At 54.6% G+C, this 120,955-nt stretch overlaps 11 protein-coding genes across 26 annotated transcripts; 7 read left to right on the forward strand and 4 right to left on the reverse strand.

The window, feature by feature from the left end:
• The first annotated feature begins 281 nt into the window (after positions 1-281).
• Positions 282-13,740, forward strand: LOC117639494 (zinc finger protein 768-like). Of its 2 annotated transcripts, none has more exons than XM_034375209.1 (4): positions 282-424; positions 5,305-5,580; positions 5,804-6,991; positions 9,261-13,740. In XM_034375209.1, exons 2-4 carry the CDS (start codon positions 5,496-5,498, stop codon positions 10,394-10,396), a joined length of 2,409 nt encoding a protein of 802 aa, XP_034231100.1. In that variant the 5' UTR covers positions 282-424; positions 5,305-5,495; the 3' UTR covers positions 10,397-13,740. The 2 variants fall into 2 exon arrangements, with proteins under 2 accessions (XP_034231100.1, XP_034231111.1); XM_034375220.1 differs by having other exon boundaries at positions 5,804-6,907.
• A 124-nt stretch (positions 13,741-13,864) lies between these two features.
• LOC117639502 (UMP-CMP kinase 2, mitochondrial-like) lies at positions 13,865-15,706 on the forward strand. Its single transcript, XM_034375232.1, has 5 exons — positions 13,865-14,645; positions 14,714-14,840; positions 14,919-15,120; positions 15,209-15,439; positions 15,527-15,706. Exons 1-5 carry the CDS (start codon positions 14,583-14,585, stop codon positions 15,639-15,641), a joined length of 738 nt encoding a protein of 245 aa, XP_034231123.1. The 5' UTR covers positions 13,865-14,582; the 3' UTR covers positions 15,642-15,706.
• Positions 15,707-15,985: 279 nt separating this feature from the next.
• Positions 15,986-40,504, reverse strand: LOC117640823 (dual oxidase). The gene is made up of 17 exons (XM_034377746.1): positions 40,113-40,504; positions 27,875-27,958; positions 25,062-25,411; positions 21,966-22,337; positions 21,647-21,883; positions 21,122-21,567; positions 20,729-20,930; positions 19,648-20,646; positions 19,408-19,553; positions 19,157-19,320; positions 18,707-19,081; positions 18,377-18,594; positions 18,011-18,307; positions 17,755-17,919; positions 17,517-17,672; positions 17,217-17,345; positions 15,986-17,122 (listed from the first exon to the last, which is right to left on the reverse strand). Exons 1-17 carry the CDS (start codon positions 40,261-40,263, stop codon positions 16,994-16,996), a joined length of 4,620 nt encoding a protein of 1,539 aa, XP_034233637.1. The 5' UTR covers positions 40,264-40,504; the 3' UTR covers positions 15,986-16,993.
• A 934-nt stretch (positions 40,505-41,438) lies between these two features.
• On the forward strand, positions 41,439-44,586 carry LOC117640094 (uncharacterized protein C19orf47). Of its 2 annotated transcripts, none has more exons than XM_034376335.1 (10): positions 41,439-41,598; positions 41,918-42,114; positions 42,204-42,423; positions 42,509-42,634; positions 42,875-43,066; positions 43,150-43,289; positions 43,380-43,527; positions 43,608-43,859; positions 43,934-44,007; positions 44,087-44,586. In XM_034376335.1, exons 1-10 carry the CDS (start codon positions 41,580-41,582, stop codon positions 44,228-44,230), a joined length of 1,512 nt encoding a protein of 503 aa, XP_034232226.1. In that variant the 5' UTR covers positions 41,439-41,579; the 3' UTR covers positions 44,231-44,586. The 2 variants fall into 2 exon arrangements, with proteins under 2 accessions (XP_034232226.1, XP_034232235.1); XM_034376344.1 differs by having other exon boundaries at positions 43,383-43,527.
• Positions 44,587-44,733: 147 nt separating this feature from the next.
• LOC117640121 lies at positions 44,734-46,935 on the reverse strand. The gene is made up of 7 exons (XM_034376387.1): positions 46,664-46,935; positions 46,446-46,561; positions 46,190-46,331; positions 45,951-46,075; positions 45,763-45,861; positions 45,454-45,660; positions 44,734-45,379 (listed from the first exon to the last, which is right to left on the reverse strand). The coding sequence occupies exons 1-7, from the start codon at positions 46,794-46,796 to the stop codon at positions 45,242-45,244; spliced, it is 960 nt and encodes a 319-aa protein (XP_034232278.1). The 5' UTR covers positions 46,797-46,935; the 3' UTR covers positions 44,734-45,241.
• LOC117640086 (late secretory pathway protein AVL9 homolog) lies at positions 46,852-51,341 on the forward strand. The gene is made up of 10 exons (XM_034376322.1): positions 46,852-47,098; positions 47,386-47,589; positions 47,679-47,913; positions 48,002-48,191; positions 48,275-48,710; positions 48,795-48,929; positions 49,009-49,228; positions 49,311-49,482; positions 49,560-49,627; positions 49,706-51,341. Exons 1-10 carry the CDS (start codon positions 46,991-46,993, stop codon positions 49,876-49,878), a joined length of 1,941 nt encoding a protein of 646 aa, XP_034232213.1. The 5' UTR covers positions 46,852-46,990; the 3' UTR covers positions 49,879-51,341.
• A 36-nt stretch (positions 51,342-51,377) lies between these two features.
• LOC117640103 (forkhead box protein J3-like) lies at positions 51,378-56,898 on the reverse strand. Of its 3 annotated transcripts, XM_034376366.1 has the most exons (7): positions 56,795-56,898; positions 55,927-56,104; positions 55,154-55,259; positions 54,913-55,036; positions 54,663-54,830; positions 54,387-54,567; positions 51,378-54,297 (listed from the first exon to the last, which is right to left on the reverse strand). In XM_034376366.1, the coding sequence occupies exons 3-7, from the start codon at positions 55,222-55,224 to the stop codon at positions 53,516-53,518; spliced, it is 1,326 nt and encodes a 441-aa protein (XP_034232257.1). In that variant the 5' UTR covers positions 55,225-55,259; positions 55,927-56,104; positions 56,795-56,898; the 3' UTR covers positions 51,378-53,515. The 3 variants fall into 3 exon arrangements, with proteins under 3 accessions (XP_034232257.1, XP_034232249.1, XP_034232265.1); XM_034376358.1 differs by lacking the exon at positions 56,795-56,898 and having other exon boundaries at positions 55,927-56,335; XM_034376374.1 differs by lacking the exons at positions 55,927-56,104; positions 56,795-56,898 and adding an exon at positions 55,572-55,873.
• On the forward strand, positions 56,828-81,354 carry LOC117640035 (serine/threonine-protein kinase tousled-like 2). Of its 8 annotated transcripts, XM_034376257.1 has the most exons (17): positions 56,828-57,299; positions 59,247-59,404; positions 59,482-59,539; positions 60,158-60,243; positions 75,341-75,431; positions 75,515-75,822; positions 75,917-76,030; positions 76,471-76,563; positions 76,637-76,884; positions 76,977-77,529; positions 77,616-77,707; positions 77,789-77,936; positions 78,021-78,132; positions 78,213-78,351; positions 78,496-78,607; positions 78,691-78,798; positions 78,882-79,160. In XM_034376257.1, exons 3-17 carry the CDS (start codon positions 59,509-59,511, stop codon positions 79,158-79,160), a joined length of 2,514 nt encoding a protein of 837 aa, XP_034232148.1. In that variant the 5' UTR covers positions 56,828-57,299; positions 59,247-59,404; positions 59,482-59,508. The 8 variants fall into 8 exon arrangements, with proteins under 8 accessions (XP_034232148.1, XP_034232121.1, XP_034232130.1 ...); XM_034376230.1 differs by lacking the exon at positions 59,247-59,404 and having other exon boundaries at positions 56,829-57,299; positions 78,882-81,354; XM_034376239.1 differs by lacking the exon at positions 59,247-59,404 and having other exon boundaries at positions 56,829-57,299; positions 75,935-76,030; positions 78,882-81,354.
• A 149-nt stretch (positions 81,355-81,503) lies between these two features.
• On the forward strand, positions 81,504-86,069 carry LOC117640073 (dynein regulatory complex subunit 3-like). Of its 2 annotated transcripts, XM_034376304.1 has the most exons (13): positions 81,504-82,872; positions 82,973-83,215; positions 83,298-83,473; positions 83,563-83,673; positions 83,754-83,926; positions 84,016-84,225; positions 84,302-84,442; positions 84,519-84,564; positions 84,628-84,810; positions 84,893-85,081; positions 85,161-85,300; positions 85,407-85,552; positions 85,632-86,058. In XM_034376304.1, exons 2-13 carry the CDS (start codon positions 83,002-83,004, stop codon positions 85,850-85,852), a joined length of 1,950 nt encoding a protein of 649 aa, XP_034232195.1. In that variant the 5' UTR covers positions 81,504-82,872; positions 82,973-83,001; the 3' UTR covers positions 85,853-86,058. The 2 variants fall into 2 exon arrangements, with proteins under 2 accessions (XP_034232195.1, XP_034232202.1); XM_034376311.1 differs by lacking the exon at positions 81,504-82,872 and having other exon boundaries at positions 83,002-83,215; positions 85,407-85,546; positions 85,632-86,069.
• A 300-nt stretch (positions 86,070-86,369) lies between these two features.
• LOC117640014 (DDB1- and CUL4-associated factor 10 homolog) lies at positions 86,370-92,009 on the forward strand. 4 transcript variants are annotated; one of them, XM_034376191.1, is made up of 14 exons: positions 86,370-86,970; positions 87,199-87,312; positions 87,392-87,589; positions 87,665-87,836; positions 87,921-88,136; positions 88,237-88,439; positions 88,536-88,712; positions 88,793-89,223; positions 89,301-90,097; positions 90,181-90,243; positions 90,336-90,510; positions 90,634-90,745; positions 90,838-91,041; positions 91,130-92,009. In XM_034376191.1, the coding sequence occupies exons 1-14, from the start codon at positions 86,750-86,752 to the stop codon at positions 91,257-91,259; spliced, it is 3,213 nt and encodes a 1,070-aa protein (XP_034232082.1). In that variant the 5' UTR covers positions 86,370-86,749; the 3' UTR covers positions 91,260-92,009. The 4 variants fall into 4 exon arrangements, with proteins under 4 accessions (XP_034232082.1, XP_034232091.1, XP_034232099.1 ...); XM_034376200.1 differs by having other exon boundaries at positions 88,919-89,223; XM_034376208.1 differs by having other exon boundaries at positions 88,922-89,223.
• On the reverse strand, positions 92,001-117,178 carry LOC117640132 (protein Skeletor, isoforms D/E-like). Its single transcript, XM_034376397.1, has 13 exons — positions 117,008-117,178; positions 103,446-103,592; positions 103,005-103,077; positions 102,817-102,925; positions 102,552-102,714; positions 102,222-102,481; positions 97,919-98,018; positions 97,637-97,821; positions 97,360-97,555; positions 96,823-97,286; positions 96,510-96,737; positions 95,922-96,269; positions 92,001-95,118 (listed from the first exon to the last, which is right to left on the reverse strand). The coding sequence occupies exons 1-13, from the start codon at positions 117,156-117,158 to the stop codon at positions 92,692-92,694; spliced, it is 4,851 nt and encodes a 1,616-aa protein (XP_034232288.1). The 5' UTR covers positions 117,159-117,178; the 3' UTR covers positions 92,001-92,691.
• Between the last annotated feature and the right edge of the window lie 3,777 nt (positions 117,179-120,955).

Raw genomic sequence — 120,955 nt, forward strand, 5'->3', positions numbered from 1 at the left:
GGGCTGCGCGTAGGGTGGGGGCAGGGCCGCGGGTGGGGGAGGGTAGGGCGGTGTGGCAACGCCGCGCGAGGCCAGCCAGGCAGCCAGCCAGGCAGCCAGCTACGGCCGGGGCTGGGAGCAGTGCTGGGAGTCAAGCCAGTCAGACATGAGGCCGTGCGGGCTTGGACGCTAGTGGAGTGCCTTCGCGCCGCGCCGCACCGCGCCGATCCGAGCCGCACCGCTCCGCACGCCCCGCAACCGCGCGCGGACCACGCTCCGGACCACGACTTGCCGCATCGCGAATTTGGGGGCCCGGCCGGCGTTGAGCCGCGGCGACGCGACCGCACCAGCGACTTGGCGTGCACAGCGCACGGCCAGCGCGAGTGACGAGTGTCGCCGCAGTGACTTCCCTCTTGGATACTAGCATAGAGACTTACTGTCGACGGTGAGTGCAGTGCAGTGTCTGGTGTGCGCCAAAGGATTACAGTGTGATCGTTGTCCTGCTTCAAGACCGCCGCCGTGGACTGCGAGGTAGTGTAGTGGCGAGGCGTGGCCGGCCTCCCTGCCCTTACCCAATAGCCGGTACCGCGCACCACGCCGGCGACGCGGCGACGCACGCCCGGCCAAGGCGAAGAAGCGCGTGGTCGCCGCCAGCGTCCCGCGTCCGATCCGGCCGGCCGGGGCCGGACCCTGCTTGCCCTGCTTCCGGCTGCAGTGCAGTGCAGCGCCGCGCGGTAAGGGCGCCGTCATGCCGTGCCAGGCAGCCCGTCAGGCAGCCCGTCAGGCCGACAGCCCGACAGTCACGGAGGGCGGCGGGTGACTTCGGACCGTGACGGCCGGACGGCGCGACGGCCCGACGGGGTGATGCAGTTGACGATGACGTCGGCGATAACGATGATAATGATGACGGGGACGGTTGGGTTGGGACATACAGGTGCGCGCCGGCCAGACGAAAATTAAATTGGTGGCAGCACCGCACCGCACGCCGCGACGGCGACGCGTTGATGGTGGTGGACTTGACGACCGGCAGCGCGGTCGCCGCGCGCCGCGATCGTGGTGATAATGGCTCTGTGTGAGTCTCCGCCTCGCCGGCCTCGCCTCGCTGGTCTTGTCGTGGACCCTGCACTGTCCTTACGCCCCAGTGGCGTGGCGTGGCGTGGCGTGGCGGCGCGTCGGTGCTGCCCGATTGTTGTCGCCCAGCTACCCAGCTTGCCGCTCGCCCACCGCGAGTCTCGTGGGTTCGAACCCCTCCCCTCCCCTTTTTGGCGCCTGGTCTAGTCAAAAGGCGCCAGGCCCGGCCGGGGAGGCTTGCGGCAGTTTGCGGTGAGGCCAGGCCACGCGCGGCCAAGTTCAGGGCTGGCGCCTTGCCTCGCTCGCCTCGGCGCTGGCGGCGCTGGCGGCCGCGAGGACTCGCAGGTCAAGGCGGAGGCTGCGTGCTGCGTCGCCGGCTATTTCAGACGTTTATGATACGGCCCAGCCTGGCCCGGCTAGACTAGGCTAGACTAGGCTAGACCAGACGGCCGCTCTCGCGGTCCGGGCGAGCTGGCGCTGTGCTGTGTGCTGCTTGCATTGCGGCGCCACCACGTGGCTGCGCTGTCACGGCTCCGCGCCGTCATGCCTTTGCCGCGGTTCCGAAGAGTCGTAGTTCCCTCTCTGTCAGACCTACAGGACCCCTACAGGACCCCTCCAGGGCGTGCCATGAGTGTGACAGAGACGGAGCAATGGAACGACTCTTCTGAATCTGCCATCAGGGATAACAGGTGTCAATGAGGTGCTCCGGGTCGATGGGTCGATGCAGCGAATGCAAGTCTTCCCGAAGGCGGGCCGGCGGGCTGGACCCGGATGGACCCGGATGGGCTCCACGCCGGCTTCACGCATGGCCTGGGCTGCCTGGACGGCCTGCCTGAGCCGATCACTTCCCCGCGGCCAATCGATAATGGTGGCGATGACTACCCGATGGGCCGTTCCTGCCCGTTCGCGCCGTTCGCGTTGGCAGTGTTGGTGTTGGCACCGGAAGGAAGGCCGACTGTCCGTCCGTGTCAGGACCATGTCAGGCAGGACACGCCAGGCGCGACGCGCGAGCCGCCGGCAGCGCCAGCCAGGCCAGTGGGCACCCAAGTATTTCCCTTTTCAAATTTTAACTCATGTCGAGGTTCAGTCTTGAAAATCTGCTGTCCCATTGGTTTCCCGACGGGCTTCGTTTGAAAGTGTCACACGTGGTCAAAGAGTGTGACTGCGGGGACCCCCCTCCCCCGCAATCTGAGCCGAAGGGAACATCTACCGAAAGAGCCGCTTCTTTGCGCTTGGAAACCTGAACGCCGCGCCGCCGGGCCGCCGCCGTCGCCAAGCCCCGTCCCGTCGGCGTCGGCTCCATCGCATGGAAAGCTGGACGGTGTTGGGTGGCAGCCAGTGGCAGCAGTGCGCTCGGCACGCGGAGACGACGCCACTGTGAAAAACGCTCTACGCCTCCCTCCGGCGGGGCGGACTTTGGAGCTTTCGGCTTTGTCTCCGGTTGGGCGGCGACGAGGTTTTTCTATCGAACACCTGCGGCCCCGCACGCCGATGCCCCGTCCCCAGGACGCATGCGGGCGCCGCGCCCCAGGCGGCGACGCGATCCGAGCTGTCACCGAACCTCAGCCTCCCGCCATGCTCCCGCCGGCCGCCGGGACGGGGGCTCGAGGAAACTCGTGGAAATGACGGTGGAAATGAAGCGTTTCGGGGACTGGGAACGCGAGCGCCAAGAGTGTGACGGCCCGCGGAGCAAGTGTGTGACGAGTGCGCGACAAGTGTGTGACGATGAAAAGACTGCGTGAATGGCATGCACCTGCCCGGCCCAGCCCGGCCCAGCCCGGCGCACTTGTCTCAAAGGGCCGACGCGCAGGGGGGCGCGCCAGACAGCGCCAGACAGCGCCAGACAGCCAGTCAGACGGACAGACCGCCGGGCGGGGCTGGCGGGCCGGGGAGGGTTGGTTCAGTCTCGGGGAAAAAAGAAGACGGCGAGAAGGGGGAGGCGAGCCCAGATGGCTCGTCACGACGCCACACACAAAAGGAGGGGAGTGTGTTGAGGCAGTACAGGGAAGGATTGAAACCGCGGGGGGAGGGGGCGGGGGCAAGGGCCGAGGGAGTGTGCAGCGCGGACACGGGGACGGACTTCGCGACCATCTTTAAAACTACATTAGAGTTACTAGTTCGTTCGTCCTGTTTCGGTAAAATGCTTGTTAATCCCGTGTTTTTCTCGAAGTTTTCGGCACAGGCGGTCGGGCGGTTACTCCTCTCATTCGCCAAACTGTAAACCGTGAAATAAATCCCCTTCTTTTTCTTGTCTTGCCCCCAAAAAGAAGCAGCAAGTAGAAGAATCGGATACAGATTACGCTGACGCAATGGCGCGCGGAGTCGCAGCCGGCAGCAGCGCCGGCCGGCGCAGTGGCGCAGGGGAGCAGGTTGACCGGCCGAGTGTAACCGGCTAGCCAGTGTAGTGGCCGCGGACGGTCGCGGCGCGGCGATTCACAGAAGGTGAAAGTAATAGCGACGTTTGCTCGCTGTTTGTTTGTCGTCGTTATCGTCCCGAGTCTGCCCGAGTCTTGGGCGGCGGGGGCAGCGGGGGCAGCGGGCAGCGCGGCGTCGCGAGGGGCGCCCGGCACGGCGGCACGGCACGGCCCGCGCCAATGCCCCAGTGGCCTGGCGCGCGCCGCGCCCTCCTCCTGAGGACTGATGCCGAGTGTCGTTCTCGTCGCTCTGTCTCTCTCGCGGGGAGACACTCCATGAGTGGGAGAGAGACAGCTGCGAAAGCGGCTGGCCCTGCAGGCCTCAGCGTGGTTAAATTTGTCTCTCGTCGCTGGGACACTGCGGACTCAGCCCGGTGGGTAGGCAGTCCCGGCAGGCGGCCATGTCCGCCGGGACAGCCTACTGCGGACGGGGTTCGGCACCTCGGACACATTTCCGTGCACTCGCTGTCGCGAAACTTCTTTTCTAATTTCTTTTGTCGGGGTTGTCGGAGCGCAGAGGGCCGGCGCCGCCGCTTCTCGGCCAAGACACGGTCTAGCCTACGAGCGCGGTAGAAGGCGGCCAAGCGGCCGCGAGCGACGCAGAGGCGCGGTTTGCGGTTTGTCAGTCAACATGCAACAATCATCGGCCGGGCGCCGCGCCGGCCCTCCATACCGCCCCGGCCCCAGCCGGCCGGACACACGCGGTAATTGACGGGCTATCACGCCCTCGCCGCCCTCGGCGCCCTCGGCGTGGCCGCGGTGTCCGCGGTGGTGTCGCCGCCCTCCCGCCTCGCCCCGCACTATCACTACTGCTCTATCGGGCTGTCCGGGGTTGTCTGTCCCGCCGGCCCCGCTGGCCGTGGGGCTGCAGTGCAGGCCGCGTGTCGCTCGGTGGCGCCAATTAAACGCACGCCGCTATTCATCGACGCCACGCCAGGCCGCGGAGGGGATCGGGCAGGCCAGGCCCTCGGCCCGCCCCGACCTACCGCACTATAAACTACTACTAGCCGCGGCGGTGGCGTGGCGCGGCGCGCCGCTCCCCTCCTAGCGCGCCGTCGCCTCCCCTATTCTATTTTAATTATGTGAATCGCTTGGCGCGCCGCACCAGTTTGTTGTTGTGTTGGCTGCAGTGTGGCGGCCTGGCGGCCTGGCGGGGTGGTGGCCGCACTGCGCGGCACGCGCCGCTAGTGGTCGAGCCGACAGTGTCGTGTCGTGCTGGGACTCGCGACGTGGCGGCGCACGCGGCCTCGCCGGCCTCGTGTACTCTGCGACCGGATCCCCGGGGACCTGACGGCGACCTGATGGGGACCTGATGGGGACCGGGGCGTACTTCAATGAAACGAAGCCGCGTGCGGTTTGGAGCAGCAAACTATAATAGTCGGTCGGAATAATGTCGCTTTGTTTTTCATCGAATCGACTGACGGCAATCTCGTGGCGGCTTTGCCGGGCGGGAACCCCTGGGACGCTGAAACGCTCGTTCGTTTGTGCTGAGCCCGGCGACGCCCAGACTGATCCCATAGTAGTGTCGTCTCGTCGCTGTCACTCAAGGGGCGTCTACGGGCGCGAGAGCAACGGAGCGACGAAGACGAAGCGGCCCGGCCGAGGGGCTGGGGCTGGGCTGGCTAGGCTGGACTAGCTAGACGCGGAACGCCCGGCGGCAGGCAGCGCGCTGCACGCCGGTGCGCTGCTCCGCGCGGTTTGCCTATCCTTGTCTAGTAAGGCGCAAAGGCGGGGAAGGCTTTTGCGCGGCCGCGAGCTGGAGGGCAGTGGTGGGGGAAGTGGCCGGTTGGATGTCTGTCTGGGAACGCGTCTTGCAACAGAGTGCTTTGCTTGTCCACAGGCCGCGCGGCGCGAAGCGTGAAGATGGGGCCCAGGCCGCCGCACGTCGCCGAGCACCGTCGGCACCCCTGCAGCCCCGCGAGGAGTAGCAGCAGCAGCCCCGCCTAGGCCGCCCAGGCCGCCCAGGCCGGAGACGCTGGTCCAGCTCCACCTGAAGCGCGCCACGCGGCACGGCACTCGGCCGGCCCAGACATGGCCATCAACCTGCAGGCCTCGTTCGCGGCCTGCCTCGCGGGCCTCAAGGTGCCCCCGCAGATCATGTACTGCATAGCACAGGGTAAGCCACCTCTCCACCTCTCCAGTCCAGGATCCGGCCGCAGGTGACCCGAGCACCCTGGTCGCGGTCGACCGCACCGCGCTTGGAGTGGCCCTGGTCATCGCGGCGGCTCTGACGGCGGCCTTGCGAACCTGGCCGACGGCGACGGCACCATGACGGCACCGCTCCCTTTCTCGAGAAGTGCTCCGCTGCTCACGCCCTGACCCTGCTTGTCTTTTTGCAGAGACGGGGCAGCCGTACGTGTTCTACAAGGACGGAATGGAGCGGGGGCAGGGACAGGGCGGCCAGTGGGGGCAAGGGCCACCCTCTCAAGACCTCGGCTACCTCTCGTCGCAGCAGCAACAGACCCAGCAGCAACAACAACTACCTCCCCAGACTCAACAGCAACAACCCCCCACCCCGCAGCCGGCGTCCGTCAGTCCGCGGCAGCTGTGCGACGACGGTCCGGTGCAGAGCGCGCTCACATCGCCCGTGGCGTCGCCGTACCCGCAGTCGGTGCCCGACGTACCGCCCACGCCGATGACGCCCATGACGCCCATGACGCCGCACCCCGTGGGGGTGGCGGACGACGACCAGGTGTCGGGCCCCTTGACGCCGCAGCAGCCACCGCCGTCTCAGTCCGTGGCGCCGCAGCAGGGGCCGTCCTCGCACGGGCCGTCCTCGCACGAGCAGCAGGAGCTGTCGCCGCCGCACAACCCCGGGCAGCACAACCCCGACATTGAGGTGCAGCGCTGCTACAACCCGTCGGCCACGCCCGGCGTGGACTTGCAGCAACAGCAGCAGCAACAGCAGCAGCAGCAGCAACAACAACAACACCACCAGTACCTGAGCCACCACTACTCGCAGCGCGGGCACCCGGTCGGGCCGCCGCCGCACGTCATGAGCCCCACGAGCTTCATGCACTACCTCAAGCAGCCGGGCGTGCTGCTGACGCCGCTGGGGCCCATGGGTACGGAGGCCGTCATGGCCGAGAACTTCAACAGCAACATGCAGGACATGCGAGGCATGCCTGACATCCTGCAGCAGCAACAGCAGCAGCAGCACCAGGGCAAGCAGGGCAAGCACGCCAACAGCGAGCTGCGGCTCTTCAAGTGCCTGACGTGCGGCAAGGACTTCAAGCAGAAGTCGACGCTGCTGCAGCACGAGCGCATCCACACGGACAGCCGGCCGTACGGCTGCACCGAGTGCGGCAAGCGATTCCGCCAGCAGTCGCACCTAACGCAGCACCTGCGTATCCACGCCAACGAGAAGCCCTTTGCCTGCGTGTACTGCGAGCGCACCTTCCGGCAGCGCGCCATCCTCAACCAGCACCTCCGCATCCACTCGGGTGAGAAGCCTTTCCAGTGCCCGGAGTGTGGGAAGCGTTTTCGCCAGAAGGCCATCCTGAATCAGCACGTCCGCACACATCAAGGCGAGCATTTCCCTCTGCCTCCTTCTACTTCTCGTGATAGTGGCGACGCAGTCGACCTCTCGCTGTCTCTCCACCCCTATGCCCTCCTCGACCTCGCCCTGTCGCTCGGCAGCGGCGGCAGTAGTGGTAGAAGCAGCACTAACCCCCGCCAGGGCCTCGGCCAGGGTCTCGGCCTCCACCACCTCGCCTCCGCGGGCCTCTGCGCTCCGTGGCCTCCCCGTCGTCGCTCTCCGGGCCGCCGGGGTCCGCACTCGCCCTCGCCCGACACGGATAGCGACGGCGGCGACGAGGACGGCGCGCTTGGTGAAGACGACCTGCCGCAGGACCTCTCCGATAAGACCTTTCCCCTCCACCACCACCCCGACCGGGACCAGGAGGGGGACCCGGAGGTGGACCCGGAGGTATCCAGCGGGCGGACGACGGATCCCCCGACACCCTGACCACGTCTAACTCTCGCACTCGGCTCTCTTTCACTATCCCACTTCTCCCGGCACTTGGACGCTCTGCTCGCTCTGCTGCTGAGGGACGGAGACAGCTAACAAGACGCTAGTGACTAGCGCACTTCGAGCCGGACAGGACAGGACCGGACGGACCTGACCGCTGCTGTGCGAGGAGAGCCGAGCTGACGCTGAGGTGACGCTGCGATGGGGTCGTGGTCGCATTGGTCCGCCCGCTGGCCACCCCCGTGTCCTGTGTCCCACCCAGGCATGGGCTGAAATTAGTAGAGTAGTAACGCTGCAGGTAATAGCGCCATTACCGGCCCCAGGACTTGACCCTCTCCCGCCCATCCCGCCCCATCCCGGTGAGAAATATCCTGTGGACGTCGAACCGATCGTCCGAGGAGTGGGCAGCTCGAGTGGCGGCATTTCTCCGTTCCTGAGTGGAGTAGGCGTGGACGGGAGAAATGTCAGAATGCTTTTGGCACCAGGCCGTCGGTGATAGACTCGCCGTCAAAGAGGAATTTCTCACCAAAACCCCCTCCTTTCTTCCCGTCTCCACCTTTGTAACATTTTCTGCTTTCCAATATCACTATCACTCTTGCTTCATATGTTTCAATCTTAACTTTTAGATTTTATTGCCTGCCTTCCTAATGGAAAAGTAACAATAATATGCCTTTCTTTCAAGGGTCAGTCCACTACAGTGATCTTGCTAATGCTGTTTCAGTCTTTTTTCTTTTTTAAGACATGAGTTTTAGTGTTTTATCGTGAGCTTTACCTAGTACCTCATTAAATTCTGAGGACTATTTATTTTTGATATGTGATTGAAATTTAACGTTTTGTTTGCGCTCAGCAAAAAGGCAATTATTTTGACATGCTTCACTGCACCTTTTCTACCTTATGTCCCTTTTCTATTTTTCTTCCTTTCTTACTTCCCTGCAATGTTCAGCTTTGGTGGATGTGTGAGAGGACTGCTTCATTAACAACTGCTCATATTTATGGAAAATTACCATGGCAGTAGATCTTATGTAATATTTTCAACTGCTTTCTTGGATGGGGTCCAGTGCAAAACAGAAAGGGCTTTCCGCACAAGTGTCTTGGTGTCATCACTTGCACCATCCTTTACATGCACCAAGACACTTAAGTGGTCAGTAAGGGAATTTCTGTAAATATCAGCGTTACCAGAAACGAGAGCAGACACTTCCAGTACATACTCACAAAGGAAGTTGAAATTTATTATGCCTCTGTTTTTGTATGTTATTTATGTACATTTAACAGAAGGCGGTAAGGATTCCCTGTCCATATATTTTTATAATAGATTTTAGTCAGCAAGTGAGTTATTGTACTGTTGTGCCTTATTCTCGCCAAACCATATATTGTAGGCTTCATGCATTAATACTTGCCATGCACTATGTCTTAATGTATAGTACTTGCCATATTTGAAAGTAGTCTTTGTAGAACCAATTAGAAGGTTGCATGAAATTTGCAATTATGTTTTATGCTTTTTAATTAATAGTTCATAAGACAATTGGTTAATAATTAAATGTAACAGTTTGCTAAAAGTACTGGGTTTGTAACGGAAGTGATCAATTTATTGTATGGATTCATTTGGGATTAACTTGGGATAATTTTTCATTTGACTCAAAAGGGCATTTATTCTCTATCATTCTTGAATCAATCAAGTATCAGTATTTTTCCAATCAGTAAAACTGTGTTTTTGTATTTTGGACGAAGATGATTATTATTCATTCAAGTGGATTTTAAGACAATCTATTTTGATGAATTTCATTCATGAAGTCTAAACAAAGGATTATGGCTTTGTGTGTTCACAGATGTGAGTCCCCATCTGGTGTACAAGAATGGTACACTGTGGCCTCAAGACGTCCCATTCCCGCCGGAGCTGGATTCTAAAGAACCATCAACTGAGAATGGTGGATCTCCGTTCGACAGTGAACATAATGCCCAAACTCCAGACCACCAGCGACAAGCAAATGGATGTTTCTCACCGGAATCAAATGTGCAGTACCCTGCATATTTCAAGGACGCTAAGGGTATGAACCACGCTGTCTTCGGCTCTGGCAGCAACTTTGCCCTGCAGTACCTCAAGCAAGGAAAGGGGCTTCCTGATGTCATCCAGCATGGTCGAAGTGCTGGCATGCCTTTGTACGTGCGTTGCCCTATCTGCCAAAAGGAGTTCAAGCAGAAGTCAACCCTTCTTCAGCATGGCTGTATACATATTGAGTCCCGTCCTTACCCCTGTCCTGAGTGTGGGAAGAGGTTCCGGCAGCAATCCCATCTCACTCAGCACGTGCGGATTCATACAAATGAAAAACCATATGGGTGTGGTTATTGTGGGAGGAATTTCCGGCAGAGAACTATTCTCAACCAACACTTACGGATTCACACTGGAGAGAAACCGTACAAATGTGGCCAATGTGGCAAAGACTTCAGGCAGAAAGCAATTTTAGATCAACATACTCGCACTCACCAGGGTGAACGACCATTCTGTTGTCCCATGCCTAACTGTAGGAGAAGATTTGCTACAGATCCAGAGGTCAAGAAGCATATGGATAACCATATGAACCCTCATGCTAATAAAGGCAGAAGACCAAATAATAATTCTGATACGAAGCATTTATTGGGAAGAGGTGTTCCTCCTACAGCTGTAGTGAAACCTGAGTTATACTTCCCTCAATGCTATGTTCCAGCATTTGGACACCCAAACAATGCCTTTGTAAATAATGGAGGGCAACCTCAGAACGGTGATTTTAAACCTATCCCCACTCACCCTTTTGCTCAGAATCCCAGTCAGAGCCAGGCGGAACACAATGGGGATTTTAAAAATGTTCAAACTGGGGCAGCACCTGTCACAATAGTGCCTGCTCATCAGTTCCCACCTTCCAACAGTGGTAACCCTGTTCAGGCCCACACTAATGGGGAGTTCCCCAAACCCACTCCAGTCCAGTGATTTGCCATGCTGCCTGTGATATGATCTGAGCTCTGACTCTCCGTCCCTGTTCCTCAACCAGCTATGAGTACATCACATGATTGTTTCCGTTAAATGTGGACTTGTGTTGTGTGATGTGTTTTCCCCGTGATCTCCATGCAGATTAGTGGTAAAATGTAAATGTTAATTAATTTTTTTGTGATTTATACGAACAAATATTAAAATGTGGTAATTTAATTGTGTGAAAGCAAGATGAGTGCCTGGTTGTGTGTGTGAAAGTGGTAAGCTATCTACATTTAATGTTGCATTCAGATGTGTAGGCCTAAGTGTACTTGAGTCAAATGAGATTTAGTTAACTTCTGGTTAACATCAGGTTTCTTCTTTCAGAATGTAAATTGTAATTGATATTCAAGGAGTGAAAGTATTGCTTGTGTTGGAAGTCATTTATGTGGACTGTGTCTTACTTGCATATTGGAACTGAATTATTTTCTCTTGTTACCTTCTTTCTTTTGATTCCTTTCTTGTTGATTACCATTATTGGGTGACTCCTCTCACACATCATAAGAGATGCCATGGCAACCTTTTCTGATCTCTGCATCATTTCTTGCACAAGTGTTACCTGGGAAATAGCATTTTCTAAATGCTATCTGTAAGGAAATTATTTGATGTCTGCCATTTCTTAAGCAAACATAAAACAACCCTCTAGAGCTCAGGTATCTTTCTAAGTCTGCTCTTTTAATATTAAAACTTTTCTTAAACTATTAAAAACCTTCATCAAGGAACTATTATCTCCTGAGTATTCGGAGAAATTTGTAAAGGATAGTTAGTCAATCTACTAAATCGCTGGGCTTTCATAATTTTTATTTTTCAGTGTAAATAAAGAGGATGAAAAGCTGCTTTTCTGTGATGTGTGTTTAAGTTTTGCGCATGTTCACTCCAATTATCATGTTATGTTTCAAAACTTGCCAATTTGTTTACAATGACTGCATAAGAATGCATTTTCTGTTTTATAGAGCTTCTTTAAAATATGTTAGTAAAGCTTTCTTAGTTTTATAATTAGTTAAAGTTTATTACAACTCTATGACCACTGGTTACCAAAACCAAATTGCTTTGTTGAGCATAAGTAATCAGTCAAAATAATCCCCTTGTTCAATTTTGTTTGATTGTAAAGCAAAAAAAAAAAGTCGAATATAGTGTTTGGATGTTGTATATGCTGAGACAATTTTAAAGGATTGGCTCCTCAGTATATTTGTTGTTTCTAGAAATATTCTTATCAATCTATAAGACCCAAGTCTAAAATGGGCTATGTCAAGAGTCCAGAAGTACTGGCTTTATTTCTTAGGGTCAAGAGTTTCCTTTCCTTAAGTGTACAAGGACATGTGTGCACTTTTATCCTTCCTTCTCTTGTTTTTTTGTTAAATTGTTAAACTTTCTTTTGTGAGAGTATATAGTGTTTTGACAAAGTCTGTTAACACATTACATTTCAACCATTTTTGCTCCAAAGCTAAACAGAGACATACATTACGAATATAATTTCCATTAGAACAAATCTCAGTTTAAATTATAGGAGAACAAATTTCCCTTGTAGAAGTAAATATTCTATGACTTAAAAATTTTGTACTGTAGCCCAACGATTCTACTAGTTCATGATCTTTTAGCCACCTAAAAACCTTATCCAATCTGTAGAATTGAAATTAAGACGACAACCTTCACTTGATAAATAACAGTGCCATTTTTCTATTTGTGTCTTAACTTGTGACTCATGGTAATTTAGAGTCTCCCTTACAAAAAAAAAGTGTAAAGCTATTGTATTATTAAGGCAAAGTTAACTGAAACTATATTGGGGAGAATCTGAAAGATTACCTTTAGGTGGAATGATTCCTAAAAAATTTTCGTTAGTTTAAAGTAGCTGATACTGTGCTGTCTCAATGAGCGTATAGAGGATCCATTCATGTATGTGTGTATGGAGAAGTACGTAAGGTCATTAACATTTGTGATATCACACAGGCACAGGAAAAGTTTGTTGTTTGTTCTTTCACTCCTTAAATTATTTTTAAAAAATATTGTATGTTTCTGCTGTTTTCTTGAGGGAGAAAATAAACTGTCCAATGTTTCACTTTGTGGTTTTCACATTTTAGTTTAAAATCAATGTTCAACCATGCTGTTATTACACGGAATAATTTCTCTATTGGAGTTAAAATGGGGTAGCAGAAATTAAAGCTAAAAGAAATCCAAGCTAATGTTCATCAAACTGTTAGTACTTACTGCCTCAGTGACTCCATGCCTTGTTAATTTTACTCAATCATTCTCTGTGATTTAAAGTTCAAGTGTACTTAAGTTTATCTTACATGCTGTTCCTATCGGTGCACATCAGTAATCTCGGGTTGTTGCAAATGTGTAACACTAACAGCTATAAATTAGTATCAGTTCTTTAAACTGTTAAAGGTGCTAACTTTTGTTGGGATTTTCCTGTAATTCCTTAGTTTCTTTGTTTTCAGAGAGAAATTATTTTACAATCCAAGATCCAAATTTTGTGATTTTGTTCCATATCATTTACGTAATTAAATTTTATTGCTCATTAGATGTATTTGGATTGTTAATGTATGAGATGTTTATTTGTCATTGCCTCAGTTCTTGTTGAATTCCATGGTAGACTGTTTATTTGCTTGTGTGTGAGTGTGTTCCATTACTTGATTATATGATGGATACTTAACCATTGTGTATACGAAATGCCAGTGGGCTTAGAGTTGTAGATGTTGATTGTTAGGAAGTACTTTCTTTTTGTTCCTGTTTCATTAAACAATGCACAAAACCACTATTGATGTATGAAAATATCCATTGTTTAGAAAAAGGACGTGTTAAAGATTCTTCCTCTTTAGTCCCAAATTGGCAGCTTTATGTTGTTTTGTACATATTTATCTTCAAAAGATATTTTCCAAGAAATTTTAATGTGAATTCATAAGACTTGAAGAAATCAACAGAGTATATATTGTGTAGTCTAAGAAGTGAGAAAGAGTAAATTACCATGACCAGCTAAGTCTTGGGTATCGTGTTTATAATGTTTAAGGTTACCCACTTACTTTTACACATTTTTATCGTCCAAGTACAACTCATGACAATCTGTCATAAGCTTTCTTCATGAAATTGAGTTTCATATCAATAACTTGTTTCTCTTAAGTGCATGAATAGATAGTTATGTTAGGCTGGTGCCAAATTGATATTTAGGCAATTCAAAACATTTAGCAACCTATTTATAAAAGGTTGGTAACATAGATCTTTATTGAAAATTATTTTAATTGTGTAGGGCTGCTTTAAGTTCATTGAACATTTATGAATTGTCAAGTAATAAAATTTGAAGACAGTTACATTATCATCTTCTGAACAGTCAACCAAAGATCTTCCTCAACAGAAACATTTAAGAAGAATTATAAATCAAAAGAAACATCTCCATCAGACATTTAAATCTAACTCAAGCACCTTCTACAGACATCGCAGCTGTGAAACGGCTTTCAATCGTGCCAATAATAATCAACAGCCATCTGTACACAAAGTCTAAAATTTAAAATCCCCCAGCTACATGAGGTGAAGCACAGCCATCCACAGACAAAGTGTCCCTGTTGCACAAAAAGCTTAGTAAAAGACTGGAAAAAAAATTTGGAATGCCCCAAAAGCTACACTGAAATATGAATGGTGAGCAGTTACAAACGCCTATCTGCCCAGCCAGCGCTTCGCCGCCGGCAGGGTAGGCCTCCCATTCGACACCCAGAGTAGCCAACCACAATACTTTTTTGAAACCTCGAAAACCGTTTTGAAGGAAAGCCCTAACAAAGACGCAGCATTCAAATATACCTCGATCTGCAACCTTTTCCTTTCCTACCAAAGATTTCAACCAGGTGAAACTACTGTCGCGCGAGTCATGCACGTTGTCATGTTGTTCATGCGGTTGTAGTGGTGAAACTGACCAGAAGCTGATGCCGCTAAATTTTTTTGGGGAGGTCCCATTGACAACAACAGTATTCCCCTTTTCCCTCTATCTACCTGCAGTTGTGCAACAGGAGTTTACTCTGGAAATTAGACCAAGATCTCCTCAGTGTTTCTTATTTCTTTAGCTGACTTCCTCTTTTCGTTCCATAACCTCGAAAGGATTGTTTTAATAATAAGCATTTCTGTACTATTTTTTTTATTATTTTTTTCAAAAGGAAAAATTATGAGGAAATGGGGTATTTATCATTCTCTTGAGGAGGTACTGCAAGTCTTCAGATCTGAAGAGGTAAGCTGGACAGTATATGTGCTATAAGGCTGAGTTTTATGCATTGACTCCAATCCCTCTATATTTAGCTTGCCTCAATACCTGAAGTACAAGAAGCTGTCACATTGTTCTTGAAAGGTTATGATCCTGAGAAGAAACTTAGTGAACTTCATAATCGACACCCTTTAATAGTTGTGGAGGGTCTCGACGCCAGTGGTACGTCGTGCAATTTTTGTCAATATTGAGTCATGAATTTTATTTAGTCATTAGTGTAAGTTGTGTTTATTCTTGCAGGAAAAACTACTGTTACGCATTTACTTTCAAAGCGCTTAGGAGGCGTTAAAATGTCCACTCCAGGTCCTCAATTTGCTGCCCTTCGGCCTTTCTTTGACCAGCAACCAAACCATATAAGGAGAGCTTATTACAGCCTCACTAACTATGCTGCTGCATTGGAAATAAATGAATTATTGGAAGAAAAACCTGTTATTTTAGACAGGTAGGTTGATACAGATAATAACAGTTTCCTAACTGATGCAAAAGTCTTTGTTCTTGATGAATGCTAAGCCTTTGTCTATTATGTTCAGGTTCTGGCACAGCACTGCTGCCTATGCTTTGGCAGGTGAAGTTGATGATGTGGCTATGCTCCCACCTGCTGGGGATCAAATTTATCAGTGGCCCAAAGATTTGAAGCCTTATCCAGAGAAGGTTATCTTCCTTCAAGTTACTGAAGCTGAACGCATGAAGAGAATCTCTAGACGGCAGACAGCGACTGCTGAAGAAGACCGACTTGCCAAAGAAGCTAACTTTAGAAAAGTGTGAGTCTCTTTTTGATGTTAAATCTCACTTTTGCTTCACTTTCATTTTTATGACATTTCTTTAACTTATTTTATTTTTTCTTGCAGTATAAATGAAGCATACCGCCGAATGTATGAGCCTCAGATACTGGAAGTGGATTCAACACGCCCAGTCAAACATGTGGTGAATGAAATATTTGATATTGTGAGCAAAGCTAAATGAAGAGTTTTCTGTTTTATATCAGTAATAAACAATTGGCAATAACATGTAGGCTTTCATGTCTCAAAGCTGTTCTTCTTTTGTTTCTCTTTTACAACCAATCAAATATCAGAAAAAATATGTGTGGAAAGAACCATTGCCATTGGGAAAGAAAATTTGATAAGATTGGGGCTTCTCACCCTGCTTTCTCACTTTGGGGAAGGCCTCGTAGGGTTGGATCAATGCGGAGCTGCTACTCTGTGGACGATGGGTTGCCTACCTTTCCAGCGCATGCTCAAATTATTCCAGTTTTTCGCTAGAGGCTGAAAAAGCCCCAAGACGCATGGGTACAGACAAAAAAATATCTCTGTAGTTATAAAATTATTTTATTTCTGAAAAAAAAAAGAAGAATAATACATTTCTCAGCACCAAAATATCACACCTGCCGTTTTCTAGTGCATTATTTAGAAATAGGAACACATTCATCTTGCTCAATATTCTCTCAATGGTCTCAATACACCTTGGCTCAATACTATAGAAAACAGAAGCCAATTAGCAAAGTATAAAAATAGCAAGATATACACAATGTCTATGTGCCCGCACATAGAACGTGGTTCACATGTCACATGTAATTGGACCTTTCGACCAGCAGAGTCTGATTTACAGATTAATCATATCATTCCTTTGAGGGCATCGATAAAGAGGTGACACTTGGTGTACCTCATGGCACATTTTGGGTGGGAGTTCAAGTGATTTTATCCCCATCAAAAATAAATAAGGCAATTGCAATCTCTGAAAAGAGGTTTTTAAAGAACGATTGCTGTACTAGGCTTTGACACCTGACGCGGATTGCCTCCCCCTCCCCATCGGGCAGTACAGCTTCGTACCGTGGCGTCTCGTGAGGTCCGTGGACTACTCCGCATCACAAAGTTACTTATTAGCTCAGTTCGAGTATCCGGGGGGACACACATGACATATGGCCAAAGCCCAATCCACCCCATGTCGCGCAGGATAGCCTGCTCGTCCTCATAGGAACAGAAGCCTAGGCAAGCTAGGTGCGAGGAATTCCCCCTTTTCTGTGTGACAAGCACAACATGAACAGCTTTTCCTTACCACGCAATTTCATGGCATAAGCTAAACAAGTATAAACAATTTTTGTTACAGAATGAATTAATAACTTAAAGTTTGGCCTCATAAAAGAAGGCCAGTTCCAAACATGTTCCACAACATGCAAACAACCTGTAAATTTAAACTGAACACTCACTTCCCAAATTTAAAAGAAAATACAACATAAGGGCGCGACCCAGGTACGGTAGCCCAGGCATGCACCTGGTGCTTCACAGCCAATTGCATCTAAAACTATCCGAGAACGGAGTTCACCCGAAATTCTCGAAGTGGTGGATGAAGTATGGTAACTTGCGTCCCTTGTTGACCTCCTCACAGGCTGCCATGATGCTCTTAGTGAGTGGACGAGGGCCACAGCTGAACACTCCTATTTTGCTCACCTAAAAAAATAAATCAAAACAGCCCCCATGCGTTTAGAGCAGGAAATACATTACCAGATACCAATAACAAAGCGAGAACAATGAAACTACTCACATAACTGTGCTTCTTCTGGACGAACTTGAGGAACGAGGACATGTCCGGCCGGCCGAAGTGGTTCACGGCCTTGAGCCCGGTGAACATGCTGGTCTTTGATAACCTCTGGAAGTGGTTCTCGCAGATGTACTGAAACAGCAGATTCACAAATTAAGGCATCTGCTGGTTCGACTCTCGGCCCGAAACGGCATACGATCAGTGGTGGTCTAGCCCGTAATGGTAATGGTAATGGCGGGGCTGCAAAGCAGGGGCGTGCGCCGGGTTGCCTACCGCCCGGTTCGCAGGCGCTCTTGGACTCACCAGCATGGTCGTTCTCAAATCGAACTTGTGGAAGAACTGCGTGATGAAGATGTGGATCTCGAGGACGTTGGTCACGTCCTTGCGCTCCACGTCGCGCAGCACTTCGATGAACCACTCGAAGTGTCGGTGCGACGGGCAGATCCACAGGAAGTACACCTGCGAGCGGTGGCAAGGGAAGGCACGGTTTAGACAAGCTGCAAGTTTGGGGTTCCCGCCGCGAAGTGAACCACACTCGCACCTTTTTGCAGGCGACGCCTGAGTATCGGTTGGTGGACGTTCCGAAGACGAGGTCGTTGAGGATGGACGCGTAGGGTGTCACCCCGATGCCGCCGCCCACCATCACCGCCACCTCGAACTTGTACCAGTCCTGGTTGCCGCCGCCGAACGGCCCCTCTAATCGAATCTACGAGCCGAAAAAGAAAATTAAAATTACTTCATTGAAATTAAATTAAAATGAAGGGGAGTGGGAATGGGTTGATGGGATGGGTGCGTGCCTTTGGATGGTCCTCCTCCGGGTTGAAGTTGCAGGGGTCGAAGTAGTTCCGCAGCTTCCAGGTCCACGGGCCCTGCGCCTTGATGTGGCACGAGAGGAAGTTCTCGTGCGGCGCGGACGTGAGCGTGAAGGAGTGGAACTCCTCGGCGCGGAAGGCGGTGCACGCCAGGCGCACCCACTGCCCCGACAGGTACTTGAAGTTGGGCGGCCGGTAGAACTTGACCTTGATCACGTCGGACGGCAGCAGCTCGGTCTCGATCACGTCCAGCGCCATGTACTTGGTGCGCAGGCTCACGACCTGACAAAAAATTGTTAAGAAGTGATTTCGAGGGTATTTGAACTCGCGTCGCCACCGACGAGGACCTACCTTGTCGAGCGTGTACACGATGCCGGGGCCGATGAAGAAGATCCAGAAGCGCGGCACGCCGGTGAGCCTGGCCAGGCCGTGGATGAGGCACAGCGCGTACAGCAGCACGTACAGGCTGTGCGCCGACCAGAAGAACTTGTACGCCTTCTTGCGGATGATGGGGTGCGCGAACACGAAGATGATGATCATGATCACGAACAGCATCACCCCTGTCAGACCTGCGAACGAACAAGGCGGGTAAGAGACAGCGCGCAAGAGGTTCCCCTCGATGCTAGGTTAGATAAGGTTAGGTTAGGTTAGGCTAGGTTAGGTTGCAGCGCGAGCACGCACCTGTGACGGTCTGGAAGAGCCAGAAGGTGATGCTCGGCCTGTAGTCCGAGGGGAAGTGCACCTCGCTGGTGAGGCAGTGCAGGTGGTCGATGGGCTGCGTGGACACGTGGTAGAAGTTGACGATGTGGCCGACCGTGTGCAGCAGCGAGAAGAACAGCGCCGTGCACGCCGCGATCTTGTGGAACTGGATGTGCGCGTCCAGGGGGATGTACTGCTGGATGGAGAACTCCTTGAGCTTGGTCAGCAGGTTGCGCGACATGGTGAGCAGCAGCAGCGAGTAGCAGAAGGACAGCGACGCCGCCGAGCCGCGGGTGATGGCGATGCCCACGCCCATGATGTGGCGCAGGTCGGTGTGCTCGGCCAGGAACGAGTAGTCTGGGGGCAGAGCAAAGTCAAAGTCCACACGTCCGTCGTCCGCGCTGGCAGGGAAAGGGCCGACAGGGTACTCACGAATGAACCGCTCCACGAACAGGGCGATGGTGATGACGTAGAAGAGCAGCAGGTAGAAGATGTTCTGGCGGTTCTCCTCCAGGAAGGTGGTGATGCAGTCCCACTTGCGCAGCAGCCAGTGGCGCCGCTCGTCGTGCATCGGCTCGATGTGGAAGCTGGTCATTCTGGGGACGAGGAGGCGGAGGTATACTTTTAGCCTTTTTACTCCCGGAGGTGGGCAAACATGGCACCAGGAACTTCATGCAGCGTACCGTGCCACGTTGGTGGAAGTGTCGAGGAAGTTCTGCTTGGCGCCCTTACAGTCCAAGCCGATTGCCACAAAGTCACCCTTGTACTCCTTCATCATGAGCTTGAAGTCGTTGTACGTGAGGTAGTCCTTGTGCTGCAGCCCGGCGTCCTGAAAAGCGCAAAAGATACATTTTAAAACGGCTGGTCCCCGTTCCACCGCTCAGCCTGCCGTGCTGGGGTCGTTGAAAAGTTGCAGTGCTCACCTGGAACATGCCGTCGATGAGCTCGGTGACCTGCTGGTCCGACAGGCTGTTGGTCCTGGCGATGTCGACGAGGGAGCGCAGCATCTCGGACAGCTCGCCCTTGTCGATGACGCCGTTCCTGTCGTTGTCGCACATGTCGAACACGATGCGCAGCTTGTCCTCCGTCTTGCCGCGCGAGAAGAGCACCACCGTGTCCAGGAACTCTTGGAACGAGATGCGGCCGTCGCCGTCCTTGTCCACGATGTTGAACATCATGCGCACGAAGACGGCGTCGGGCCGCATGCCGAGCGCGCTCGCGAACTCGCTCTTGGACAAGGAGGTCCTCATGACGGTGACCACCTCGCCGTTCTCGCCCGTCTCCTGGAAGCGGCGCCGCTTCTCGCCCGGCTTGATGCCGAAGGTGAGGCCGTACGCCTCGCGGAAGAAGTGCTCGAGGCGCTTCTGGCGGCGCTCGCGCGTCTCGGCGTTGGCCAGCATCTGCTCGCGCGTGCCCTGCACCGTCACCAGGTGCTTCTTCTGCAGCGCCAGGAAGGCCTCCAGCTTGGAGACGAACTTGCGGCGTGAGGCCAGCGAGTCGAACTCCAGCACCAGGTCGTGGTCGCGCGGCACCCGCACCAGCACCAGCGGCTTCTTGCCGCGGCCCGAGCCGCCCGAGCCGCGCAGCCCCGTGCACACCGACTCCTCCACCGTCAGGGAGTCGATGTTGGAGAAGCTGATGGTGCGCAGCTTGTCGCCCTTGCGGTCCACCGTGTGCATGGCCACCTCGGGCCCGAAGCGCACCTTCACGAGGCGCTTGTGGTTGGCGTGCAGCCACTCGCACACCGACATCTTGTCCACGTTGGGCTTGCCGGTGGTGCTGGTCTTGAGCTGCTCCTGGCGCATCTTGAGGCGCCGCCGACGCCGGTTCTGCAGCTTGACGACGCCGTAGCCCGCCGCGGCGCACACCAGCGGCACGAAGCCCAGGAACACGCAGGCGTAGATGTAGGCCAGCTCGCTGCCCTGCAGGCAATCAACAAACAATACAATCAGCGACGGAAAACGGAAACAGTTCAAATCCACGCCGCACTAGTGGAGGACGTGCCTCGAAGTAGTCGTAGCCCTTGAGGAACTGGCAGGGCTCCAGCAGCGAGGGGTTGAGCTGCTGCGGCTGCGGGCAGGGGTCGCCGTCCTTGAAGAAGAACACGTCGCGCTGCACCTCGCCGGGCTGCACGTCCGTCGCGTTCACCACGATGTCCCACATGCGGATCTTGCGCAGCTCGGCGATCTCGTCCTCCGTGAAGATCCTGAGGACAAAGGGGCGCACCGTCGAAAAATTTCCCAGTGGCCTGGGCTCGCGGCTCCAGGCGTGCACCAGGAACAAAGCGCCTTACGAGCGGCGGGTAGGCAACCCGCACGCACCGCTGTTGAGCGGGACAGCCGTAGCCACGGGGGCTTCGGACGGACAACCCGGGCATTCGTACTCGCAGCAACTTACCCGTTCTCCGTGTTCTCGAACCAGAACCTATCCGAGTCCCGGATGCGCAAGAACTGCTCCTTGATGATGGCGCTGAACAGCTCGCCCGGGCCGTCCACCGACTCGAGCATGCCGCCGATGTAGAGGTCCACGTCGTCCACCTGGTTGTTGTACATGGAGGCCACCTGCTGCAGCAGCTCGGGCCGCTGTGCGAACAGCTTGGGGTTGATCTCGGACCACTCCTTGATCCTGGGCAGGTGGAAGTACTTGCGGACGGTGTTGTAGTCCGACAGCCCGTTGTCCCTGCCGCGCATGATGTTGAGCGCGCCGAGGTCCTGGCGGGAGAACTCCATGGGCCCGAACAGCTTCTCGCGGATGTCCGAGCACAGCACGGGGTCTTCCCGCTCCGCGATCTGCGACGCCATACCGCGTAGCAGCTCCTCGACCGTCGAGTCCGCGAACACGTCCTGCGGGAGAGAGAGAGAGAAAGGTCATGGCGCGGCCGCGGAGATACTCCATGCAACGCGGCGCGGGGTATCTACTCACGTTGGAGTCCCACCAGGTGGAGCACAGCCGCAGCGCGGGGAAGCCGCTGTTGGTGGTTCTGAACTGGCACTTGCCGTCGCGCCGGTAGATGCCCGGCGGGATGAGGGTGTGGCCGAACCTGAAGGCGGCGCTCTGGAAGGCGTGGCTCACCCCCGGGTGCACGTCGGCCTTGTAGCCCTCGTAGCCGGGCATGGGCTGGCCCAGGAAGGCGGGGAGGTACTCGTACATGATGACGTTCTGCAAGAGAGGCGGTGGTCGCGGTTACCCCCTGCCTGTGGAGACTTCCGCCGGCGCGGGGTATCGCTGCTTCGCTGCTCACCTGCATGGACGCGACGACGAGGCGGCGCGCGCGCTCGAACACCTCCTCGTCGGGCCAGGTGGGGTGCTGGCGCTGCACCCTGGCGGCCTGCACGTTGTGCCAGCGGTGGAAGAGGATGCCGAAGGACAGCAGCGCGGGGTTCTGGTTGGTGCGCGGGTCGCCCAGCAGGAACAGGCGCTCGGGGCTGCCGGTGCGCAGCACGTGCGGCGCCGGCGAGTTGAACAAGGGCACCCGCATGGTGTTGCGCACGGGCAGGCGGCCGCCCGCCTCCGTCTTGAGCGTGCCGTTCTTGAAGGAGCGCAGCGCCGACGCCCACGCCTCCGACGTCGAGTACACGAAGCTGCCGTCGATCCAGGAGGTGGCGCGGTTCAGCTAGAAAATGAAAAAAAAAAATTAGCTCGATGATTTTATTTTTTTTACGCACTATCTTCCTAATAGCGAGATTTATTAAAAACTTTTTTGTTTTTAATGTTTTTGTTTTTTTGGCCTTTTTTTGCAGAAGGCTGTTTTTTAGCGTGCACTAGACCAGCGGTTCTCAACCTTTCTCGGCTCGCGACCCCAAATTTGAAGCCAAAAATTTCCGCGACCCCCAGGAAAAATTTCGCGACCCCACGGGACCCCTCCTTTAACATGCCACGGCGTCTGATCCGAGGCGGGCATTTTGCTCCCTCAACGGGCAACTGGTCTTTGGACCTTCCTTTAGCATGCCTTTGTTACGGAGTGCAATTATCAGTCTTAGTTTGGGAGCAGTATTGTCTCAAAGTTGGCCAAAACGCTCAGAAATGTCTATGAAAAATCGTGTTTTGGGCCGATTTTAAGCAGCCACTGTGTCTGATCCGAGGCGGGCATTTTGCTCCCTCAACGGGCAGTTGGTCTTTGGACCTTCCTTTAGCATGACTCTGTTACGGAGTGCGATTATCAGTCTTAGTTTGGGAGCAGTATTGTCTCAAAGTTGGCCGAAACGGTCAGCAGTGTCTTTGAAAAATCGTGTTTTGGGCCGATTTTAAGCAGCCACAGCGTCTGATCCGAGGCGGGCATTTTGCTCCCTCAACGGGCAATTGGTCTTTGGACCTTCCTTTAGTATGCCTTTGTTACGGAGTGCAATTATCAGTCTTAGTTTGAGAGCAGTATTGTCTCAAAGTTGGCCGAAACGCTCAGAAATGTCTATGAAAAATCGTGTTTTGGGCCGATTTTAAGCAGCCACTGCGTCTGATCCGAGGCGGGCATTTTGCTCCCTCAACGGGCAATTGGTCTTTGGACCTTCCTTTAGCATGCCTTTGTTACGGAGTGCGATTATCAGTCTTAGTTTGGGAGCAGTATTGTCTCAAAGTCGATCAAAATAGTCACAACGATTTTTCAAAGACACTTGCGACCGTTTTGATCGACTTTGAGACAATACTGCTCCCAAACTAAGACTGACAATCGCACTCCGTAACAAAGGCATGCTAAAGGAAGGTCCAAAGACCAATTGCCCGTTGAGGGAGCAAAATGCCCGCCTTGGATCAGACGCTGTGGCTGCTTAAAATCGGTCCAAAACACGATTTTTCATAGACATTTCTGAGCGTTTCGGCCAACTTTGAGACAATACTGCTCCCAAACTAAGACTGATAATTGCACTCCGTAACAGAGGCATGCTAAAGGAAGGTCCAAAGACCAACTGCCCGTTGAGGGAGCAAAATGCCCACCTCAGATCAGACGCTGTGGCTGCTTAAAATCGGCCCAAAACACGAATTTTTACAGACATTTCTGAGCGTTTTGGCCAACTTTGAGACAATACTGCTCCCAAACTAAGACTCATAATTGCACTCCGTAACAAAGGCATGCTAAAGGAAGGTCCAAAGACCAACTGCCCGTTGAGGGAGCAAAATGCCCGCCTCGGATCAGACGCCGTGGCATGTTAAAGGAGGGGTCCCGTGGGGTCGCGAAATTTTTCCTGGGGGTCGCGGAAATTTTTGGCTTCAAATTTGGGGTCGCGAGCCGAGAAAGGTTGAGAGACGCTGCTGTAGACGCCGGCCGTGTTGCATGAGACTCGCGCGTAATCCTGCCCAGTCCGCATGTCTCTATTTTCGTCGTCTGCCTTTCGCTGCTTAATCCCGTTAGCGAAGGAGTTGCGGTGGCCGCGAAGGGCGGCGCTCGTAAACTAAATAAGTCGTTAATAAAGCCGTATAAAACTGCAAGCACCCAGCCCGCCACCCCGCCGCGCCGCCGCGACGCCGCGCAGAAGCAAAATAACAGATTTTTTTTTAACGGCGCGCGAACGCCTGGAGCGTCGAGACACGCCTTGCCTCGGCCGAGTAACGACCGGGGAACTCGCCACGGTTATCATTACCATTCATTACCAACGGCGTGCATTATGACGATTATGACTGAAGCGCGGGGATCAACGATTTCGTTCTAACCGGCGCGTCTTCCTCATTGCACTTGCAGTGCAGGGAGCAATCGGCGGATTTTCCGCGCGTCGTTTCGTTCAGGGCTCGGCCGTCAATGGCGTCACCAATTTAGTGTTTTTTGAAAATAAATACGCGGCTTCCGGGCGGTCCCTGCCTGGCCCCTGGCCCGCGAACGGCGAGTCATTCGGCCTGGTTTCGGCGCAAACGACGCCTCTTTGCCGTGGCGGGGCGCGGCACGGCACGACGCGGCGCGGAAAGCTTTTATTGAATCCGGAGGAAGGAAGCCACTCGCCCGGCGGCTGGCGGCTGGCGGCGAAAGCACTGGCCGCGCCGCACCGACTGTATTCCCTCCCGGGAAGGCCCCCGCGACTCGCGGCTTGCCGGCTTGCCTTGCCGGCTTGCCCCGCGGCCGTCACGTTTCGCACTTGTAATTGTAAACTCGGAGCTCGGCCGAACAAAAGGCGATCGCATCCGTGTTCGGGACCGAATCATTATCTCCCCACCCCCGCAGTACCGCCGCCAGTGCCCCGGCGGCGCCCAACGGGCAGGCCGCTGTGTCATCCCGGCCGGGCCGGGCCGGCACGGCAATGCCAGGCGGGGCGGTCTCACGCGCGGAGCCTGGCCCTGGCGGACTGGAGCGCGTTGACTGGAGGAAGATTCCGACAGGGAAGGCGGGAAGCCTGGGCATAATGGTGAAATGACTGACCTGCTCGCGGGGGCTGTTGGGGCTGATGCCGGTGCTGCGGTCGTAGCTGGCGCGGTGGAAGGGGATGAAGCGGCCACCCTTGCACTCCTTGTCGTACATCTCGTCGCAGCGGTCCACCTCGATGCGGTGCATCTCGATGGGGCAGCCGCTCTCGCTGGCCATCACCACCTCGGAGCTCACCACCTGGCCGAAGAAGGCCAGCAGCGCGGTGCGGTTGCGCGCCGACGCCTGGCCGTCCTGGCCGCGCATGAACACCTGGCTGAGGCGTCGCGGCGACGGCCGATGCATGCCGGCCAGCATGTACACGCCATCGCTGTAGGCGGACGGTGCCTTGCGCGTCAGCCGGCTCTCTGTAACACAAGGGAGACGGTGAAGAAGAGCATCATGGAGGCAGGACCTGGTCGGGTCGGCGCGGCGAGCCAGCCGAGTTGGGCGTGCATGCTTCTCCGCGGCGGGCCGTCGCGGTGCGTCGCGGCCTTGCCCGCCTCCTCCGCCTCCTGGCCGCGGGGCAGGCGCACGCTGGCGCACGCTGGCGCTGGATGCACCGCCAGCGACGCGACGCACCGCGACTCCAACTTTAATTGCGGGTCGACAAGCGGATCAGTTCCCGTCTGGCCGTCTGGCCGTCTCGCGGCGCCGCGCCGGCTACCGGCAGCCAGGTGACGGCGCACCGCGCGTAAAAGGCCTGGCTTCGAAGCCCGGCGTCGCGACAGTTTTTTTCCGGGCTTGTGGGAGGCGTTCTCTAAGAACGCGTCTTCTCCGCCCGGCGCCGCGGGCCGCGCGCAGCCGATGCACATCTGGACGACATAAGTGGTCCTGGCCGGCCGGACTCGGACTGGCCTTGGACATGGAGGCGCCTTGGCGCGAGCCTTGGCGGCCCAGACGTCCAGTCTCGTTTCTGTCCGTCCCGTCCGATTTGCATTGAAGCATTAGAGGCATTCAGTCGGACGGGCCGCGCCGCCGCGCTCCGCTGTGCTGCGATGGCACAATGTGTGAAGCCTGAGCCTGAGGCCCGTGGGCGCGGCGCCACTCCGGGCCACGCCCCGCCCCGATGCAATGCCCCGCGGATTGGAACGCCCCGCGGTTTGGAACACCCCGCGGTTGGAACGCCCCGCGAAGTGGAACGCCCCGCGCCCATGGGAAACGCCGGCAGTAGAACCGTGTCCAAATCCTCGGCCATAAAACAGATTTGCTAGTGCGGGCGACTGCGACTGTACACTGTACGTCTCCGGGCCGTTCCTCCGTCTCCGTGGTCCCCGTCGGCGTGCGGTACAGTCTCGCATTCGCGGCGCGGGCCAGCACTGCCGGGCCCAGCCGGGCCGAGGCCAAGGGCCCCGGACTACTTGTATCGCAACATGATGTGTTGGCCGGACAGGTTGACAGAGACAATGGATCGGACGCAAGGCCGACTTTCGGCGGTCGGAGCAGCCTTCCTGTCTCTTTAAGCGCGCATGTGTGTGAGAGACAGTGCGTGTGTGTGTGTGAGAGCGCGCGTGTGACCGCCTTCTAATCACGCCGCGGCCCTCTATTGGCACGACTTTTTGGCGGGACGCCTTTTGATTTGTGGCCCCTCGGCCCGGCTGGGTCCGGCGCGGCTCGCCACGGCCAGGGCGTCATCGTCGCTGAGCCCTGGGCGTGGCCATGCATCCGCGACGTGCTCCGGAAACTTTCCTGCCGCCTTGTTGAGGTTCGGAGTGAGTCACATTGACGGACGGCCGTCCTTCTCGTATCGGCAGCCGCGAACAACAGACACTTTCGGACGGGAAATGAATTGAATTCCGCGTGAAAATAAAAGTCGGCCGCCACTACACTGCGCAATCCGGCCCGGAAGTGCGGCCACGTCGTCGTGGTCCCCGACCCGCGGTGGCGCGCGGTGCGCGATCGCCGATCAGTGGCCCCGCCAAACTACTTGCCACTACGACTCCGGGCGAACGAGACCGCCCACCACGGCACGGCCCGGCACGGCAACACGGCCAACACGGCGACATGACAGGCCGGGCGAGAACACGAAAACGGCACCGCTTTCGGAAACCGCTTTCGAGTTTATTAATTATCTCTGGAATCATTTGGAGGTGCGGCCGATTCATTAGTCCCGCCATTACTGCCGGCCTTGCGCTGCAAAAGGCGCACAAGGGCGCGCCAAGGACCGGCAGGGCCTGTTACCGAACGGCGCGCCGTCGCCCTGTCTCCCTCGCACCCAACGGGACGCCCCTGGAGAGCGAGAGAGACGGGGCGACCAAGCCCGCCGGACCTCCGGGGCTCCGGGGCCTTGGGACACAATGCCCGTCCCGGGCGTCGCTTCGGCTTGACCGCGGCAATGGCTCATGCTGGTCTCGTCTCTCTCGCTCTCGTCACGACTCCCCAATTAGCGTTTTCCGAATTATTGCTTCAATGCTCTGGGCCCGCCCTCCCCTCCACCGTCCCCACCCTCCTCCCTACGAAAAAACAAAAAATACTGAAAATACGAAAGGACCTCCAGCGCCGGCCTCCTGGGCCCTGGCTGTGGTCCCTGCGGTCAGTGCTGCGGTGTGTCGGTGTGTCGGCCCGGGGCGAAACTCTGGACAGAGCCACGTCATCGCGCAGACGAGCCAAGTCGCGCCGCCGCCAAACGCAAAAGATTTCCCGTCATTTGGCTTTGGAAAAAAATAATAAAATGTAGAGAAATGGAAGAAGTGGATACGCGCGGGTTTCCGTCATGCCGCATCCACCGCATGGCAACGACGGCAGCGTGGCGAACTAGCCAATCGATGACCTCCTCGCGCGCGAGCCGCGAGGCGCAGGGGTTCAAGTGCAGCGGCATGAAGGACACTTACCCACGGACCCCCAGTTGGGGTGCGCCAGGTTGTTGAACCAGCCGTCGTAGCGCTGCTTCTCCGTGTAGCTGAACTTGCGGTCATCTGCAACAAGGAAGGGACAGCAATCAGTCTGGGACGTCCTCGCATTGCTTTCGCACCGACGGCGCGGTCGGCCCTCGCACCAGTCAACGCGTAGACCGCGTGGAGCAGCCCGGCCGCCGTTACGTAACGAAAACGGGAACGGGTGCCCGGCGGTGCCCAGATGCCAAGGCTGGACGTGTCAATTTTCGCCGGCCGATGGCAGAGCGGCAGGAGCGGCAGGAACGGCGGGAGCACTTGACAGGTCAAGGATGCAGCGTGCCAGCGCGCCCCTTGCCACCGAGTGGTGCAACAGTTTTCCTCTCTCAAACGCACCGTTTATTGTCTCTTTTTTCGTACAGCGATAATTCTCAGGAAGAAAGCTTGTTCTTTTTGCAGGCTGGCTTTGCTTTGGCTCGGTCGCCGTGCACATTGACGTGCGAATATCACGGAGGGGGCGGGGCGGGGTGGGGGTAAATGGAGCGGGCCACGGAGGCGGGGGGGGGGGGGGCACGCGAGGCGGCGAACGTAACCCGGCCGTGTGAATGGGTGACGTCACTCGCCGTGCCGATTCGGATGGGAGAGATCCGATTGGTTCCCGCAGACGTGCCCGTCTGTCCGTCTGTCTGCCTAAAGTGGGGCCGTCCAGAAGTGGGCTAGGCTAAGCAGTGGGCTAAGCGCAGTAAAACGATGAACGCGTAAATGAGACCGTGCTCGTCTCCTGGAGCCCGGCCCTCCTCCTCCTGGAGTCTGCTGGAGTGGCTGGAGGCGAAGGGGGAGGGGCCGACTCGGCCGGCGTGGCTGGGGGCTGCGAAGGCCGCGCGCGGCCTCCAAGTCCAGGCGGGCATCCATGGCGCGGGGCAAGGCGCGGAGCGCGAAGCCTCCCCGCAAGCTGACATCATTGCCTGACACCACCGCACCGCGGCACCGCGGCCCGGCGTGCGAGAGAGAGAGAGGGGGGGGGGGATGAGCGCGGGCCGGACCTAACTGCAGCGCGGCACGCATCGGCCGGCCACGCCGCGGCCACGCCGCCAACGACATCCGGGTTGAGTCCGCGGAGACTTTTGCCGCGCACCGAGTCAAGCCATTGCCGCCAAGCAGAAAGACCCACGGCGACGGCGACGTGTCTGTAAACGGATGGCGCCTGCTTCTGAAACCAACGCGGCCGCCAAGCCACCGCGACGTGGTCCAAAAACCACTTTGGCGGCGAGGGCGACGGCCTTGTCGGCGTGCTGCAGTGTCGGCCCGCCTCCGTTGCCTTCGCGGTGACCACGCCGGGCAGGCGGGCCGGCCTAGCCCGCCGCTTTGCACCTGTCACATTATTATTTTCCGGTCGTTGGGCGCTGACGGCTGGGGCTGGCTGCCCGGGCGACCGGCGAGGCGCCGTGGGCCGCGGGGGCCGGGCCTGTCGATGGCGGGGCGTACGTCGTCTAGCGCGTCACCCGCTAGCACCGTTATTTCCGTTTCCATTTTCGCGCGACCGTGTAACTGAATGCATGTAACTTTTTGCAGTGTCCGGCCGGCCGCTGGGGTTGCATCCAGGCGCAACTAACGTAGATAGATGGGTCACGCAGATGATTTAGCGCCCCTCGAACACGCACGGCCTGGCCAGGCTTGGCACTGCCGCGGCGCGGCGCCCTCCAAAGCATAAATGTCAACTCCATGCGTCCCTAGAGCAGCCTACAGGCTAGCCTAGAAACTCGACGCGCATTTATCGCCATTCACGGATGCTCCGCCGACTGCTGTCTCTCTCGCACTCGCGGGGCGTCTCGCGTAGACCTGCGGGTGCGAGAGAGACGGAGCGCAGACGCGCCGTGCGGAATCGGTCTCCGGCGCGCGGGCGTGACCGGCACGTGTGTGATGCGTGTGCGACTGTGCGTGCGGAGCGCGGCGCGCGGCGCGCACGGGTGTGAGATTAATTTTCTGCAGCCCCGCGCCGCCAGGCCGCCATGCCGCGGCGACTAACATGCGAAGGCAAGTCTGTGCTCTTATAAACCGGTGGGACTGATACCGCCACCGGAAGTCGTCCTCGCCTTCGGTTCCTCGTACACTCCGCGAAAGACATCAGTCAGCGACCAGGTTAGGTTAGGCTAGCTTAGGTTTGGTGAGGTTAGGTGACGTCTGAGGCATAGGCCCAGCTCCAACCAACAGAAACCAGAGCGTTCTATTTTCCCCACGCTCTTCGCCTAGGCCCCACAGCCCCACAACAACGGCCGTGGGTGGTTTATTGTGGAGCCAGTGGGCATCCACAATCCAAACTCACCGCGACCCCCTATTTGGCGCGCCGTCTGCTGGCCTGCCCATGGCCTGCCGGCCGCGTGGTCGGTCCGTCGGTCTCAGTGAAAGGTTGCAATGAAAGGCCCAGGCCGGGCCGGGCCGGTCCAGCAGGCTGATTCCGTCCCTCTCGCATGTGCACGCGGCACGCTCCACGAGTGCGAGAGAGACAGAGCGAAAGACGGCAGCCGGCGGCTCTTTTCCCCCGTCATCCCCCATACTGAGCTAGCATTGCCCGACTACCCATTAGGCGGCGTGATGGCCGCGATGCTGGATAGAGTTCCGTGCGAATCAGCGCCGACCGCGCGGCGCGCCGACGGTGCCGACGGCGGCGAAGGAGAAAAACGAGGTAAAAGAGAAAAGCCGGTGCTAATCGGAGAGGAGGAGGAGAAGAAGCCTCTCGCGCCGCGGCGCGCCGTGCCGTACCGGCCGCGCTAATAACTCGGGCTTTATCTGCTGGGCCGTTCGGGCTGTTCGGTTTCGGGTCGGCCGTTCGGGTTTTACGAAGTGGGCGTGCGGCGGCGTCGCCGACTACCGGGGACCGGGCCGGCCGCGGCCGCGCCACCGACAAGGAACAAATTTATGGCTCGGCGTCTCTGTGCGGCTGCGCCGGGCTGCGCATTCGTTCTGTCCGGATTGAATTAAGGACCCGCTCACCGGCTAACCGTGTACGATACAATGTCGAGTTGTTCCGGCCGTCGGGCGGGCGCCCCGGTGTGGGAGCAGAGCGGCCCGCCCGGCCCGCCGCGGGCCACGCGGAACCACACCGACGGACCGGATGCGCCGAAGACTTGTCGGTTTCAAGGATGGCGCGCTTCCGTTCGAAGAAGCCACTGACGCGGGCGCGGGAGTTGCTCTCGTCCGCGATGGGAACGCCCCCTGCCGATGGCAGTGGCGGAGACGGGAGAGGGTTTTCGAACGCGGCGCGGTTGCGTCACCGGCCGATGCTCACCGCGCTGGCCTGGAGCCGCCCCTCCTCGGAGAACTCTGCCTGCGCTCTGATTAAAGCCCCGCGCGGCCATGGGACTGCACGGGCTGCACGCGCGGTATGAATGTGGAGGAATGTGCTTTGGCGGGGCGGGGCGGGGCGGGGCCTTGACCTACAAAGTGTAGCGGCAGGCAAAGACTAGTGGCGGTACCCATACATACACGCGCACACACACACTGCACTGCGGTGAGTACGGATTTTATGTCGGGTTCACACACTCCGAAAACGTACAAAGGGTAATGCACGCACACTGCGCGTGCATGCACATGTGAGCGCGCACGCACGCTCTCTGCTCGCTGGTGCGGTCGGTGGCGGCGGTCGGCGCGCGGCCGCGGCGCCCCTCGGCGGCGACCATCGAACTCGTCATGGTTTGGGCGGGCGTGCTGAAGCTGGCCCACCACGACCATGACAATGCGGTCATGGCGGCGGGCCTAGATGTCAGTCCGGCTCGGCTTATCAGATCTCCTCTGTAATGAGCTCGCCCTGCGCGGCGACGCCCGACGCCGCCCCGCGAAAGCCGACGCCGCCGCCGCCGGGGCCTCGACGCCGAGCTCTAGGTCAACGTCCACGCGGCCCACCACGGCGTCATTGTTTCCAGAGTAGACTGGCGAATTGAGAGTAGTAGAAATCGGCGCCCCGAGGTGGTCATGTGGGCCGCGGTGGCGCGCCATGGCGTAGGACGCGGCGTGTCCCAATGGCGGCGGCGCTGGCACCGCCACTGGCACCGCCAGGGTGAGGGGTCGCCGTCTATTTGTCCAGTGCCGAGCGCCGCCTTGTAATTACGCTCCGCCGTCTCTCTCGCACTTCGCGGGCGTCCCACTCTCGCAAGGGGGTGCGAGAGAGACGGGGCGACGAATGTGTCGATACCGATTGCACCTTTATTGCGATCGTTACTCAGCGCGCTGTGTTGGTGTTGGTGCGCCACGTGGGGCATTAGCATCTCATTAGACGGAAGGGTCTCGACGTCGCCGTGCCGGGACTGGCCGAGACGAGACGCACGGCTCCATTGTGTTCCAGAAATGAGCGCAAATAATGCAAATTGCGGAGGACTCTGGCGGGGCGCGGCGCGCGGCGTGCTGGCCGTGTCGGCGTCACCGCGGTGCACCGTGTCGGCTCGGCGCTACCGCACTGCTACAACTACGCCAACTACGCCCCGCCCGCTGAACACGCTCGCCTCGCCTCGCCTCGCTCGGCGGCAGCGCGGCCGTGCACCTCCTGCAGGCAGGCCGAGCAGTGCCCTGTCTCTCTCGCACTCGCGGGCCGCGAGAGAGACAGGCCGACTCGTCCGCGACTAGTCCGACGACGCAAAGATCAGCCGTAGCCCCAAGGGGCCCACGGGGCCCAAGGGTCAGAGACTGAGACGTACAGTCGGTCGGCGCGAGAGAACGCTCCTTATGCATATGCAAGTCATGAGAACCGCACACCGATGGCCGGCCGGGCGGCACTCGGACCCTCGCTCGGACCGTCACGTGAAAAGTAAAGGGGAAGTCCCTGGGCTGGGCAGCAAAGCGGGGACACGGGCACGCTCGGAGCACTGGTAGAGACAGACAGAGGCAATGCCCGCGCATCTTCGTCTTCCACACCACCAAGGCGAGAGGAAGGCGAGCGAGTCGGTAAGTTTGAGGATTGAATATCTCCCTCGTCCGATCATCGGCACGTCGGCGCGTCACGGCAGGTGGAGGGGGTCACGCCTGCAGCACTCCGAGAGTCGTTTTCGCCGCTCTGTCTCTCTCGCACTCTCGGGGCGTTCCCTGAGGGTGCGAGAGAGACAGAGCGAAGAAGGCGACGGCGGGAATGCAGGACGCCTACGGTGCCTGAACTGGCGTGCCGGCGGGTGAGGCGTCTGCCGCGGTCTGCCGCTTGCAGTGGCGTGGTGTCGCCGCGCGTTTGAGTCACCACCGGCATCAAGGCACCGCTCGCGCTCGGCTTCGCGCGCAGGACGCGCCGTCCTTTCTGGAATCGGCCGAGGTCGCCGAAAACGGGTGGACAGGGCCGCCAGGCACTACGCCACTGACTCACTGCCTTCCAGCGACTCGCGCGTGTGACTCACGGTTGCGCCGCGCGGCCCCAATGCCGATTCGGAATGCAGAAAATGAGCAGCGCGACGCTGTATCTCCGCGATCAAAACCGACGAGCGAATTGTCATCAGATCATCGGGCACGGCACGGCGTCGTTAGAGTCGTTGGTTCTCGCCTTGGAATCTGGAGCGCCTCGCAGGGAACGGGGACGCCGATGCCGACGGCCGTCGGGGAGGCTGGCGGACTGCTTCGTGTGCGCCAGGTGCAATCGTGCAATCCGCCCCCTCGCCCTCGGCCCCGAGCAGGCGCTTCGGGACGAGCAGCCGGCGGACGCGCGCACATGCTGCAGACAGATTCCGAAAGTCGTTTACGTCGCTCTGTCTCTCTCGCACCTAAACTGGGTGCGCCATGAGTCTGAGAAGGACAGAGCGACGAAAACGACGCTCGGAATCAGTCCGCCGCCGCTGACACGGGCGGCGACGCGTGGCCCCCACACGAACATCGCGGCCGCCGACGACAACGACGCTTCGACGGGAATGTGTCAGTCGAAGTCGATTGATGGATGGTGTCGCCAGCGACGCTGCTCGCGTGGTCCGCGGTTCGTGGACCGCGCGCTCTGATTCGGAGCCTCTGTTTTTTCGCGCGCTCCGCAGCGCGCAACGCGCCTGCAGCGCCGCCTCAAAGAGCCGACACAGTCACGCGCGCGCCTGAACTCATTTTTTTCTTCATTTTTTTCCTTCTAACCGAGGAGAACGAACGAGCGTCTTCCGCCAGTACTGCTAATAAAGTCGGCTAAATAAATAAATGAGCGGCGAATCAAAAGAGGTTTTCCGAGGCACCGCCCGGCGGACGGACACGCGAAAACAATGAGCATCGAGCTTCGTCCGTCTCTGTCTTTCTCACACCGTGGGGCGCCCTGCAGGTGCGAGAGAGACAGAGCGGCGAAAGCACGGTTCCAAGTCAGCGCAGCCCTCGGCAGTGCCGAGCCTTCTGCGAGCTCCAGAGTCCGAGCCGAAAAAAGTTGCGGTGCTCCTTGAAATCCTCCAGCGAGTGAATTTCCCCGAAACAGTTCGAGACGACGCGTCACATGCAGGTGGCGGCGCAGGCGCAACGACCTTGCCCCCCCCCCCCCCCCCGGCAGCATCTCGGATTGTCTCCTCCAGCGCGTCGAGGCGAGCTTGGGCTAGGACGGGCTGGGCTGGGACCGGACCGGTCGGGGATAATAAGTGTCGACAGTTGTGATAACGCGGGGCTGGGGCGACGCGACACTGAATCCGGTTGCCACGGGCAAATCCAGCGGGCCGGGCCATTATCGCCGCAGGTCCACGAAGAGGCGACCGACCAAGTGGCGGCGACGCGACGCGACGCGACGCTCAGGACCACTCCATAACTCCCACCGGGCGGGCGGGCCGGCCGGCGGCCAAGCGCCTGGCGCCGAGCGAGCACATCCTTGTCCTCGAAAATAAAGTAAAGCAGAAGACGAGCGCGGCGTCCACGTCGGCGCGGCGCACGGCGACCCTGGATGGCGGGCCTCCTACGCCACGCGGTGCGCCGCCATGTCACTCGTCACAGACGTCACCGCCGCGGGTCACCGGCGACCCTCCCCGCCATGCACGCCATGCACGGCGCTCCAGCCTCGCCGATGTACTCCGCGACTCCGCGGTTGTCACGGGCTAACTACTCGCATGCCAGCAGCAGCAGGCATGTCATGTCGGAGCGTCCAGCGTCCCAGCGTCGTCCACTGCACTGCAGCGGCCGTGCTTGTACCACTCCGCGGCGGCTTGCCGGGCTTGCCGCAGCGTGACTGCCCAGGCCGGCGCTAAGGTGACAACGACACTGGCAGGCCAGAATGTGTCTACTCTTTTGTAACAGAAAAACAAGTCGTATTTTTATTTGTTTTTGTTTTTTTTTCGCGCACCGCGTGGTGGCGGCTCCGCTACTGATTTATCTCACGCCACTGCCCCAATCAGGATCGATTACCGCCATGAAGCGAGGGCGGTGACGTACCCGTCCAGCCCATCGACGGGCAGCGGACGTTAAGAAGAAGGCCGCCGTCGCCAGCCACCGGCAGCCACCGGCAGCCATCGGCCCGGCAAGGCAAAACAATAAGTCGCTCTTTTTTTTCCATCTCGACCTAGTAGAAGTTCGACCGACTGGTCGAGCGGAGCGCCTGCTGCGATGGCGTACCCGCGGCACATAACCTTACCACGGGACGGCCGACCCTGCCGCCTGCGGCCCAGGCCCTCCCGCAGCACGTCCGTGTACCGCGGGCCGGCCTACCCCGCCGCCTGCAGGCTGAGGGAAGGCAACCCGGCGCACTGCCGCGCTCGACGGGCGTGCCCAGGCTCGGCTTGCAGGCGCCGTCCTCGGCCGTCCCGGCGAGGCCGCGAGACTAGGTCGCTACACTGACGTCGCGGTCCCTCGTCCTTCGAACGGTCCTCGCGAACGTGAAGCAGCGCCACCGGTATCGGCGGTCAATCGAGAGCGGGCCCAGCAGGCCACTTCACATGTCACCGCTATCTCGTGCCCTCAAGTAGAGCGCGCGCCGTGACCACGATTGACCAGTCAGCGTGTGTGTGCGCATGTGTGTGTGTGTCGCTGCGGTCTTTCCAGGCCGCGAGAAAGAAACGCAGTGTAATTACCGGCATTTTGATTGGCTGCCGTTGTGGCCAGCTCGGCCGGCCCGGCCGCGGCCACGTCCAACCCCTTCGCGGCATTTCTAGTGTCGCGGTGCGTTAGTTAGCGCGGCCGCCGCGCGCCGCGCCGCAGTTCTCGAAATTGAGCGCCATGTTCGTTCCATAAACCAGAGCGCTGGCTCGCCAAATGAGTGGGGTATGTCCAATTCCCCTGCTGCTGGCCTGCTGCTGGTGGGCATGACGATGACGATCACGACGACGGGCACCGCGGCGACGGCCTGCGCGGCCTGCCCGGCCTGCCGCTGGAGGGCGAGTCCTTGGACGCGTGCTTGGCCCAGTTGGCCTATTCGGCGTCACTATTGCGGCGCCATTAAGGTGCTGGAGGTTAGGCTATTATGTCCGCCAGAAAGAAAGATGCAGACTGGCGTGGCGCGGCGCGGCTCGGCACGGCACGGCGGCCAGGCCGTGCGGCGCGCAGCCTTACAAAGACCTGCCAAAATAATATCAGCCGCGGGAGGTGCCAAAAGGTGCACCGAAAAAAAAAACCTTCGTGCTTCCAGTGGCGTGCCGCGTCGCGAACAAGGTTGCAGTTATCTTCGGAGGAAATCAACCTTGGGTAATTTTTCAAGAAGAAGAAGAAAAAAATAATACCGGACTAGGACGTGCGTACTGGTGCGAATGGATCGCAATAAAACGACAGGCGGGGACTGATTACAGGGTCCGTATGCACTTTATGCAAATTGGCGGCGGGATGGTCCGGTCTAGCTGTGCCGTCCGGGCGGCTGGCGGCGGCTAGACATATTTAATAGAGACCGGGCCATCCAGTTCGTAATGGATCCCCTGACAAGGCTGGGGCAAGCCGTGGCAGCTCGTCGCTCACTCAGTCGACTCAGTCACTCGGCAGCCGAAATGAGAACCAGGGCACGCGGCACGCGGCAGCACGCAGACGGGCCTTGGCAGTGGAGCCGTGGTCTGCGCCGGAAGTGCGCTCAACCCGTTCGAGGAAAAAAATAAAAACATAACAATATCAACAAAAACAACAACAGCAGGGCATTCGTCAACCATTTGACAGAAAAGCAAACAGCAGCCTTGAGTTGGCAAATGTTATGAAACGTCCCTTTTACGAGCTCGTTCAAGAGACCGTCCGGGGATTATTAACATTTTAATTAATCGTCGCGTCGCCGGCGTCGCCTGCTCGCTCGGGCGGGCGGCGGGGGACGATAACTCTTCGGGGATGTAGTGGGTAATGGGCCTGGCGGGTACCTCGCGGGTACCTCGCGGGGGCACGGCGCTCGAAAAGGAAATTCTACGCGCCGCGGCCGCGCCGTTCCAGCCGACTGGACGAGGAGCAGTAAGTGTTGCAATAAACAGCGCGGAGGCAAACTGAAAATGCGCGCGCCTCCATGCATGTGGCTGCAGGCTGGCTGCAGGCACACTGTAGGCCAAGGTGCGCATGCAGATTCCTTCCCTTGTCGTCCCTCGTCGCTCCTCCTCCCGCCCCAGGAATGTCCGCCTCACTATCACTATCTCTCTCGACGCGAGCAGCGTTGTTGTTGTTTTTGTTGTTAATGCAGATCACAACCCGCCGCCGCAGCCACAGCGGACACGGCACCAACTTCAGCCCTTCCGCTCCTCAGACGGGACTCGAAGGACGGCGTTGGTGGTACCGTCGGATTGCCCTTGGAGCGAGGAATCTGTCGGTGAGTTGGACTCGAGTCCTGTTTCGGGACACGGGCGGCGGCATGGCGGTGGCATGGCCGGCCTCCCGGCTTGCCCCGTGTTTGCATATCGGCCCGGGCTGCCCTTTCCCCGCAGGCCGCAGGTGCTAAATGCCACCGCGGCCGACATTATGGGCCCGAGTGGAGTAGCCGGCCTGGTACTGGCGGCCTGGTACTGGCGGCATGCTAGCCGACCTAATAAATACCGGTAGCTTCGCGCTTCGCGACCCCATAGGCTTGGCCGGCGACAGGCGCGGTGGCGCGGCGCTGGCGGGCCCGTCATGTCCCATTCCATCATGTCCGTCGGCTCGGCGGCTCGCTCGGCGTCCAGGGCCGCGTTGGCGCGGCGCGGCACGACGCGGCACGACGCGAGTGCAAAGCGTTTGCATACATTCATCACGCACTCCGGGATGCGCTCGGCGAGCCGACCCGCGGCGACCTTTATAAAACCTGACCAAATCTGGGCCAGCCCCGCCGACCCCGCCAGCACCGCCAGCACCGCCAGCTCACCTGCAGCAGCATTGGTCACATCCTGCCTCGGGGAGCGTCCGCCTGCGTCCGCCGCGGCAAACGATTATGAGTCTCGCTCGTAAAGCCGGCGGACCTCGGCGAGCTTTAAGCCTTTCAGTGGGGTCGCGGAGGTGCGGTGCAGTGCGGTGCGTCGGCGTCGGCACAGATTGTCGCTCGCGGTGACTGCGCGGTGGCAGGGAAGTCCGCCGGGCTGATTCTGAAGAGTCCTCTCGTCGCTCTGTCTCTCTCGCATCCCTACCGCCCCTCAGCGTGCGACAGAGGCAGAGCGACGAAACGCCTCCCCGGAGTCAGGCTGCTGCGTGTCACTCCAGAGCGTGGTGGTGTCGGCGCGGCGACGCGGCTGGCTGGTGCATCGGATCGTCTCGTCGGATCGGTGGCCCGAATGCACGCCGCGCTGGCTGCACTGCACGCACCGCGACGACGGCGCTGCTTGCACAATGCTCGTCTTCCCGGGCAATGCACTCCGGCACTGCAGCCTGCCTGCCTGCCGCTTAGGTTACCCCGAGGCGGGCGAGGCGAGGCGCGAGGCGCGGCGCGTCGTCCCTTCGCTCGCTTCGCGCTTCGCGCCCCACCTGTTAGCCTCGCTAACAAGCCGCGCCGCCCGCCACGCTCCGCCACGCGCGAGGCTGGTTTGTTGCTGCTGTTTGTTGTTGTCGGCGCGCGTTGTTTGTTGCTGTTGTGCGTGGCGAGTCTCCAAGCCGCGCCGTTTTATGCGCCCGACGACGTGAAGTAGTGTCCAAGATATTTGACCTAATTCCAGCGTGCCGTGCCGCCGCGCCGAGTGGCGCTGCCTGGCGGTCGAGGCGTGAATCATACGCTGTTTGAGTTTGCCGCCTGTTTGCAGCGCCGCGCCGCGTGGGGGTCGGAGAGTGTACAAACACGACGACGCGGTGGCGGATGGTGGCAAAGTGCGTGAACGTGCCCCGAGGCGCGCCAACGCCAAACCGTTCCGTGCAATCATTTCATTTCGCGACCTGCCCGCCATCGCATTACGCTAATAAATCACGCACGCGGCGCCCTGATTGGTCGCGCCGCCTCGGGGTGCGTTCCTTGCCCCTCGTTCCCCGTTCCGACGCGCTGCCGCTCCACGGTGGGCCAGAAGACCGGAGGAGGTGGGCAAAACTCTAGACGCGTTTTGAGCTCCAGTCGCTGAATGGGACTCGAACCGAGCGTGTAACCCCACTAATGGATTCCTTGTTCGGAGAGCAATTTCGACCGATTCCACGCATCGCTGTCGTCGTCGCTCTGTCTCTCTTGCACTCGCGAGGCGCCCAGTGCAGGTGCGACAGAGACAGAGCGACATAACGCCGAGGCACGACACGGCGGACACGGCGGACACCCAGTCCCTGACTGCAACAAATTGCATCCACCAGATGGCATCGAGATGGCAGCGCCGATAATCCTGCTCCCAATTACCGCACGCCCAGAAATCAAAACCAACAACAACAAGAGGGGCGGAAACGCGCGGCGGCGGGGCAGACATGGACTCGGCGCGCGGCATTTCAAAACGAGCAAAACAACAATAACAACCAAACAACAACAACCTCGGCGGCGGCGACCTTCAAAACGGCTCCCCGGCGACGTCGTGGAGAAAGGCGACGGCGCGGCGACATGTCACCGGCACCACGCCGGGCCCAGCCGGGCCGGGCCTTCCCCGTCGCAGACGGTCGCAGAAGGCAAGGCAGACGCGGGGCGCTATCCGGAGTGGCCCGCGGCGGCACGGCGGCACCCCGCGGTGCCGAATGCTGAATGCCGAACCCGCGGTGGGGCGGGGAGTGCCGGGGGTACCGCACCGGGCGGGCTGCGAGTACCGAGTACATTGAGGATGGTCCGCGGGGCTGGACGGGGCGGACGGGGCGGACCTGGCGGCCGGGCCCTGCCAGCCTTGCGGGCGGACGCGGCGGACGCGGCGCGGGGAGGTGTGACGCTTTCACAACATGCACGCGGCGTGCGGGGCGTGCGCGGCGTGCGCGGCGTGCGCGCCACGCCGTTGCCCGACGCGTCCTGACGTACCTTCTCCCAGAGCCGGCGGGGCTTCTTCGCCTTCCTCTTGTCCTGCTTCGCCTTCGCGCGCCTCCCCGGCGGCGCCTTCGTCCGCGGCCACCAGCACGCGAGACGCGCTCGCCACTAGCAACACCACCCACAACCATCGTCGCCTCCTCATCTTGCAGCGTCGCACATGCACATGAAGAAGGGCGAATTCCACTTGCACACACACACAGACGCACACACTCGCACGCGAGCAGAGGCGCGATCACGCACTCAGCTGCTGGAACTCGCGGGGCGGTCGCGGGTCGCGGGCCGGTCTACACGTGCTGCAGACACTCCGGGCAGAACTGAACTGAGCGTGGCTGCGCGCGGCTGAGACGGGCCGAGTCGGCCCGGCCGCTCTCCAGAGAGAGAAAGTCCCCGACACAGCCGCAGCGGAGCCATGGCAGAGCCGGGACGCCGCGCCCCACCGCGCCCCCGCGCCCGCGCCCCGCGGCCGTGCCTCCGCGCCCCCGACACCGCCACGCCGCGCGCAGCTACGCTCAGCTGTTCCCCCCTCCACCCTCCATAGCGGGGCCGGAGGGGCCGGAGGGGCCGGGGCTTCCACTCCGGTCTGGGTCTTGCATAGCTACCTCACCTCACTCTCACTGCCACAGAGTCAGCTTGCCTCGCCTCAAGGTCAAGACGAAACGCCTAAATAAAGACACCCCTCCCCTTTCCCCTCTTCTGCCAATTTGCAGACGGTACCGACAGCACCCCGCGGTAGCGGCGGTGACTCGCTCCGTGGTGGTGGCGGAGGCGGCAGCAGCTGGGTTGGGTCGGCTCGAACTAGCTCGAACGTGCCATGCATTGGCCGCCTTGGCTGTCTGTGCTGAAACACCATTCGCACGCGGACCAAGTATCTGGGCAGTTCCTAACTCATTTCAATTCAAAAAAATTCGTGCTCAACAAGGACGAGTTTTGAAAGCCGACAGTAGGCGAATTTGAATGGAACACCTTAAACAGAGGCATTGGCTGATCCTTAGGACAGTCAGTCGACGTTTCAAGTTCAGAGTTTCAGACATTTAGCACTTCAAAGCCAAAAGGAAACGGTTTATTTCAATGCACTCAGTACAACATTCCGCAACACTACTCCAATGTCAAATACATTTGATTATAATCGGACGCTTTATACAAGATTGTACATTCCAATCTTTAGAGATTTGGCTGCAGAAAACACCAATCGGTTCTTTTTCGGTATCTCCTGGAATAAAGGAATAGGAAAATAAGTAAATTTCGAATCTCCGTGATGTTTAGGTTGGCTGCCGTGAAACCGAAAAGGGAAACTGCATGAATTTTCCATAAAAGTAGTCTCGCACAGGGGTCGGGTCTGCCTTGCATTTTTTTTTCAACGTAGGTCGCAAACCGCGCTTGCAGTCGAGTTAGGAAAAGAAGAAGCTCAGATACTATTTATATTTATTTTTGTATGTCGAAGGGCATTTTAAATTGAAAATGGCTGAAGTTAGTACGGGTAAGTTTCGCTTCTTTTGAATAAGTTACATTATTTCTTTCAAGATATACTTGTGAACTATTCGACCCCACTTTATTTTTGCACTGAGATGCGGCAGGAATGTTAGTTCTTCAGTCAGTATTCTACAAAGGCCTTTGAACAGCTTTCGGTCTCCTCTTTCCATTAATTCCTTATTTTTTTGAACAATGTGACGCTTGCCTCTAGCCACCTCGCTGTCTTAGTGGACTTTTTGGCTTTGTGAACAGCAGCATCTTAGGTTATGTTTATTATGTACGAAGTTACTACTACTACGCCGATTTATTACATTTGTTGTTTTCAGAAAAATGGATCAAGTTTTTCTCCAAAGCGGGCATTCCACCACGCGCTGCGGCGACATATGCTCTTACATTTTCTGATAATCGCATACAGTTGGATATGCTCCTTGACCTCAACAAAGAGTACCTTCGAGACATGGGTATCACTTTAATGGGAGATGTTATTGCCATACTGCGCCATGCTCGTCAAGTACACGAAGAGGTTCGCATCTTATTCAGAACTCTCTTATCTTTTTTTTCATTGTAGCCTTATTTAACTTTTGCTGTTTCTAATGTGAATGTTATTCATAGCTCACCCATGAAAAGTTGCTGTCATCTGCCAAAGGCCCGAGTAGTGTAGTGAAGCCAGTCACGAATCTCAGAGACACATCCAGCTCTTCACCTTCAGCCAAAACCCTCAAAACTGTGAAAGTTGTGAAACCTGCACCGAAAGAAAGTTCATCAAGCAGTTCGTTTTCCTCTTCATCGTCACAATCTTCATCTACTCCTTCACCGCCAAAAAAAGTATCTGGTGAGTAACTTGCAAATCATTTTATCATCCTTGGAACCAATATGTGTTAACATTTTATTAATTGTTATTTTTTTCATCTGCTCAGTGTCCTCCCGTATATCTGATCCCAACCCCAAGCCGTTATTGTCTGGACGCAGTGCAGGTCCTAGTTCTTCGTCACAGACACTGGCATCTGTGAAGCTTCCGGCCAAGAAAGTAGTCACTCCAGCAGGTGAGTTTGAATGGCCCCATATTTTTTTATTCAGGAGACTGTCCATACTATCTCCTCTCAATCCAAGCCTTGATTTAGGGTATAGATAGCCAGGACAAACATGATGTTTGGGCTAGAGGGGTGCTGGAAAAGTTTTGCCTGTTGCCTGCGATTGCCCAAAAACAATTATCACACAACTAATTTAATTCACCATTAAATGCAAAACATTGAGACGGGACTTTTCTCTGTGATGACTTCCAGAGCCACTCAAAAGAAGAGCTGCTGAAATATCTAGGCCGAAGCCATCAGTGGAACGGCTTGAAAATGAGGATGTTCCTGTTCCAATCAAAAAAGTTCGCCGTGTTCTTCCTGAACATGAAGGTGGATATAAAATCAAGATGCCATCAGGATCAACCCCTCGGAGCCAACAGATTCTTGCCAAGCAAAAAGAAAGTAAGTAATAATTTTATTTTCTAGCGTTGTACTGATGTAAAAAATTCTTTCTAATACATATTTTATTTTTGCTTTTTTTGTAGTTGCAAGCAAGAAGACAGTTTTTGATCGGTTAGGGGGATCTACTTCTCCTGGGGCTGATCCCTTGACTGCAGCTGTATCAAGTACTACCTCTGACCCAACTTTCACTGTCACGGGCCTAGAAGCTGCCAAGAAGGCCAAGGTAATAAAAATTATAAATCAAATAAATTTTGGGACTTAAGTTAGATATCAGAAATGTGTGCGATGCTAAGTTTTGTTATGCATTTTTCAGCAGGCTTCCTCAGTATTCAGCAGATTAGGAGACAAGCAAGTTTCATCTACATCTGCCTTGGCAGTTGCTGAAGGGACTCTCCCTTTTGCTGGCATATTAAAAAATGTATCCTCAAAGCCAGTGTCAAAGGCTCCTATTCCTGTTCAAAGTATGTCCAAATATTCCAAGTTGTGTCTGGGTTTGTTTCACTTTCATTATTTTATTTTATTGTTGATTTTCTTTTCACAGAGACTTCCTCTATGGTTGCTGACTCAGTGATTAGTACAAATCGAGATGTTCAAAGTAGGATAGGTACCATGAAAGAGGTGACTGTGGTGAAACGTTCTGCCACTTTTGTTTCTGTTCCTAAACAAGAGTATGGATTGAAGAGATCATCTTCTGCAGTGTTTGCTCCTAAGCAAGCAACTGAAGTTAAACGGGTGGCAACAGTTGTACCTCTTATGAAAAGGACTCAAGGAGTGAGGACAGCGGGCATACTTGGTACGTGACTTCTGATCTATTTTTTCTTGTAGCAACACTTCTTAATGCAATTAAGACTTCTTTTTTATCTTCAGCTGGAAACCAAAATGATGTAAATCGCACAGTGAAATCCAGACTTGGTGTCGATGACCCCCCCAGATCACTTCAGGTAATAGTTCAACTCTTGGTTTGAGGTCTTCACATTAAGTGTTATAGTCTGCATGTTTTAATTTCTCTAATATTTTCAGGTTGCTAGTGTGAAGAGGGTTCCGAGGATTGAGGTACCTAGATTAAATGGCAGTGCAAGTGGTTCTTTTAAGAGGGTAACATTTGAAAATACGCCAGGGAAGGTGTCTGTTCGTTCGAATGTTTTCAGCAGGCTCGGAAGTTGAGAGTACCTTTTAGCCATTGTTAATAAATTGTTTGGTCTTTTGCTTTCTTTTCTGATTGTTAACCACTCTTGTTTTTTTTTTTACTTAAATTTTAATACCACTCAAAAACACTATTTTTATTTATTATTGATGACTATAGTCGCTCCCACAGAGGAATGGATTTATTTTATTTCCATTCAAATCAATTGTGTTTTTACTTCTGTTGTTTGATAGGTGTAAATATGTATGTTTGCGTGTATTTTCTGACAGATTTTTGTTTTTCTTCCATGGTCAATTTAAGTTATTTTGGTACATGATTCATGTACACGTTCAAATGGAATTCATTAAATGGAAGTGAGACTTTATGTATAACTGTTCATAGGATTATGAATTTTATTTTACCCAAACTTGTTTCTTCAACTAAGCTGCAAAGTTTGAATGTAACCGTAAAACCCAGTTTTTTTTTTTGTTTTTTTTTTTTGTTTGGAAGATGTCAGAGCATAAGTAAAAATAAGTTAAGTTACAAAAGCATTAAAAAGAATCTTCCCAAAAAACATTTTAATAACTTGTGGCACTTTTACTGCAATTACACGTTTTAAACACATTCCAACTCTCATACTATACTCGATAGAACAAATGATTGACTTGTAAATAATTTATGTTGTCACATTTGCACATTTTGTCTAAGATTGGATTCCATGGGGGAACATTCACTTAACACATTCATCACTTGGAATATACTACAGTACCTCTCCATTGTAGAAAGCCTTTCTACTACCATCAAAGGGGTAGGATTCAATGGTCCGATCCTTTTCTCATCAATATTTCCTTTGTAGAGGAAAGACACATACATCTCTCTTAAAACTAGAATGTTTTAGGAAATGTTAGAGCCTTACAAATCAAGTAAAAAACCAGTCAAAATCTTAACATAATAAAATGCAAAACAAAACTGAAGAAGAATTAAGAAGAACCCAACATAAGAACAAAACAACATGCATCTAATGTACAATCTTTGGGTTGGGAATGCTTCTATCAGTTACTCTTCCCTGGGTTAGTAACCTCATAAAGATGTATCATCTTCAATTCAGGATCATCAGTTGGCATGTCTGGAGCATCCATGTTATATACATCCAATTCTTGAACCCATTTATCCAAATCAATCCCAATTCCCTAAAAAAAATAAGAAAGACATTAATTGGAAGTGAATTAAAACTAGAAGCAACATAGCACAGTACTAAACATACAGGCAAATTTTCCATGGTAACATCCAGGGCAGGACATGTAACTAGTAGAGCCTTTTTCTTCACATGCTCATAAATGAGTTTCCACATTTTCGCTTGATCATTTGATTCCATAAAAAACTCGAACACATTATTCAAGACAATTATGTCAGCTGTTGCCAGCAGGTCAAAACGTTGTTCGATGCTGCTGTCAATGATTTCAATCCGGTCCTACGGATCACAGAAAGCGAAAGGAGTTTTAAAAACATCAGTTCAATGAGAAAACTTTACAAAATTCACAGAATAAAAAAAAACTTAAAATTTACTATTCACCTGGAAACCATACTTCATTACAATCTCCCTCTGCATCCTGCAAAGTTCTCCATTTATTTCAATGCCATATATTTTCCCTACATTTGTATACAAATATGCCTGGAGAAAAGAAAAAAAAGTATAAGTAGATATAATTTATTGAAAGAGAACTTTCTAAGTAGAGGATGAAACAAAAACATCCTTATTACCCCATATAAGATTGGTCCCAGACGAGAACCAACATCCAACAACACTTTGTCATCCTCTAAAGGAGGTAGCAAAACATTGTACATATAGGATATTTGAGATCGAGAAGCAGAATGGGATATAAATGCTGAAATATAACCAAGTAAATTAGCGTTGGAACAGGCAATAGTACAGGAATACAGTACAGGATTCCTGGATACAGGAACTGGATGCAGGGGTGGATTTTAATTAAATTGCTTACTAAGTGATTTTGTTTTAGTAGACCCGCACTGCACACAGTAATGTGATTCAATCACACCTTTGGCAGTCAACTCATGCAACAGTCCATTGTCATATAAGAATGAATCTACATGTCGGGTATATTTAGGATCACAATCAGCATTCTGAAAAACGGTAAATTAAAAACATCATTAGTAGTGGCGGAGCCATATGTCCCCCTTCCCTGTTACAATAGCTATCAAGAGCGTAACAATAACGATGAAGAATGAAACACTTACTTCACCAGAGGATGGTGGTATGATTTTTTCAGATGGAAGCACAGCTTCAATTGGCAAATGAAGTCTAATATCAGTGGCTATAGATCTCAATATACCTTCAGGAGACTCATCATCATCTAGGAAAGACATGAACAGATTAGAGGTAGGTTCACTCAATGCATGCACAAACATTATACATTATTACAATTCAATGTAACATCGAAAATAGTCACCCATACCTTCTCTCCAGTTGTACTTAATCCAATCAATGAGTTTCCTTTGGTTATGAGGGTCCCTGAGTTTTCGTAACAAGTCATGGAATTCCTCCTGTGCTTCTGGTAAAGTAAGCATCACTGGCGGTATGCTCGCCATGGATATGCCCCGTACCTCGCACAGGTTTGCGCCGTTAAAATGCCTCCTGCTGGAAATATTGGAACTTGAACCAATAGATTGGAAATTGGAAGAAGCTTTCTGCTAGACAGCGTGGGCACAAGAGGGGAAGTGAGGGGAGGAGCAAAGGCAGACGGAAATGCAAATGCGCAGTGTGACAAGGCGTATGTACAAACATGGCCGACATGGAAGAGGGAGATGGTGCTTCTGAGCAGCAATCTCACCTTGTTAATCCTATTTTACACGTCTTAGTGGTTGGTTTTCATCACAAGAAAGGATGCCAGGTATGTAAAACTTGACAAGGTGGGGGTGAGTCACCCTGACGTTTGTCATGAAACTGAGTTTCTCAGCTGAATGTTTTTGTTTGACAGGTACTTGGTTTTGACATTTAATCTATTTCTGAGATTTCTGAGATGACTTGTGATTGAGTCACACTAGTTTATTGACATCATTCTGTTGACTGATGACATATGAGTCATTTCTATGCACAGTCATGTTTTAAACAGTAGGAGGTCTCCTCCACCTGTCAGACAGCTTAACCTAACGGCACTCGTTATTTTCTCTGATTTAGGTAGAATATTCCTTCCCTCCTTTGGTACCTGGCTCCAAGGACGAAACAGAATGCCCCCCAGGGTGGAAGTACCTCCCCACCTTAGCCCTACCTGACGGTTCACACAACTACGATGATGATACTGTGTATTTTCACCTCCCTAGTCTCACCCACCCACGAAAGACAGTCTATGGCATTTCATGCTTCAGGCAAATTCCTGTAGAGGTATGTCGTGATATAATATTTCTAAAATTAAAAGACAGGTATGTGCATCACAAATCTATTGTTTTTTGTTTAATTTTTTTTTTTTCTAGAAATTAAAGCAACGCACCCCTGACATGACAAGAGGGACAGTTCAAAAGTCAGTTTGTGTGTTAAGTGATGTCCCTCTTTTTGGTCACATTCAAGTGAAGATGGAGCTTATTACACATGCGTATTTTGATGAAGGTGATTTTAGTAAGGTGTCTCTTTTGCAAGACACTTACCATCACCTCAATTCCTGCCTGTCACAAATTGATGATTTACAGTCAGCACCACAGCTCTTTGTTGGTATGCTCAGTGTTTCTTTTGTCTTATTTACTGTCTATCAGTTAATTCTTGAATTATTTCATAAATACCCTATTACCCTATCTTACAGGGCTGTCTACAAGGGATCTCATACTTCAGTTTCGTCACAAAGCACTTATCCTCTTCAAGTTATTACTGCTGGAGAGGAAGGTTGTGTTTTACCGCTCACCTGTTCAACCGCTGTGTTCTACTATTTTATCCCTGCTATCTTTGCATCCAGGAATGATTGAAAGGGGCTTGACTGAGTCTGCATGTGTGCGGTAAGTTAATGTCAGTTTTACAACGATTCATTTGTTCTCTGCTGTGATCTTTCTATAATTTACTCTGACTTTTCCTGTTTCAGCCCGTCTAGACCCTTGTCTCCTATACCCCACTTTGCAGATAGTCCTGATAAAGAGTTTGCTGAAAGGACTGTTGCCAATGAGGATGTGTCTTCAGAGAGAGTATCTGTTACTCAAGATGTGAGCTCTACAGACTCAGGAGTTGGGAATAGCATAGCTGAAAATAATGAACAGCCTGAAAACTTAGGCCAAACAGAAGCCACAGATGAAAACAAGTGGCTGGATATTTCTGCCAAAGATGAGTTGGAGTACAACCAAACTCCAGCAGTTTCTGCCCCTTCCTCTCTTACTACATCCACTGTTGGACTAGTAGGTATGGAGCCATTGCCTCGAGATTGGTCAAGTAATGACTTGGCTAGTCGACAGCAGAACAATCTTACAGCCATTGCTCAAATAAATGCCGATGAATGTGGAACTCCCCTACAAATATTTTCCAAGGTGAATTTTTTTTTTCTTTTTTCAGACCATTTCTTTTATTGTTCAATCTATTAATCTACCCCCCTTTATACCTTTCTTTATCAGGGTTACTTATGTTTACCATATTTATCCTTACCGTATATGGATTTACTATTTGATGTAAATGTCCGTGGGTATATAGTAGGGGCCACAAATGTTTTATTTAAACAGAAACGACAGTTAATGGATGTTTTGGTTGAGGTTGGTAAAATTATCAGTATTTTCCTTTTTCTTTAAGTTTATAACTCTCTGATTTTAAGTGGCCATTATACTTTTCAAGGTTGAGACAGCTTCGCTAGAAACTCAAGACCCAGTTCTCAGGCGGCAGTTGCATCTAACAACAGAAGATTTGCGATTTGCAGACTTCCTTGTGCGGCATGTAGCAGAAGAGCGGCATGATGTCTTCCTTGATGGAGTTGGCTGGGAAGGTGGGGATGAATGGATCAGGGCACAGTTTCGTGTCTATCTTTTATGCCTGTTGCGGACATCTCTTTTACAAGGTAATATTATGTGTTGCTCTGTGTTTTACATGTTTGAAATATGTGTACATAGATGATCAATTTGAGTTCAATTGAATTTCAGAGAGTTGCAGAGAAATAGATCAATTCAACAATGCCTTTGTAACAGCATGGAAAGGTACATCAAACTATCAGGCATGGCTTGGTTCTGATCATAATGGCATTTTAGAATTAAATCCTGGTCACCCATTTGCTGGACAACTCTCTGCAGCAGACATAAAACTCAGAGTGAGCCAGTAAGTGTTCTGCTTTATGTCCTTGCCTCATTCATAGATTAAGATTCTTTGCTTTTATTATGTTACCTTTGTTACAGTACAATGCAAAACACAGAGGGGGGCAGGAAAGTTACACAAGCTGTAGCTTCAACAACCAAAGTTGTTGGTAAGTGCGTTATAGAGCCTTGAATTTTAAGATAATTTGCATTCTACCTTCAAATTTTTAATTTTTTTAAATTTATAGGTGGAGCTATTAATCAAGCAAAAGGTGCTCTGACCAACTGGTGGAGCAATCTCACAGCAAATCAGGTGACTGGCACCGGGCTTGATGATGCTGAATTTGCATCAGAGGAAGCAGAAAACACATCAATATCTGGAGAGCAAAGGCAGAACTCAGTACATTCCAGTGCAGAGTAGAAGTGCCAGACAAACACAGCAAATAGAGATGAAAAATTGAGTCCAGTGTGAAAAGGCTTTCAAGTATCCACTTCAGCTGTGGGTTTGGATTCCAAACCCAGCGTCTGGTTCTAGGTATCATGTTACTTGAAAAATGTTAAACAATGCCATGATGTGGCAACGCGAGGTTTTACAATTTTGTTTTTGTGAATTAAATGTCTTGCACTATTTATAAATGAATAATTTATATTTAAATAAAATTTAATGCTCATCGGGTTCTGAAAAAGTTTACTTTTTAACTTTCTCAGAGCCTGTAGGCTGTGTTTGTGAGGCCAAGCATCTTAAAAAGACAGTCAGTCAGTTGGAATCTCTGAATTAAACTTCTTCTACTCATGAAAGAAGTCAGAAAATATTATTTTTGACATTATCTGGCTGATTTTATCAGTGTTTTTTGTTTAAACCTGACTAATTTGTGAATTTCAATGGTTCCTAACCATACGACATTTTATGCAATTCTTACCAGGTAACCTGATTATGAAAGCAGTTATACAATTGCAGCACATGTACCTGAAATAAATGCACTATGATTTAATCATATTATTAAATGTTATTTTATTAGATTCATGTGGTTAGCAGCAGAGCCCTATGACATGGCTGATATTTTCCCTTCAATGAAATGCAAAAGACTCATTTTTCTTGTTCATGGTAACAATCCAAGAATTGCTCTCTTTGAAGTAATATTGTTAGTTTTGGGTAAAGGAAGTTATGCATCACTAATTGATGGAACCACGTTAAAAGTCTATACTTATTTGTTATGGTGTTGTTTTGTAGGCTTCCTCCTACACATGTTCTCACACAGCCATCTGTTTTGGTGTTGAAGCTTTAATTTATCATCAGTCTAAATTGTCAGTTCCATACTTAACATTTCTTATCATATGAATGTGTGCAGTGTACCATGTCCAAGTATTAGTTCTTTTTTTTTTTGTAGAGGGAAGTGTTGTTTTATTATAATTTTAATTGTAATGTTTTTGTGTTGTAATTTGGCTGTGTTTTATGCATGGATCAGTTGTTTTTTCTTGTATTTGTTGTCTGTAAATTTTGGTCTGTTTCTTAACTGGATTTTATACAAAAGTGTCGAACTGATGATTATATTTTACTTAATCTACTGATTTTGTTACAATTTTGTATTGCGGCACAGTAACCAACGTTTTTGCTCACCAAACTTGCCTTGGCTGCCAGTGACGAAGAGTATGGACAGAAAAAGGCAAGGCTGGCTCTTAATTGCTAGTGTCAGTGTGCATCCTTAATGCTTCCAGGTCATCTTTTGAATAGTTTGTTTATGGTTGCTCAGAATTGTGCTGTTCCACTAAATACCATTCCATTAATTTATCTATTTACAAATAGCTTTAAGTGCAATCAGCCAATGCCTGATTCCATGTAAGTATTGAATTTGTCTTGTTGTGCAATAAAGCTCTTTTACATTATGTGTTTCTTGCTTTGGAGGATTCAAAACATGTTAGTTGAATTTTACATTTATTTCCAACTCGACAATTTAGCCTAAGAATGGCACAGAGAAGCCAATATTATTGAGCAAATGACTGAAGGAAAGCTAATAGGAACTAAGACAAAAGGTGGATATAACATACAGCGGTTGGGATAGTGACCAGAGTATGATCTCCAAAAATTAAACACAGGAACAATTGACAAGGTGCTGAAGGAAGACACAACAAGTTTTCAGGTACATTCTGCTGTAGTAGCCAATTGAAGGTTGCATGAGATCAGCGAATGCTGTGCATGGTAGTAAGACTAAAAAAGTTTTGAAACAAAACCAGAGAGCTGGGTAATAACATAGCAATTTCAATTCTACATTCAACACACAATGTGACGCTGAGCATGCTATGAAATGTATACAATGAACAATTTAGTGGAATCCAGAAGAATTTCACACAAAGCATAACGGTTCTCTAAGTAAATACTGCCTTAAAGCTCAATGCGTCTATTTCGTTATCCCATATCAGATTTAGTCTTGATTTGCAGAACATTTACAACTCAAAGCAGTATAAATACATAGTCAACAATCTGGTTGAAGGAAAAATGAGTATTCAATGCATGATACCTTGTACATGAAGAGCTAAACAACTACAATTAAATAAAATTCAAAGCTTAGTTACCACTAAAACAAATTACATAAGCACATTTAGAAAAAAAAAAATGTATTCTACAAGCCTGCCCACATTGAAAATTTTAAAAAGTAACTTAATCATTGGCCCTTGATTTATAACAACTAAAAAGGCATTGCACATTTTGAATTCAGAGAGTTAGAGGAGGGAAAGTTCTGAAATTCAACTAACATGAAGAGCGTGAGCACAAATAATATAGCAGAATTGGTACAGTACAATTAACAAACAAACCAAATCCCTACTTGGATTTGATTTGAGATAGTTGCGTGCCTCTTCACACTAACTGTGGTGACTGTGGAAGTAATATTGCACTAACATAAAGAGAACATAGTGACATTCTCCAGATCTTATTGATAAATCTATTATTGGTCACTGAACTTTCTTTTTAGAAATTAAAAAAGAAAGAAAGAAAGAAAGGGAAACCACAAGAGAAACAAACACATTAAGTACACACTCACAATTCCTTGAGGAACAAATAAACTTAGATGAAAATGCTAAGATATAAATAGAACAACATGGTTGATAAATAACTTTCCTGACAAACAAGCTTTCTTACACAACAAAGAAATGCTTTAATTCGCACTTCATTAAAAATAGCTTAACAATGGTAGTAAAAGTTAAGGTAACCACACAAGAGAATTGAATCTCAATCTATCACGATTTAAAATAGGAAAAATAAAAATAACAGCACATATGCTCAAAACTTCCTTACATTTGCGTACAATAGTAGAAGTGTAGATACTGTCTTTGAGACGGAAAATAACATGAAAATTCTTCAAGACAAATGGGAAAATTTTGATAGAAGATAGCCAATTTTATTGTTGCTTTGCAGACCACAAGGGTCTAAGTTTTGAGGCTGGACTTTCAACAAATGGCTCTGTCCAGCGTGAGCCTCCAGCTCTTGCCTAGCAAGCCGGATGAGCGTACAGGTGGTCCAGAGTCCGCGGCAGTACGGTTCATTCATGCGTTATGGTCAAGGTTTAAGCACACCGAGCCTACTGTCCACGCCGCCGTCAACAGACCCTAAACCAAGGTTTTCACTCTAATTGATGCTGAACTGATAATATGCTCTAACTTATCTAATATAATTTTTTTTTGTTTAAAAACAAAAAGAAAGAACAATCTGTGTAAAACAAATAATAGAGAAAACAACAAAGTTTAGACATCACAAGATAGGTAACACAATCATATAAATAGTCATCAATTGCGAATTTTAAACATGTTAAAGAGGAAAAATGTTTCTGAAACCATACCTCATTTTAAGATGATGACACAAAGTTACTCAGAAAATTAAACAAAATTTGAGGAAACATAACGATGGATTAAGTCTACAGAGGCCCAGTAACAATTAACAGTGTAAAGATTTGACAGTGGGGAAATGAGGTCTAAAGAAACAGTAACAGTATTCAGTCTTACACAATGAACACAACCAAACAAATGAGGTACATATCTAATTACAGTATTAATAACAATACATATTAGAGAGTGTTTTCCCAATTACAATCTACGCCACCATTTCTGAGCCATGAAGTTTGATGAGAAAAATTTCCTATCGAACCTGATGAGGGGTGTGTTGAAACAGGGGCACAATATCCATTGTTACTATATTGAGAACAATTATTGTTAACTTGCTGATGCATTTGTGGGTAATAATGAGATCCATACGATTTATACTGAACAGCTCTATTATCTGCACTAAAATAATTTGACTGGTTGTTGTAGTAATCCATCGGCTGCATCCAGCTTGAACTGTGTTGTGGTACGCTGGACTGCATATGATGGTGATTGGGCTGCAAATTATGAGAATTGCTTCCATAATAATGATTTTGTTCAGAATATGTTTGCAGTCCACAGCCTGAACTGAAGTTGCACTGATTTTCAAGATCACTGGATTGAAGCACTTGTGTCACATGTTTTGGTTCACAAACCACACGATTTTTATTTTGAGGTTCCTCTTCCATTAGTGTGGGGGAGTGCACCATCCCAGCAAGTGGAGCCTGTGTCTGCTCGTGCTGTGCACCAGAAGAGTATTTAGACACTGGCTCTTGTACATATTCACTTTGATCTCGAGTGCTGGCTGAGGTTTGATGAGATGAAACACTATCAGGGAAAGTGTTGCTTGCCTCCCCTGGAGACAATTCTCCTGGTGGGAGCATTCCATATTGTGACAGCAAACCAGTTAAAACAGCAGACAGCTCCTTTTCATCACATAAATCCAAGTCATCCACACAAGGTGTCTCCTCTGGCAAATTATCAAATGCTGCAAATGAAATGAAAATATTCTTTTTGATGAGTTTGCTTCTATGAAATTTTGCTCCATGACAGAAAGGAATGCAATATTTAATTTACCTTTAGTGTCTTCATTTCCATTAGCGGCACCGGTTGGGATGTTGTTCTGCACACAGCTTTCTAGAGTGCTATCTGATGTACCCTCATGCCCAGTATCTCCATTTGACGCAACAGCAGTATGTTGACGAGCAAAGTCACTGCTATTGCTGCTGCATTCAGGGCTATAGGGCGCAGGTAATTGCTGCAAAGACAAGTTTTCAAGGATGAGTTAATTACAAAATTAGAGTGCTAACACAACATCAAAATAAAATCCCAACAAGTATGATCAGATATTACCCTTCCCACAGCAGAGGCTGAGGATGGTTGACGTTTTTTTCGAGCAGCACCGTCAGAATTGTTGTAGTTGAAGTCAATAATCCAATAGCTTCCTTTGCCAGGATCATCTTTAGTACGTGATATTTTAGTGAAGCATTTGTTAAGAGATAGGTTGTGACGGATGGAATTCTGAAAATGGATTTGTTTGAAGAAAAATTATTTATTATGGAAAGATGGCAACTAATGATGACTAACACTAAAGGTGACTTACTTTCCATCCTGTTCCAATCGCTCTGTAGTATGGGAAAGCGTGAATAATATATTGATAAATTTCATTCAAAGTCATCTTCCCAGATGGGGCATTACTAATAGCAAGGCGTATGAGTGCAGCATAGCTGTAACACAGTTAATTATATCAGAAATTGGAAACACAACAAAACTGCGAGAGTGAAAGATAAGTAGAGTATAAGATAAGATAACATGGAACTGCTGAAAAACACTATAAGACAAACCTGTACGGAGGTTTTCCATCTTTGGAAGGACTGGCACCGCGGCTCATGATCCTTTGGTCCCCGTCAGCCATGAGATTCTTGTAACAGCGCCATTAAAACCACTAACCTATGAAAGCAAAATACAACTATTAAAAAAAAACACACATGCTAAGCAACTCAGATGAACTGTCCAGCAGTAGTTTATAGGTAGGCTATATTCATCTTGTTTGGAAGTTCATAGTCAAATCAATATTAATAGAGTAGACCTAAAAGACATGACCCAAAAGTCAAGATGTTTTATGGATGAACGCATAACAAATACATATTGTAAGCACTGAAATGATATGAACAAAAAAATGGGAGAAGGAACACTGGAAAGATGTAAGACCAAGAGTAAACAAAGAACACTGCTATAAAGTTTAAACCTGCCTTTCCTCACCATCAAAGGATTACAGAAAAAGGTTAGGACTGTGTATGACCCATATCGTTCGAGTGAATTCGTCTTTCAAACGGTCAGTGTTTTGTAAATTCAAAACAAAAAAAAGCAAAATACTTATAAAAAGAGAAGTTAATTGTTTCCAAACAAGCAGAAAAGGCTTGGGCAATACAACGAACGAAAGGGAACACCGCTCGCAAACAGCGCTCCTCGGTCACATCAATGCGAGGCATTTCACTGGCTTCTTGCTGGACTCCAATAATTCCACACTTCTATAATGCTTTGAAAAGAAATTCCCTATGCAATCCAGCCGTGAGCACTATCGAAATCACGATTTTCATTCACTCATTCAACTCACCTTTCGTTTGACAGATACAGATGATGAGAGAACTTCGTGCTTCTTCTTGACTTTTTCTTCTTGCTCTATTTTTTTCTCTCCACAGGTAGTGTCAGAAACTGGCCATTTCTGTATCTATTCGTTTTGATTTCGTCGAAGTCACAAATTTATTGGACCCTCTGATCGACATAGCACGGTTCTGGAAATTCGTGCCAGGGGCTAAATGAGCCAAAGCAAGCCGAGCACTCGGCGTGAGTGCGTTGTAAACAGGGATAACCTCAATCTACGGGGGGAGGGAGAGAGGTGGCGGTCGTCGGTCGTCAACCTGTGACCTTCCTGGCTTAAGCGACAGTTTGCTCTTAAAATTTTTTGTTATAAACAGTAAAACTCTTTTTTGCTGAGCTCTCAAAAATACGCGCCCTGAGAAAAATTTCAATTTTGAAAAAGTCAATCCGAAAATACGGAATATACCTGTCAGTAATTCCCTCTATCAACTCCAATTATCATGCCTCCGGTGTCATCGTGAACAAACACTACGGGTGGACATACATTCACATCGACATAGACACGTCTCAAATTACTCTCCCCAGTTCCCTATTACATGTGCGGAAAAGACGTTGAGCGATAAGTGGTTCGTAAGCCACCGAGATACTATCAGGCGGATCGCTTGTCACTTCTTTCCGAGTGATTCCCCCTGCTCAGGTGGGAACTTGGCGCAGTTGTCAGTTCCACGCCACTCATGCCGATCTTTGGGTTGAGCTGGAATTTCAAGGGAAATCCAGTCGCTAGAGTGTGTGTTCTAAGTTTACTTTGCTCCCTTTCGCCTTTCATCGTCTCCGTGTCGCTTGTCCGCTCGTTGCGCTCGGCTCGCCTCGCACGCGCCCCCTACCGTAGTACAACACCATTCACGCGGGGGATCCAACCCGCTGCCGCTGCCCAGTCCGTTCCGTTCCGTTCCGTTGCCGGAGCAGCGCTGCCGCTGCCGCCGCGAGCTGCGAGCAGAGGATTGCAAATTGAGCCGACGGGCCTTGTCTTTGTTTCGGCTACGCCCACCGTTAAAGTATTTCGGCAACGCTCTCGTCGTGTTTATTTTGCCAAAGAGTGTTTGCACCAGTGCCCGGTGATTACAACAATGCTTTGTTGCATACGTGTCTGAAGATTGGCTACTATGTGCATTTACGGTGGGAGGTAGCATGCAGTATTAATATTTAATCGGCGAAGTTGGCAGGCGTCCGCCATGTTTTAAGGCTGTGAGTCGGGCCTAGGTTTAATTTTGTAAAGTGATTGGTGATTTGTGGCCTGCTGTAGTGTTTTGTGTCTAGTTGACATGGTAGAAACGAATGTGGTGCGGTGATCGAGCTTTGGATTATCCCAACCTCAGCATTTCCAAGGAGGTGAGTGAGACCGACTTGTTTCCATCCCTTGCAGGCCTTTAGCCTTTAGCCTCTCGGTTGCGCTGCCGTCTTTTGGCAGATTTTCCTTTCATTACTATATGTACAGATCCGAGATTAGCTTCCTGTGGTTCCTTTTAACCTGAAGAATGTAATTCGGGCCGTGGAGTGTTTTTCGTTTTTATCTGAGCTTCGCGCAACGAGGCCGAGAGCCATCCTTAGGCTGTATAACCACAAGCTAAATAGTGAATGGCCGAGGTTGGGACGAGCCGACCCGAGGATGGCCGTAACCTAAACGGTGCCATGAAGGCCCATATAGGTAGGCTGTATATTTAGTTTTTTTTGTGTAGTAACTGTTCCGTCCTGGAGAGCTTCAAAATGGACTGTTTTCTGTGCCAACTATGTGCGGTGGGCAGTTCAGCAACAGCAAATTGTAATTCAATTATTTGGGTATCAATTCAGTTTCACTTGGGCAGGGGCTGGCTGAAAGGTATATTTTTTATAGATGGTGGATTTTAATCTTTTTGTGGTCATACTAGATATTCCAGTCAAATGAGATCCCAGAGCACGACTAAATTTTTTTGCATGCATTGACTGTGCCTGTTGCTACTTTTCAAACTGGCAGAAAATACTTTTGTTTCTTGAAATTGGCCCCAATAAATTTCAGACTACAATTTAAGTGACGTATAGTGTACAGAATGTTTGTTTTTATTGATATAGTGTCAACTTAGCAAGTGAGGTATTAATGAAGAAACTATTAAGATCCTGGTTTTCAGTGCAGATATTACGCAGTTTCAAACAATTTAATATTTGTGCTAAAACCATTCCAACTACACATTCTTTGTATTTACTTAAATCTATCTATTTCATGTCTATGTCCTGACCTGTTTTGACCTCACTATCATGTGTTCCGTCTGATCATGAGTGTTTTGCTTCTCAATCAGTCTCAAAAATATGAATGAGTGCTATTTTTAAAGCTGTGGCATTTTATCTAATTTTCCAGTTTTTTGTTTGTTTTTTTTTTTTTTTTTTTTTGTGTTTTGGAAAGGGGAGGGAGGAGGTCAATTGTGCATTTTTCTGTCCAGTTTCTACCCAATCCTAACCAAACTTTTTTCAATATGTCGCATTTAAATTCACTAATACGTTGTACTGTAAATTTGACTTGTAGCTTCATCATTTTTAGTTGTGTTCACTGCTTGTTTCTTGTTTGATGAGATCAATATTTTGAATTTAGCTTTTGATTGTTTCTTTTATTCTCATTCAAAAGGATTTTTTGTCTTTTGCCAGTCATTGATTTTTTAAAAGATGTCATTCTCAATCATTTGGGATTTAAATAAATTCCAGCAATTTTCATTTATTTCCTTGATGTTTAAAATGTCCTTGAAAATGTTAAAATTTTGCTTATGCTGTCTCTCCCTTTTCAAAATGTTCATTCATTTTTCACCAATAAAGCCACTCAGCTGAAAAGAAAGAGGGGGCAGGGGCTAGGAAATATTTGCTCAAAGTCTAAGGACTTCTTGGGTTTTTGTTTTGTTTATTCTTGTAGTAGCCGGTTGAAAACAACAAAAATATTTTCATGAGGTAATTTTCTCAGCATGGTGGTGTTGATCAGCAGACTCTTCATTGACTTGGTTTATCAGCATAGTCTCTTGAAGATAACATTTGTTAATTGGACCAAGAGATGACAAATTATTTTTGACAGTAGCCCAACAAGCGCCTTCCCATGAGAGTACATTTGTCCTACACTGCAAAAATGGTTCTAGGTTTTCCCAGGAAGCCTACAGCAAGGGCATAGGCGATTTCCAGGGAGTTCCTGGGAAAAACTAGGAACCTTTTTTGCCATGTATGATTCAGAGGTCTAAGGTTTCCCTGCTTTCTATTTTCTCTTCTCTCCTGGAAATTGTCCTGGAATTGCCATTCCGACCTTGAATGTGATTTTCACCGCTGCAGTTGCATCCCACCCGTGCTGTCGCGCAACCCCGAGCTGCAGACTGATTCCTAACGGTGCCTCGTCGCTACTTCTCTCTCGCACCCCTTCGGGCCTTCGGGACGCCCCATGAGTGCGAGTGGGACAGAACGAGGGCGAGGCTGCACTGCTTACACTGCAGGTGGCGCCCCCATCCCATCCAGACCCCCTGCCTTGTCCTTGTGCTCGCCGTACTCATGCCCGTCTCTCCGTCCGCAGGTTGCCAATGGGGTGCAAACTGACGGGATGACCGAGACTTGCTGGAATGCAGGAGGTGGTGAGTATCCGACGCGTCCTGAGGCTCCGTCCTCGCGGCGGCAGGACGGGCAGGAAGTAGATAATATATTGTGTGGCCGGCCGGTCGGGTCGCCCGCCTGGGCAGCCGTCCTGGGCATTGGGCGCAACGCCACGGAGGCCGCGAGGCACCGCGAGGCTGTCCGTCGGACTCGAAGCCGACAGGGCAGGCCGACACCGCGTGCGCAGTGCGCTAGCTGCGCTAGCAGTGCGGTGCCCGGCCGTGCGTTGATAACGCGTCTCCATTTCGCGGGTCGTCGCAGAAGCGCGTGACTCACGTTGCGGGTTTGCTCTTTGTCGGGCCGGGTCGGCACGCGGCCACGCCAAGGGCCACGCGGCATGCCCAGGGCATGATGCCCTTACTGCTTGCGTTGCTGGCGCTGCTGTGGACGTATGTACGCGCCTACTACGCGGAAGCGCTCCTTGACCGGGACGGCTTCGCCGGCTTCGGGAAAGCGAGCGCGCAAGCATGGGGATAGTGTTCCTGAAGGGGCCTTGATGGTTTCGGATGGGCCGTCGACGTGCACACGATGCGGGGGCTCGACGACGACGTCCTCGAGGGGGTGGTTTCGGTCTGCTCATGTTGGCACTGTGTTTGCAGGCGCTGTCGTGAAAATGGAGCACTTCCAACCGGCGCTGGACCCTCGCAAGCAGGAACTCTTGGAAATGCGTTTCACCGGGGCCAAGGTGGGTGCTGTTCGTTTTGCAGACTCGTCGTGGATCGATTCGGTAGCCGGCGGCAAAGACGCTGCCGAGGCTCTGAAGCGGCCTGTACGGGTATACGCTGGCTGGCCATGTTAGGTCCACGCCAGGTTGCCAGGTCCGCCCGCCGGACAGGGCGGGGCGGTGGACGATGTCGCGTTGACTCAGCAACCCCCCCCTCCCCCTTCTCCCCTCCCACTTCTAGGTCACGTGATCCTACATCGCATCATGCAGCCATCATGGGGACCTCGTCTTGCACGCCTTCTCCGACGCGGTGCTGCGCGCATGCATGCGTCCCCCTTCTCCCCCGCGAGCTTTTCGTTCGTTCAATGACGTCAGTGCGTGGCCAGGGCCGCAGCGTAAAGCACGGTTTGAGCCGCGAAGCCGCGAAGCTGTCTGCTCGCCGAAGTTTAGCGACTGCCTGTCTGTCCGCCTGCCTGTGCGGCTGGTGCGGCTGCCGAGTGGAGTGACACTGGGTCGATGCCAAGTGGTGCCCGGGTGCGTATTTTGCCGTCCGCGCGCGGCCGCGGTCCCTGCCTTTCCTTTTCGGATCGTGAGTCCACTCTGCTTCCGCCCTGGGGCGTTATCCGGAGTGCGAGGCCCAGCTGCTGCAGGCGGGCCTGCCACGGCCCGGCCTCTGTAACTTGACGACGGGGAAGGACCCCGAGGTGACGGTGGCGGCGACCAAGACGTGCCAGAGGAGGGGACATCGCCGTGCCGCCGCCGCCGAGGACGTGCTGCAGGGATAGGACCACGAGGACGTGCTGAAGGAGGCAAACCGCGGCGGCGGGATGCTGGTGGCGTGAAGGGGCTTTTGGTGATTTACGCCTCGGCCCCCATGAAGCTCGAGTCGAACCGAACCGGGCCGTGGCGAGCCGGGCGGGGCACAGCGGGCACGGCACGGCACACGGCAGGGCATGGCTGCTGCTACGCAGAGTGAGGGCGCCCTGCCCCGCCCGCCCTGCCCCAGTGCGGCGCAAGTCTGCGCGGTGCGGCGCGGTGCGGCGCGTCCCCGACAGCACTCACACAAACACGCGCTCTCTCACACACACACTCTCAGACTCTCACACACAAGCAGCGGGCCAGCCAGTGCGAGCGAGCAGAGCCCAGCCCAGCTCAGCCCAACCCAGCGACTCGGGCCGAGGCGCGAGCCCCGCAACCCGGCCGCCAGGCGAGCGCAGCGGGACTGCCTAGCTCCACGGCGCCCCCCGCACGGGCCGCGCGCCGTGGCCGCGCCGCCATGGCTGCCGAGCCCGGCCCAGGCCTGGCCGCGAAGCCGCGCCGCGAAGCGCTGCAGTCCAACGTAATGCCGCCGCGTGGCGCCGCGCTCTCGCTCTCTCTCGCACTTGCAGCGCGCGGGTTGGTGCGATCGGCGTGCGGTGTCGTGGCACTCCGGCACTCGCAAGGCGCTGGAGCGCTTTAGGTTAGGAATCGATGTCTGGCTGTGCCGCTGTGTGCCTCCGGCCTCCGCCGCTCGAGGGGAAAAGTTTTATTTTTGGGGCCCGGCGGCAAAGGAGTATCTGGCGGAGGTGCATCGCGGGTTGCGTGGGTTTTGCTTGGTGCCTGCTCAGCACCTCCCTCCTTTCCCCGTCCCCCTCCCCCCTTTTCGTCGGCTGGCCGTTGACTCGCGTTCCGGTTTTCCGGCGGCCAAGTCCGCGTGTCCGCGAGCAGGCTCGAAAGGGGCCTCGATCGGAACTGCGTCGCAGCGGGACGGCCCCCCTGCCCGTTTCCGCCTCGTGGTTGCGGCCCGGTCCCTCCCTGTGTCGCATTGTGCCCCCCCCCCCCCTCCCGACATACGCCCCGCAGTACACGCTGCTTTGCCAGATTGATAAGATAAATGTTAACTTTGCGAAGAGACGGCGGTGACACGTTTTTGTGACGCGCTGCTCCGGCGCTCTTGGACGGTGGCGGCGTGTGAGCTGGCGGTGCTCTGCTACGGCCCCCACGGCCCCGCGGATCGCCGCATCCTCCTTTGAGGACGGACGGGATAAGGTGTGGCCTCGGCCGACCTCGGCGGGGCCGTGCTGGCCGTGCCGGCCGTGCCTTGCTGCCTAGCCAGGGCTCAGGGCTCGGGGTTAGGGCCGTAGGGCGCCCCGTGCTGGCCGCGGCGCGCTGTAGCGCTGTAGCGGCGTGGGGCCCAGACTCCCGTGCCACGGCTGGGCGCGCTGGGCGGGTGCCGTGAGTGCGGAAGGGGAAGGCCTTCGGGGTGAGGCCCGCGATAAGGACGGGTTGGGCTCAAGGGCCGGGGTGCGCGGCGCCGAGGACCAAAGCCCCACGTCCTATGTGTTTGCCATCCCGCGTTTTCCCGTGTCCTCATGTCCGGGGCCGATCTTTAGAAAACGTCACCTCGCACCCCTTCTGCGAAGCCGTGTGCAGATAACTGGGACCTGCGCTGCATGTGGGGTTGGCGGCGGCGCCATGGCGGCCGGAAGGGCCTAGGCCGGGCAGGCCCGCCTCGACGACGGCGTCGCTTGCTCGCTCGTCGCCGTGCCGACCGAATGTGTTGCGGGAACCGAGTGCCCCCACGGATATGGGGCACCCCGGGCCGGGCCCCGCGCTGGGCCCCGGGCACCCCCAGTGCTTGACGCGGGGTTGCCAGATTGCACGGGGAAGGGGATGCGGCGGGGCTGCTCTGTTCGCTGTCACCCCTCCCCCTCTCTCCTTCCTTCCCTTCTTCCCGCGGGTGCCGCGACGCGACGCTACGCGACGCCCAGCAGTCCCAGCACACCGCCCGCCTAACAGGATGCGACGCCTGACTCCCGCGACGCCCCCATCCCATCCCCGAGGTAAAGGAGTGTAGGATCTGGAGGGGCGTTCGGCGGCGCGGTTCGGCGAGGCTCTCTAGGGGTGGCGGCGTGGGGGCGGCACGCCCCGGCTCGCCCCGGCCCGCCCTCCGCGAGGTTCGTGTTGCCTTGGGCTCGCCGTGGGCTTGCCTTGGGCTGGGCCCTCTTCGAGCCTCTTGATGTCCTGCCTGGCCGGGTGTCCGTGGCGCTGTTGGCACACCACACCACACCCAGCCCCACACTAAGTCGTGCCCTGCGCAGCCCTGCGTGGCGTGCCTCGCCACCCCTTCCTCTCCCCTCCCCTTCACCTCCCCCTTCACCTCCCCTCTCGCCCTCCGCATCGACCGTCCCGCCCCGCCCCGCCCTTCGCCGCGCTGCCGCTCCGGTTTGCGGTAGGTTGACCGGGCTGGTTGGCAGTTTGGCGGAGATGGCAGCTTTTGGGAGAGCAGCTCTCTGCCGGTGCACGGGGCGTAGCCATGGGCGTAGCGCAGCGCTGCGGGAGCCCTGAAGCCCCGAGGGCCGGGACCTCGCAGTGGTGCCAACGCCGTGGCCGAGGTGTGATGTTGGCTCGACGTGCAGTCTGGTAGACCGAGTCTACAGGTTGAAGGGGTTGCGCTGGTTGGCGGTGCTGCGCCTTGAGAACCCTGGGCTGGTAAGCGGAAGGGCGTGTACACTGTGCACACCGTATCTAGCGGGCCGCTGCACCGCGGCGCCATGAGCGGCCGCCATGACAGTGGCCAGGAAGCCAAGGGGACGCGGAGCGCGGAGTGGCGCCGCGGTGCAGCGCAGCGGCAGGGTCGGCCAGTCCGCGGGGCTCTGAGGAGCGGCGGAGCGGCGGAGCGGCGCGGAATGTACCAGAACACAAGGCAGGACACGTTGCCGCACGGGACGCCCGCCCATTGCCCAACCCTCCCTGCTGCCTGCCGCCCTGCCTGCCGCCCTGCCTGGGCAATGCTGGGCTTGGCTGAGCTCTAAGCGCGCAGGGCCCAGCAGGGCTGCGCAGGGCGACGCAGGCCCGGCCCGTCCACTGTTTGGGAGTAGCCTACATTTCCGCGTGTGCTGATCGATCGTCTTGCCTCCCCTCCCCTCCCACTCCCCCTCGCCACCCTACCCTCCCCGCCGCACCCCTCCCCCGCATTTCACCACTCTCCTCCTTTTCCCCTTGCCTGAATTTCCCCTCCTTCCCCCCCCCTTCCCCTCTCGGCCCTTCACCGCGTCTCCCCCTCTGCCCCCTGCCGGCAGTCTTGCAGATGTCTCGGTTTGGCGTGGTGTAGCGTGGCAAGGCGTGGTATGCAGCGTGGCATAGCGTAGCGGGCCGGAGCTGCAAAGGCTGGACGGGCCGAGCTGCAAAGGCGGAGCGTCGAGCGCGGAGCGGCGGAGCGGGGCCAGGACGTCATCCTCTGCGCCGCGAGCCTTCCGCGAGCCACGAGCCGCGCGACCCCAGGACCTGTGCCTCTCCCTCCAGGACCAGCCGGACGGCGGCCTCGCGCGTGAGTGTGAAAGCATCGGGTATCGGGTGCAGTCACTGTGTCCGTCTGCATCAACATGATAGGCTAGCCCCGGCATGATCCTCTGCGGCGCGGTAGTTTAAATGGCCGGCGTCGTCTGTCCCTCGACGCGGTGCTCGACGCGGTGCTCGACGCCGCGTCGTGACGTTTGCGCGATAAAGGCTGGCCGATCGGCCTAGGCGACGCGCTACGTCACGTCGACCGCGGCGCGGCGGTGCGCGGCAGGCAGCTGATAGTCGCGGCCTGGGCCGCGGGGGCCGCGGGGCGTGGGGCTGCGTGGGGCGTGGTGGCAGTCGTCACGGATCGCGATGCGACATTGTCGGGCGAGGCGCGGAGTGGCGGCTGCTCCTGCGCCCTTCCCCGCGCCTCTCGCCACGCCCCGCCAGGACGCTTCGAGGACCCGCATAGCCCCGCTGGTTCACCGCTCGGCACCTCCCTCCCCGCGGGCCCTGCCGGCCCGGACCCGCTCCACTCGACTCGGCGCCTTGCTGCGCGCTGCGCCGCCATGTTGGTACAGTCCGAGTGGAATGCGACTGCCTGTGAGGGGGCGGTGGCGCGGCGGTGGCGCGGGGCCCGTGCCGTGCTTTGCTCGGTCAGCGGTGCTCGCGGAGTGACTCTTGGGGCAGCCTGTACCGAGCTGTGTGCTCTGCCTGTCCCCACCAGTCCCTCCCTTCCACCCTCCCCCCGCGGGGCCTCCGCGCCACGCGGCACTAGATCCCAGCAGCCCCCCTCCCCCTCTTGCCCCTCTTGCTGACCGGCCGAACCCTTTCACGCACAGTCCCTTCTCTTCAACCACCGCCACCCACCAGACTCGTCCTGGGGGCTCCCCAAAGGGTCATCGCGGCCATAGGCCGTAGGGCGTAGCAAACGCACACGGCCCCTGGAGCGGGCTAGAGCGGACCAGCCGACGGACCAGCGGACCCCCCGGGGCGAGGGGCAGGGCGGCAAGGTGCGGGGGCGGCGACTGGCGTTGCGTGCTGCGCGTTTTCGGCCGGATCGGCGATTGGGTCGGACAGACAGCGGGCTGTGCGGCTCCGAGGAAAGTGAATCGTGGCGCGCGGGGCAAGGCGGCGCTGGCAGCGGAAAATTCCCGTTGTCGGCGAGGCTGGCCGCGCAGGCCGCCGTCGTGGTTTGGTCGCGGGCCTAGGGCTGGGCCCGTTGGCCCGTTGGGCCGCTTACCGCTGCTAGGCCGCGCGGACCGTGCAGCCAGGCAAGGCCTAGAGGCAGGCCGGGCCTGTGGCCGGGCGGCACACTGTGTGGCGGCGGCGCGGCAGTGCGGCCGTCCGCGGGGGCCTGTCGTGCGCCGCGCCTCTGGCTGCCGCGCCGGGACTGGGACTGGGGCCCCGCGCCGTGGCTTTGGCCCACACCGACGCGGCACCGCGCCCCACGCCCCGCGCCCCACGCCACCGCCACGCGGAGTGGAGCGGCGCGGCGCGGCGGCAGCCTCCCGATCAGCTGACTGCGCGGTGGGGTGGGGCGGAGCAGGCGGAGCAGTGTTGTGGAGGCGCGCGGCGCGCGCGGCGGCGGGGTGAGGCGGGGGTCGCGGCGCGGAGTGCGCAGAGTGGGGGAACCGCGGGGGGAGGTGGAGGGGGGGGGGTGTAGTAGCGAGCTGGTGAACGGGCAGGAGAGGGGGTGGGGGCAGCGCTCGCTCCACTCACAAGGCGTGAGAGGGAGAGGGAGAGTGAGGTAGTGAGTGGATGGCTGGTTGGCTGGGTAGATAGATGGCTGGATGGCGAGTAGAATTTTGATAGAGTATTTTTGTTGTGGCTGTGAGAGTGTATTTTGGCACTCGGTGGCCCCGTGGTGACGGCCGGCGCGCTGGCGACGCGGCCGATTGCGTCCTCGGCGGTCGATTGGGGATCTCGATTAGTCGACAATCGAAGTGCAAACGGGGCAGGCGAGGCGCTGCCGGCGCTGCCTGTACTTCCGTTTTGCGTACACTCGCTGTGCGCTACTGTACGTAGCGGTACAGTGGCTCGGTGCAGTGCGAGTCGATAGTGGCGCCGCGGCCAGTATCGCCGCCTGAAAGCCTGAAAGCGTGTAGTACCGATAGCGGGGCAAGCAGGTCACGGGTACGCGCGGTACGCCTGTCCAAGGCCGTCGAGGCCACGGGGTTTGGGGCGGTTGGGGGTTGTTGGACGATGACCGTCCAGGGGGACGAAGACGGTGATGTGTTGGCGAGGTGCTCGCTCGCGCGCGGTGTTTGCGCCTGGAGACAGAGGCCGGTCATCCCAGTGCAGCTGCAGCGCAGTGCACCCCGCGGGTGCCTCTGGCGTGCCTCTGGCTGGGCTGGTCGGGTTGAGTGTCGGCGCGGCGAGACTGCGAGACTCACCACGCACCATGACGTTTTTCATGACACACCGTTTAGCGTTTACGGTCTAGGATGGCGTTCCGGACCTTCCGGACTAGAGGCAGCTTGCCTAGAAACAGTCGAAAGGGAGGGCGGCGCCAGGCGTGGCGAGGCGTGGCGTGCCATTCCTTGTTCGCGTAGTGGCGTGGCGTGGCGTGCCGCTTGCAGTGACGGCAGTGCGCGGCGCGGCACGGCACGGCGAGCACACCGAGGTTGCGTGGAGTGTGCGAGGGGAGCGGGGCGAGGCGGGAGAGGGGGAGGGAGCAGCCGATCCTAGCCGATCCTGGGCCGAGCCGGGCCGAGTTGAACCGAGTTGCTCTCACCCCGTCAGTCAGTGAGCGTGAGGCTCTCTTCTCTTCCGCGCCCCTCCGCGCCGTCGCCGTCGCCGCTGCCCGGCCCTCTCTCGGCCCCTGGCTCCGCGCTGCGCCGCCGCGCCTCGCCGCCGTGCCTCGCCGCCCCGCCCCGCCAGTCCCGCGTTGCCCCGGGAGCCCCGCGCAGGCCCGCGCAGGCCCGCGGCAGTGCCGGAGGGAGTCCTACGGAGTGGAGCCACTGCCGCAGCAAGGCAGCAAGGCCCTGGCCGCCCTGGCCAGGCAGCGCGGCCCGAAGCCCGGCCCAGTCCCAGCTGTTGTGGTGCGCTGTTGCCGGCTGGTGCACCCCGCCCGCCCGGCCCTCCCCCGTGCGGCCCCGCCGTCCCTCCGCGGCCCCGTCCAGGGCCCCCGCGGGTCCCCGCGCGCTGCTCTGACGTGTTGCCATGGAAACGTGAGGCTAGGCTCGGAGCCCTACGGTGCCCCATGCCATGTTCCGCGTGCTCCCCAAGCAGGACCTCATGCTGGACCTCTTCGCGGCGCACCGACCGCACCTGCAGGCTCTGCAGGCAACCCCGGCCTCTGCCTCAGCACCGCCTGCAGCGCCCGCGACGCCCCAGCGCTCGGTCGGCTCGGCCAGACAGACCCGCCTCGGCGCCCCGTTCACGGTATGGATGGTACAGTATGCCCCGGCAGGCCCCGGCAGGCCCCGGGCTCGGGCTGCTCGGGCACTGCGACGAGCCCGGCGGACGGCATCTCAGCTCGGAGCGGTCAAGGCCTCTCCGGAATTTTTCTTTTTGTGATGCTGGAAATTGCGTAACAGCCCGGGGGGTTGGTTGGAACTGGCTGCTGGGACGGGGGTACCGGGAGGGAAGGTCCGGGGGCCGTAGCTGCGGCAGCGAGCACAAGGAGCCGCTCGGGGCTCCCCCGCCACCCCCGCTCGCCCTCTGGCCACCCTAGCAGCCTGCGACCCGCCCCCGCCAACGCTCCGCGCACCAGTCTACCTTATTGACCCACCTCAGTCTCTAGATAGAATGTGTGCCGAGCCGCGCACCAACAGTTTTCCTGAGTGAGTTTTTGATCGTTGAGTCGCCCCGCCCCGCCCCATCCTTCCCCGCCGCGGCGACGCTGCGACGCGGCAACAGCGCCAAGGCCTGCCGTGCCGTCGTCGTCCCCGTGGGGAGGGATGTGATCACACCTGTACGGCCACGCCATCTTAGGGGTCGTCCACAAACGAGGGTCCTCGTTGCGGCGCGGCCCGGGTCGGCCCGGGTCGGCCGGGTGGCAGTATTGCGGCGTCGAGGACCACGACGATGACAATACCGACAGGGCCGACAGGGCTGCGAGGGGTCGTCATGGCTACCGACCACTGGAAGCCGGGCGGGCCGGGACGACGTGGAAGGCGACGGTCGGCAGCACGGCCTTTTCCTGCACCTCGATCGCGTCGTGCAGCCGTCGCAGCACTCGCATCCTGGCCTCCCTGCGTAGCCCTGCCGGGCCGGTAGCACGGGTAGCACCACACTCCGAGGTAGTATATGTAGGCTTTTTAAACGGCGAGAAAGTATCCCCTCCCGGCCTGGCGGCCCGGCCGCGCCATTCCGCACGATTCCGGCTCGGCCACGGCCAGCCCACGACATGTCTCGAAGAAGCTTCACTCGGCCAGCTCCGAGCCAGCCCGGCCAGCCCATCGGGCCGATTCTCGCCGATTCGCTCGAGACTTGTTTTGCGGTGGCCATCGGCATCGCCATTTCCTCTTCTCTCCTCCCCCTTGCTCGCCTTGCTCGTGCCTGCCGTCGTCGCGGGCGACTCGCGCCACTCGCGGGCCGCGGCGTCGACGCGACGGTGTGTGGGTCGAAGCCAGCCAGTGTCGTCTGACGTCGCCCGACGTGACGGCTTTGACCGCGTCTACGACGTCTACGACCCGTCGCCGAGGGTTGGCGTCGTCTAGGGGTGGCATGCACCTGCCTGGCTGCCTGCCGGACGCCCTGGCCGTGCCGTGCCGTGCCGTGCCGTGCCGTGCCGTGCCAATGGCGGCGGTATCGATGTTGGCCGAGCCGTGACGAGAAGGGCGGAGCGGCCGCGGAGCTGTTGGCTGATTCCGAACATCGGTCGCTTTGTCTCTCTCGCACGCCTTCGGAACGCCGCACGAGTGCGAGGGAGACGGGTCGACGAAAGCACTGTCCGGAATCAGCCCGCTCTGGCGTCTGACTCGCCGAGTTTCTCCTCCAACCCCTTCTTGTGGCTTCCGAGTGTTCGGGTACTTGTGTGTGCCCGAAAGACGGTGCGTGTGTTTTGAGCTGACCTGCCCCAATGTCGGTTTATTTATTTATGCTCCCCTCCCCCTTCTTTTTCTGTCGGCTCGGCTGGCTCAGCCAAAACACACTCGCAGGTCGCGAACAGATGATATGAGGGCTCGCGCGGTGGAAAAATCCCCCCCGCGCTACGTATAATTGTAAGCGGGCGACACCGACGCTTTGTAGTGACGTGGCAGGCAGGCAGGCAGGGGAGACGACTGCTCGCTACCCCCGTGCATAACACCGCCTCGTCTCGTCCTTGAGGGTTGGTGCTCGGTACGCTTCGAGGGGGAGTTCGGCGAGGCTCGGCGAGGGTGTGTGTGTGTGTGTGTGTGTGTGTCAATACGCCCAGCGTCGGGCGGCAGGGGCGGCCGGTAAAGCATTAGCGAGGCCACGGCCTCCGCGGCCTCCATGGCCCCAGGCCAGCGACGGGGCGGTCCCCTGATTAGCCTGCCTGCGCCACACGAGCACACGGTGCGCCGCTGCGTGCCAGCCCCGTGATTCCAGCCTTCCAGCAGACTGATTCCGAGAGTCTTTCTCTCTCTCGCACCCACGAGCCGTGAGCCCCCACGAGAGTGAGAGAGACGGAGGCACAGCCTGTGCTGGATCTCGCAGCACTGTAGTCCGGTGTGACGTGGGTATTGCATGGCGCGTGATGGCGGTGGCGCATGCCCCGTGCGGTGCTGCCCCGGCCTGGGCTGGCCTGGGCTGGCCTGGGTGGGGGCGAAGCGGGGCGATGCGGGGCGAAGGGCGAGGGTGGGTTCGGTGGGACTGCCGCGACGCGACGGGCTTTGGACACCGCGCACCGCGCCGCCGCCCGCCTCCGGGACCTGGACGTGCTGCCTGGCTCGGATGTCCTGGGGCGTGGCGGCGTGGCGTGGCTGTTCGCTCGGGCACTACGGCGTACTCGCACCGACGGCGAGCCCTGTGGCTTGCGGCCTTTGCGGGTATCCCAGTGGTGCATCGACAGGTGGTGGCGGGCGTGTTGTTTGGGGTCGTCGTCGACGGGGAGCCCGCCTGCTCGGGGTGCGGACCGGGCGGGCGGCGCGTGGAAAGTCCCCCAGCCCGACATCCCCGTGCTTCTCGTGCGGCCGCCGTAGACCGCCGCCGCGCCGTGTGCATGGAGCCAGCCGGGAGCTGCGCGCTGCGCGTCCGCGCGGGGAGGCTCACGACCTTGGCTGTGTGTTGTTTCTGTCGCTTCGTCTTTCTGTCTTTCTCCTGTCGCCCTCCTTGCACTCCTGCCGGGGGGGCCCCTTCTCATCCTCCGATGCCCCCTCCCACGGCAACAACACATTCAGCTGCTTTCTCTGATAGTGTATACACTGCCCGGAGCCGCACAGGGTTTTTCGAGGAATGCGCCGGCCGTGGTCCTTAGTGTGGAGTGCCACGGAGTGCCCCTCACTGCAATGGTCCCCACTGGTCCCCACACTGCACCAGTGCCTCCACTTGACCACTCGTGTTTCCTCTGGAGTGGGGGGAGCGCCTCCTCCAGGGTGCCCCGTCGTCCTGGGCTGCGTCATTTGCAAGTTTCACTGAATCGTTCGGTCGCTCCGTCTCTCTCGCACCCCCGAGAAGCGCCCCATGCGGCTTATCCCTACAGTGGCGCTGACAGAGTTGCCTCACCTTGCACCCACTGTGCCTTGCGAGGGTCCCTGCACGTATTGGTGCACTGGTGCAGCACCGCAACTTCTAGGCCAGCCGGGCCTTGAGGTGGCCGTCGCTGCCGTAACTGGATTAGAAGCGACGCCGCACCTTTTTCCCGTTCCCCGTCGAGTGTCCGAAGTTGCGGCTGTTTGCAGGGTTGCCGTGCCGAGCGACGCATTTCTCATTATCACGACATGCATAGCGTAGCGGTCTGCCTGCCTGCCTGGCCTGCCTGCCTGCTAGGTCTGTTTCGACGTGGCAGCTTTGCCCTGCCGTGTGCCCTGCCCCACCCTGCCCGTGTGTCGTCGACGGCGGCCGCGTCCGCGAACCTCTTTGTCAACGCGCTCCGTTCCGTCTCCACCGCGCCGCGTGGCCGCGTGCTGCATGCCGATTCCGAAGCCGTGTCGCTCTGTCTCTCTCGGACGTGCCCGGCGTGCCGTGGAGGTGGGAGAAGGACAGGGCGACGAAACGCCGTTCGGAACCAGCCGGCTGAGCGTGCGGAGCGTGCAGCGCGGCGGCTCGCTTCGGACGCGGCCCCGCCGTGGCACTCGCTGGCTGGCCGCGCGGGGGAGAAGAGGGAGGGGGGGATGGGGCCTAGCTACACTAGACGGCCAGGAGAGCGGGCCGCGGGGAGGGGTGGCGACACTTACACTAGCAAGGGTAGCTGCAGTGGCTGGCGGCCCCCGCGGCCCCCGCCAATGCCGTGCCGCCTCCGACGCCCCCTGGGCTCGCCAGCTCGCCCCCGAGCAAGCCACCCCACCGGGGGGCCGTGCCGCCTGCCGCCGCCTGCCGCCGCGCCTGTGGCCGAGCTACGCGGAGCTACGCCTCCTGCGCGCCTTGGCAACGCGGCAACGCCACTGTGATATCAGAACCGCCAAGAGCTCGGTCGAGCTTGGTGTGCTCGAGACGCTCGAGATGGTCCCATTCGATCAAGATTGTCTCCGCGGTGCTACAGATTTGTCTGGCCGGTTTGCGGCGCGGGTCGCGTTTTTTCGCAGGGTACGGAGGCCGTCTTTCGGCCACGGTCTTTGGGCGTCGCGACTGCTTCTAAAAGTCAAAGGTGGTCACAGTGTTGGCCCGACACCAGTGTTGTCCCTGTTTTATCGATCGATGCGCTTGTGATTCAAATGAGGGATGCGCGCAGCAGCAGCGGCATTTTTGTCCCCCTCGGAACCGTGCAGATCCGTGCAGGCGGTACTAATGAATTGTGTGCCAAGTGCCGGGCTTCGCCGGCTTCGCCCATGGGCCTCGGCATTGGTCGCGGTGGCCGGGCAGCGGGGCGCGCCGCGGAGCGCGGAGCCTCACGGAGCAGCCCGGCCAGTCTGTTGTGGACTTCAAGTCCATTGCCTGGATCACCCAACACGGCTGTTCCGCCGCTCTCCTCCCCCCCCCCCTTCCCGTCCCGGGTCTCGCGTCCTGATTCCTTCTTCCACCACACTATCGATTTAAAGCACCCCCTCCCCTCCCCTCCCCCTGCCGCGCTTGTGAAGGTCCTTACGTTTTCGATTCGAGTCATCCTCCGCACACACACACACTGTAGCAGGCACGCTGCTCGCCGTGCCGGGAAAAACTTGCTCACGCTGCGGGATGCAAGTTTTTGCCGGGTGTCGATGACGACGTCTTCGTCATCGATTTGAGGTGTAAGGTGCCATTTGCATGGTGGCCCTGAAGACGCGCTCTTGGCCGCGCCTAGCCGCGCCACAGTGCCGTGGTCTAGACCGTGGTCCCGTGGTGCGCTACACCGTAAGCTACGCCGCCACTGAGAGGGAAAGGAAAGGCCGCTTTTTGCCGATGCTATTGACTTGCGCCGTCCACTTGGCCGAGCCCCCCCCCCTCCGTTTTTTTAAAAACACCTGGGGGATAAGGAAAACAAAAGGGGGTTGGCCTATTTGTGTCGCGTACAGTCCCCCCTCTGTCGTCGGGACGAGGTGGCGTAGTCGCCGGTCTGAGGCCCTTCGGCGCCCTTCGGCCCTTGAGCGCGTCCTCGCCGCTGCCGGTGTCCTGCTGGAGAGGGTTGGGAGGCCTCGAGGCAGCCCGGCCGCGCCACTACACACCTACGCCCATGCTACGCCACTGGCCTTGCAACTGGCTAATCGGGCCCGATCAAAGTGTGCGGCTGCCTGCCTGCCTGCCGGCCGGATCCCTGCCGGATCCCTGCCGGACTCGGCCCGTGCTCGGGCGGACGGTGGGCCGGAAGCGCGTCGGACTGGTGGCAGAGTGGCAGCCTGGCGCAGCCTGGTGGCCGCGCCGTATCGTGCCGCATCTCTGCGAGCTCCGCGAGTGATCCGCCATCCGCCGCCCCGATCCATGCCGGGCATGCTTGCTTGCTTGCCGGGGCCAGCCGGGCCGTAGGCAGGCCGTCGCCGCGCCGTCCCGTGCGGCTGCTTTTGCTTTAGCCGAACCGCAGCGGCACGGCACGGCACGGCGTGCCACAGCGTGCCACGGCACGCGGCTTTGCAGCTCAGCTCGGGAAGATGGCAGCGGCAACCTCGCTTCTTGTTGTCTGCCCGGCAGGCCAGACTCTGCCACGGCCCTAGGCTCCCCTGATTGGCGAACGCGCGCCGCGGCTGGCCCACTCAGCCAATGAGCGTGCTGCATGCCCGGCGCGAAGATTCAAATCGGGACCCGTGGCGAGTGGCTGGCCGAGTTCGGCGACACTCTTGACCCAGGTCGCGGTGCTGCCTTTGATTCTTATCATCTGATCTTAGGCTATACCATGGGGTGTGCCCTGAGACCAACAAAAGACAAGTGGATTCTCAGCTGATCTTGGAATGTGCTCCTCTATACTACTCCTCTCCAGTGATCTTAATCGGTCTTAAATTTCTTGAAGCGGTTTTCATGATGGCTTAACACCCGGTCCACGGAATCTTGACCCGCCTTAATATGGTCTACCTCGTGACCATGACCTGGCTTAATTTTCTGAAAGGGTGTTCGGTGGTTTGATGGGCCTCGTTGACCTACCTCAACCCTCCTCACCTAACCTACCTCAACCGTGAATGGCGGGCGAGATGGCGGGTGCTTCTATGAGTTCATTCCCCTAGCTCTACACCGACCCCTCTGCGATTTTGAATGATGCTCCTGTGTCAAGGACCACTTTGTTTTGCTCGCTGTATTTTATTCTCGCTCTGATTACGATATTAGCCCATTGGTGCAGATTCGTGTAAGTGCACTCCCATCACTGCACTGCCAGGAAGGGAAAGTTTTGATAGTCCCCTCTTTGCTCTCCCCTGCCCCCTCGCCCCTCTCCTCCTTCCCTTTAACCGCCTCCCTTCCTCTCTCAGTCCCGGCCTCCTGTATTCCCTCTTCCCCATGCCTCGCTCCCCTCCCCCTCTGATTGTTCCGTCTCTGTCCACCATCTTTTTTCTACCGACAGTACAGTCTGTCCGCCCGTCTGTCTGTCCCGTCTGCCGTCGTCAAGTAGCCAACATCGAACCGCGCCGAACTCTCTTTATGAAATTGAAATAGTGACCAAAATGTGCCGGGGCTCGCCGGGGCACGCGATGGCTGGACTTGCCGGTGTCGGCAGTACGGCCGCCGTGCCGTTTCGGCTTTCGGCCTGCCCCGCGGCCTTCTGGGCCTTCGCCGCAACCCACCTGCCCTCCCAGTCCCGAGCCCCAGCCGCAACCTAGCTTAAATTTGCCAGGCCTAGTATGTTTGGCCCTCCACTTTGCCCTCCCCGATGCTTTCTGCCCCTGTGAGGTCCTCTTGGAACGGCCGGGCAGATTGGGATGTGCAGTGGACTTGTAAATGTGCCCTTAGTTCGCCCTTTCTTGAGTATTTACGGCGACTGAGGAGGCGACCTAACCTCACTTTCCACAATGTAGGCTGTACCAGCAGGTCAGTACGGGATTGCAGCCTTTTCCCGTTGCTCGACGGGGGTTCGGGTTGGCATGGTCACTGAACAAGTGGTCGGAAATGTGTGCTTTTCACGGGCAGAAAATTTTGAGGGCCGGAATGAATATGTTTCCCAGAAATGGTGCCTTTTGTGGACAGTAAACACATTCCACTAATTGTCTGGACTCACTGATTATGTTGAACACTCGGCGTTTTCTTATTTCTCGTGAGGTTAGGGAATTTAAGTGTGTGTTTAGTTATTTTTATTTTCATGTAGTGGAGCTAGTGTTGTTGTTATCTGTTCACAGTCCTGCCGAAATTTGCTTTGTTCTGTTCTCTAATCAGTGTCTCTTTTTGTTTTCAGATGTCAGCTGGTTCACAAATTCAGATGGCACCACAATCCACAGTGAACTCAGGCCAGTCTGTACATAGTCAGGACTCAAATATGAGTACAGGTAAAATAGTGTTTACATTTTAAAATTTAGTACTGCATGTAATAATAATAACTGGTCTAATCTTCCGGATCATCAATTTTCAGGGTCATCTCATAGTGACAAAGAGCCTGATGGAAATACTCCTGAAAAACATCAAGCTCGTACACCATCTGACCGTAAAAGGAAGAGAAAAACTGACGACATTGGGGGACCGGGATCCATTGGGGGACCTGCTGGTGGACCAGGTGGCACTGCTTTATCGTCAAAAGGAGCCAATAGAGCCGTCCCTGAGACAAAGAAAATCAATGAGTACTTTGCCAAGCACCCAATGCACACAACCCACCCCCCTGGAACCAGTCCCATTCGTCATGGTGGTGCCAAAAGCCCTTCCCCTCAACAAGGCTACCCCATGGTAAGTTGCTTGTTACAACAGAAGCTTGAATGAAAGTTTTTTGTTTGTTTTATTTATTAGGGCACTTGAATACTGTTAATTTATTAATTTTCAGTTTCCTCCTTCCCCGCAGCAAGCAGTACCCCCTGTTGTAGGAGGCCCTGATTACGCTAGTCTCATGCACCCTCCCAGGCCGCACTCAAACAACATGGTCAGCAAACAAGTTCAGGTATGTTGCAGTGAGGGGAAGGATAAAATAGTATATAATGTGCAGTACAGATATTATATGAATAACAATAAAATATTAAATGAATAAATATTGGAATGTACCTGCATGTTTTAATTTTTGAAGTTATCATGTGAGGCTGGGACACAAGACAATTAAAATATAGACTTGTGTCCTTGTTAATTGAGGCCTGATGGATTAATCTTTGGACCATTCACCTCAGTTAACAGTACTTTCCATTAATTCTCAATATTTATCTACACCTAACCTATTTTAAACAATGGTTTGTTTTCAATGCTTGCCTGTCATTTTGTTAGGTATTAATGCTACAAAATCAATTTGAAGTGTCCAAATTATGAAGCTTTCTTTAAGAGTCTTCCGACTGCTGCTCCTTAAGATGTAATGAGTGCACCAAACAATGTGTTCCAATTGTGATGTTTCAGACTGAGCTGACTTGCCAAAGGATACAAGAGTTTGAGACAAAGGCTTCAACTGATTTGGAATTAAGAAATACTAAAATAGATGAATTAAATAGAGTAAGTATAAAATAAACAAATGCCTTGAAGCCAATTGTTGAGATGTGGCTTTAATGCTTGGTTCTTATTCTAGACGTCAGATGAATTAAGACATCAGATTACTGCACAACAAAAACAAATGGACCAGCATAAAGCTCATGTGGCAAAATGCATCGATGTTGTGACGAAATTATTAAAAGAGAAGTCAAACATAGAAAAGAAAGAAGCACGTCAACGATGCATGCAGAACCGATTGAGGCTTGGACAGTTTGTTACTCAAAGAGTAGGTGCCACCTTCCAGGAAAACTGGACAGATGGCTATGCTTTTCAAGAATTAGCAAGGTGAGTTGTCTTGGTTAAAGTAATCTTAAGTATAGGATGAATTTATGAGACTGAGTTACTTAATTAGAAACATGTTTTTTCATTTACTTTAGGCGGCAGGAAGAAATTTCCTCGGAGAGAGAAGAAATAGACAAACAAAAGAAAATGTTGACTAAGAAAAGGCCAAACAATGAAACTGGAGGGCGGGGTAAACGTAATAATAGTACAAGCCAACAGGCTGCAGCTCAGCAACCTCCGGGGACTACAACTGTGACTGCAACTGCTGCTACTGGTTTACCAACACCACCAGTGCAAGCCAGTGGTAGCACTGTGAATCCTGCAACCACTAATACTGGAAGCACAACCCTTCACAATGGCACTGATACTGCTACGTTCCTGAAACCTGATGCCCTACCTGGCTTCTCATGGCAGGAGTACTATGAGGCAGATGAAATTCTTAAGTTGCGTCAGTCTGCTCTTAAGAAGGAAGATGCCGATTTACAGTTAGAAATGGAGAAGCTGGAGAGGGAGCGAAATCTTCATATACGTGAATTAAAGCGAATTCACAATGAAGATCAAAGCCGCTTCAACAACCATCCAGTTCTTAATGAACGGTATCTCCTCCTTATGTTACTTGGCAAAGGAGGTTTTAGTGAGGTGCACAAGGTAAATTGACTGGCAAGGAAATAGCACTTGTTTGTTGCTGACCCTTGTGTTTCTTTGTGGTTCTAACTATATGTCTTAATTTTTAGGCATTTGACCTTAAAGAGCAGAGGTATGTTGCGTGCAAAGTTCACCAATTGAATAAAGACTGGAAAGAGGATAAGAAAGCAAATTACATAAAGTAAGTGCATAGGTTTTATCCTTTGTGCATTAGTGGTTTTGCATATTGATTATTCTTTCTTATATTTTTGTAACTCCACAGACATGCACTTAGAGAATACAACATTCACAAGCTGTTGGATCATCCACGGGTTGTGAAGCTGTACGATGTGTTTGAAATAGATGCTAACTCATTTTGTACAGTTCTGGAGTATTGTGATGGTCATGATTTAGACTTTTATTTAAAACAGGTATGTTTTACTGAAGGAAATTATACTTTAATCTCCCTCTCTTCCCTTTTTGTGAAGTATTCTAACAAACATTTTAATTTCCAGCACAAAACAATAGCAGAGCGGGAGGCGAGATCTATTGTGATGCAAGTTGTTTCTGCCTTAAAGTACCTCAATGAGATCAAACCGCCTGTGATCCATTATGATCTCAAGCCAGGTAAGTCAAGTCTTCATGATTAATTCCCTCTGTCCTGTGTGTGCACTCAAAGATCTAACCATGACACTCTTACCTTCCAGGGAATATTCTGTTGACTGAAGGAAATGTTTGTGGGGAAATTAAGATCACAGACTTTGGGTTAAGTAAAGTTATGGATGAGGAGAATTACAATCCTGATCATGGTATGGACCTGACTTCTCAAGGTGCAGGAACATACTGGTGCGTGTTTATTTTTTTCATAAATTATTATATGTACTGAGTGCAGAATACTAAGAGAGTTGAATTACTGTTGTGAGCTGTGTAAATGTTACCTCAGTATCAACACAAATGATTAACAGTACTAATTGTGTTACCACCTTACAGGTATTTACCTCCAGAATGTTTTGTTGTTGGAAAAACTCCACCAAAAATATCTTCCAAAGTTGATGTGTGGAGTGTTGGTGTAATATTTTATCAATGTTTATATGGCAAAAAGGTATGGTGATGAACCTTCTTTACCTTAGTCTTCTTTGAACCTTTCTTGGTGTAATTCACATTTCCTTTTCTCTCTATTTTCAGCCCTTTGGACACAACCAATCACAAGCAACTATTTTGGAGGAAAATACGATCCTCAAAGCAACAGAAGTTCAATTTGCCAACAAACCCACAGTCAGCCCTGAAGCTAAGGTTTGTACTGCAGTTGTCTCACTTGACCATCCAATTATTTGTAGCTTGAAATAGAAGAATGAACGATGTTTATATTGTTCCAGAGCTTCATCCGGAGTTGCTTGGCATATCGGAAAGAGGACCGCATTGACGTGTTTGCGCTGGCGCGGCACGAGTACCTTCAGCCTCCAGTGCCCAAAAGTGGGCGCCAGACAAGCAGCCAACAAATCCAGGCTGTGCAGCAGCAGCATCATCAGCAGCAACAGCAGCAGCAGCAGCAACAACAGCAACAGCAGCAACAACAACAAATTCAACACATTCAACAGCAGCCTTCATTCAGTACAGGAATGTTTAGTGGAATGAATGCCTCAAGCTCATCATAGTGACTGCCAGTTGTGTGCAGCAAGACAGTGAATCACGTTTTATAACGCCAAAAAAACTAGTTAGACAATATGAGTAGACTGCTCTCTGTTTATGCACTAGCCAGATTCTGTGCATATTGTGTTCAGTTCTGTTCTGCGGGCAGCAGAGCTGGGAAATACAACTGAGTGTCCTCAAATATCATTCACATTTTTAAACTTTGCCTTTTAAAAACATATTTGGTGAATTTGTCTGCTAATGGTATGTAAGTGATCATCAAGCAACAGTATCAAAAAGTTTGTTGTTGTGAAAGGGTTGTCTGATTGGTTCCTCTCATTTGTTCCACTTTGGTGTGAATATTGTAGTTTGCTAATTGTCATAGCAGATTACAATGTAGGTGGACTGCGCTTGTAAGTTATTTAAACCCAACTGAAAGAAGGTTAAAATCCTTGATTTATATTTTGACGAAGTACTTTGTTTAGTGTGTATATACGAACTTGTACAGCATTTTGTTATTAAGTTTTTGCAAGTTTTTTGGGACTAGCTGCCTCTAGCCACCTGGCAACCCTGAATGCAGTCCAACTAACATTTTGTACTGTTAATTGCGCTGGTACAGATTTTAATTTGCTAGGCAGGTGTCTCGACGTGGAGTGGCAACAAGATCTGTCAAGGTGTATTTACTATTCCAACTCTTACTACTTCAGCAAAGTCTTTTGTACCAGCTTAAAAGTTGTCAAGGAAGGCAGTGTATCTTCCTAATGTATACATAGATTGTATGTAAATTCCCTTTTTTTACAATTTTTTCCCATTAGTAGTGTACATGGTACGTGGAAATGTGATAACCGCTGACCTGTAGGATGTACCATTAGAAAGAGGAGTGCCGAAACCTGGGCAGACAGTTATGTTTGCCACATACTAGTCTGTTTATTTTCTGGCAGCGTAGTGTGTGGCTCAGCTTGTTGCCGTTCTGATTCGGGGGCCCTGTTTTTCGCTGTGAAATCGTTCCAGTTCTACCCAATTGTTATCATATTGTTAGCCTTGCCTTTGACTTGGTTTGAAAACAAGGAAGCATTTTGAAATTGTTATTTGAAACAGTTGGAAATACTCTTCCTACAAATATATTCTACATATTATACACATCCGTGGGAGTGTGAAGGAGATGGATGGTGGCAGTCCTGTGATAGCAGCGCCGACTGAGATTGTTATGTTTTCAAGACTTGCTCTCATACCCAATAAAACATGCTAAGACCAAAATGGAAAAAAAATCTGCATCATAAACACTAGGATACATGAATGTTGTTTGTTTATGTTACTGTGAAAATACAGTATGTGTGAGAACTCGTTATGTGCCGCTCGATATGAAGTACCTTGGAAGTGTTGATATCTGCGTGTGTGAGAAAATGAATTGTGTGAATGTGTGTGTGGAAGTGGATGTATGTTTGTATGTTGTCCTGGGCAGCATGTCCTCCAGTGTGTTGTCTGGTACCCCTTCTTGCCCCTTACCTGGTGCTCATTAATGTTTTCCTTTTAAAATGTGTTTTGTTCCATTTTCTGTTACTCATTTGTTTTATAACTTGAACCTAGTAATTAATTTGAGAATCAAAAAATTCTTTTTGCCCCTCAGCTCAACATGATTATATAAAAATGTGCATTTATTTCTTTTATTAGAATGGTCATTTTAAAGAAAAAGAAGAGAATTAATTTCGGAACAATGGTTTGGTCTAGTGCTTCTGAACAGATAAAAGAAAGTATCAAAATAAATTCATCTGTATTTGAACTCTAGTTGTGGATTGTAATAATCATTGTTATACATATTGAGCAACCCTTGCATCTTGACCTTTTATTCATTTTGTTAAGTACAATGAAACCCTTCTTGTATTTATTCTTATTTTGTATTTTTATTTATGGACTTGCAACGGAGTGAGTAATGTTTTAGTGGCCAACTTCCGTTAGCCAAGTTCTTGGTGCAAGGTTTTCTCCAGAATTGACATGAACATGCTGTATCAGCATATGTATTTCATAGCAGTTTTCCTATTTTGCATTGTTATTGTGAAGACATTGAACTGAAAAGCTCAGACCAGATTAAACCACACTTGATTTGAATGGATCTGATTATGATTCACTTGACTTCTTAAATTATTGCTAATAAATAATAATATAATGCAGTGCAGAATGTTTATGTACATAGCAAAGAGAGTAAAGCGTCTGACCCTCACAGTGCTGCGTGTTTCTGTGCAACCTCAGTCCCAATATGATTTTTTTTTCCTGCATATCTTTTTCTTCGTTTTCTTCAGTTAGATTTACAGCTACCTTTTGTTGTGTGGTTAGTCTGAAAGGTATCATGTGAAAGAAATTAAATCCATGAATTGCTTTTGTGTCTGTGTGTTACACTTATGTGAGAATACACAAGCACTACAAGCGTTAAAGAAGGGATACCAGTGTGCAAGAGTGTTGCACTTGGGCATGAAAATGGAATCTCATTGTCTGGAGCAGGAGCAATTTTGTTTTAGCTGTACGCCAGTTAAGAGCTCATTGTCAAGCTCATCTTTTTCCTGCAACTTTCTGCAGCATCCATACATCCAGCCAGTCTTTTATAATTAGCAGTTACTTAGGAGTATGAAAGAATTATTGAGCTACAACATTTAAACAAGAATTCTCCTATTTTTCATGCCTAAGTGATGCACGTTACAGTAAAGTTCTCTGGGGATGTCTAAAGATCACATTCCACGTGTGTGTTCTCTCAGTTATAGGGTAGTCAAAATAACCAGAGGATGTACATGCATTCCTGGTTGCTTGCACTGTGTCAGTTCATGTACTTGTGATTTGCGGTACATTAAGCTTCTGCAAGCAACATGAATTTGAAGGGCTGCCCAGTACTGAATATCTGCTCATAGTGCTTCCTGTAAGGTTACGTACAGGCAATCTTAATTAAGGTTTCCATATGGAGCAGTGTAAAACTTAACAATAAAAACAAAACATCCTCATTATATTTGGATTGATTTCCTGCTTAATGGGGTCAGGATGTTTGTGTTGTCAAACAAGACTGAATCAGTTATTAATGAGGGAGATTGCCTCTCAATTCAAGTCACGCGTGCTTGACACTTAGTACCCGTTTTTTGTGGTATATTTTCTCATCAGCAAGTCATATTGTTAACAATGCAGGACTGTAGAATGTTTTAAAAGTTTCATATTATTAATTTCAATTATTTAATAAATTATTATGATTCATGATAAGAGATTGTGCATATTTTTTGCCTTAAATTCCTCCTAAACTTCCTATTCATTCTGCCATATTATGTGAGGAAAAAAATATGCCATTTACACAATTGCAAATACTGAGGTGTTTCCTCCAACTAACAGTCAAACCAACTAAAAGATTTTCCCTCAGCTTGAAAATGAACCTACAAAAAAGGTTTTCCCTCAGCTCCATTTTGTATGCAGAGTGAAACAAATGGCTGCCAACATGCTCTGGCGTTGATTTTCTCAAACTTTTGTCGGCTTTGGCAGTGTAATTAACTGTTGTTCTTCCATCTCAAACCAATGACAAGAAGATGAAAATTGACCCTTTTAGTCTGCCCAATAATCTCAGGTTGAAGATATTTCCACTTTTGGAGGTTGGTACTTTGGAAGGGAAGGCAGGAGCACCTGGTTGTTTACAAATGGAAGCTATGTGTGCTTTAAGCAGTTTTCAGTTTTGGGGATAGTCGATGCTTTGGGCTGCAGCTTGTTAAGATTGTAATTTTTCTTTTCCTATAGTATTGGAAATTATTCATTTTTCAAAATTAGGAATTGATGAAGTTTTACATTTTTGTGCTCTTGCATGCTCTTGATATAGGTTCAAGTTGAAGTCATCACATTTCCAGAATGTCACTAACCCGGAGATTGGAGAGATTAAAGTTGGAGGAGAAAGTGGCGAAATTAGCCCGGGTTCACGAACACCTTTTGCCCGGCGTCATAGATTTGGACATGATAAACAAACATGTGTATGAGCAGGGACCCACGGGTGAAGCAGGGAGAGTTGCCCAAGAGGAGGGCATAGACCATGCCGATGTGACATCTCTACGTCTGGAGTACCTAAGTACAGACAAATATACCTACATATATTTATTTAAAAAATCATGCCTATACTTAAGCGGAAAAAGCATTTTGTATTATTTCAGGAATTTTGAAGATTGACCATTTATGGATCCTTCCAAATCTAACAAAACTTCAACTGAACAATAATGCTATTGAGAGTATTGACAATCTTCACACCCTAATTCATTTAAAGGAACTGGACTTGTCATTCAACCATATTCGAGTGATAGAAAATCTAGAAGATCTCACAAAGCTAGAGGTAATACTCACCTAACTATAATGAGATAAAATTTTTGCATCACATTTCTTTTACCCTTACAATGAAATTTTGACTCAAACCAAAACCAGGTTTTACACTTTTATCAAAACCACATAACACTTCTTGAGAATTTGGAAAGCCAGAAGAACTTAACTTTACTCAGCCTTGGGCTGAATCAAATAGAAGATTGTGACAAAACTGTAAGTAGGCCCAGTTGTGAGATCAAAAAATCATTTATTACTATAGATGCAGTGACCGAGTTGTATTTTTCCATCCCAAGATCTTATACCTGCGCCACTTTTCAAAATTAAAGTCTCTAAATTTAGGTGGTAATCCAATGTGCAAGAGAGATAATTTTGTAAATTATGTGTATGCCTTTCTGCCTGGTCTTGTTTTCTTTGAGTATGCAATGATAAGCCAGAAGGATAAAGAACTCTCAAAGCAATTGTTTTGGTGAGTACATTATTTTTTTCTCCAATTATGTTGTATAGTCCTGAAGCTTATTCTAAAGCATTTGGAAAACTGTGTGCTTTATCTGTCAGGGAGGAGCTGTCCACTTTGGAAAGAGAGGAGGAAAAGTATCTTGCTGAGACTCAGGCTGCAGATAAAGAGGCTGCAGAAGTTGAGATGCACTCAGTAGCTTTTGTGGAGAGGCTGAATGGCAGCCAGCTATTTCATTCTATGTTTGAAAACGATCCAGATGGGCAAGCTCTTGTTAAAATCAGTGAAGAAACGAAGGAATTCTATGAAACGTATGCTGCATTAATTTTTTTTTTTTTAAATAGTTTACTTCAATATTGTGTAAGCATTACCTTGATTACCATATAGATTTTGTGAAGAGATGACAGCCCTATGCAAGGAACTGTTCCAAATGGGCCAAGAGCAACATTTGCTTAGGAAGAAAGAGCATGATGATTTCACAAACTGTGTAAATGCAGCAAAAATGAAAAGTCAGGAACAAAGTCAGAGGTAATCAAAGAAAACATTACATGCTGGCCCGAATTTTGGTGTCTAATTCACAAAGCGAATAAAAATTACTTTCCAGGGTTCTTGAAGATTTCATAGAAAAACAAAAGGGGATAAAAGATCAAGTAAGTTAAATATCTCTTTCTAAAGGGGAGAAAAATATACTGTACCTCTAAAAATAATTGCAGGTTGCGCAGATGTTGAATATCCTTTCATCAACTGATGCCGAAGAAGACAATGATAATAGATCTGAAATAATAACAGAATCCGCCCTAGTTATCTCTAACTGTGTCTCTGAGTTTGATGAACTTATCCAAAGTACTTGGCAAACTTTGATGCATAATGAATTGACTCTTACTGAACAAATGGAGGTACTAAGATCTCTTCTTCACTCAATTTTATAATTTTAAAAATTATAATTTATTCTGTTAACCTGAAACTATCATCCTGAAGGAAGTGAACTCCATGCTGGAGCGAGATATGAGTGACATGGTAAACGTAATGCTTGAACAGGCATTAGGGTATTTTGTAGCTATGCGTTCTTTACAAGAATCATTTAATGAACAACTCTCAGAGGCATCACATCGGTACCAAACTGTTATTGCTGATGATGCTGCGAGTATTTCTTCCCAATTATGTGAGGTACGTTACATGGTCAATTCTTTTTTATTTTGTAAATTTTACATGGTGCTCACCTGTTGCGACTTCCCTACTTTGTTAGATAATGGTTGACAAAGAGAGTTTAAGCAATGCTCTAGCAAATTCTCATGAAAAGCACTTGCTGTTGATAGACACTAGAGAAGATACTCTTATTACCAGAATAAAGGCCTGGCATGAAGAAGTTTGTGAAAACTTGCAGAAGTGAGCAACTTTTTTCCTTAGAACTTGAAAATTTTCCAAAATAATAATAATATAGAAAAACAGGGATTAAGATTTTTATTATATTTTACTGCTTTTGCATTTACAGAAGGGAAATTGCACGGAGCCGTACTCAAGTTCTTGAGATCAATCGATTTTTGGACTTGCAAAGAGAAGAGTTTGAGGAACTTCTTGCTTCACGTCCAGAAGATTTAATGCTCCTGATGGAAACTCAAGATCTAGAAAAAAGTAAAGGTGTGTTCTACCATGAGTAAAAAAAATTTTTGATTTCATTAAATTTTTATTAAGTTTACTATTTTTATATAATTTACAGCAAGTACTACCTTGGGAAGTGAAGGAGAGGAGAGGGGGGAAGGCGAGGCAGTTGCAGAAGAAATCGAAGAGAAACAACTTAGGAGCTCTGAAGAACCTGATGATGCACAAACCGAAATTAGTTTTGGTGGTGACGGCGTTTTGAATGCTCTCAACCCAGGAGTTCAAACAAGCCACTTAAGCCAACCGAGTCAGAGCTCGCAATTGGGAAATAAAGACTAAATTTTTACACATAGCAAGAAAAATAAAAGAATCCATCAATATTAAAATGTGCTCTCTGTTTCATTTTGAACCCTTTGAACGTCATTGAAAACCGAACGCGCTAAGAGCGCCTTATGGGTAGGCAATCATGCAGCATCCTTGCTTGATTGGTGGCCTACTCAGACACATAAAACAAGGACGTTTCTCATAAATTTGCAATGTTTTGCTGTTTTGTTGTTTTTATCTTTACAATTTTTAACGATTTGACGCATTTGCATCCCGTCCAGACTAAAATCCAGAACGTTCATCCGGGGGGAATGACCGCGGAATAAATATAAAACAATTTTTATTTCATGATTTGAACGTTCCAGTTCCTCATTTCTAGATTATTTAAGTTTAACGCGAGCTTGGCTTTATGTTGATTCCATTCTTCTCATGGAAGCATAGGTAATGAGAAAAAATTAAAATCTTTCGTATTTGCTTTCGTAATGTTGGCTGCAGAATCCCTTTTCTGTTGTTGTTGCAAACTTGTTTTTGTTGTTAACGAAAACAAAACACACCAGCAGTTCTACCAAACGCCCCATCAAATTTCCTAGAGAACATATTTGTGCCAAGAATGTAATTTCAACCTCTCAGCTGTAGTCCGTCCGCCAATGACACTCTTGGCCATTGTTTGAAAGAAGGAATCTTCTTCCTGTTCACACGCAACGTGATCACGCCAGCCACTAGAAAAGACAGAGGCAGACAGTTGCGCCCATCTGCTCCTGCTCTTGCTCAGCTGAGCTGCGAGCCCACAACCAAGCGTCCATGTCATATTTGTGTATTTTCGTCAATGAATTTCGTCAGTAGAACGGAAATTTCCAAAGCTTAGTGCAGAACGTGGATTTTGATTAGCTTCTGAAAATCGAACAGGGCATAATGGATACGAAAATGAGTGCATTGAAAGGTGTTGATCGGACTTGGCATTTAAATTGGTTACAAATGCGAGAAACAGGACAGAGACTCCCTCTAGGTTATGGAAACAAATTTTCTAAGTGTTTGTACTCGTCAATGGTTCCTCATACCTGCTGGGAACAAGGAGGCTCTATTCGGGGTGTTCATCATGGAGGTGTTTTCAATCTTGAATTTTCCCCTGATGGGTAAGATTTATATGTTCATACATACTCTGAAAATGATCTCATGCAGATTGTCATCTTACTTCACTGCATGTCCACTTTCTCTCTTTTGTGACTTTGTACTTCATGTCTTTTATGACATTTTATGACTTTATCATTGATTTATTTACTGTACTGTGTAGGGAATCTATTTTGATGTCCTTATTGATTGAACCTTGCCAAAATGTTTATGGTACCTTTTTTTTCTTTCAGATCGTTATTAGTTGCCGCCTGTGAAAAGCGCAGTTTCTTAATGTTTGATGCGCTTTCTCAAAAACAGGTGCATGCTGTGGAAAATGCCCACAGGGATTGTGTTAATTGTGTTAGGTGAGCAAGTTTGAACAGTAATTCTTGTGGGCTCTTTGTTGTGAGTTATATTTAACAAGTAATCCCTTTCGGTTTATAGATTCCTGGATTCTAGAACTTTTGTCACATGCAGTGACGATAGCACAGTTGCCTTATGGGATGCACGTAATCTCAAATCAAGTATACGAACATTACATGGACATTCAAATTGGGTGAAGAATATTGAGTATTCCCAGAATGATGGTTTGCTTGTAACATCTGGCTTTGATGGAAGCATTTATACTTGGGACATTAACAGGTTCGTATTGGATTGTTTGCTGATTCTGTTATCCAGTCACTACTGATACTAATATTTGTTTGATGCTTGTTGCAGCTATACTGAAAATGGATTTAACTATGAGCGAGTTTTCCACACCAATGGGTTGATGAGAACTAGGCTTACACCAGATGCAACTAAGATGATAATTTGTACCACAGGAGGTTATCTTATGATAATTCATGATCTTAATCTACATACTCTAGCACAAGATTTGAATGGTTTTAAGGTTTGCAGAAGTCACTATTTGTTTCAAATTTGTAATCATCATTTCATGGTCCTGTCACTTACAGAATTGTTATTTTTGTTGCAGCCGAACATGTATAGGTTGATGCAACAGAGTCAGACTACGATTCCGGCTGCATCTGTATTTACATCACTGTTCTCCAAGAAAAGGAAACGGAATAGGATAGAATTTGTTACAGATTTTCCAACTCATAATGATCCAGAGGTTGTATCCTCTCTTCAAATTCATCCTCAAGGATGGTGTGCTCTGAGCCGTAACATTAGCCATGAAGAATTGTCTGAGGTCTGTAAAGAACATTTTGCATTTTCAATCAATTAGCTACTGCACTATATATTAATCAATGTGCTACTTTCTTTGTTCTTTGTTTGTTTGTTTTTTACAGTGGACTTGTGTTCATGACATTCAAGACAGAGATGATTATGATAGCATGACTGACAATGAGGAATTGCCAGGGTATATGAGGGATGATAGTGACGATGTTGTGTTTGATGAATTTGACACTAGCAATAATCCCCGCGGCTTCCGCGGATTTCCTAACCCAAATTATAATAGTGAAAGTGACAGTGATGCTGATTCCGACTCTGAGTAAGTACTCCCTTCCACCTAATAAATACCTTCTATTTAGTTTTCAGTTGAAGACAATTCAAGCTTTTTTCTCATAAAATCTGCTTATTGTTTTAGTTGGCCTCCTGGACGCAGACCACCAGTATCCAGGGGTAGTTCTCGACCAAACCTCCGGAACATTCCTCCTCCTGAAGTGGACGGCACAGATAGCTCATCTAGCACTGATTCTGAATCTGTCAATCCAAGAAGAGCTCGTGCCGCACAGAATGCAAGTCCCAGAGCACCAGTTGGAAGGTAGGTTTCATCAATCATGTCCCCCTCTTGTCCAGTTACTAATAGAAATGGCTTTATCAGTTTATGTTGGAATTCTACAGATTCCATGCTCTTTTGGAAATAACTCGATTTAGCAGTACCACAACCCGTCTTTTGAGTGATACTTCACCACTTTTCCGGGAGTCATCTTCTTCCCCGATAAATAATGTTTCCTCTTCACTTCCAAGTAGACGCCCGGCTAATCGAACTGGAGGACAAGGAGATGAAGTGAATTCAAACCCTGTTCATAGACGTGGGGGAAACATCAGAAGACTGAGGATCACTGTCGACGGTCAAGTCCAAATGAGTGATGATGACTCTTCTGGAGAGCCAGCTTCAAATGTGAGAGTTGTGGATGCCCAAGAATCAAACAGGCCCTCCGGAACAAGTCGATTGTCAGGCAGTAGACCTAGACCAAGGTTTTCTCTTCGATCATCTCCAAGCACCAGCCATTCAGCTAGAACATATCATGGTGATAGCTCACGATATAATGGTAAGCATCAAACCATGATCCATTAGTTTTCAACATTGTTTTCCTGGTACCTAAGTATTTGTGGTTCTGTTATACAGCTCTACGGAGATTATCTTCTTTGGAAGGTAGCTCAGCAGCCCATCCTAGCTCATCTTCTAGCAGAGACACTCCTACATCTTTGGCAGACAGTGGAAGTTCATTAAGTGCTAGGTCTAGTGAACAAACCGAAAGACCCCTACAAATTCCTCCAAGCAGAGCCTCACAGAGATCAAATAACTCTCCACAATCCACCTCACAAAGCTATGTTGCAAACTCCTCCATCTCAAGTTCCTCGTCAAGTGATGTGCAGAGTACCTCACGAAGAACTGATCAAAGTGCCCCCCAAGAAGTTTCTGCAATAGTAGCTCCAAGCTCCTCACAATCAAGAATCCAGACTGCTCCTCCGGGTTCTCCTCCTAGTGACTTGCATGACCCTGCTCAAGCTGAGCCTCGTCCAGGGGCTTCCAGTTCCAATGCAGATGCTGACGAAGATGCCAACGCAAGTGCCAATGAAGACATCAATGAAGATGCCCTTGAAGACGCCAATGCCGGTGCCAACCCAGGTGCCAATGCGGGTCCCAATGCGGGTCCCAATGAAACAGCCAACGCAGCTGCAGCAGTAGGAGCTGCTCGGCAGGCACGAGGAGGACAAGGGAACATTCCTCTGTCTCAAAACATGGAGCTGCATGTTGCTTCAGCGGATGTGTGGGAAGCATTGGTCGTGATCCGAGAGGCGAGGGCGCGGCGTCAACAGGTTCCATCTCGGAATCTCAACTCTGGTCGTGATCGAAGAGATCTCATCTCTAGATTTTTGAGGCGCCTTCATGATTTGAATGAGCCTAGGCAACAATCACAAGTGGGTACTTTTGGAAATATTGTACACTGTCAATTCTTGCTCTTGGAGTTAATTCAACAAAACTAATTATTGTTTTCAAACAGGCCATTACTCCTGGCAGCAGCACTAGCAGCAGCAGCAGTTCTGCCACTAATAACAGCAATCCTGTGAGTTCCTACCCTTTCTTTCAAAACTCTACTCTGTTAAGACCAGTTTGGCAGGGCCCTAGAATTTATTATTTATGTTTCCTTGTTTTCAGGCAACCACAACCAATTCAACAGCACCAGGTAACAGCCCCTCTGAGGCAGGTGCCAGTTCAGCACGACCTGATAGACCTCGCCTGCTCAGGATAGCAAGAGCAAGACAATCAACCAGACAAGGCCAAGCTCCAGCTGCTATTGCACTTGGACACTTTTTACGCAATCCTACTCCAGGTACTTAAAAATGTCTTCACTTGATATTGGATTGGAGTGATCTAAATGTTTAAAAAACTTTTTGGAGCTCTTCTTCATGTTAGGCATCTAAGGCTCATCTATTTCTTTCTTATTTCATTCTAGCTACTAGGACATTAGTAATGATCGCACCTCATCAAGGAGGAGCTCAAAACATTCATCTTCGAGTATCTCCCAATTCTTATTCATATCAAAGTCAGCAGCTCAAAATACCAAGGTATGTAGTAGTTTTATTTTGTATTAGCTGTTTTCTTGGTGTTAAAGACTATGTTAAATGATAAATATTGCCCTGTTTGATATATTTTGTAGGAATCACAAAATTCATCAAAACATGCCAAGACTGTCGCATTACATTGAAGAACCCAATGTTGGAAAAGGGTTTATAAAGGAACTGTGCTTCTCATCGGATGGCCGTGTGATGTGCTCACCTTTCAGCTATGGTATCCGATTGTTATCCTTTACTCCGGATTGTCAGGAGATAAGTACCTCCTTACCTACTGATCCACCTGTTAGGTAAGATACATTTTCTTTTTATTTACATCAGCTTCTCTTTGAATTCTATCTATTTAAGATGTGTGTTGTGTGTTCTTTTTTTTTCTAGGTTGTATGAAGTTTCAGAGAGAATGTGCCATGAAGACTATGTGGTTAGTAGCAAATTTTCACCAACTCATTGTTTATTAGTGTCTGGTTGTCTGAAGGGCAAAATTGTTTGGCATCAGCCAAACCTTTAACTGGCATCACTCCATCAAGTCTGTATTTCTGTTTAAAAGAAAAATATACTGCTGTGTTAATTTTTACAATTCCTATGTAATTTTAAAAATAATACTTTGTCGTAATTTTTTTTTTTTTTTCGCAAATCAGGACTTAGAAAATTTTGGGAATATTAATTTTGTTTTCACATACTCAACGGAAGATAAATGTTGCTTGGTGTGTCTTGATCATGATCCACTATTTATTTGTGATATACTTTCTTACCAATTTTGTTTTTTCTCTTTTATTAAAAAAAATAATTAAAAAACAAAACAAAAAAATATGTATTTAGGTATATAGATGATTAACTTTATTAGTCCATTGAACTTGTGTGATATGATTCTATCATAATGCTGCCAAGTGCTGTATCATGTAAATCTAAAAGACTTACACTTAGATTCTAATTGTTAAATGCTGATTATGTCAAGCTGTTGGTTTTGCCCACAGGAATTGTGCAATTGTTAATTTGATCTCTTGCATAGAAAATGTGTTGCAATACATTGATTTCCTCTTAATTTCTTCTTTTTTGTACTGTAAGAGTTAAAATGGTTTCTAACAACTGTTAAATGTTCATATCAAAGCTTGCTTTGTTGAGAAGCTATAAAATAATGGTAACAGCAGATTCTTCTTATTCATTTGTTGTTTTCTAGTTTGCTTTCAGTTTGTTTCTGAACAATATTTGTAGCATGTTTTTGGATTAAAGAAAATATTACATGGCTCTGTCTGTTTTACATCTGAAGTTTATTCTCAAAGCTTCCAACCATATTTTACAAAAAGCCGTACAGTACTAGAAGTTTGTCCACACTCGCAGGTGCTTACAGAACTCCCTGAAAATCTTTCTTTTGATATGTACCTCCAAGAGGTGGTCATCTGTTACTTTCGAGATTACATAACACCTCATGATTTTTTGAACTTCTATCTATATCACATTTATACCTTTGAACCACCGCGCGACAGAGAAATCATCTGTTTTACTTCCTTAAAAAAACATTGAAATCTAATTCTTGTGAATTCCTGACACATTAGCTGCCTCATTTCAATTTACAATGACATGGTTTCATAAATAAGAAATAACTTATGTGCTGGATGACAGTTGTGCTGTGTGCTTATCATTACATCATCTTGGGAGGTTCCTACAAAAATTGCATTGATACCCATTAGAATTTACAAGATGTATCAAATTTACAATCTCAACCCCACAGAGCACACAAACACATTGGGAAATTCTTCAGTGAAGACTTAGCTCTCTCTCTCAGCAACACATATTTACAAGTCCAGATTGCGGGGAGCCACGGACGGTGCAAGGGGCCGGGCCGGCCGCCTCGCCCTCTCGTGGCGGACTCGTTGAGGACGAGGCGGCGCCACCACCCCCTGTGCATCGCGCGGGGCGGGGCCCCGTGGAGTAGCCTATCCCTATCTCAGGGCCGACACTAGAATGGCACACAGAATGCTGAGGGTGGTGGCGATGTTCGACCTGGTGCTGGCGGCCCCGCTCGGCGCCACTCCCGCCTTGTCGTCGTCGTCGTGGCCCTCATGACCGGGTTCGTGATGTGGTTTCGGCGACCGACGTTCTCGCTTGCTCTGCTGCGCGTGCTGCGCGTGGTGCTGGCTGCTGGCGTCCGTCTGCAGGGGGTCCTGGCCGTCCTGGCCCTGCAGCAATACCAGGGGGCCGTCGCCCTGGCCGTCGCCCTGGCCGTCGTCGCCGGGAGCGCTCAGTGGCAGCGGTGGGTAGTTGGCCAGCGGCGCCGGCTGCACTTGCTGCAGCTGCGGCAGCTCCAGGGGGGACGGGGCGGCGGGTACTGGCGGCGGGGCCTCGCCCAGGAACGGGCCGAACTGCGGCGCACGCACCAGGTCCGCGCTGCTGGGGGACCGCAGCGTGTCTGGCGGAGGGTTCGGGATGGTGGCCGCGATGGCGGCGTCCACGGCCTTGCCGTCGTAGGTGACGATGGTGTGCGGGAGGCCCTGCTGGGGCGCGGACGGCGGCAGATAGTAGGTGTCCATTCGCTCGGCTGCCATCATAGTCTCGTCCTCCGCCTCTTCGTCGTCCTCTTCTAGGTCCTCGTCACGCTGCTGCTGTTGCAGCTGCTTCGGTGCGGCTGATCCCTTACTAGCGGCTGGCGCCTCCTCAATGCCTTCCTCGTCGTCGTCGTCCTCGGAATCGAGCGGGTCGAGCTGCTGGTGGCCGCGTCGGGCCTGCGCCTGGATCTTGAAGGGCGGCACCACCATGTTGGGGTAGAGCGGGCGGCGCAGGATGGCGGGCCTGGGCCGCACGATGATGGGTGTGAGCTGGGCCGGCTTGTCTCGCCGTGGCTGCTTGCCCTTCGTCAACTTGGCCTGCTTCAGTGTCTTGCCCGGCTCCACGGCCTTCTTCGCGGTGGTGGACGCACCCGGCTTGAAGCTGTTGCGGTCGGGCGGCGACGGGATGAACATGGGCTCGAAGGTCTCGGTGCGGCGCTGCTTCTGCTCCGCGTCCTCGTCCTCCTCGTCCTCGACGGCCACGTCCGAGCTGCGGCGCTCCATCTCCACCACCGAGCCCTCCATCAGGTCGTCCTCGTCGTCACCGCCCTCCACGAAGGCCATGCGGTCCTGCGCCTCGTCCTGGCGGCGCTGCAGGATGGGCTTGAAGCCGCCCTCCACCACCACGGAGCCGGGGTTGAAGCCCGTGTTGATGGCGAGCGGGCCCAGGGACGCGGACGGCGTCTGCTCCGGTGACGAGTCCAGCTCGAAGGCGGGGGACACGGGCGGGTAGGGGTTGGCGGAGGGCGGCCGGTAGTAGGCGGGGGCGGGGTAGGACTGTACAGCGTGGTGGCGGAGCGGGCCCTGGTGGCCTTGGTAAGCGTGGTGTACTGGTGCGGGGATGGGGGCGGGGGTCGTGGTGGTGGTCGTGGTGGTCGTGGTGGAGGACAGCGCCGCCGCTAGCTTCTGCAGCTTGGTGGTGGCGTAGAGCTGCTGCTGGAGTGACAGCGTGGACTGCATGGCGGGGCGCAGCGTGGACGTGTGCAGCCCTTGCAGCCCCTGCAGCCCGGTGGGGATGTACAGCGGCCGCAGGGTGCTGGACGACAGCAGCGGCACGCCGCCGGCAACGGCCGCGGGAACGCCGGCCGGCACGCCCACGCCCACGCCCGCGGGCACGCGGAACAGCGGCTTCTTCTTGATGACGTAGTTGTGCTGCGAGGGCGAGGTCACGAGCAGACCGGCTTGGCCCAGAGGCTGCCGCTGCTGCTGCGCGAGCATCAAGGGCACGGGGCGGCGCATCAAGTGGCTGGGGAGGGTGTGGCGGTGCGGGTGCATCATGGACAGGGGCATCATGCCGTGCGGCGCGTGCGGGGCCTTGGCCAGGCCGGGGTGTGGCGCCAGGCCGTGCTTGGTGTACAGCAGGGGCCGAGCGGGCGGGCCGCGGGCGACGTACGCCATGTGGCCGGGGGCGCCGGGGGCGGGCATGCGCAGTGAGGGGTGCGGTATGTACTTGAGGTGCATCATGCTCGGGCCGAGGCCGCCGAGGCCGCCGAGGCCCAGCGGGAACGAGTGCCCGCTGCCCAACAGCCCGGCCAGCTGTTGCTGCTGCAGGTGCGGCAGATGCTGAGCCAGCGTCGCGGCCAGGTCTGTGGGCGAGGGCGCGGGGTTGGAGGACGGTCCCTGCCCCTGCCCCTGGGGCTGGGGCTCCTGCTTGGCCGTCTCCTCTCTGAGGTGGTCGTAGAGGGTCGTGGCCAGGCCTGCTGACGCACTGGTTCCGGCCCCGGCCTCGGCTTGAGCCTCGGACTCTACACCGGCCTCGAGCTGGGCCTCTGTCAGGGCCTCTGGCAGGGTCACGGCTTCAGCAGCCTCGGACTGGGTCTGCACCTGCAACAACCCGTGCCAGTGCTCGTCTCACAGCAGAAGTCATGTCATCGACTGATGTTGCTTCAACAGCCCCGCTCTGCTACGCTCTGCGTCAACGGCCTGCCCCCGGCCCGACAATTCACTGGCAATTTCGGCGTCGCTACCGTCGGCTCACAAGTCAAAGCAGCATCGGTGGATGTTATGGCTTGGCTAGGACAATTCGTTTTTTCTTGGAGGTGCCTCTCAAATTCACAAACAATTCAATAGGGGAGTCAAGTTTACTTTGGTCCACCAACTCTATCTTTCGGGCTTTACCAAATTTTGAATTTTTTTTTTGCTTGAGCATATAGAATACAGTTCAGGGACACATCTCTGCTTTTCTCGTCGGTACAGTGATTCTCTTAACACTAGGAGCGGCAAGCGGCAAGGTGTGGCTTGGCGTCACGGCAACTTGAACCCGCCGTCGCTATAATCACAGGACGGCGTGCGTTCAGAAAATTGCTTTGAGCTTAATCTATCTTTAATACAAAGTGGGTCGGGTAACTATTCATTATTTTTGCTTTCACGAACCTTTCCTCTGAAAAAAAGCGCGGCTGGCAGGACTGACTCATACCCATCCCCAGTGCCTGCCTCAGCCGTGCCGCGCTCACATGGGTAACTAATGCGGTAACTCTTTATTTCGCGATGCATAAAACGGCGCCGCCTTGGCGGGCCCTGGCGCCCTGGCGCTACTTGGCCTCGCCGTCGGCGCCTTCCTCCTCCTCCACGCCCTCCTCGCTCTCATCCTGCTGCTGGCCGGCGGCGGCGGCGCTCGCAGCACGCACCTGTGCGAGGAGCTTGTTGCTGTCGAAAGGGAAGGGGTCCTTGTCGTGCACCGCGGCGAACTTCTCGATGCCCTTGAGCAGCACGACGCGGTCCTCGTCGCTGATGAGGCCGTCGAGGCCCTTGATGTCCTGGCCGAACGGGGAGCTGGCCGCCGACACGCGGTTGCCGGCCGCCGGCACGCGCGTCTCCACCTGGATGCTGGCCTTGCCGTCCAGGTCCTGGTCCTGCTGCACCTGCAGCGGCGCCGCCACCTGCGTCGACACCTGCTCGCTGGCCGCGCCCTGCGACCCCTTGTCGCAGCTGTCCAGCACGTTGATCTTCCAGCCGAGGTAGCGGTGGGTGAAGCACTGCGGCACACAAACACAGAGTAAGATTATATTGGCCTGCAACAGTTTCTTTTCTCTTACTTTTATTCTCCTGCCGTCTGTCTTTACATACTCTATTCTTTCGTAAAATGCCTTTCCTCCTAAACCAATACAAACTGCAGAGTGGTCAACCCACCGCTGCACGCGGGAGGGTAGTGGGTTCGATTCCCACATGCGGAATTGGTTCTTTCCTACTTCTTCTGAACTACTTGAATATCAAACCTGGTAGTAGACGGTGTTGGGGGTGTTGTGGTCCGGGGTCCACTGCACCACGCCGGGCTCGCCCTCGTCGCAGACGAGCGTGAGGGTGCGCTGGTACGCGCCGAAGGAGCTGAACTCGTCCGCTAGGGGCTGGTTGGGGTCGGGCGTCCAGTTGCACAGGCGGCCCGTGCCGGTGGGCACGATGTGGCCGCGCTTGTCCTGCACCGCGCCGGCGAAGATGCGGACGCTCTGCGGAACGGGAAAGAGCATGCAAAAGTTAAGCGAAGTCTCGCCGACGCGTGGGTACACTGACGGACTTCCCCAGGGTACTCACGGCTCGCTCCTCGGCCGTCTTGTGCTCGAAGCCGCCGACGGGGTCGTCGGTGATGTAGAAGGGGTGGTAGCGGGCGGGCGTCTCGGCGTCCAGACCGCCCTCCACGACGAAGGTGTACGTCTTGCCGCGCACCACGTTGATCTCCGGGATGAGCAGGCCGTTGATGTACCACGAGATGCCCCAGCCCACGTGGCCCGTGATGGCCGGGTAGCCGTGCTTGCCCCCCGTGGGGCCCATCTGCGCGTAGAACACGCCGTCCTCGGGCTCGTGGCACTGGATGGGCGGGATCTCCCACGCGTCCTTCTTGGGGTGCGGCGCGGGCGTCGCGGGAGGCCGGGTGGTCACGGCGGTGGTCTGCGCGGGGCGGGCCGGCTCGCGGTCCTGGTCTTCCCCGGCGCCGTGGCCGCCGTCAGGCAGGGGGCAGTTCCACCGTGGGGAGCGGCCGAACTCCAGGAAGATGTCATCTGGAACGATGGAACAGATCGGTAACCCCACCCTAGCCTCGACACGACGACTCGGCAGCTACACCGTACGCACTTCTGTTGGCGAGCGAGTGGTAGGACACCTCCCCGCGCTGGTTGAGCGGCCCCACGGCCCAGATGACGGGCTGCGAGCCGTTGGTGAGCACGGCCTTGTCCAGGGCGTCCCTGGCGGCGAGGGGGCGCTGGTACGTCACGATGGAGTAGCCGTTCACCAGGGCGGCGTTCAGCAGGCGGATGCTGTTGGAGTTGTCCTGCAGATAGGAAAGCAGTGTTATTGTAACTGGACCATCGTCACTCTAGTTGTTCCGGTTCGGTTCGCGTGATGCCCTTGCCTTGATGCGGGTGTCCGGGCAGGAGCCGCGAGCGCCAGAGCACTGCGACTTGGCGTCCAGGTAGTAGTCCACGGCGGTGCCCTTGAGGGTGTTCTTGTCCACCCAGGCCACCACCACATCGCCGCCCACCATCGCGCTCTTGTTGGGCTCGCCGGAGAGGCCGAAGGACATGTACTCATTGTCGTCTGGGGCAATCAAACACCAACATAATTTCAACGATACAAAATAAAATAAAAAAACAGCAACAAAATGTTTTCTGCGTTTTATGCCGATTTTCCTCACCTAGTTTGGCGACGAGCTGCAGGACGACGGAGTCACCAGCCACGGCCCAACGGACTTCGTAAGCCAGGTCGTCGTTGAGGACTTCGCAGTTGAGCTTGGACTGAAAAGGGAATTCAACTTGGAATTAAAACAGGGCATAGCAGTGTGGGATGTGTTGCCAAGGGCATGCAGGAGGACGAGGGGGTATGAAAGCAAAACGTTAATTCAAGAGGAAATTTCTTAGTAAAACTGTGTATTTAAATTAAAGCCACAGCAGCTATAATACAATTTATTGGTAACACTGTTGATGAAGGTGGGCATAAATTACCGGGATGGCAATAAGGAGAGATGAACATTTTTATGACACTTTGGTAACTTAGGAATGGTAACTTGATGATGCGAAACATAGAAAATGAAACAGGAATGGGTAAGGAGGTGATTCTGTACAAAATAATGACATTAAAATGGACAATATGATAGCGAGAAGAAACAATGAATGATTTCTTTAAGATGACTTTTCCTCGATGCTTTGTATAATATTACCTCTATTTTATCACATATTAGTTACAACATTTCTATATTCATCTTACATATTTAATATTTAAAACAAAAATCCAAATCATTTAAAAGTTTGACTACACAAATTGTGGTGGGACGAGTTCTATGTAGACACTCAAAGCAACGCAAAACTAATTAAGGCAATCAAACAAAGACAATAAATAATCCTAGTAACCTAAACGTCAGCTTTTGTACAGCAATATACACGGGGAGTCTGTCGGGGGAAGCGTCACTTTGTGTCTTGGAAGCGTGTCTTTGTCGCGAACCAAAGCCAGAGCCATTCCGATTGGCGCCGAGGGCGGTGGGGGTTTCGGGCCCCAGTGCCTGACAGTGCGGCAAGTAGCCTTTGGGCAGCAGGACTAGACGGGCCGAGCCGGGTCGGGCGCGACCGGGTACTTGCACTGTTAAAAATAATCTTGGGAATTCCCGGTGAACTTGGAGGGAAAAAAATGCCCCTGATTTTTGGAAAATTCCAAAACCTCCAACGCTTCTATGTATTTTGTATGAGTTTCCAGCAGATATAGAACATAAACCTTAAAAAAACGAGGCCTTGGAAAATTTCCGACGGAGCCTCAGAACGCACTTTCCGGGATTCGCCAATTTAATTTTAACAGTGGGCCACGATCGAGTCGTCATTCCGCGCGGCAATGTGTGACGTTGCAGGCGGTTGCAGGGATGGAACCGAGAAAGGAGGGAGGTCTTCTCTGAGTGAGTGGCGACGCAATGCCAGGTCCATGCTGTCCGCGCTCAGGCCTGGGACTGGCCAGACTGGGCAGACTGTGCTGACTGGGACGCCCTGTGCGGCAGCAGGAACCGGCTGCGGGACTGCGGCCCGAACGTCTGGATCTGACGCTGGACGAGCCGCCGCAGAGGGTCCTGCGAGAACGGGGGTGACTGGTTGAACGGCCGGTCCTGCCGGAAGTTTTGTTGTTGTTGTTGTCGCTGTTGGAAAGCATGCTGCTGGAAGGGCTGCTGCTGAAACGATTGTTGCTGAAACGGCTGTTGTTGCTGCTGGAAGGGTTGCTGCTGGAAGCGTTGCTGTTGGAAATGCTGTTGTTGGGGCTGTTGTTGTGGTTGCTGCTGCTGGAAGTGCTCCTGGTTCCTTTGGAAGTAGTTCTGGCCCTGCTGCAGCCCTTGCTGCGCCGGGAACGCCTCCTTGTTGAAGTTGTTGAAGGGCTGCTGCTGTTCGGACCGGCCGCCGCGCTCCAGGTTGTTGACGTCCACGTTGGAGTCGGCCAGGTTGTTGATGGCGTACAGGTCCCGGTTGTCCTTGAACAGGAGCTGCTCGGACGGTGGTGAGATCCGCTCCAGGGGCGCGTTGGGTAGCGCGCCTGGCTGGAGACGGAAGCTGCTCAGGAAGTTTTGCGTCTGCTGCGGGGAGGTAAGCTCGATGCCCTGGGACGGCTGGATGGACTGGATGTCCAGGCCGGCGAACGCGTTGGGCAGCGCCACGCCGCCGACCTGAGGGCGGCCCTGGTCCTGGCCCTGGAAATCTCGAAGCCGCTCCTGATCCTGGCGCCGTTCTTCCTCGAGCTGCCGTTGCCGCAGGAGGTCCTGCCGTTGCTGTTCCTGGAAGAACGTCTGCTGCTGCCTTGGCTGGTCCTGGAACTGCTGCTGCCTAGGCTGGTCCTGGAACTGCTGCTGCTTTGGCTGGTCCTGGAACTGTTGCTGCCTTGACTGATCCTGGAACTGTTGCTCCTGAAGGCGTTGGCGCTGCTGTTCCTGAGCTTCCCGCTGCCGCTGCTGCTCCTGCACCTGGAGAAGGTGCGACTGCTGGAGGGCCTGGATCTTGAGGGTGTGTTCGGGCTGGAGCGTCTTCGCCTGTCGGAAGGGCTGTTGCTGCTGCTGCTGCTGCTGCTGCTGCTGGAGCTGGAACCGGTGTTGCTGGACGGACAGCTCGTGTAGCTGCTGCAGCCGGTGCGTTGGCTGGAAAGGCTGCTGTTGCTGGAAGCTCGGCTGGAGTGGCGGCGCGGCGAGCTGCTGCCGCTGTTGCGGGTTGTGCCCCGAGTCCTGCTGCTGGAAGGGCTGTTGGAAGGGCTGCTGGAAGGGCTGTTGTTGGAAGGGCTGCTGTTGGAAGGGTTGCTGTTGGAATGGCTGCTGCTGGAAGGGCGGCGGGCCCGAGCTGCGCTGGTCGAAGTTGAGCAGCGGGATGGAGGGCAGGATCTGTACGGCGGATTCGTCCTGGTTGGAGGACGCCGGCTGCGGGCCGTGGCCAAAGCTCTGGCCAAAGCTCTGGCCAAAGCCATGGCCCTGAGGGCCCTGAGGGGCGGGGCCCGAGGGGCCCGAGGGGCCGGAGGGGAGCAGGGGGGCGGGCTGGCGGCGGTGGGTGTGGGGGCGGTAGGTGGTGGGCCGCACGTTCTGCGCCGCGTTGAACAGCGAGAGCACGGACTCTGGGGGGGAGGACAGACCCTGCGTGAACGCGGGGTGCGACTGCAGCGAGCGCTGCTGCTTCTGCAACAGACATAGGCAGGCGGATTAGGGGCGGCGATGACGGCCTTGGCCCTGGCCTTGACCTTGACCTTGCAGAGCTGTCCGTCTGTCTTCTGTCCTTCGGTCCCCGTGGTCCCCGCGGTCACGTCTGTGTCCAATCCTCTTCTGCCGCGCTGTGTGCGCCGGACTGCTCATCGTCCGTGTGTCCTCGTCGTCTTCTTGTGAGCGGCGTCGTCCCTTCTCCAGCGTCGTGTCCAGTGAGGTCCCGCAGTCCGTCAGGCTGGTCAGGCCAGGCGGTCTTGTTGGTCGTCCCGGATGGCTTGAGGCCGCTTGGCGCGCTTGGCACCGCTTGGCGGTCCCCCAGGCTACGGGAGGGCTTCGGCGGCGGGGCCACGGCGCGGGGGGCCGGGGGGCATGCTGCAGGGCAGGGCGGTGGAAGGAGCGGCAAGCGGCAAAGGGCTGGGCAAGCTTCTTCAGCGTCTGGCGACGTCGCGTTTCCAATTTCCAAGCGGTGTGTTAGTGCAGGGAAGTCCAGCGGCGCAATGTAGCTCATGCACTGGCGGCTGGATGCAAGGTGCAGGATGGTGCAGGGGACGCCGTGGGAAGGAAAGAGTGCGCCGATTGGGCAACGCGAAGCGTGAAGACGGCCCGGCGGCCCAGTGGGTCAGGGCGAGGCGAGGCGAGGCGAGGCGAGACACAGAGGCAAGGCGACGGGCGGGGCCCCATGCGGGAAGGGCGCAGCCTGGGCGCAGCCCCAGCCAGCCCGCCAGCCGCCTCAATTGTCTGCGACAATGCGCCATCCAGGACACGCCTCTGCCTGGCGCGGTGCGCGGTGCGCGGCGCGAGCGACATTTGGTGAGAAAATGGTCTCGTCACCGCGCGGCGCGGCGCGGCGCGGCGAGCAAGGCGGCGCGGGCCGCGTGCAAGCAACGCAAGCAAGCGGGCTAACGACGCCGGCGTCACGCCGCCGCGATGGCGATGGCGGGTCGCGCCTCGACACTCCGCGGGAGGCGCCCCGCGGCGCCGGCACCGCGTTCGTCGCGGTCCTCGGCCCTACCCGGAGGGACCGCACTTAACCCACAAGCACGGCGGCGGGCTGGGACTGCAAGTTTCGTCAGGATGGCGGGGTCGACGACGAGGTCGCCGCCTAGGGCTCGCGATGTGTTGGGAGATCGGGGACCTCGTCAGCGGCGCGAGCGGGGAGGTGACGCGGTCCCGAAACCTCGAGTTCGGGTCGCCCTGGTCCCTGGTCTCGCGCAGTTGACTAGTCGGACTCTCCCTTGGGGCTCACGTTGGAGCCCCACACTGTAAGGATGCGCTGCTGCACTGCACTCACCTGGGGCTGAACGCCCAGCATGCGCAGCGACGGCGGCACGCTGAGGGAGCGGGGCAGCTGCACGTGGCCGAAGTCCACGGCGAAGGCCTCGCACCACACTCCGAAGTGGCCGATGTCGAACACGGTCAGGTCGCCGGGCAGCGTGAGCACGAGGGTCTTCTGCTCGTAGCGGCGCAGCGGCACCTCCTTGCCGTTCTCGTCCGCCACGCGGATGCCCTGCGGCGAGGGCTTGGGGCCGCGGCCCACCCAGAACTTGGCGTCTGCACAGCCAAATTTCAAAAATCAGTCACGAGGCAATTCAAAATTCAAAATGTTGAGCAGCGTACGGACCTGGAGCTTCGCCGTCGTACGAGAAGGACGGCACGAGCAGGGTCTGGGCGTCCACCACCACCACGGGGTCGGAGGACACGCCGTGGATGCCGCTCAGGGCGCCGATCTTGTGGGGCTTGGGCAGCTCCAGACTCTTGCTGAGGCGCACGTCGCCGAAGTTGACCTGCGAAAGGTCAAACAGTGTGTCAGGCCAGGCAGGCGGCCACTCCACTGGACAATAAGCGGCACGCTGCGCCAACATTTACGACCCGCCTTCCCAACTCACCGAGAACTCCTCACACCAGATGGAGAACCAGCGCAGCTGGTGCAGCGTCTTGCCCTCGGGGAGGGTGATGGTGATGTGCTTGCCGCGGTACCGCTTCAACGGGGACGCACTGTAAGCGCAAGGCAACATGCATCACTTGCGCACATTATTCGTCATTTAAAAAGGAAATGTTTCAACCGAGTACTTACGAGCCTCGTTCGTCTCTGATACGGAAGCCCTGAGCGCCGGGGTTCTTACTGTTGCCGGCGTAGAAGTAGGCGGCTGGAACATGGGGAATCGTGAGAGGGCGAGACCATCGAACAAAGTTCCGAAACGCAAATTCCAAGATTCTTTCATCCGCCCTTAAAGTGAACAACGCGCAAAACCTAGAAAACGACTCGGTAATGCTGGAACCGAACCGAGGCTGGTCTTGGTTGGCCGGCTTCCCAGCCTCCTTGACGCCCCCTTCCCTGAGTGAGCGATGCCGCGCTGAGTTTGCATAGCCTCATCGGGGCTGCTCGCCGCTTATGCGCGAGGCTGGCGAGGCCCATTGTGTTGATCTCCCTGACCAATCCTGACCCGACCGTCTGCAGACGTCGGCCTGCCCGGCCTGCCGCTCGGACGGTTCACTCCGCGTTCACTCCGCTTACCGGGACCCTCGCCGTCGTAGTGGAAGTCCCTGATGTGCAGGGTCCTGGCGTCCACGGCGAACACATTGCCCCGGACGCCGTGGTGCAGCCTCGTCAGCTCGCCCAGCGGCACGCCGAAGTACCCGTTCTGTTGGGCGGTCGCGCCATCTGCAACAAGACAAAACACTTGTAACTACACCTTTTCTTTTTTTCAGCGAGTGGTATTCGAACCCGCGACTCATGCGTGGTGGTGGCCCTGCTGCACACTGCGCGGCCCGGACAACGGCCGATACCCCAGATAGGTGCCGTGGGAAAGCAGCATGGGGCGCGCTTCCTTGGGAACACACCGACTCGCCCGGACTCGCCACACACTGGAAGGCTGGAGGGGCCCCGCCGGCCCCGCCCTTCCTTGCATGCCGCACTCGGCTGCACTCGACGATCAAACGATTCAACGCACCACCACCACCAATCGGCATCGGTTTGGTTACGTCAGTCCGAAAACAGCAGCGCGTCTCTGCAGAGACAACTGCCACCGCTGCCAGCATCACCCAAGACGGTGGGCGCGGCGAGGCGCGGCGCCAGGGTAACGCTCCTTCACTTTCCAGGCGCCTAGGACGAGGGGTCAACAACACGCTACTCGTGTGACGACACACACACACACACGGCGCGCGGTCACACACTCGCACTTACGCGCAGCCTCGAGCAGTGCGGCCTTGGGGGCCTTGGGGGCCGTGGCCAGGCCTTGGCCGTGGTCATGGATCGCCGCGGCGCCGCTCCCGGAATGCCCCTTGCCCTTCCTCCACCGCTTTTTGTTTTGTTTCGGCGCCGGTCACTGAGGCGAGGAGACACGCACGCAGCGGCCGGCACGGCACGGCACTGGTAATTGCGGGTCGCACGCCGGAATTTACTTTCACGTTCGCATTCAGGTTCCAGCAGGGAAGTGCAATAAGCGTCATGAGTGGGGTTGGCAGGACTGGCGTCGGCTTGCCGTCGGCTTTGCCGCCCGAGAGTCGAAGCGCGTGCATTGCTCATGCCGGGCAGGGACAGCCGCAGCATCGCAGCGCGGTCCGGCGCGCGCGAATCCTTCTAAATGGTCGCGGACGTCGCCGCCGAGCGCACGCGGCACGCGGCACGCCGCGCATACCAATGGGGGGCAGGCCACTTTATCCGAGGCAGTGAAGGGTGAAGGTGGCGCCGAGCCGGACCGTGCCGAGCCGGACCGAGCCGAGCCGAGCCGTGGGGTTAATTACCCGTCACAGCGTGGCCGACGCGGCCGACGCCAACAAAGTGGTCACTGGTCATCCTTTTAAAAACCTTTCACGCTGCGATGACCGCATCCTCGAGGGACGCTGACGACGACGTTCCTCGCCTGGCCGAGGCAGTGTACGCGGGGCGGGGGAGGAGGCGAAGCCGGGCAAAGCGAAAAGGCGCCGGAATCGTAAAAGAAGCAACAACTACCGCCACCGCGCGGAGACGAAGAAGGTGCCGAGTGGTGCGGTGTCCCCGTGGGCCGAGCCGGCCGTGCCGCGTGTATCGTGCCACTAACAAGAAAGCTAGCGGAAATAATGATGGGCAAAGCAGCGGCAGAGCCAGGCAGGGCCAGGCAGAGGGAGCACTACTGCAGCGCCCGCATCCCCGCAGGCCGCACACCTCGCCCCTTTCTCCGCGCGTGCCGCGAGGCTAGGCTGGAGTGTGGCGGCGCGGCGGCCCTGCACGAGGCTACAGGTGCTGCACTTGGGGGTGCACTGCTAGACTCCCTCCCCTGTACGCCTGATGGTTGATTACTCGATAATCCCACACCCTTCCTAAAAAAAAAATAATAACGAAAAAAACAGCAACTTACAAAACGAGTCTACCCTCGACGGGAGTCGAACCAGCGCTTTCGCGAGCCGCTGCCTGCTACGTTATCCACTTCACCGGCGGTTATTTTAACACGGCTGTGCAGCTGCCACTGGTTGAGATTTTCACCCAGGCGCGCGCAAAAAAAGGGTGTCGTGATTGGGGATAAAGTGCGTAGACTTATTATTGCGGTTCATGGGTCATGCGGTTAACGAGCCGAAAGACCGAAAGCAGCAGCCGAGGCAGCAGCCCGCGTCGGCGGCGTCGGCGGCGACCACTTTGCGGTGGAGCGGCGCGTCGCCGAGCAGCAAGGCGTCGCGACGCGGTACGTCCGCGGTGACGCAATGCAGTGCGTCTTCTTGGGCACGTCGTCGTGAGCACGTCGTCGTGGGCAGGGCGCCGGGAAATATATATTCGCGCTGCGCTGCGGAGCGCGGCGGACCGCTTGGGGGCGGCGGCGTGCAGTCTTAAATCATGGCGCGTAGACCTCCCCGCTACTTGCTGCGTGAGCGTGTGTGTGTGTGTCCGTGTGTGTAGGTGCACTTACTCGCGCGTTATTCAAAATAACAAAATCCCACGCACGTATCGGCGTTTATCACGGCGCTGAGATCCAGTAGGGTACACAAAAAGGCAGACTGGCTGCGCGCGGCGCATTTCCATGCAAGATTGCAGTGGGCTGGACGACGGACGGACGGACAGGCAGACGGACAGACAGGTGGGATAAATGGCGGCGGCCGCTCTCTTTGGGCGGCTTTGGTGCATTTGACGGACTCTAATGGTAATGGTGCGGCTCCACTTGGGCAGGTCCAGGTCCAGCCGTCCCGGCCGCGTTTCATGACCCGCTAACCCTGCGCCGGGTTACGTCCACCAAACACTAATGCCGGGGCGCCACGGACTTGCCCAGACTTGCCGCTGCACCAAAAAATAAGCGTGTTTTTTCCGCCGGCCGGCGCCAGCGCGCGCCAGCACGCCAGGCCGGCGTGCCGCCGTGCAGGCCGTGATGACATCGCCGAGGCGACGGCGACTTGACCGGACCAGCGCCGCGGGGATCGTCGCCAGCTCGGCCGCCGGCGACGCAACCTCGGACCGCGGGGGCTGGCGGGGCTTGCAGGGCCCTCTCCACGGCCTTCCCTGTCGCCGTATCCCTACGAGGGCTGCTCGACGAATCGGCCGGCGGCACGCAGGGCGGCCCGCTCGAGATAAAGTCCGCCATCGGCGCGGTGGTCGTGCCACCGCCAGCACCGTCGCGGAGCGCGGGCCGACGGGGCGCCGCTAGAGTGAGATGGACGCGCGTCGAATCCGTTGCGACAGCCGGCCTTGCACCGGGGAAGGGGATGAAGCGAAGACGAGGACGGACACTCGGACAGGCAGGCACAGCCAGCCCGGCGCGGCCAGCCAGAGTGCAATTATTTTGCAGTACTTTTCCATTGCAAGGGTGGACTTTGCACGTCGGCCTGCTGGGCTCCTCCCCGCGCGCCGCAGTCCTAACGGGCATTTCGAGAAAGCCCTGTGCGGAATGGGCCCCCTTCGGACCCCTGACCCAGCACCCCGCGCACCCAGCCCGGCACTTAGCACGCCAGGTATCAATGCTTCGACGGCCGCCGACACATTCCAGCCGGCAGTGTTCTGGAGAAAGCTTTCGGCTGGGAACTGGAGCCCTGGAGCCACTGGAGCCACTGCGGAGCTGGACCCCAAGCCGTAACGAGCAGTTATGCATTGACGCGTGGATCGTTCGAGTTTTCAGCGCGCACGCTGCTGAGAAAAGGTGTTGCAGACAAGTTTGTTGTTGTTGTTGCCTCCCTTTGTTGTTTTTCTCTGGCGGTGCACGCCTTACTTCTCGCGCCAGGCGCTAAATGGCCAGATTATCCCTTGAACTTTGAGGAGAGTCTGCGAGGACGCTGCGCGCGCGGCGCCGTCACACTGTCTGTGTCCCCCTTTCCCAGCACGGCCAGCGAAGCCGGACGGACGCTCCTTCTTATGTTTCCAATATGTAAACATTTTACAAATACCTTCTCTTTTGAAAAAAAATTTTTTGCTGGTATTCAATGATAACGAAGACTACTGCCTGCGTTTTGCTTTCTCCCGTCGATATGCCGAGACGAGCAGATCGAGAGAGATTTTCCTCTCCATTTCGCTGCGTCATGAGTGCGCGTATGCCGACACTCCTGCCTCTATGCGTGTGTCTGTCTGCCTGTCTCTCCACCCGTCCGTCCGTCCGTCCCTCTATTCATCTGTCTAAACTTTCCGACAGTCTTGACGCCAGGATCGAAATATTGCGCGAGCAATTGAGTGAAAACAAACAAAACGGAGACGCCGTTGGCAGCCCGACGGAACGCACGCCCGCCGCTCGCCAATTGCATAAATTGAATGACCGGTCCTGACTGCAGGTTCGGCCGTTCGGCCGTTCGGCCCCGCGGTTCGCGGACCGGACCAGTCCACCTTTCTCTCGGCCATCGCCGAGGGCGACGCCAGCGGGTGGCCGCGGAGCGCGCTTGCCTGGCGCCTGCGCGGCCTGGGGTAGGCAACACTGCAGCACTCGCCTGCTCGACGGGACTGCCCGCCCGCCAGGGGCTTGGAGCGCCTGCGCGGCCTGGGGTAGGCAACACTGCAGCACTCGCCTGCTCGACGGGACTGCCCGCCCGCCAGGGGCTTGGAGCGCCTGCGCGGCCTGGGGTAGGCAACACTGCAGCACTCGCCTGCTCGACGGGACAGCCCGCCCACCAGGGGCTTGGAGCGCCTGCGCGGCCTGGGGTAGGCAACACTGCAGCACTCGCCTGCTCGACGGGACGGCCCGCCCGCCAGGGGCTCTCGGTGCCCTCTGACGGCGAATGTGACGCAAGCGACGCGCCCGGTCACCGCCCCCGAGTCAGAAGAGGGGGGGCACCCAAATACACGCCGGGCGGTACACTGCTGCACTCACACACTCGCAGCGCACGCACGCGCTGGCAGAGAAACCGGCGGCCGCCACGTGTAGAACAAAAGCGTCGCGACGGTCTGGCACGGCGCACGCACGAACGGCGGACGCCGACCCTCGCCCAGCCAGCCCAGCGCAGAAAGTGAAGGTGGCAAGGTGTCACCGACTCGCGCGCTCGGCGCCGGAATCGTGCGTCGGGAAGGGCGCCTGGCAAGGCGCCTGGCCTGGCGGAGGAAAAGCCAGGACGGGAGGGTTCGACGGGCGGCGGGGTGGACCGCACTCCCGGCTGTAGGGGAGGGTGGATTCGGGGAACCCGCGGACAGGCAGACACTTGGGGCGGACGCGCGGACGGATCCACGTCGTGTGATGTAAGGACGGTGCCCCGGCGTCCCGGCGGCCTGGCCACTCTGCGGCGTGCCCGTAGTCCGTAGGGCAGAGTCCGATCCAGCATCCAGCCCGTGTCCATCTCATTCCAGAGAAAGTTGCCGGTCGGCTTGGGGATCTGCAGCAACGGTCGCTCGGTCGGTCAGCCAGGTCCCATAGCGCCCCGCCACCGCCGCCAACGTAACAACCAGTCGCTGGATCCGTAAGGCATTAAGTCACTATGGCGGAAAAAGGCGCCCTCGGACGAACCAAAGTCGGACTCTTAAAAAGACAACAACTCGCCTTCGCAGGTGGGGGCGAGGCTCAATATAAGGCTCGGGGTGTGAGGCGTCTGGGTCGGTGCGGTGGTAAAACACGAACGCACACGTGTACACAAACACACAAACACACACACTCACATGTATAATTGCCGTTTGGCGGTCCGACCGCCGCCGTGGAGGCTGGCATGGCAGGCTGGCGGTGAAGGGGAGACAATTGGACGCGCGCACGGAGGCACGGAGGCGATGATCCCCGTGGCGCTGCCGCCGCTGCCGCCGCGCGACGCGCGCGACCCTGGCGGGCCAACAAAGTGGCGCGGCATAATTAAGTTATGTTGCAAAGGGGCAACCGAGTGGACGGACGGCGTGGCGTCGACGGCGGCCTCAATTACCAGGAGCCTCTCCTCTCCAACGGGGAGCTTTGTGGCTGTCATTACCGCGCAGCGCGCCGCTCCGTGGCTGCAGCGCCGTGCAGCACCGCCTCTGCGGCGAGCTTCGCGCGGACGGCCGGGGACAGTTTCCGTCAACAAGGACGTCACGCCGAGCCAGAACAGCCCGACCGGCGCGGCGCTCCGTGCCCCGCGCTCCGTGCCCCGCGCCCCGCGTTCCTCGCGGCGTGAGAAGATTGGGCGGCCGCCGCTGCATTCCACGTACATACGCGGTACTGCGGTACGCAGATGCGGTCGATAGTCTGGGGAGCCGCAGGGCGCGCCCGCCAGTGCCCCGTCGCCTTCTGTCTCTCTCGCACCCGGCGGAACGCGCCGTGAACGCTCTAGATGTATCGGCCGGCCCATCTGATGTCATGTCTCTTTCAAAGTACCCGAGGTCAGGTCGCTCGATAGAAATCGGTCACCTAGTTCGGGCCCGGCCTGATGATGGACTCCACGTGTGCCCTCTCGACTCCAACTCGCTGCCGGTGCCCTGGCGGTGCTGGCCAATCAGAACGCAGCACGCGGCGCCCATCTCATATTTCCGGACCTGGAGTGCGCAGGGCCGCCGGGCCGCTGGGCCGCTGGGCGTGCTCCAGATGCCAGGCTGGCTGCGCTGCCGGGTGATTTTGCACAGCGGTGTCGTCGCTCTGTCTCTCCCGCACTCACGGCGGGCCGCCCAAGGGTGCGAGAGAGACAGAGCGACGACTCAGCGTTCGGAATGAGCCCGCCGCTGGCGGCCCGCTTCCCGGTCTCCTCTTTAACGACGCCGGTGACACCAATATGCCGATGGCCGATGCAAACTTGCGCACCAAGTTTCCGCGCGGCCCACGCAGCGAGCTGGAGGCTCCGGCTGGAGAAGAAGACCACTGCACTCCACTGCAGCGTCCATGCCTCGTCAGCCCCAGCGGCCGCGACGCCGCGTCGCGTAGTCTCAACCGCGAGCCGCGCGGCGCCAGAGCAGGCCAGAGCCCCAAGGCGTGGCACTGAACTTGACGACCAGTGCGACACCCCGCCCCGCCCCGCCACGCCCCGCCACGCCACGCCACGCCCTGCGGCTGGTACTGGTTCACGTAGCCCGCGGGAAGCAACGCATAAGTCCCGCGCCACTTCTCTTCCCGGTCCCGCCCCGCCCCGCCCGGGCCCCGGGGGGTGGCCGAGGGGTCGACAACTACCTCGAGCCGTGTACGAGGTAGTATATATTACCGGTAATATAAGTAATATAGGGTAATATAAGGTAATATACGGAAATAAAGCAACGGTAATATATGATAAAAGAAGATGAGAACGTGACACAGTATCTTTGACTAAGGCTAAAATCAGGAGTTCTGGCTTGAATTTTGGTATTATGCAGACCTTACCCTCGTTTCATGACAGCGCCCCCTGTCAGATAAAAGGTATGCAACCCGATGCAACCTATCTGACAAAAGTATGGCGCGTAGCTTCATGTCAGATTGAACACGGACATCAAATCCTGTCGCAAGGAGAAGCCTAATAGCTTTAACACCTTGATACCAAGGTTCAGTACGGCAACTTTAACGTTAGTTTAGGTTAGAAACAAGCAAATCACAGAAATATGTGGTAATATAATGGTAATATAGTGGTAATATAGAGGTAATATACGGTAATATAGGGTAATATACGGTAATATACGGTAATATAAGGTAATATAGAGGTAATATAAGCTCTGCGTACGAGGTAATATGGGAGTTGTCGACCCCTCGGGGGTGGCGACTTTGGCGACTCGTCCGACCAGCGAGCCGTGACCAACACCCCGGGTGGAGAATGAGTCACGGCTCGGCCGCAATTTTTACATATGCCGGAAAACAGAAATGACTCGTCTTGTCGTCTCTTCCCACGCATGGTCGTCATTCCGCGGTTTGCGCACTGCGACACTGCGAGCTCGCGGTGCCTCGGGGCAGACACGCCAGACACGGTGTCATGGGCCGCGAAACCGAAACCCAGGCACGCGGGCAGGGGAAAAAATACACCCGACGGGCAATTGAATTCGACAAGAATAAATCACCAATGGTAACTACAGTCTTCAGCGGCGTTTCACTGGTAAAACCGCGGCGTAAATTTCCGTTTTACGCTTCAAGACTTGTCTGAACGTGCCATAGCCGACGCCACTACTCGCACGTCCAGCGTGTGCACTAATTAAACGTCGTCGGAACGCTCCTCGCTCGGCCCCCAAATTGCACGTCTCAATGATGCTGCCGGCGAGTTGCCGGCGTAGCGCACTTGGCGCCGCGTTGCCGCCAAATGGGCCGGTACACTGCTTTCCTTCCGTCCGCAACAGTGCAGTGAACAGCGAGGCGGCAGTTAGACCCGAGTCGACCGCTGCGGCGCTGCGTCTCCGGCGTAGCGGCGGCGCGCGGGAACATATGCTCAATTTGAAACTCCCAGCCAGTCCCTGCAGCCGTTTCCTCGCCGAGAAATACCTGCTCGATTTAGAACAATGTGCCCAATACGCTGCTCGCGCCGCACCGCGTCCCTTTCACCTTTCTCTCCCCGCCGTGGGTGCCGCCGCCGTGGCCGCCGCGGCCGCCGCGTCGCGGATGCACTTCGGCGCAGCGAGCGCCGAGCATCGACAAGTCATAAACCGAGCGTCGCGTCGCAGCAGCGCGGTTCCGACCAGTCGTCGCTCTGTCTCTCTCGCACTCATAGGGCACCCAGTCGGGGTGTGAGGGAGACAGAGCGACTGCTCGAAATCTCGCTGCAGGCACGGCCAAGGCACGGCGGCATCGGAAGAAACTCCATTCGTCGCGTCAAGCGCGTGTTGTCCCTTTCCCTGTGCATGCCCGATGCTGGGCCCGATGCTGGGCCCGATGCCGGCTCGCGGTGGCGGTAGTGGTCCGCCCGCAGCGAGCATGCAGCCTGCAGGCCTGCAGCGGGGACGCGCGGGCACCCGTGCCTCGCCGCGAGACCTTTCTCCAGCCACATTCTCCTGGAGCGGCGCGGCTTGGCGGGCTGCAGCAGCCGAATTTCGGGGCAGGACGTGCCCGCCGTGCCCGCGCCGTCGGCCGGCTGGAGGGCGAGGTGATGCCTGGCCTGCCTGCGGTCGAGGAGGCCCTTCGCGAGGAAAACAAATAGGATGAAACGAAGCAGCGCGACGACGCCGAGGCCGCTGGGGCCTGGTGGACTACATCCTGCTCGCCGACGGGCCGTGCCCTGCCCTGCTCGAAATCCGGCATGTCTCGGCGGCGCGGCGAGGCCTCCCCGTGGCGCCACGCCGCGGCCCGCTATTCGCGAACGCACTCTCGAGGGCCAGCCCGGCCAGCCCGGCCAGCCCAGTTGGTCCAGTTTTATCGGTGCGAGGCTGCCTCCGAAAAGGGAGAAAGTCCGAACGCGCCCCGCGCCGCCCCGCGCCGCCCCGGCCTGGCTGGCGGTCTGCATAAACGCAGCGGCCCGCTTCCAACTGCCGTTACTCCAGGATGGCTCCAGGATGGCTCCAGGGGCGGCGCGTGCGCTTCACGGCGCCACGCCAATTAAAAACAAGCGTCTTTTGGCAGTGTCGCCGCGCACTTTGGCGACCCGCGACGCCATCACGCTCGCGCCAAATGTCACACACTCCCGCGAACGGATTTCCATAAATGAAGTGAGCACTGAACAAAGCCGGAGCCAGCGGCGTCGAGGTGAACTGCTGCTGCGAGCACCGCCATGGCACCGCCAAGGCTCCCCCGCGCCGCCGCCTTTTTCAGCGGCGCCCCGAAGAGGGTCTCGGAGACCCGAAGGGACTTGCATATTCAAACCGTGAATGCGATCCGGGAGGGTGGAGGTCAACGCGGAGGCGCGACTGCGCGCGGCGAAATGCTAAAACCGCTCAGGCCGACCTACCGCACCGCACGACCCGTCCGTGCCGACGGAGCCGACCCGCTGCGACCTGCGCGCCGACCCGCTGCGACCCCCTTCTCGTGTCCCTGCACCGCGGCCTGCAGCATGCATCTCGGCGTCGTGGCTGCAGCGCTGCAGCCCCCGACGGGGCCCAACCCGCGCACGGTGGCTTGTAATTAAAGTGCACTGGCCGCGCGCCGCGCCTCGTTTTTTATTCGACCGTTTCCAGCCCCGGCTGCCCCGGCACGACGGCGACCGCACAGTGAGAGGGATTTGCCGGGGCGCCATCCTTCAGCCCGACGACCTTTGCGGAGCCGCGCAGCACGACACGCGCCACCCGCCATTGATCGCCATCGCCTCCAGCGCCTCCAGCGCGAGCGGCAGGTGCCGCAAGACGCACCTCCCGGACCACGTCGACGAGGCCCTCGACAACTAGGCGCGCGCTGTGCGCTCGGACGCGTGTTGTGCGCCGACAAGGGCTATTTCGGGCGGCAAACCGGTTGCTGCTTGGGCTGGCCGGGGCGCGCGTCCTGGTCAGTGCCGGCCGGAGTGTCCGGTCTGTCTGTCTCCCTCGCACCCAGACGCGACGCCTCGTAGAGTGAGAGAGACCTCCCATCCCGTTCGGATCCAGCGTGCAGGCGCACCAGAACGTATCCGCGCGTGCAGCCGCCCTCGTCAGCAGTGCTCCACTTCCAGCGCTTCCAGGAGGCCGAGAATTGGGAGCCCTAGCATTGCCCGCTGACCACGACCGGGGGGGGGGGGGGGGGGGGCGCGCTTGTTGGTGGTCATTCAGCGAGCGGAGTGCGCTAACCGCGGCGGCGGGGGGTCGTCATGGCGCGGATGCAGCGCGACGCCACCAGACGCCACCGCGACGCGGCACTTCCTGCTGGCTTGCCGCGCAAATGCCGGGCAAATGCCGCAGCCACCGTGGGTCGCGAGCGGACGGCGCGTTTGGAAACAAGAGCCCCCCGCCGTCCAAGTCTCGGATTTGCGCTTGGCGATGACTCTCCCCGCGACCTGCGTACAAATGGCCGGGCATTAGCGGTTCGAGGCGGCGCGGCGCGGCCATAACCGCCACCCTACACTGCCCGCAAACGGGGGAAAAAGTGTGGAAAGTTTAGGCAAGTAAACACGGGCCGACGATGCGCGCGCGACGTCGCCGGGGAAGGGGCAAAATCATTTTGCAACACGATGAGTCCAGTTGTGTCGAAAACGCCGGGGATGGCTCGGCGTGGCGCGGCGTGGCGCCGATGATTGTAGCGTTTTATTGGCCAGCACTTGTTCCAGTGGGGGCCCGGCTAGGCTGCTGCCAGGCTGCGGGGGGATCACCGTCAAGTTGAGCCGGCCGGACTGGGCCGCTCCGCTCCGCCCCCGTCTCCCCGCAAGGCCGACGACTTATAGAAATTAACTGGTTATTGCTGGCAGATGAACCGTAAATCTAGTTTTAATTATCCGGCCCCGTCGCCTTCTTTTCGTCAATGACCTTTCCCCGACCGCCGCATGTGTGCCTTCAGCCCGCCGCGACAGCAGCCCGGTCCAGGAAGGACCCGTCAAATGGGACAGCAGCGGCAACAACAACAACATCGGGAGAATTTTGATTCTCATCAACTTACTGCTTTTGACAGGGACTGTACTCGGTGTCTCCCTTCCCCGCCAGGCCAAACATTGTCCCCGCGTGCCAAACGCGGAAAGCGGCTGGTGGCAAAGCCAGGCAGAGCCATGGCGAGTCGGTGGACAAGTGAGGTTATGTCATCGCAGCCGCTGGCAAGCAAGCACTACTGGCAAGCACACTGGCAAGGCGTAGCGAGCATGGAAATGGCGGGCCGGTCGGAAGTGGACGGAAGTAGTAGAAGTGGACGAAGTGGACGCGAGGCACAGCGCCGCCCACCGCCTTCTATCCGTTCTGCCAGCGCTGCCAACAGGCGCTGGGGACGTTAGTCGCAGCCGCTGCAGCAGCCGCAGCAGCCGCACCGGGTCGGCAGGCGGCGCACCAATTCGGACACGATTTGCTCCAAACCGTTTCGCTCCAGAACGGGTATTCTGCCTTTTTCCGCGTCGCACTCCGCCGCCGTCTCGTCGACCTGTTATTCCGGCTTGTGTATTTGCCTCGTTTTTGTTTTGTATTTACGGCCTGATGCCACGGCACCTGTTGTCACGAGCCTCTCGACAAAACAAACGCCAACTTGGTCCCCCGAAACTTTTCGCTTTCTAGACTGCTCATCACGTTCCCGCCCAGTTTTCCTAATCTGCTACAGAAAGCAATCGGCCTTTTAAGACCGACCTAATGCATGTCTGTGACAGTTTTTCCAGTGTCTCCCTCACACACCAAACTGAACCTGTTCCCCGATCGCGCTCCCCACACACTGACACGAATATTACAAATACTTTCTCGGAAGAATGTTCCTTCTTTTTCTTTCTTTCTGGACGCAGTGTAGCGCACAGTCCGAAGGGGCGATGCTAGCTAGGCACGCACTGCTCCGCACTGCTCGGCCTGCTCTGGCAGACCCAGCACTCTTACTCATAATTCGTGGACTTTCGTTCATGGCCTGATGGCTGTTCTCGCTCGGGTTGGCGTGAAGCGCCCATGAAGCGGCAGCCCCCCCCCCCCACACACACACACACTCACACACGCCTGAGCACGAGCGGCGTTAGTTCGTATCTCATAGGCAGTGAGCTCGCGGTATGGTTCAAACGAGCGAAAAAAAAGCTAACAGCGTTAATTTTGTACCTATTTGCATGTTCGGATTTTTTTTCCGGCAGCGTGCGCGATGCAGAACGCGCATCGAAGCGCCGCCGCCGATCAAAAGCGGCCTAATGGTCGATAACGGTCGATAAGCATCGAATCGAGAATCGAGATGTGCCTTTTCCCTTTCCCCGAGTAACGCGAGCACACGATTGCCGTCTGTCTGTCTGTCTGTCCGCTCTCATCTTTCGCCCTAATGAGGTGCGCGCCATAATTGAGGCATCGAGCCCGGCAGCCTGCAGGACGCGGACCGCGCCACTGGAAAGGCAAGGCGCATTGGCGCACTTCACTCCGCGGCGAGGTCCATCGTGGCGCGCGGTGCCGCGGCACCACGTCGTTAAGCTCCTCCAGCAGGCCGTCCAGCGCACGATCAAACAGGAACAGGTGGCTGGAACACGCCCACTTCCTGGAGTGCGAGCTGGGCTCCAGCAGCGCTCTCTCTCTGGCGGGGCAGGGTGCTGGGAAACGCACTATGACGGCGGGCAGGCGCGGCGGCACACTGACCGCACTGTTCTGCGGCGGGCCGCGTCGGCTGCTCGTCGACAAGAGGCACTGCATGCACGGCGTGCTCAGCCACACCATCCCCAGGCCCCCAAGGCCGTCCGCGTTGTGGGGTGAAAGTCTCTCTCCGCGCGCCGCACGGGCCGCGAGGCCCGGCCCGGGTCGGCTCCACACGACGCGGGCGGCGCGCCGAGCGGGGACCAGCCCCAAGAAGGGCCTGCCGCTGTTTGGCTTGAGCAGGACAGACCGTCTCATTGTGCTGCTGCAGGAGCGCAGCGCGCCGATTCACCCGTGCCGGCTGCAAACAAGTCGTTTCGTTGCCATGGCAACACGGTCCGTCGCGGTCCGTCCCGGTCGGCCCGGCACCGCGGATCCACAATTCGCAACAAAGTCTTGACCCTGCTCCCATTGTGATGCTGGCTTTGCCATGCTTTGCGATGCTTTGCGATGCTTTGCCCGTCGGCGTTGCGTACGCCCAACGCCGGGCACTTCTTTCCTTGCCTCACAACTTCCACACTGCAAAGGTCACCTCACCAGAAGGGCCCGGCCCAGCGGGCACCCTGTGGGGGCTGCAGAGATTGTCCGCTGAAGCAAGTGATTTCATCGCCCCCAAAAACCTGCAGTCAGCTGGGGCAGGCAAGCGGGCGGGCAGGCAGGCGGCCTAAAGCACGTCGTGTCCTTACTTGTCCAGCACGCGGCGAGCACGGCGACGGTGAGGGCGGAGAGGAGCGTGGCACTGTGTCTTGCACCTGCACTTGCACCTGCGCGACGGCTGGGGCGGCTAGGGCGGCGGCCGGTAGCCGCGGCTGAACCTGCACCTACACCAACACCCATGGCGGCTCGCTACACGCGGTTCGGCGGCTCCGGCGAGACTGCCACAAGCCGGTGCGCTCGGCGCGGCCAGGGCGCAGCCCGCGCAGCCCGCGCAGCTCAGCACGGCACGGAGCCCCTCCAGCACCTGCTCCAGAAGCGACTGGGCAGAGGCGCTGGAGGGGGCGCCGGGACGACGCGGGGCCACAACAAGGCCCCCGCCGCCCTGGACGGCGTGGACGGCGTGGACGCCGGGCAGCATCCCCACGGAGCACATCGTCTGCTGGGTTCGCTGGAGACTTGAACGCACGAGGGACGCCGAACATGCCATCTCTGCGCCATCTCTTTGCGCGGTTCAACTTCGTGGCTCGTTTGGGCCGATCGGTTGCGGGAGGGCTGGCTGCCGGCTCTGCGGTGTGGACAATATCTGGCGACCCATCTGCCGATCTGCGGTGTGAGTATTCGCAATACAGGCGAGATTACCGAAACGAGTCGACGCCGCAGCGTGCCCGGCGTGCTCCGCGTGCTCGGCGTGCCGGGGGCGCGACGCGTCGGCTGCCGTCGTGTCTTGCGGTTCACCGATACGCCCGCGGGCCAGGGCCATCGTTTTGTTTCTGCTGCATCCCACTGGGATCAAAGTCAGAAGAAAAAGCAAATAATGGATTGAAAAATAAACAAGAGAACAAGCGGAGTTAAAGCAGATGGGACTCGAACTCCAGAATCCTTGATGAAACACGATTGCTCCACCCGCCTTCGCCTTCGCCACGGAACTGCTCCCATTCAGACGGTTTTTTTGTCACTAATTCCGCGGGCTCTCGGATCGAATCCCGCTCCCAGCGCAATCATTTTTTTCGTTCTTTTTTCCTGCGGCGTGTGCACACCGTACAGGGGTGATGCAAAACTAGCCATGGGGGTCCACCTCCTCTTATTGCCGTCACTCACACGTCACTTTGTCACATTTCGAGCCCCGCCACCGCGCGAGCCGCTTCGGGTACAGTCACGTCAATAGGCATCACTCTCGTGGTCGTCCTCGCCCTCCGCGTGGCGCGTCGAGGCGGAGGTTGCGTCCCCCACGCCGTCGTGGTGCGCCGCGATGCGCCGTCCCGCCCAAGGTGGTCCCGCCCTTCCTCGCGAGCCTCTCCCCGATGCTGATGGGTATCACTGGCCGGCTCGACATATACGTCATCTTTTGACAGAGGGAGAGAGAGATGGCCGCGCACACTTGATGAGATGATGCGAATTAACAGTCACGCTGAGTAGCCGTACATTCGAGCAGTAAAATCATGCGCGTGAGGCAAGCACGCCAGGCCAGCACGCCCTGTGAAGGATGGCGTGGGCGGGGTCGGTCGGAGGCCGCGCCGCGCGCCTACCGTACACACTCTCTGACCTCACGGTGCGCCAAAGCAGCCAAACAATGCACACATGACCGACTTAGCTCGCTGTTTGACTCCGCCTAATGTATGCCAAAAACACGCGGCCAAGTGCGCGACGCCGGCCACGCCCGCGACACCGCCACTTACTCATCTGGCTCATCTCGCCCACCAAGGCACGCTCGGAGTTTGGCGCCCGCGAGACGACTGCCCTTCAAACGAGGAGTCTGTCAGTGCGCTCATGTGCTTCATGCGAGTCATATTTACGGACTGTGGAGCTGAGCTCATAACGTGTCCGCCCAAGCTTGTCTTCTGTTCAGGCCCGCTGTGCCGCTCTGTGCTTTGACCGCTGGAGAATGGCTCCATTTGACCCCTCCTGGCTGGGCCTGGCTGTCATGGGCCCCGCGGGGGGCGCGTGGACCTCACCGTCGTGGATGGGTCAATCTGCCGCGGCTGTCAAGCGAGGGCCGGGGTCCAGAGGTCCCCGCTGCTTGGGTCGCCGGGCCGGGACGCGGCGCCTCGGGACGCCTTACATCGCGTGCGGGGGTGCCTTCATTCTTCGAGAACCTCGAGAACTGGGGCACTGTTGACATTGAACCTTGAAGGAGAGGAGCGGACACGAATCGCCCGAGGAGCGGCCGCACCGAGTTGGCGTCGCATTGGCGCTGTTTCTTCCGGAGGCCTCTGGCAAAAGCCGCCGCTTGCCTTTCACCGCCACGCGCTGGGCCGCTGCGCCGCGCTGCACGTTGGCGGCAACGTGTCGGGGGACCTCCGCGTGCTCCGGCCGCCGCGCCTCCATCCAGGCCTCATTGTCCTCCAAAATGTCGAGCAGGTCGTGTCGCAACGTGGTCTTACGGGCTGCAGCACATTGTCCCTGAAAGAAATAAAAAGAGTTTTGGCGTAGCTGATGACCCGAGGAAGGATGGCTACGGGGGTCCGCCTGGCTGTGGATCTAGCGGCTTGTAGACGATGGCACCCCACTGCGCCTCGCGCACCCAGTCCCACAGCTTGCGCCGATGCACGACAGATAAAGTTGAGAAGCGAAATGAAATCGCGCAGCCACTCATGTTTCAAAACCTATTTAATTGCGGGGGTAATTGTGCCTGTAAATCTGTTTGCCCCCGACCAGGATATGATGGATCGGTGACCTGTGGCCTGAGTCCCGAGTGCGGCTCCCTAGGATGGCATAGGGTTGAGGCAGCCTCAGCCTCCTCGCTGCCCCTGGCCTCTGCCTGGCCTCAGTGGCCTCTGCCCCCACCTCCGCACTCGCGACGCGCCGCTCACCCAAAGCAGCGCGCCGGGCCTGGCCGGGCCTGGCCGGGCCTGACGCACTCCCTCGCCAACAACGCCATCACCGTGGGCCAGGACCAGTTAGGGCGGACGCCAGTAGTTTCGAGCCCTTTAGTCATAACGACGCTCGAATCAAAGGCATGACGGTGGGGATGGATTCATTACGTCAGGTTAGGTTTGGTTTCATTGATCAGGGACATAGAGACCAAAGCGCGTCGCGAGTTTGGCCCCGTGCTTCTGCTGCTACCCTGGCACACTGAGCAGCAGCAGCAGCAGCAGCAGCAGCAGCGCGTCGATGCGCCGCCATCGCCATCGTCGGCTCCAAACTGCAGTAAAGCACCGCGTCGTCACTTAACTCCTTAAGTGGTGCCCGAGGTGGTGCCCTGCCCCACGCCGACCTTGCGGGCCTCGCGGGCCTCGCGGGCCTCGCGGGCCACGCGGCCGCCCTTCTTCTGCTGGCGCGGCGCGGCTCCACGACGCTCCGCGACGCCATTCCCACGCGCGCCGTCAACACGAATCGACGTCCGCGGCGACAAAAGGCTGTGGCAACCGCCTTGGCCACCGCCTTGGCCACCGCCGAACGAAATCGCAAACGATTAGATTTGCATCAAGGGGGGCTTCGTTCGCCAAGTCCGCGGCCACCGATTGTCCTCCCGGGGCCATCTCCTGGATAATTGTCGGGGCTGGGCCGCGGGGCCGGTGCCCTGTGGGTTCTGCGTCCTGCAAAAGCGACCCTTGTCCACGTTTTCGTTCGATAAAGCTCAGAGTGGGCCAGAATAGTACACAGTCTGAGCGGCGGACTTTGAACACTGTCTGGGGTCCAGAGCGCTTAGACAATCCGAGTCAAAAAGGGACTGAACCATCATATTACTTATTCGCAGGAAAGTCACTCTCAAAACCCTGATGTTTGTGGCGAGTTGGATTCGAGGAACGCAGCGCTCGAAGCGTGCCCGGAGTATGCCCACAGTGTGCCCACAAGTTGCCGCCATTTCCAGTGTGTTGGCGTGACGTGGCATGCGGGTGCTGTGCGGAGGACCGCTGCACCGCGAAATACCATCGTGATGCATGCTGGGTGCTGGGCCCGTGGCCAGGCTCGGCCACGCTCGGCTCGCGCGGGTCTGGGACTCGCTGCGCGAAACAGCGAACATCGCGAGGGCGGCC

This window comes from Thrips palmi, unplaced genomic scaffold, assembly GCF_012932325.1.
Source record: "Thrips palmi isolate BJ-2018 unplaced genomic scaffold, TpBJ-2018v1 HiC_scaffold_1, whole genome shotgun sequence".
Lineage (NCBI taxonomy): Eukaryota > Metazoa > Arthropoda > Insecta > Thysanoptera > Thripidae > Thrips > Thrips palmi.

Bases quoted from the DNA above. Each gene is read 5' to 3' on its own strand.
- LOC117639494 (XM_034375209.1), top strand. From the start codon at position 5,496: ATGGCCATCAACCTGCAGGCCTCGTTCGCGGCCTGCCTCGCGGGCCTC. The intron at 5,581-5,803 runs GTAAGCCACCTC...GTCTTTTTGCAG, and splicing joins CATGTACTGCATAGCACAGG to AGACGGGGCAGCCGTACGTG. The intron at 6,992-9,260 runs GCGAGCATTTCC...GTGTGTTCACAG, and splicing joins GCACGTCCGCACACATCAAG to ATGTGAGTCCCCATCTGGTG.
- LOC117639502 (XM_034375232.1), top strand. From the start codon at position 14,583: ATGAGGAAATGGGGTATTTATCATTCTCTTGAGGAGGTACTGCAAGTC. The intron at 14,841-14,918 runs GTACGTCGTGCA...TTATTCTTGCAG, and splicing joins GGAGGGTCTCGACGCCAGTG to GAAAAACTACTGTTACGCAT. The intron at 15,440-15,526 runs GTGAGTCTCTTT...TTTTTCTTGCAG, and splicing joins GAAGCTAACTTTAGAAAAGT to TATAAATGAAGCATACCGCC.
- LOC117640823 (XM_034377746.1), bottom strand. From the start codon at position 40,263: ATGAGGAGGCGACGATGGTTGTGGGTGGTGTTGCTAGTGGCGAGCGCG. The intron at 22,338-25,061 runs GTCAGTCATTTC...TTCATTTTCTAG, and splicing joins CCAACAGCCCCCGCGAGCAG to CTGAACCGCGCCACCTCCTG. The intron at 19,321-19,407 runs GTACGCTGCATG...CCTCGTCCCCAG, and splicing joins ACTTCCACCAACGTGGCACG to AATGACCAGCTTCCACATCG.
- LOC117640094 (XM_034376335.1), top strand. The intron at 42,115-42,203 runs GTTCGCATCTTA...TGTTATTCATAG, and splicing joins CTCGTCAAGTACACGAAGAG to CTCACCCATGAAAAGTTGCT. The intron at 43,290-43,379 runs GTAATAAAAATT...TGCATTTTTCAG, and splicing joins AAGCTGCCAAGAAGGCCAAG to CAGGCTTCCTCAGTATTCAG.
- LOC117640121 (XM_034376387.1), bottom strand. From the start codon at position 46,796: ATGGCGAGCATACCGCCAGTGATGCTTACTTTACCAGAAGCACAGGAG. The intron at 45,661-45,762 runs GTGAATAGTAAA...TGTGATCCGTAG, and splicing joins TAATGAAGTATGGTTTCCAG to GACCGGATTGAAATCATTGA. The intron at 45,380-45,453 runs GTATGTTTAGTA...TATTTTTTTTAG, and splicing joins TTACCATGGAAAATTTGCCT to GGAATTGGGATTGATTTGGA.
- LOC117640086 (XM_034376322.1), top strand. From the start codon at position 46,991: ATGGCCGACATGGAAGAGGGAGATGGTGCTTCTGAGCAGCAATCTCAC. The intron at 48,192-48,274 runs GTAAGTTAATGT...TTCCTGTTTCAG, and splicing joins ACTGAGTCTGCATGTGTGCG to CCCGTCTAGACCCTTGTCTC. The intron at 49,229-49,310 runs GTAATATTATGT...ATTGAATTTCAG, and splicing joins GCGGACATCTCTTTTACAAG to AGAGTTGCAGAGAAATAGAT.
- LOC117640103 (XM_034376366.1), bottom strand. From the start codon at position 55,224: ATGGCTGACGGGGACCAAAGGATCATGAGCCGCGGTGCCAGTCCTTCC. The intron at 54,831-54,912 runs GTAAGTCACCTT...ATCCATTTTCAG, and splicing joins CGATTGGAACAGGATGGAAA to AATTCCATCCGTCACAACCT. The intron at 54,298-54,386 runs GTAAATTAAATA...TTTCATTTGCAG, and splicing joins TGGAAATGAAGACACTAAAG to CATTTGATAATTTGCCAGAG.
- LOC117640035 (XM_034376230.1), top strand. From the start codon at position 57,246: ATGTGGTGCGGTGATCGAGCTTTGGATTATCCCAACCTCAGCATTTCC. The intron at 75,823-75,916 runs GTAAGTTGCTTG...ATTAATTTTCAG, and splicing joins CTCAACAAGGCTACCCCATG to TTTCCTCCTTCCCCGCAGCA. The intron at 77,708-77,788 runs GTAAGTGCATAG...GTAACTCCACAG, and splicing joins AAGAAAGCAAATTACATAAA to ACATGCACTTAGAGAATACA.
- LOC117640073 (XM_034376304.1), top strand. From the start codon at position 83,002: ATGTCACTAACCCGGAGATTGGAGAGATTAAAGTTGGAGGAGAAAGTG. The intron at 83,216-83,297 runs GTACAGACAAAT...GTATTATTTCAG, and splicing joins TCTACGTCTGGAGTACCTAA to GAATTTTGAAGATTGACCAT. The intron at 85,301-85,406 runs GTGAGCAACTTT...TTGCATTTACAG, and splicing joins GTTTGTGAAAACTTGCAGAA to AAGGGAAATTGCACGGAGCC.
- LOC117640014 (XM_034376191.1), top strand. From the start codon at position 86,750: ATGGATACGAAAATGAGTGCATTGAAAGGTGTTGATCGGACTTGGCAT. The intron at 90,244-90,335 runs GTGAGTTCCTAC...CCTTGTTTTCAG, and splicing joins CCACTAATAACAGCAATCCT to GCAACCACAACCAATTCAAC. The intron at 90,511-90,633 runs GTACTTAAAAAT...ATTTCATTCTAG, and splicing joins TTTACGCAATCCTACTCCAG to CTACTAGGACATTAGTAATG.
- LOC117640132 (XM_034376397.1), bottom strand. From the start codon at position 117,158: ATGGGTGTTGGTGTAGGTGCAGGTTCAGCCGCGGCTACCGGCCGCCGC. The intron at 102,482-102,551 runs GTCCGTACGCTG...TTGGCTGTGCAG, and splicing joins GTACGACGGCGAAGCTCCAG to ACGCCAAGTTCTGGGTGGGC. The intron at 97,556-97,636 runs GCAAGGGCATCA...TCCTATCTGCAG, and splicing joins GCCCGGACACCCGCATCAAG to GACAACTCCAACAGCATCCG.